Source organism: Haliotis cracherodii, unplaced genomic scaffold, assembly GCF_022045235.1.
Source record: "Haliotis cracherodii isolate W230 unplaced genomic scaffold, xgHalCrac1.p SCAF_16, whole genome shotgun sequence".
NCBI classification, from domain to species: Eukaryota; Metazoa; Mollusca; class Gastropoda; order Lepetellida; family Haliotidae; genus Haliotis; species Haliotis cracherodii.
The window spans coordinates 21,183,893-21,328,071 of record NW_027266271.1 but is presented as its reverse complement, the minus strand read 5'-3'; the positions used below and the strand labels follow the sequence as shown (position 1 = coordinate 21,328,071).

General features: G+C 40.1%; 1 protein-coding gene across 2 annotated transcripts; it reads right to left on the bottom strand.

Annotated features, from left to right (window-relative positions):
* Positions 1-70,635: 70,635 nt before the first annotated feature.
* LOC139463466 (allatotropins-like) lies at positions 70,636-137,130 on the bottom strand. 2 transcript variants are annotated; one of them, XM_071244736.1, is made up of 5 exons: positions 136,923-137,130; positions 111,974-112,068; positions 79,611-79,802; positions 72,257-72,348; positions 70,637-71,776 (listed from the first exon to the last, which is right to left on the bottom strand). In XM_071244736.1, the coding sequence occupies exons 3-5, from the start codon at positions 79,790-79,792 to the stop codon at positions 71,727-71,729; spliced, it is 324 nt and encodes a 107-aa protein (XP_071100837.1). In that variant the 5' UTR covers positions 79,793-79,802; positions 111,974-112,068; positions 136,923-137,130; the 3' UTR covers positions 70,637-71,726. The 2 variants fall into 2 exon arrangements, with proteins under 2 accessions (XP_071100838.1, XP_071100837.1); XM_071244737.1 differs by lacking the exons at positions 111,974-112,068; positions 136,923-137,130 and adding an exon at positions 98,867-98,972 and having other exon boundaries at positions 70,636-71,776.
* Between the last annotated feature and the right edge of the window lie 7,049 nt (positions 137,131-144,179).

Below are 144,179 nucleotides of genomic sequence, written 5' to 3'. Positions count from 1 at the left end.
CACCCTTTCTATGCTCCTAGGTAATTACGTCCATAACAAAATCGAAAATCGGAATTGTGAAAGAAGACTCTTTGCAGTACACTGCAATTAGTTTCTTTACTGTATTATTAGATTTTCATTACAAACACACGTCCTGCTTGCATTTCGATTTTTATGAAAGAACATCATAAATGAATTTATGAGATCCCGAGATTTTAATAGAAGCGCTGCACTGGGTGTTAACATACACAAAAACGAATGCTTTTAAACTACGGTCTAAATTATCACTAAAAGTAAACGTACCTCTTATAAAGCATGCAGGAGGATGTGACACATAACGGGGAATAAGTAGGATAGCAGAGTTGGCGTGGGTTCAGCTTCTGGGGCACTGTTTAAGTTGTTTTAGAAAAAAACCTCCCATGTTGAATGTGACTAGGCAAGGTGAAAACAATTTTCGCAGTATCAGAAGGTCATAGTAAGAATGGCGTAGGTCTGTTGATCTAGAATGAAACCAAATACTGTTTAAGTGAAAAAGAAAAGGTAGTGAGTTTAATACGGTTGAACTGGCATAGGTTCAATCGTCTACATCTTTGTGAAGCCGGTTAATAAATGCATGTTTAAATTTGAAACCAATGATTTAACAGCAAACGAAAGTGTAAATGAGCAAAGTGTGATACATTATTGCATTATTACGTTTAGAAGCAAACCCATGACGATCCGGGTTATAATTGTTCAACGCATGGTGTCTAAAGAAGCGACTAACGGGATCGGGTGGTCAGACTCGGTAACATGGTTGATGCATGTAATCGTATCACAATTGCGTAGATCGATACTCATTATATCTGTCACTGGATTGTCTGGCCCAGACGCAATTATTTACAGACCGCCGTCATATAGGTTGAATATTGCTGAGTGCGGCGTTAAACAACTTACAAACCAACAAACACAACTAGAAGTATAGAACTAAGACCACCTCGCTCTTTCTTCAAAGCTTTAAGTATGTGTAGTTTTGCATAGGAATGGTCTCGTAAGTTTTGATTGGGTTGTATTTTGGGTTTGGCAATAATCACACTTAAGATCTGAATCAGTGCATTCTGGTTAAAGGAAACATGCTGAAAGAGCTTCGTGAAGAAGTGATGTCTATTCTCCAAAGGCTTTTAAAAGGGCATCAGATATACATGTTATTGATCACGTTTTTCTTTGGTGTAATTCAATGATGACTGGCAGAGATAAACTTCAACGAGTGTGGGATTAACGGAATAACGGAAACAAGTTAATAAGTTGTTGTGTGTGTGTGTGAGAGAGAGAGAGAGAGAGAGAGAGAGAGAGAGAGAGAGAGAGAGAGAGAGAGAGAGAGAGAGAGAGAGAGAGAGAGAGAGAGAGAGAGAGAGAGAGAGAGAGAGAGAGAGAGAGACCGACATATACAATGAAAGACAAGAGAGGAGAGAGACAGGAGACCGTGAGAGGGGGAGGAGAGGGTGTACTCATCAGTAATATGACACGCACAACTGCCCACAACAAAATATGGAAATAGTTTTGTAAAAATAAGTGGTATTTTTTCTCGCAGACGTACTCATTTTAGCAATCGTGGTTGGGGAAGACATTAAGCAATAAGATATTAACTGAATCATCCCTCCGTTCGTTATGGCAATCGCATGGGAATCACCAGCATTCACAGGGAACTACTCTGCTGCGTTGGTTTGCTTCATCGGCACTTATGCTGTCATTACATTCTGAACACAGCAGCGTATAATACTTCATTCAGGGACGCATCTTCATATTGACTTAGATGGCCTCCGTGGTCTAGTGGTAGAGCGTCCACACGACAAGCCTAACGGGACGTCACATTGTTACTTTACATCACACGTGTGACAATCCAATGTAGTCTTGAAATAATGATTAAAAAAACAATTTATTTTATAAAGCTAGGTAGGTAGTACTTGGACGCTTGCGCCTACAAAAGCAACTGAGATGTAAGGTGTATAGGTGTATATGCATGACATATCTGAAGAGGTTTGTGTGACATTCCTTCCTTTGCTCTTTGTTTTTCTTTGTTTTTGTATCCTCTATTTTTCTAGTTATGTTGCCCATTTTTAGTCTTTTGATTTTATCGGGCTTTCTTACAAAAAGACGTATTTCCTCCACGTATGTTCGCTAATGAGGGATAAGCTGTTACATGTCGAAAGTATGTTTTTCACCGAGTGATTGTGTGTCTGAATCGGTTTGAGGTAAGGCACATGTAAGCTGAAGATGTGTGCTGCGAAAATTAAAACTCAGAGTAAACGTGACGATGCAGCTAAGAGAGAGGGCGACAGCACTAGTGCAGTTGGAGGTGAAGCTGGGGTGATAGTGTGGATGAGGGTGAGGGTGAGGGTGAGGGCGCAGCTGTGGGTGATGGTAAACGTTAGAGCGCAGCTGTGGGTGATAGTGAAAGCTAGAGCGCAGCTGTGGGTGGAAGTGAAGGTTTGAGCGCAGCTGTGGGTGATAGTGAAAGTTAGAGCGCAGCTGAGGTTATAGTGAAACTTAGAGCGCAGCTGAGGTTTGATAGTGAAAGTTAGGGTGCAGCTGTGTGGGTGATAGTGACAGTTAGAGATGGCACCTAAGTGTGATAGTGAAAGTTAGAGCGCAGCTAAAGGTGATAGTGACAGTTAGAGATGGCCGCTAAGGTTGATAGTGAAGGTTAGAGCGCAGCTAAGGGTGGGGTGCAGCTGATAATTAAGGTGATAGTAAATCTTAGGGTGCTGATTAAGATTTGGATTGAAGTTACAGTGGAGACAGTAATGGTTCAGCTGAAAGTTAGGGTGCAGCTGGAGGTTAGTGTGAAAGTCAGGGTGCAGCTTGAGGTTAGAGTGAAAGTCAGGGTGCAGCTTGAGGTTAGAGTGAAAGTCAGGGTGCAGCTTTAGGTTAGAGTGAAAGTCAGGGTGCAGCTGAGGGTAAGCGTGATGGTGCAGCTTGATGGTACTGCTGAGGGTGAACTCTGCGTGACGCTGAAATTGAGGGTGATAGTGTCAAGGTGAGAATGCAACTGTAGATTGCGAATGAGGGCGCAGCTGAGGACGATAGTGAAGGTAAGAGTGAGGCTGAGGATGCGGGTGAGAGTTGTGGGTGACAGTCAGTAATAACGTGAGTTGGGTCTAGCGTCGCTTTCGACAGTAGTCTAGTTATATCACGGCATGTCAGCTTCATGTAGGATGATCGTAATGGCGAAGATGAAGCTGCGGGTGACGGAGAGGATGAGAATGTGGGTGATAGTAAGGGTGCCGCAAAGTGATAGAGAGGTTGAGGTGATGCTGAGAGTCAGGATGTTGCACCAAACCAAGCATGATGTGGTGGGAATGGTCATTACCAAAAAGAACTATATGATTTCTTCACACCCGTTTCATTTATATGAAGTAAGAGAACTGCATTTGAACAGCCAACAAACAAATATTTCAGAACTCATCGAGCCAATGTCACTCCTTCCAAGCACAGCTTGACCAAAACGGGTCGTAATGGCAACTGCTACACACACAATTGTTGGTGGAGTATTGTCGCCAGAGGCACACACAGTACAGTGTGTTGTGTTTTCTTAGACGCTGTAAACTTATCGACTGTCAGACTCCCTCTCTCAGCTAGAACTTCCACTCGCGGGACACTGGGAAGCCAGACTCATTGGCGTTGTAATGCCTATAGGCGTCACGAAGGAATCACATGTTTTACTTATATACTTTTGAAAAAAGAAAAACCAATCTATTTTTGCCCGTGAAGCCATCGCACTTTGTTTGGGGTTCTTATAGACATATTTATATTTCACCTCATGAGAACTCAAAACCAATCCTCACCAGAGCGCTGACAAGGGATTTGGGCGAACGAATTGCTTAACCGCGGGTTCGGTCCTCCTCTATGGATTGCCCCCTCCACCAGTCTCATTTCCTTGTCTTTCGTAAGAATTGGGGAAAGGACATTTCAATACTCAATATTCACCTTTTCATATAAGCTTTTCAATGTGCCCAAAATGATTGCAGATGTCCCTGTGGACCACGTTACGATTGACAAATCCCACGAAACGTTACAGGTGTTTATCTGAATAGCTTTGTTTATGCCCTCTTCCATCCATTTGTCTTTGCTTTAGAAACACATACGCGTTAATTTCAACGATGTTCTCATGAATATTCATTTAGAAGTCGCATTACCTGACCTCTTCGTATCTTTTAACATGGATGGCATTCCCTCTACCTTCCCATTTTCAAAGATAAACATATGTATTGTTATTATTTCAGCTAGCCATGTTGTCTGAGCAACATACTACAGTAAAAAACAATACCAGGGAATATGAAGACGCATACACAACTACCAGTGACGAAACGAGAATGAAAAAGTTTTTTTTTCTATACATAGCTTCCTGTTCCCCTTCTGGCAAATCCATCTTCCTTTTATATTGTAAAACGTTGAATTACCATCTTCAGCAACTTTATTTCAAAGGCCATATTTCCGACATGGAGTATAACGGTTTGCCTGGGGGGATCAATGTCAAATGAACGACATTGGACCGCCAGCTGGACAATACGTCACATGTAGCTCTGTCATTTACTGTGTCATCAGGACAAAGTCACTCAGATGATGGGAACATTGTCCCCCAGGGGTGTCGTTAAGTGACTTGTAACCTTCTTTACATCATTGGATGCCTGCAACATCCTCTCAAATTTGCAGAGACGAGATTGTAATCTCTATCACTATCGTGGAAAGCTTTGGTATTTGACGTGGAACTGTGTCTATGTGTCTTTTGTTTATGACCAGACCCGTGTTTGGTGTGTCCAACGTTACGGTCATAGCGATTTTCTCTGGTTTGTGGAATGATTTCTGTAAACGATTGCTTGGTACCTTTTGGCTGAGGCAGAAAATGCTATTATGTTTCTAGTCTCTTTGTTTGGCCTAAAATGACGCAACAACGCAACTCTTTTTTAAGTTGTATCAGTCAACCTCGTATGCATGTCATTTACAATCGTCATATTCTGGAGAAAAATGTAGTTGTCTTTGGTATGCCCTTTTATAAGCGATTCAGAAACCTTCATTTGAGTGAAGTCTAAAGGCACAATAGGCATCTTGCGTCATGTTTGTAATACCATGACCTTTTCCCCAGGCGTCAGTCAGGCGTTGTTCATCGTCCGTCATCCGCCGTGAACTCCTCCTCAGGAATCACAGGACCTATGAATCTGAAACGTGCTCAAGACGTTCGCATCCGATTTTCAACATGGTCTCCATGACAGCAATATTAAAAAGCTGTTTGTGGCCTCTATTCAAATGTAATGAAATGTCGTACATTTCTAGTTTTGTAGTTGGGTTCAATATATATATATTTGTTTTCAATGTTTTGTCTGATCAGAAACTCCTTGGGTTCATCGCCTTTCGTGAGAATTTAAGTCGTATTGAAGCTTAAGCAGAGCCACCTGATTAACTTCAGCGATTTGTAACCATGAAAGAATCTTGGATTCACACAACAGTGAAGGTAGTGGCAACAACAAAGACGAAGCCACAGTCTGTTCCATCGGCTGGAAAGGCGGTGACTTCGACTTTCTAGGAATCAAAAGGTATCCTACTTGAAGACTACCTTCCGAAAGGTCCGATGATTAAAAACAAATATTATACAATATTATGCATGAGAGTACCAAGGCTAAACAACCCCTTCCCCAATTTGAAACGAGAACTTTCTGCTATGATTAGCAACCAACAGTCTATCACAGTTAGGCTCTGAACTTTTTAGCCACCTCTCGTAATGTCAGTTATAATGCGGCTGAGAACTTATTGTGGGATGAAAACCCACAAAGGTACGATTTACCTCTTCGCGTATTTATAATCCACGAACACGGTCATGTGTGGTGACAGAAGAGAGTTAATAATGTATTGTGACAAAGCCATACAATATAGTCTGGTGTACTCTTACAGAACATCGTCTTTTGTACATGAGCACAGGTAATACATTTTATCACGATAACGTTCTGTTTTGTGACACCCATGTATTGAACGTCTTATTAACAAGTGATGATATATCTCTATGACAATGCAAACTGCTGAAGTCAACGTATCCATAATTTCTGACAGTAATTTATATCAACTTATTTAATAAAGAAACAGATCGAGACATGCTATTAGTTCCATTATAAATGCAAAATAACTTATCAAGTTATGCATGATGTTACTGTTACTGCAAAGTTGGATTAAATAGCCCCAGTGTTTGCAAATTTATTTTGAGTGTTTAAGTTGTCAGTTCGTCCCTATTGTCGTATTTTGATGAAAGGATTAACGAATGCAAAATCTTTGTCAGAAAGAGTAATCACTTCACTTCAGCCTAGTTGTGGTATAAAACAAAGCTGAATAATCTGGGTTGAGATACAACTCACTGTATTTAAACGGTTAGACAGGAGAAACAAAGAGAAAGAAACACATGCAAATTGGGTATAATTGAGCATGTGTTTGGCTCCAAGTATTTTCCGAACACAAAGAAACACCAGAAACACCTCTGGCGACCTATTACAGATACAGGTGACACTGTGATTGCTCCCATGGGAATCTGTAATATCGCATTAGGTCTCCATCAGAACCTAGTCTGGGTTTAAGGAGTAAGCTTGCATCCATCATTAGGCAAAGAGACGCAGGCTGTTGAGGCAGTATCGACTGGTCTTTGTTAAATCATTCATTTATCTTCCCTGCTTATCATCGTAGGCCAGGTGAACTAGCTATCGAATTATGGTGTCTAGGGCTATTAGCTGTAAGAATACTTTATGGTTTGGATTCAAATACTGATGTATACATGGGCGTAATGCAAATTAATGGAAATCGTACGTGCAAACAAGGAAAATCAGCATAATCCGATACTTTACAAGCATAATCTGGGTTAAAGATTCCGTTTGATAGCTTGTTTTGACTGTGAGGCAGGACTGTTTTAAAGTGTAGTTATACGCCAGTTTCATCCTTTAACAGGCATATTTTCTTCATAGGAATTAATAAGTGTGACATTTCGCTTGTAAACATGATGCGCGATGCTATCCTGTACTGTGGAGATTTCATTTCTCCTTACTCACTGGCACTTTAATAGATAGGCTCGATGACTTGAGTAATATCGTGGTATCGTACATGTACCACGATGGCGGGAATCGTTGCTTATAACTCCACTCACTTGATTGTGATGGTCCAGTCACGAATGTTGACAGGCCGCCGTCTTGTGGTTGGAATATTAATGTGCCGCTCAAAACAACAACACAGCACCTCGATTATGCCAATGTTTATGAAGTACACAGGTATCAGGTGGGTCACAGATGCTACGGGTGGAGCAGGACACTTACAAGATTGATCAATCTACAAGGCCATGAAGTCCATATCACCTCTATCAGTTTGTACGTATGTTGTCGATGCACTTACATGATCAGTGGATGATTGGGTAGCCTGGCGGTTAAAACATTCACTCGTCACACCGCGATGCCTGTGTACAATGTATGAATCCTATTTCTGGTTTCCCCGTGATGATATTACTGTAATATTGCTGGAATAGGCGGCAGTGATTGGTTAACATCATGCGCATCGAACTACGCAATGGGGATACGGTGACATGCATCGACCAAGTCAGCGAGCCTGACCATCCCATCCCGTTTGTCGCCTCTAACGCCAAAGATGGGTTGCAGAGGATTCATACATTGTACTCATGAGAAGCATCGAACAAAGGCCTTCGGTGTCACGAGCGAATGTTTTCACCACAAGGCTACCAAATCAGACACTGATCATGTAAGGGTATCGACAACATACGTACAAACTGATACAGCTCCGCAAAAAACAGATAGAGCGTGGAGCTTGCATGACACCATAACGTTGCAAAACAATGACGTTGCAAAGCAGAAGCCTAGGTAACAAGAGAGAAAATTGTAAAGCTTCATACAACTTATTTTGTGGACAGCTTACCGACGTCACAGTTCAGTTTCAATGTTTTACTATACAACCATAAGTCATAGAAATCTTCATCAGAAATTCCTGGTGTTTGCGAAATAGTCGCAATTCAGTAGGCAATGAGGATATGTACATACAGATGTCAATGTACAACAATTGAGCTTTTCGAAAAATGCCTTTTCTTATTTCAGTTTCCCACAGTCCAGTGTAAATAGGTTTCCCAGCCTGCCTGCATTGGTCACTTGACACGTTTTTAGGTGCATTCAAGGGTTGGCGATAATGAAACGTTGATTTTTAGCAAGTTGCATATTTTGTGAAAATATTGCAAATTCCTAATTATTCGTAACCAGTCGTAACCAGATGGTCATGTGAAATAAAACCACCGATTCACAAGTAATTGTACATTGGAAAAGTGTGGAAACGGTCAGATGTTCATTTGCTTCAGTGTACACATGTACCAACGAAAGTAGATTGTGACGTCGGTAAGCTGTCCACAAAATAAAGTGTATGAAGCTTCACAATTTTATCCCTTGTTACTAAGGCTTCTGCTTTGCAACGTCATTGTTTTGCAACGTTATGGCGTCATGCAAGCTCAACGTATTATCCATTTTGTGCGGATTCGAAAGACTCGTTTGAGCAAAACTCCACCGCCACGAAATGGACTGATTCCACTCCCAAGTATTAATAATAATTATATATCTGTTATCTAAACTGTGACGACGGTAAGTCTTTAGCAAATAAGAACAGGTCCACAAAATAGAGAGTACGAAGCTTCACGATTTCTCCCTTTTGTTCCCAAGGCTTCTGCTATGCGACGCCATAGTTTTGGAACGTTATGGTGTCGTGCAGAGCAACGCATTATACTTGGGTTTGGCAAGAGCTAAAATCCATCGCAACTGAATGGACTGATTCTACTCAAAGTTATAATAATAAATATATATCCGTTCTTAATTGCCTGTAGTGGCTCGCTTGACCTCTGACCGCCTCCATGGTCTAATGGTAGAGCGTCCGCCCGGAGAGCGTAAGGTCCGGGGTTTGTTCCCGGCCGCGTCATACCAAAAGGCGTTAAAAGACTGGCGCTCGGCATTAAGGGACCAAAACAATTATGAGTCAGTGTAATGTGCCTGAGTGAGGTATTCATGTTAAACTGCGACTTGGTTTCCCAGTGAGCTAGCACTATACAATCATTAGTCTAGACAAGTACATACAGCCACACGCACGCACACACGCAGGCACGCACACACGCTCACTCACACGTGCATGCACATTGCTATATAAGTGCAACAAGTTTGAACGCGACGTTTATCCCCACTTTACCTCACCTCGTTTGACCTGAACTATCAGTCAATCTTTATTCAAGCACTGAAGAGGACACATGCCTATAGTACATATGACAGAGGTGTTGCACACATTTTTAACTATTACTTACAAATTTGGTTCTATATAATAGTGCGTGGAATATACACGCGGTCAGGTGTGGCGTTATTTATATATCTAGACTGTTTAACAATTGCCGGAATTTCACAATATTTGACTCATTATAGTGCCATAGATGAATATATTATTTTTCTAACAGTTGAGTACAATGGAAGGCGGATTCATACAGTTTGCACATCGGTTTTTCGATTCATACCTCAATAAACCGACGAAGATACACAGTCAATCCTTAAATGAGCATTGATTGAATTTTATAAACTTTATGACTGACATTGGCTTCCATCAAGAACACAGATCGGTTCCACAAAGTGATCGTAACGCTACGATGATCGTAAGTCTTTGTTGGAGCTACGATCCTTTGTGGAACTGGGTACAGCAAAACGAACGGAGAGCTTTAGAGCGAAAACTCTCGATACAACGTCGCAATTCAATGCAAATCACACAAAACATTTATTCATAAAACAACAGTCGTGGTCTAGTGGTAGAGCGTCCACACGACAAGCCTAACGGGACGTCACATTGTTACTTTACATCACACGTTTGACAATCCAATGTAGTCTTGAAATAATGATAAAAAAACAATTTATTTTATAAAGCTAGGTAGGTAGTACTTGGACGCTTGCGCCTACAAAAGCAACTGAGATGTAAGGTGTATAGGTGTATATGCATGACATATCTGAAGAGGTTTGTGTGACATTCCTTCCTTTGCTCTTTGTTTTTCTTTGTTTTTGTATCCTCTATTTTTCTAGTTATGTTGCCCATTTTTAGTCTTTTGATTTTATCGGGCTTTCTTACAAAAAGACGTATTTCCTCCACGTATGTTCGCTAATGAGGGATAAGCTGTTACATGTCGAAAGTATGTTTTTCACCCAGTGATTGTGTGTCTGAATAGGTTTGAGGTAAGGCACATGTAAGCTGAGGATGTGGTTGCTGCGAAAATGCAGCTAAGAGAGAGGGCGACCGCACTAGTGCAGTTGGAGGTGAAGCTGGGGTGATAGTGTGGGTGAGGGTGAGGGCGCAGCTGTGGGTGTTGGTAAACGTTAGAGCGCAGCTGTGGGTGATAGTGAAAGCTAGAGCGCAGCTGTGGGTGGAAGTGAAGGTTTGAGCGCAGCTGTGGGTGATAGTGAAAGTTAGAGCGCAGCTGAGGTTATAGTGAAAGATAGAGCGCAGCTGAGGTTTGATAGTGAAAGTTAGGGCGCAGCTGTGTGGGTGATAGTGAAAGTTAGAGATGGCACCTAAGTGTGATAGTGAAAGTTAGAGCGCAGCTAAAGGTGATAGTGAAAGTTAGAGATGGCTGCTAAGGTTGATAGTGAAGGTTAGAGCGCAGCTAAGGGTGGGGTGCAGCTGATAATTAAGGTGCAGCTAAGGGCTACACTGCAGGTGAGGATATGGGTGATAGTAAATCTTAGGGTGCTGATTAAGGTTACAGTGGAGACAGTAATGGTTCAGCTGAAAGTTAGGGTGCAGCTTTAGGTTAGTGTGAAAGTCAGGGTGCAGCTTGAGGTTAGAGTGAAAGTCAGGGTGCAGCTTGAGGTTAGAGTGAAAGTCAGGGTGCAGCTTGAGGTTAGAGTGAAAGTCAGGGTGCAGCTTATGTTAGAGTGAAAGTCAGGGTGCAGCTGAGGGTAAGCGTGATGGTGCAGCTTGATGGTACTGCTGAGGGTGAACTCTGCGTGACGCTGAAATTGAGGGTGATAGTGTCAAGGTGAGAATGCAACTGTAGATTGCGAATGAGGGCGCAGCTGAGGACGATAGTGAAGGTAAGAGTGAGGCTGAGGATGCGGGTGAGAGTTGTGGGTGACAGTCAGTAATAACGTGAGTTGGGTCTAGCGTCGCTTTCGACAGTAGTCTAGTTATATCACGGCATGTCAGCTTCATGTAGGATGATCGTAATGGCGAAGATGAAGCTGCGGGTGACGGAGAGGATGAGAATGTGGGTGATAGTAAGGGTGCCGCAAAGTGATAGAGAGGTTGAGGTGATGCTGAGAGTCAGGATGTTGCACCAAACCAAGCATGATGTGGTTGGAATGGTCATTACCAAAAAGAACTATATGATTTCTTCACACCCGTTTCATTTACATGAAGTAAGAGAACTGCATTTGAACAGCCAACAAACAAATATTTCAGAACTCATCGAGCCAATGTCACTCCTTCCAAGCACAGCTTGACCAAAACGGGTCGTAATGGCAACTGCTACACACACAATTGTTGGTGGAGTATTGTCGCCAGAGGCACACACAGTACAGTGTGTTGTGTTTTCTTAGACGCTGTAAACTTATCGACTGTCAGACTCCCTCTCTCAGCTAGAACTTCCACTCGCGGGACACTGGGAAGCCAGACTCATTGGCGTAGTAATGCCTATAGGCGTCACGAAGGAATCACATGTTTTACTTATATACTTTTGAAAAAAGAAAAACCAATCTATTTTTGCCCGTGAAGCCATCGCACTTTGTTTGGGGTTCTTATAGACATATTTATATTTCGCCTCATGAGAACTCAAAACCAATCCTCACCAGAGCGATCGCTGACAAGGGATTTGGGCGAACGAATTGCTTAACCGCGGGTTCGGTCCTCCTCTATGGATTGCCCCCTCCACCAGTCTCATTTCCTTGTCTTTCGTAAGAATTGGGGAAAGGACATTTCAATACTCAATATTCACCTTTTCATATAAGCTTTTCGATGTGCCCAAAATGATTGCAGATGTCCCTGTGGACCACGTTACGATTGACAAATCCCACAATACGTTAAAGGTGCTCATCTGAATAGCTTTGTTTATGCCCTCTTCCATCAATTTGTGTTTGCTTTAGAAACACATACGCGTTAATTGCAACGATGTTCTCATGAATATTCATTATTGACATGAATAATTATTATGTCAATATTTTGGTAGAATTGTATGATTACTTCAACAGAGTTCATTTTTTAAATGATTACTTATGATATTCCTTATTTTAGATTAGGTTAAACCCACTAATTAAACACCAATTGTTCTTGTTGCTTTCACGAAACAAGCTAGCCCCTCTTTGCTCGTGACATTAAATGTTATAGTCCCCAATAATAATGATTCACTATACCGCTTGGTAACAACAAAAATTGTTTTCTATGCCTCCAAAACATAATTACCAACATCTTGAATGCTTTTCATGTTTAGAAGTCGCATTACCTGACCTGTTCGTATCTTTTAACATGGATGGCATTCCCTCTACCTTCCCATTTTCAAAGATAAACATATGTATTGTTATTATTTCAGCTAGCCATGTTGTCTGAGCAACATACTACAGTAAAAAACAATACCAGGGAATATGAAGACGCATACACAACTACCAGTGACGAAACGAGAATGAAAAAGTTTTTTTTTCTATACATAGCTTCCTGTTCCCCTTCTGGCAAATCCATCTTCCTTTTATATTGTAAAACGTTGAATTACCATCTTCAGCAACTTTATTTCAAAGGCCATATTTCCGACATGGAGTATAACGGTTTGCCTGGGGGGATCAATGTCAAATGAACGACATTGGACCGCCAGCTGGACAATACGTCACATGTAGCTCTGTCATTTACTGTGTCATCAGGACAAAGTCACTCAGATGATGGGAACATTGTCCCCCAGGGGTGTCGTTAAGTGACTTGTAACCTTCTTTACATCATTGGATGCCTGCAACATCCTCTCAAATTTGCAGAGACGAGATTGTAATCTCTATCACTATCGTGGAAAGCTTTGGTATTTGACGTGGAACTGTGTCTATGTGTCTTTTGTTTATGACCAGACCCGTGTTTGGTGTGTCCAACGTTACGGTCATAGCGATTTTCTCTGGTTTGTGGAATGATTTCTGTAAACGATTGCTTGGTACCTTTTGGCTGAGGCAGAAAATGCTATTATGTTTCTAGTCTCTTTGTTTGGCCTAAAATGACGCAACAACGCAACTCTTTTTTAAGTTGTTTCAGTCAACCTCGTATGCATGTCATTTACAATCGTCATATTCTGGAGAAAAATGTAGTTGTCTTTGGTATGCCCTTTTATAAGCGATTCAGAAACCTTCATTTGAGTGAAGTCTAAAGGCACAATAGGCATCTTGCTTCATGTTTGTAATACCATGACCTTTTCCCCAGGCGTCAGTCAGGCGTTGTTCATCGTCCGTCATCCGCCGTGAACTCCTCCTCAGGAATCACAGGACCTATGAATCTGAAACGTGCTCAAGACGTTCGCATCCGATTTTCAACATGGTCTCCATGACAGCAATATTAAAAAGCTGTTTGTGGCCTCTATTCAAATGTAATGAAATGTCGTACATTTCTAGTTTTGTAGTTGGGTTCAATATATATATATTTGTTTTCAATGTTTTGTCTGATCAGAAACTCCTTGGGTTCATCGCCTTTCGTGAGAATTTAAGTCGTATTGAAGCTTAAGCAGAGCCACCTGATTAACTTCAGCGATTTGTAACCATGAAAGAATCTTGGATTCACACAACAGTGAAGGTAGTGGCAACAACAAAGACGAAGCCACAGTCTGTTCCATCGGCTGGAAAGGCGGTGACTTCGACTTTCTAGGAATCAAAAGGTATCCTACTTGAAGACTACCTTTCGAAAGGTCCGATGATTAAAAACAAATATTATGCAATATTATGCATGAGAGTACCAAGGCTAAACAACCCCTTCCCCAATTTGAAACGAGAACTTTCTGCTATGATTAGCAACCAACAGTCTATCACAGTTAGGCTCTGAACTTTTTAGCCACCTCTCGTAATGTCAGTTATAATGCGGCTGAGAACTTATTGTGGGATGAAAACCCACAAAGGTACGATTTACCTCTTCACGTATTTATAATCCACGAACACGGTCATGTGTGGTGACAGAAGAGAGTTAATAATGTATTGTGACAAAGCCATACAATATAGTCTGGTGTACTCTTACAGAACATCGTCTTTTGTACATGAGCACAGGTAATACATTTTATCACGATAACGTTCTGTTTTGTGACACCCATGTATTGAACGTCTTATTAACAAGTGATGATATATCTCTATGACAATGCAAACTGCTGAAGTCAACGTATCCATAATTTCTGACAGTAATTTATATCAACTTATTTAATAAAGAAACAGATCGAGACATGCTATTAGTTCCATTATAAATGCAAAATAACTTATCAAGTTATGCATGATGTTACTGTTACTGCAAAGTTGGATTAAATAGCCCCAGTGTTTGCAAATTTATTTTGAGTGTTTAAGTTGTCAGTTCGTCCCTATTGTCGTATTTTGATGAAAGGATTAACGAATGCAAAATCTTTGTCAGAAAGAGTAATCACTTCACTTCAGCCTAGTTGTGGTATAAAACAAAGCTGAATAATCTGGGTTGAGATACAACTCACTGTATTTAAACGGTTAGACAGGAGAAACAAAGAGAAAGAAACACATGCAAATTGGGTATAATTGAGCATGTGTTTGGCTCCAAGTATTTTCCGAACACAAAGAAACACCAGAAACACCTCTGGCGACCTATTACAGATACAGGTGACACTGTGATTGCTCCCATGGGAATCTGTAATATCGCATTAGGTCTCCATCAGAACCTAGTCTGGGTTTAAGGAGTAAGCTTGCATCCATCATTAGGCAAAGAGACGCAGGCTGTTGAGGCAGTATCGACTGGTCTTTGTTAAATCATTCATTTATCTTCACTGCTTATCATCGTAGGCCAGGTGAACTAGCTATCGAATTATGGTGTCTAGGGCTATTAGCTGTAAGAATACTTTATGGTTTGGATTCAAATACTGATGTATACATGGACGTAATGCAAATTAATGGAAATCGTACGTGCAAACAAGGAAAATCAGCATAATCCGATACTTTACAAGCATAATCTGGGTTAAAGATTCCGTTTGATAGCTTGTTTTGACTGTGAGGCAGGACTGTTTTAAAGTGTAGTTATACGCCAGTTTCATCCTTTAACAGGCATATTTTCTTCATAGGAATTAATAAGTGTGACATTTCGCTTGTAAACATGATGCGCGATGCTATCCTGTACTGTGGAGATTTCATTTCTCCTTACTCACTGGCACTTTAATAGATAGGCTCGATGACTTAAGTAATATTGTGGTATCGTACATGTACCACGATGGCGGGAATCGTTGCTTATAACTCCACTCACTTGATTGTGATGGTCCAGTCACGAATGTTGACAGGCCGCCGTCTTGTGGTTGGAATATTAATGTGCCGCTCAAAACAACAACACAGCACCTCGATTATGCCAATGTTTATGAAGTACACAGGTATCAGGTGGGTCACAGATGCTACGGGTGGAGCAGGACACTTACAAGATTGATCAATCTACAAGGCCATGAAGTCCATATCACCTCTATCAGTTTGTACGTATGTTGTCGATGCACTTACATGATCAGTGGATGATTGGGTAGCCTGGCGGTTAAAACATTCACTCGTCACACCGCGATGCCTGTGTACAATGTATGAATCCTATTTCTGGTTTCCCCGTGATGATATTACTGTAATATTGCTGGAATAGGCGGCAGTGATTGGTTAACATCATGCGCATCGAACTACGCAATGGGGATACGGTGACATGCATCGACCAAGTCAGCGAGCCTGACCATCCCATCCCGTTTGTCGCCTCTAACGCCAAAGATGGGTTGCGGAGGATTCATACATTGTACTCATGAGAAGCATCGAACAAAGGCCTTCGGTGTCACGAGCGAATGTTTTCACCACAAGGCTACCAAATCAGACACTGATCATGTAAGGGTATCGACAACATACGTACAAACTGATACAGCTCCGCAAAAAACAGATAGAGCGTGGAGCTTGCATGACACCATAACGTTGCAAAACAATGACGTTGCAAAGCAGAAGCCTAGGTAACAAGAGAGAAAATTGTAAAGCTTCATACAACTTATTTTGTGGACAGCTTACCGACGTCACAGTTCAGTTTCAATGTTTTACTATACAACCATAAGTCATAGAAATCTTCATCAGAAATTCCTGGTGTTTGCGAAATAGTCGCAATTCAGTAGGCAATGAGGATATGTACAAACAGGTGTCAATGTACAACAATTGAGCTTTTCGAAAAATGCCTTTTCTTATTTCAGTTTCCCACAGTCCAGTGTAAATAGGTTTCCCAGCGTGCCTGCATTGGCCACTTGACACGTTTTTAGGTGCATTCAAGGGTTGGCGATAATGAAACGTTGATTTTTAGCAAGTTGCATATTTTGTGAAAATATTGCAAATTCCTAATTATTCGTAACCAGTCGTAACCAGCTGGTCATGTGAAATAAAACCACCGATTCACAAGTAATTGTACATTTGGAAAAGTGTGGAAACGGTCAGATGTTCATTTGCTTCAGTGTACACATGTACCAACGAAACTAGATTGTGACGTCGGTAAGCTGTCCACAAAATAAAGTGTATGAAGCTTCACAATTTTATCCCTTGTTACTAAGGCTTCTGCTTTGCAACGTCATTGTTTTGCAACGTTATGGTGTCATGCAAGCTCAACGTATTATCCATTTTGTGCGGATTCGAAAGACTCGTTTGAGCAAAACTCCACCGCCACGAAATGGACTGATTCCACTCCCAAGTATTAATAATAATGATATATCTGTTATCTAAACTGTGACGACGGTAAGCTGTTAGAAAGTAAGAACAGGTCCACAAAATAGAGAGTACGAAGCTTCACGATTTCTCCCTTTTGTTCCCAAGGCTTCTGCTATGCGACGCCATAGTTTTGGAACGTTATGGTGTCGTGCAGAGCAACGCATTATACTTGGGTTTGGCAAGAGCTAAAATCCATCGCAACTGAATGGACTGATTCTACTCAAAGTTATAATAATAAATACATATCCGTTCTTAATTGCCTGTAGTGGCTCGCTTGACCTCTGACCGCCTCCGTTGTCTAATGGTAGAGCGTCCGCCCGGAGAGCGTAAGGTCCGGGGTTTGTTCCCGGCCGCGTCATACCAAAAGGCGTTAAAAGACTGGCGCTCGGCATTATGGGACCAAAACAAGGACACTGGTCAATTATGAGTCAGTGTAATGTGCCTGAGTGAGGTATTCATGTTAAACTGCGACCTGGTTTCCCAGTGAGCTAGCACTATACAATCATTAGTCTAGACAAGTACATACAGCCACACGCACGCACACACGCAGGCACGCACACACGCTCACTCACACGTGCATGCACATTGCTATATAAGTGCAACAAGTTTGAACGCGACGTTTATCCCTACTTTACCTCACCTCGTTTGACCTGAACTATCAGTCAATCTTTATTCAAGCACTGAAGAGGCCACATGCCTATAGTACATATGACAGAGGTGTTGCACACATTTTTAACTATTACTTACAAATTTGGTTCTATATTATAGTGCGTGGAATATACACGCGGTCAGGTGTGGCGTTATTTATATATCTAGACTGTTTAACAATTGCCGGAATTTCACAATATTTGACTCATTATAGTAGCATAGATGAATATATTATTTTTCTAACAGTTGAGTACAATGGAAGGCGGATTCATACAGTTTGCACATCGGTTTTTCGATTCATACCTCAATAAACCGACGAAGATACACAGTCAATCCTTAAATGAGCATTGATTGAATTTTATAAACTTTATGACTGACATTGGCTTCCATCAAGAACACAGATCGGTTCCACAAAGTGATCGTAACGCTACGATGATCGTAAGTCTTTGTTGGAGCTACGATCCTTTGTGGAACTGGGTACAGCAAAACGAACGCAGAGCTTTAGAGCGAAAACTCTCGATACAACGTCGCAATTCAATGCAAATCACACAAAACATTTATTCATAAAACAAAAGTCATATAACAAATGAGCTTTGGACGAGTAAATTATGGTGGATGTCTCATATAAACAAAGAATCAACGTTCGCTTGGAATGAATTATTTTGCTGTCCGTTGAAAAAAATGTGAACTTGGTGACATTGTCGTGTTGCAGACACGTGTATCATTTCCTCTGTCTGAGTAAGATCCTGTTACTGAATTTACATTCCTAACCACTACCATCGCCTTGCTAGCGTCTAGTGGTAAAGACTTCATCTGACTTTTTGTGTAAAATTTGAATGTTGGTAATTTGGTAATGAACGTTGCTTTCAAGCATTGAATAATGAATGTGAGTGTAAAGATGTATATCATTGCTTCAAAAGGTGTAACATGATGTTGTAGGAAAAACTACATCATGAAAACATTCTCTGTGCAGAGTTGCGTCCCTTGGGCAAGCCATAAACCTGATCTTTGGTTCGAATCCTGCTTCGCCCCGATTATGTTTCTAGGTTTGTCAGCACCATACCCGTGCTCGTTGGTTTCACCGAAGTGATAAACGTCTGAGACCTGCATCACGTTGGGCTTTCCTCCAACACCAAGCAGACACGCCGTGCAGCAAACCCGTAAAGTTGTTCTGTATAAACAAGCGCCAGCTTCCTCTCAATCCCAACTTAATAGAACAGCTGCCCTTTGCCAGCAGTGTGCGAACAAGTCGTAAGTACGACCACCATTCCCAGTGCCTGATACAGTCTCCCTTTATCATGAAGATAAAGAAAAGATGATACGAAGTTATGAAGCGTATCATCTCACGTCCTTGTCTTCATCGATTCACAAAGGAGTTGCAGCTGTTTCCCTCCACGATCATCAAAGATCAAAGGCTAAATCGATGGTCTTTAGCTCTGAATAATTACACCAGGGCCATGCCAGGGTGGTATGAACCGCTTCCAAAAGTTTTCTTATTACATGTTCCCTAAAAGAACCTATTCCTCAGTTATAAAACCGGTTTTTGCTCTTCATGTATACGTGTTCAGTTGTCCTTGAAGGTTATTTAAGTTTAATAACATTATCGATTTCGATTATTTTCACATTACATTGTCTTGTGAATCAAGTACGAATTGGGGAAAGGTGCATTTCAATACTCAATATTCACCTTTTCATATCAGCTTTTCGATATGCCCAAAATGATTGCAGATGTCCCTGTGGACATAACGTTACGATTGACAAATCCCACGACACGTTACAGGTGTTTATCTGAATAGCTTTGTTTATGCCCTCTTCCATTCATTTGTGTTTGCTTTAGAAATACATACGCGAAATGCAACGATGTTCTCATGAATATTCATTATTGACATGAATAATTATCATCTTTTTATCATTATCATTAAACACCAATTGTTCTTGTTGCTTTCATGAAACAAGCTAGCCTCTCTTTGCTCGTGACATTAAATGTCATAGTCCCCAATAATAATGATTCACTTTACCGCTTGGTAACAACAAAAATTGTCTTCTATGCCTCCAAAACATAATTACCAACATCTTGAATGCTTTTCATGTTTAGAAGTCGCATTACCTGACCTGTTCGTATCTTTTAACATGGGTAGCATTCCCTCTACCTTCCCATTTTCAAAGATAAACATATGTATTGTTATTATTTCAGTTAGCCATGTTATCTGAGCAACATACTACAGTAGAAAACAATACCAGGGAATATGAAGACGCAGTGACGAAACGAGAATGAAAAAGTTTTTTTTTCTATACATAGCTTCCTGTTCCCCTTCTGGCAAATCCATCTTCCTTTTATATTGTAAAACGTTGAATTACCATCTTCAGCAACTTTATTTCAAAGGCCATATTTCCGACATGGAGTATAACGGTTTGCCTGGGGGGATCAATGTCAAATGAACTACAATGGACCGCCAGCTGGACAATACGTCACATGTAGCTCTGTCATTTACCGTGTCATCAGGACAAAGTCACTCAGATGATGGGAACATTGTCACCCAGGGGTGTCGTTATGTGACTTGTAACCTTCTTTACATCATTGGATGCCTGCAACATCCTCTCAAATTTGCAGAGACGAGATTCTAATCTCTATCACTATCGTGGAAAGCTTTGGTATTTGACGTGGAACTGTGTCTATGTGTCTTTTGTTTATGACCAGACCCGTGTTTGGTGTGTCCAACGCTACGGTCATAGCGATTTTCTCTGATTTGTGTAAGATTTTTGTAAACGATTGCTTGGTACCTTTTGGCTGAGGCAGAAAATGCTATTATGTTTCTAGTCTCTTGGTTTGGCCTAAAATGACGCAACAACGCAACTCTTTTTTAAGTTGTTTCAGTCAATCTCGTATGCATGTCATTTACAATCGTCGTATTCTGGAGAAAAATGTAGTTGTCTTTGGTATTAAAATGCCTTTTTCTAAGCGATTCAGAAACCTTCATTTGAGTGAAGTCTAAAGGCACAATAGGCATCTTGCTTCATGTTTGTAATACCATGACCTTTTCTCCAGGCGTCAGTCAGGCGTTGTTCATCGTCCGTCATCCGCCGTGAACTCCTCCTCAGGAATCACAGGACCTATGAATCTGAAACGTGCTCAAGACGTTCGCATCCGATTTTCAACATGGTCTCCATGACAGCAATATTAAAAAGCTGTTTGTGGCCACTATTCTAATGTAATGAAATGTCGTACATTTCTAGTTTGTAGTTGGATTCAATATATATATTTTTGTTTTCAATATTTTGTGTGATCAGAAGTGCTTTGGGTTCATCATCTTTCTTGAGAATTTAAGTCGTATTGAAGCTTAAGCAGAGCCACCTGATTTACTTCAGCGATTTGTAACCATGAAAGAATCTTGGATTCACAACAACAGTGAAGGTAGTGGCAACAACAAAGACGAAGCCACAGTCTGTTCCATCGGCTGGAAAGGCGGTGACTTCGACTTTCTAGGAATCAAAAGGTATCCTACTTGAAGACTACCTTCCGAAAGGTCCAATGATTAAAAACAAATATTATGCAATATTAAGCATGAGAGTACCAAGGCTAAACAACGCCTTCCCCAACTTGAAACGAGAACTTTCTGCTATGATTAGCAACCAACAGTCTATCACAGTTCTCTGAACTTTTTAGCCACCTCTCGTAATGTCAGTTATAATGCGGCTGAGAACTTATTGTGAGATGAAAACCCACAAAGGTACGATTTACCTCTTCGCGTATTTATAATCCACGAACACGGTCATGTGTGATGACAGAAGAGAGTTAATAATGTATTGTGACAAAGCCATACAATATAGTCTGGTGTACTCTTACAGAACATCGTCTTTTGTACATGAGAAACAGGTAACACATTTTATCACGATAACGTTCTGTTTTGTGACACCCATGTATTGAATGTCTTATTAACAAGTGATGATATATCTCTATGACAATGCTAACTGCTGAAGTCAACGTATCCATAATTTCTGACAGTAATTTATATCAACTTATTTAATAAAGAAACAGATCGAGACATTCTATTAGTTCCATTATAAATGCAAAATATCTTATCAAGTTATGCATGATGTTACTGTTACTGCAAAGTTGGATTAAATAGCCCCAGTGTTTGCAAATATATTTTGAGTGTTTAAGTTGTCAGTTCATCCCTATTGTCGTATTTTAATTAAAGGATTAACGAATGCAAAATCTTTGTCAGAAAGAGTAATCACTTCACTTCAGTCCAGTTGTGGTATAAAACAAAGCTGAATAATCTGGGTTGAGATACAACTCACTGTATTTAAATGGTTAGACAGGAGAAACAAAGAGAAAGAAACACATGCAAATTGGGTATAATTGAGCATGTGTTTGGCTCCAAGTATTTTCCGAACACAAAGAAACACCAGAAACACCTCTGGCGACCTATTACAGATACAGGTGACACTGTGATTGCTCCCATGGGAATCTGTAATATCGCATTAGGTCTCCATCAGAACCTAGTCTGGGGGTAAGGAGTAAGCTTGCATCCATCATTAGGCAAAGAGACGCAGGCTGTTGAGGCAGTATCGACTGGTCTTTGTTAAATCATTCATTTATCTTCACTGCTTATCATCGTAGGCCAGGTGAACTAGCTATCGAATTATGGTGTCTAGGGCCATTAGCTGTAAGAATACTTTATGGTTTGGATTCAAATACTGATGTATACATGGACAAAATGCAAATTAATGGAAATCGTACATGCAAACAAGGAAAATCAGCATAATCCGATAGTTTACAAGCATAATCTGGGTTAAAGATTCCGTTTGATAGCTTGTTTTGACTGTGAGGCAGGACTGTTTTAAAGTGTAGTTATACGCCAGTTTCATCCTTCAACAGGCATATTTTCTTCATAGGAATTAATAAGTGTGACATTTCGCTTGTAAACATGATGCGCGATGCTATCCCGTACTGTGGAGATTTCATTTCTCCTTACTCACTGGCACTTTAAAAGATAGGCTCGATGACTTGAGTAATATCGTGGTATCGTACATGTACCACGATGGCGGGAATCGTTGCTTATAACTCCACTCACTTGATTGTGATGGTCCAGTCACGAATGTTGACAGGCCGCCGTCTTGTGGTTGGAATATTAATGTGAATTATTAGTTGCAATTCCGTAGGCAATGAGAATATGTACATACAGATGTCAATGTACAACAATTGAGCTTTTCGAAAAATGCCTTTTCTTATTTCAGTTTCCATCAGTTCAGTGTAAATAGGTTTCCCAGCGTGCCTGCATTGGCCACTTGACACGTTTTTAGGTGCATTCAAGGGTTGGCGATAATGAAACGTTGATTTTTAGCAAGTTGCATACTTTGTGAAAATATTGCAAATTCCTAATTATTCGTAACCAGTCGTAACCAGCTGGTCATGTGAAATAAAACCACCGATTCACAAGTAATTCTACATTGGAAAAGTCAGATGTTTATTTGTTTCAGTGTACACATGTACCAACGAAACTAGATTGTGACGTCGGTAAGCTGTCCACAAAATAAAGTGTATGAAGCTTCACAATGTTCTCCCTTGTTACCTAGGCTTCTGCTTTGCGACGTCATTGTTTTGCAACGTTATGGTGTCATGCAAGCTCAACGTATTATCCATTTTGTGCGGATTCGAAAGACTCGTTTGAGCAAAACTCCACCGCCACGAAATGGACTGATTCCACTCCCAAGTAATAATAATAATTATATATCTGTTATCTAAACTGTGACGACGGTAAGCTGTTAGAAAATAAGAACAGGTCCACAAAATAGAGAGTACGAAGCTTCACGATTTCTCCCTTTTGTTCCCAAGGCTTCTGCTATGCGACGCCATAGTTTTGGAACGTTATGGTGTCGTGCAGAGCAACGCATTATACTTGGGTTTGGCAAGAGCTAAAATCCATCGCAACTGAATGGACTGATTCTACTCAAAGTTATAATAATAAATATATATCCGTTCTTAATTGCCTGTAGTGACTCGCTTGCTCTCTGACCGCCTCCGTGGTCTAATGGTAGAGCGTCCGCCCGGAGAGCGTAAGGTCCGGGGTTTGTTCCCGGCCGCGTCATACCAAAAGGCGTTAAAAGACTGGCGCTCGGCATTAAGGGACCAAAACAAGGACACTGGTCAATTATGAGTCAGTGTAATGTGCCTGAGTGAGGTATTCATGTTAAACTGCGACCTGGTTTCCCAGTGAGCTAGCACTATACAATCATTAGTCTAGACAAGTACATACAGCCACACGCACGCACACACGCAGGCACGCACACACGCCCACTCACACGTGCATGCACATTGCTATATAAGTGTAACAAGTTTGAACGCGACGTTTATCCCTACTTTACCTCACCTCGTTTGACCTGAACTATCAGTCAATCTTTATTCAAGCACTGAAGAGGCCACATGCCTATAGTACATATGACAGAGGTGTTGCACACATTTTTAACTATTACTTACAAATTTGGTTCTATATAATAGTGCGTGGAATATACACGCGGTCAGGTGTGGCGTTATTTATATATCTAGACTGTTTAACAATTGCCGGAATTTCACAATATTTGACTCATTATAGTAGCATAGATGAATATATTATTTTTCTAACAGTTGAGTACAATGGAAGGCGGATTCATACAGTTTGCACATCGGTTTTTCGATTCATACCTCAATAAACCGACGAAGATACACAGTCAATCCTTAAATGAGCATTGATTGAATTTTATAAACTTTATGACTGACATTGGCTTCCATCAAGAACACAGATCTGTTCCACAAAGCGATCGTAACGCTACGATGATCGTTAGTCTTTGTTGGAGCTACGATCCTTTGTGGAACTGGGTACAGCAAAACGAACGCAGAGCTTTAGAGCGAAAACTCTCGATACAACGTCGCAATTCAATGCAAATCACACAAAACATTTATTCATAAAACAACAGTCGTGGTCTAGTGGTAGAGCGTCCACACGACAAGCCTAACGGGACGTCACATTGTTACTTTACATCACACGTTTGACAATCCAATGTAGTCTTGAAATAATGATAAAAAAACAATTTATTTTATAAAGCTAGGTAGGTAGTACTTGGACGCTTGCGCCTACAAAAGCAACTGAGATGTAAGGTGTATAGGTGTATATGCATGACATATCTGAAGAGGTTTGTGTGACATTCCTTCCTATGCTCTTTGTTTTTCTTTGTTTTTGTATCCTCTATTTTTCTAGTTATGTTGCCCATTTTTAGTCTTTTGATTTTATCGGGCTTTCTTACAAAAAGACGTATTTCCTCCACGTATGTTCGCTAATGAGGGATAAGCTGTTATATGTCGAAAGTATGTTTTTCACCCAGTGATTGTGTGTCTGAATAGGTTTGAGGTAAGGCACATGTAAGCTGAGGATGTGGTTGCTGCGAAAATGCAGCTAAGAGAGAGGGCGACCGCACTAGTGCAGTTGGAGGTGAAGCTGGGGTGATAGTGTGGGTGAGGGTGAGGGCGCAGCTGTGGGTGTTGGTAAACGTTAGAGCGCAGCTGTGGGTGATAGTGAAAGCTAGAGCGCAGCTGTGGGTGGAAGTGAAGGTTTGAGCGCAGCTGTGGGTGATAGTGAAAGTTAGAGCGCAGCTGAGGTTATAGTGAAAGTTAGAGCGCAGCTGAGGTTTGATAGTGAAAGTTAGGGCGCAGCTGTGTGGGTGATAGTGAAAGTTAGAGATGGCACCTAAGTGTGATAGTGAAAGTTAGAGCGCAGCTAAAGGTGATAGTGAAAGTTAGAGATGGCCGCTAAGGTTGATAGTGAAGGTTAGAGCGCAGCTAAGGGTGGGGTGCTGCTGATAATTAAGGTGCAGCTAAGGGCTACACTGCAGGTGAGGATATGGGTGATAGTAAATCTTAGGGTGCTGATTAAGGTTACAGTGGAGACAGTAATGGTTCAGCTGAAAGTTAGGGTGCAGCTTTAGGTTAGTGTGAAAGTCAGGGTGCAGCTTGAGGTTAGAGTGAAAGTCAGGGTGCAGCTTGAGGTTAGAGTGAAAGTCAGGGTGCAGCTTGAGGTTAGAGTGAAAGTCAGGGTGCAGCTTATGTTAGAGTGAAAGTCAGGGTGCAGCTGAGGGTAAGCGTGATGGTGCAGCTTGATGGTACTGCTGAGGGTGAACTCTGCGTGACGCTGAAATTGAGGGTGATAGTGTCAAGGTGAGAATGCAACTGTAGATTGCGAATGAGGGCGCAGCTGAGGACGATAGTGAAGGTAAGAGTGAGGCTGAGGATGCGGGTGAGAGTTGTGGGTGACAGTCAGTAATAACGTGAGTTGGGTCTAGCGTCGCTTTCGACAGTAGTCTAGTTATATCACGGCATGTCAGCTTCATGTAGGATGATCGTAATGGCGAAGATGAAGCTGCGGGTGACGGAGAGGATGAGAATGTGGGTGATAGTAAGGGTGCCGCAAAGTGATAGAGAGGTTGAGGTGATGCTGAGAGTCAGGATGTTGCACCAAACCAAGCATGATGTGGTTGGAATGGTCATTACCAAAAAGAACTAACTATATGATTTCTTCACAACCATTTCATTTACATGAAGTAAGAGAACTGCATTTGAACAGCCAACAAACAAATATTTCAGAATTCATCGAGCCAATGTCACTCCTTCCAAGCACAGCTTGACCAAAACGGGTCGTAATGGCACCTGCTACACACACAATTGTTGGTGGAGTATTGTCGCCAGAGGCACACGCAGTACAGTGTGTTGTGTTTTCTTAGACGCTGTAAACTTATCGACTGTCAGACTCCCTCTCTCAGCTAGAACTTCCACTCGCGGGACACTGGGAAGCCAGACTCATTGGCGGTGTAATGCCTATAGGCGTCACGAAGGAATCACATGTTTTACTTATATACTTTTGAAAAAAGAAAAACCAATCTATTTTTGCCCGTGAAGCCATCGCACTTTGTTTGGGGTTCTTATAGACATATTCATATTTCGCCTCATGAGAACTCAAAACCAATCCTCACCAGAGCGATCGCTGACAAGGGATTTGGGCGAACGAATTGCTTAACCGCGGGTTCGGTCCTCCTCTATGGATTGCCCCCTCCACCAGTCTCATTTCCTTGTCTTTCGTAAGAATTGGGGAAAGGACATTTCAATACTCAATATTCACCTTTTTATATCAGCTTTTCTATGTGCCCAAAATGATTGCAGATGTCCCTGAGGACCACGTTACGATTGACAAATCCCACAAAACGTTAAAGGTGCTCATCTGAATAGCTTTGTTTATGCCCTCTTCCATCCATTTGTGTTTGCTTTAGAAACACATACGCGTTAATTGCAACGATGTTCTCATGAATATTCATTATTGACATGAATAATTATAATGTCAATATTTTGGTAGAATTGTATGTGAGTGATTACTTCAACAGAGTTCATTTTTTAAATGATTACTTATGATATTCCTTATTTTAGATTAGGTTAAACCCACTAATTAAACACCAATTGTTCTTGTTGCTTTCACGAAACAAGCGTAGCCTCTCTTTGCTCGTGACATTAAATGTTATAGTCCCCAATAATAATGATTCACTTTACCGCTTGGTAACAACAAAAATTGTTTTCTATGCCTCCAAAACATAATTACCAACATCTTGAATTCTTTTCATGTTTAGAAGTCGCATTACCTGACCTGTTCGTATGTTTTAACATGGATGGCATTCCCTCTACCTTCCCATTTTCCAAGATAAACATATGTATTGTTATTATTTCAGTTAGCCATGTTGTCTGAGCAACATACTACAGTTAAAAACAATACCAGGGAATATGAAGACGCATACACAACTACCAGTGACGAAACGAGAATGAAAAAGGTGTTTTTTTCTATACATAGCTTCCTGTTCCCCTTCTGGCAAATCCATCTTCCTTTTATATTGTAAAACGTTGAATTACCATCTTCAGCAACTTTATTTCAAAGGCCATATTTCCGACATGGAGTATAACGGTTTGCCTGGGGGAATCAATGCCAAATGAACTACATTGGACCGCCAGCTGGACAATACGTCACATGTAGCTCTGTCATTTACTGTGTCATCAGGACAAAGTCACTCAGATGATGGGAACATTGTCCCCCAGGGGTGTCGTTATGTGACTTGTAACCTTCTTTACATCATTGGATGCCTGCAACATCCTCTCAAATTTACAGAGACGAGATTGCTTGGTACCTTTTGGCTGAGGCAATAAAAGCTATTAGGTTTCTAGTCTCTTGGTTTGGCCTAAAATGACGCAACAACGCAACTCTTTTTTATGTTGTATCAGTCAACCTCGTATGCATGTCATTTACAATCGTCGTATTCTGGAGAAAAATGTAGTTGTCTTTCGTATTAAAATGCCCTTTTCTAAGCGATTCAGAAACCTTCATTTGAGTGAAGTCTAAAGGCACAATAGGCATCTTGCGTCATGTTCGTAATACCATGACCTTTTCTCCCGGCGTCAGTCAGGCGTTGTTCATCGTCCGTCATCCGCCGTGAACATCCTCCTCAGGAAACACAGGACCTATGAATCTGAAACGTGCTCAAGACGTTCGCATCCGATTTTCAACATGGTCTCCATGACAGCAATATTAAAAAGCTGTTTGTGGCCTCTATTCTAATGTAATGAAATGTCGTACATGTCTAGTTTGTAGTTGGGTTCAATATATATATTTTTGTTTTCAATATTTTGTCTGATCAGAAACTCCTTGGGTTCATCACCTTTCGTGAGAATTTAAGTCGTTTTGAAGCTTAAGCAGAGCCACCTGCTTAACTTCAGCGATTTGTAACCATGAAAGAATCTTGGATTCACACAACAGTGAAGGTAGTGGCACAACAAAGACGAAGCCACAGTCTGTTCCATCGGCTGGAAAGGCGGTGACCTCGACTTTCTAGGAATCAAAAGGTATCCTACTTGAAGACTACCTTCCGAAAGGTCCGATGATTAAAAACAAATATTATACAATATTATGCATGAGAGTACCAAGGCTAAACAACCCCTTCCCCAATTTGAAACGAGAACTTTCTGCTATGATTAGCAACCAACAGTCTATCACAGTTAGGCTCTGAACTTTGTAGCCACCTCTCGTAATGTCAGTTATAATGCGGCTGAGAACTTATTGTGGGATGAAAACCCACAAAGGTACGATTTACTTCTTCGCGTATTTATAATCCACGAACACGGTCATGTGTGGTGACAGAAGAGAGTTAATAATGTATTGTGACAAAGCCATACAATATAGTCTGGTGTACTCTTACAGAACATCGTCTTTTGTACATGAGCACAGGTAATACATTTTATCACGATAACGTTCTGTTTTGTGACACCAGTGTATTGAACGTCTTATTAACAAGTGATGATATATCTCTATGACAATGCTAACTGCTGAAGTCAACGTATCCATAATTTCTGACAGTAATATATATCGACGTATTTAATAAAGAAACAGATCGAGACATGCTATTAGTTCCATTATAAATGCAAAATAACTTATCAAGTTATGCATGATGTTACTGTTACTGCAACGTTGGATTAAATAGCCCCAGTGTTTGCAAATATATTTTGAGTGTTTAAGTTGTCAGTTCATCCCTATTGTCGTATTTTGATGAAAGGATTAACGAATGCAAAATCTTTGTCAGAAAGAGTAATCACTTCACTTCAGCCTAGTTGTGGTATAAAACAAAGCTGAATAATCTGGGTTGAGATACAACTCACTGTATTTAAACGGTTAGACAGGAGAAACAAAGAGAACGAAACACATGCAAATTGGGTATAATTGAGCATGTGTTTGGCTCCAAGTATTTTCCGAACACAAAGAAACACCAGAAACACCTCTGGCGACCTATTACAGATACAGGTGACACTGTGATTGCTCCCATGGGAATCTGTAATATCGCATTAGGTCTCCATCAGAACCTAGTCTGGGTTTAAGGAGTAAGCTTGCATCCATCATTAGGCAAAGAGACGCAGGCTGTTGAGGCAGTATCGACTGGTCTTTGTTAAATCATTCATTTATCTTCACTGCTTATCATCGTAGGCCAGGTGAACTAGCTATCGAATTATGGTGTCTAGGGCTATTAGCTGTAAGAATACTTTATGGTTTGGATTCAAATACTGATGTATACATGGACGTAATGCAAATTAATGGAAATCGTACGTGCAAACAAGGAAAATCAGCATAATCCGATACTTTACAAGCATAATCTGGGTTAAAGATTCCGTTTAATAGCTTGTTTTGACTGTGAGGCAGGACTGTTTTAAAGTGTAGTTATACGCCAGTTTCATCCTTTAACAGGCATATTTTCTTCATAGGAATTAATAAGTGTGACATTTCGCTTGTAAACATGATGCGCGATGCTATCCTGTACTGTGGAGATTTCATTTCTCCTTACTCACTGGCACTTTAATAGATAGGCTCGATGACTTGAGTAATATCGTGGTATCGTACATGTACCACGATGGCGGGAATCGTTGCTTATAACTCCACTCACTTGATTGTGATGGTCCAGTCACGAATGTTGACAGGCCGCCGTCTTGTGGTTGGAATATTAATGTGCCGCTCAAAACAACAACACAGCACCTCGATTATGCCAATGTGTATGAAGTACACAGGTATCAGGTGGGTCACAGATGCTACGGATGGAGCAGGACACTTACAAGATTGATCAATCTACAGAGCCATGAAGTCCATTTCACCTCTATTAGTTTGTACGTATGTTGTCGATGCACTTACATGATCAGTGGATGATTGGGTAGCCTGGCGGTTAAAACATTCACTCGTCACACCGCGATGCCTGTGCACAATGTACAATGTATGAATCCTATTTCTGGTTTCCCCGTGATGATATTACTGTAATATTGCTGGAATAGGCGGCAGTGATTGGTTAACATCGAACTACGCAATTGGGATACGGTGACATGCATCGACCAAGTCAGCGAGCCTGACCATCCCATCCCGTTTGTCGCCTCTAACGCCAAAGATGGGTTGCGGAGGATTCATACATTGTACTCATGAGAAGCATCGAACAAAGGCCTTCGGTGTCACGGGCGAATGTTTTCACCTCAAGGCTACCAAATCAGACACTGATCATGTAAGGGTATCGACAACATACGTACAAACTGATACAGCTCCGCAAAAAACAGATAGAGCGTGGTGCTTGCATGACACCATAACGTTGCAAAACAGTGACGTCGCAAAGCAGAAGCCTAGGTAACAAGAGAGAAAATTGTAAAGCTTCATACACCTTATTTTGTGGACAGCTTACCGACGTCACAGTTCAGTTTCAATGTTTTACTATACAACCATAAGTCATAGAAATCTTCATCAGAAATTCCTGGTGTTTGCGAAATAGTCGCAATTCAGTAGGCAATGAGGATATGTACATACAGATGTCAATGTACAACAATTGAGCTTTTCGAAAAATGCCTTTTCTTATTTCAGCTTCCCACAGTCCAGTGTAAATAGGTTTCCCAGCGTGCCTGCATTGGTCACTTGACACGTTTTTAGGTGCATTCAAGGGTTGGCGATAATGAAACGTTGATTTTTAGCAAGTTGCATATTTTGTGAAAATATTGCAAATTCCTAATTATTCGTAACCAGTCGCAACCAGATGGTCATGTGAAATAAAACCACCGATTCACAAGTAATTGTACATTGGAAAAGTGTGGAAACGGTCAGATGTTCATTTGCTTCAGTGTACACATGTACCAACGAAACTAGATTGTGACGTCGGTAAGCTGTCCACAAAATAAAGTGTATGAAGCTTCACAATTTTATCCCTTGTTACTAAGGCTTCTGCTTTGCAACGTCATTGTTTTGCAACGTTATGGTGTCATGCAAGCTCAACGTATTATCCATTTTGTGCGGATTCGAAAGACTCGTTTGAGCAAAACTCCACCGCCACGAAATGGACTGATTCCACTCCCAAGTATTAATAATAATTATATATCTGTTATCTAAACTGTGACAACGGTAAGTCTTTAGAAAATAAGAACAGGTCCACAAAACAGAGAGTACGAAGCTTCACGATTTCTCCCTTTTGTTCCCAAGGCTTCTGCTATGCGACGCCATAGTTTTGGAACGTTATGGTGTCGTGCAGAGCAACGCATTATACTTGGGTTTGGCAAGAGCTAAAATCCATCGCAACTGAATGGACTGATTCTACTCAAAGTTATAATAATAAATATATATCCGTTCTTAATTGCCTGTAGTGGCTCGCTTGACCTCTGACCGCCTCCGTGGTCTAATGGTAGAGCGTCCGCCCGGAGAGCGTAAGGTCCGGGGTTTGTTCCCGGCCGCGTCATACCAAAAGGCGTTAAAAGACTGGCGCTCGGCATTAAGGGACCAAAACAAGGACACTGGTCAATTATGAGTCAGTGTAATGTGCCTGAGTGAGGTATTCATGTTAAACTGCGACCTGGTTTCCCAGTGAGCTAGCACTATACAATCATTAGTCTAGACAAGTACATACAGCCACACGCACGCACACACGCAGGCACGCACACACGCTCACTCACACGTGCATGCACATTGCTATATAAGTGCAACAAGTTTGAACGCGACGTTTATCCCTACTTTACCTCACCTCGTTTGACCTGAACTATCAGTCAATCTTTATTCAAGCACTGAAGAGGCCACATGCCTATAGTACATATGACAGAGGTGTTGCACACATTTTTAACTATTACTTACAAATTTGGTTCTATATAATAGTGCGTGGAATATACACGCGGTCAGGTGTGGCGTTATTTATATATCTAGACTGTTTAACAATTGCCGGAATTTCACAATATTTGACTCATTATAGTAGCATAGATGAATATATTATTTTTCTAACAGTTGAGTACAATGGAAGGCGGATTCATACAGTTTGCACATCGGTTTTTCGATTCATACCTCAATAAACCGACGAAGATACACAGTCAATCCTTAAATGAGCATTGATTGAATTTTATAAACTTTATGACTGACATTGGCTTCCATCAAGAACACAGATCGGTTCCACAAAGTGATCGTAACGCTACGATGATCGTAAGTCTTTGTTGGAGCTACGATCATTTGTGGAACTGGGTACAGCAAAACGAACGGAGAGCTTTAGAGCGAAAACTCTCGATACAACGTCGTTTATTTTATAAAGCTAGGTAGGTAGTACTTGGACGCTTGCGCCTACAAAAGCAACTGAGATGTAAGGTGTATATAGGTGTATATGCATGACATATCTGAAGAGGTTTGTGTGACATTCCTTCCTTTGCTCTTTGTTTTTCTTTGTTTTTGTATCCTCTATTTTTCTAGTTATGTTGCCCATTTTTAGTCTTTTGATTTTATCGGGCTTTCTTACAAAAAGACGTATTTCCTCCACGTATGTTCGCTAATGAGGGATAAGCTGTTACATGTCGAAAGTATGTTTTTCACCCAGTGATTGTGTGTCTGAATAGGTTTGAGGTAAGGCACATGTAAGCTGAGGATGTGGTTGCTGCGAAAATGCAGCTAAGAGAGAGGGCGACCGCACTAGTGCAGTTGGAGGTGAAGCTGGGGTGATAGTGTGGGTGAGGGTGAGGGCGCAGCTGTGGGTGTTGGTAAACGTTAGAGCGCAGCTGTGGGTGATAGTGAAAGCTAGAGCGCAGCTGTGGGTGGAAGTGAAGGTTTGAGCGCAGCTGTGGGTGATAGTGAAAGTTAGAGCGCAGCTGAGGTTATAGTGAAAGTTAGAGCGCAGCTGAGGTTTGATAGTGAAAGTTAGGGCGCAGCTGTGTGGGTGATAGTGAAAGTTAGAGATGGCACCTAAGTATGATAGTGAAAGTTAGAGCGCAGCTAAAGGTGATAGTGAAAGTTAGAGATGGCTGCTAAGGTTGATAGTGAAGGTTAGAGCGCAGCTAAGGGTGGGGTGCAGCTGATAATTAAGGTGCAGCTAAGGGCTACACTGCAGGTGAGGATATGGGTGATAGTAAATCTTAGGGTGCTGATTAAGGTTACAGTGGAGACAGTAATGGTTCAGCTGAAAGTTAGGGTGCAGCTTTAGGTTAGTGTGAAAGTCAGGGTGCAGCTTGAGGTTAGAGTGAAAGTCAGGGTGCAGCTTGAGGTTAGAGTGAAAGTCAGGGTGCAGCTTGAGGTTAGAGTGAAAGTCAGGGTGTAGCTTATGTTAGAGTGAAAGTCAGGGTGCAGCTGAGGGTAAGCGTGATGGTGCAGCTTGATGGTACTGCTGAGGGTGAACTCTGCGTGACGCTGAAATTGAGGGTGATAGTGTCAAGGTGAGAATGCAACTGTAGATTGCGAATGAGGGCGCAGCTGAGGACGATAGTGAAGGTAAGAGTGAGGCTGAGGATGCGGGTAAGAGTTGTGGGTGACAGTCAGTAATAACGTGAGTTGGGTCTAGCGTCGCTTTCGACAGTAGTCTAGTTATATCACGGCATGTCAGCTTCATGTAGGATGATCGTAATGGCGAAGATGAAGCTGAGGGTGACGGAGAGGATGAGAATGTGGGTGATAGTAAGGGTGCCGCAAAGTGATAGAGAGGTTGAGGTGATGCTGAGAGTCAGGATGTTGCACCAAACCAAGCATGATGTGGTGGGAATGGTCATTACCAAAAAGAACTAACTATATGATTTCTTCACACCCATTTCATTTACATGAAGTAAGAGAACTGCATTTGAACAGCCAACAAACAAATATTTCAGAATTCATCGAGCCAATGTCACTCCTTCCAAGCACAGCTTGACCAAAACGGGTCGTAATGGCACCTGCTACACTCACAATTGTTGGTGGAGTATTGTCGCCAGAGGCACACGCAGTACAGTGTGTTGTGTTTTCTTAGACGCTGTAAACTTATCGACTGTCAGACTCCCTCTCTCAGCTAGAACTTCCACTCGCGGGACACTGGGAAGCCAGACTCATTGGCGTTGTAATGCCTATAGGCGTCACGAAGGAATCACATGTTTTACTTATATACTTTTGAAAAAAGAAAAACCAATCTATTTTTGCCCGTGAAGCCATCGCATTTTGTTTGGGGTTCTTATAGACATATTAATATTTCGCCTCATGAGAACTCAAAACCAATCCTCACCAGAGCGATCGTTGACAAGGGATTTGGGCGAACGAATTGCTTAACCGCGGGTTCGGTCCTCCTCTATGGATTGCCCCCTCCACCAGTCTCATTTCCTTGTCTTTCGTAAGAATTGGGGAAAGGACATTTCAATACTCAATATTCACCTTTTCATATAAGCTTTTCGATGTGCCCAAAATGATTGCAGATGTCCCTGTGGACCACGTTATGATTGACAAATCCCACAATACGTTAAAGGTGCTCATCTGAATAGCTTTGTTTATGCCCTCTTCCATCAATTTGTGTTTGCTTTAGAAACACATACGCGTTAATTGCAACGATGTTCTCATGATTATTCATTATTGACATGAATAATTATTATGTCAATATTTTGGTAGAACTGTATGATTACTTCAACAGAGTTCATTTTTTAAATGATTACTTATGATATTCCTTATTTTAGATTAGGTTAAACCCACTAATTAAACACCAATTGTTCTTGTTGCTTTCACGAAACAAGCTAGCCCCTCTTTGCTCGTGACATTAAATGTTATAGTCCCCAATAATAATGATTCACTTTACCGCTTGGTAACAACAAAAATTGTTTTCTATGCCTCCAAAACATAATTACCAACATCTTGAATGCTTTTCATGTTTAGAAGTCGCATTACCTGACCTGTTCGTATCTTTTAACATGGATGGCATTCCCTCTACCTTCCCATTTTCAAAGATAAACATATGTATTGTTATTATTTCAGTTAGCCATGTTGTCTGAGCAACATACTACAGTAAAAAACAATACCAGGGAATATGAAGACGCATACACAACTACCAGTGACGAAACGAGAATGAAAAAGGTGTTTTTTTCTATACATAGCTTCCTGTTCCCCTTCTGGCAAATCCATCTTCCTTTTATATTGTAAAACGTTGAATTACCATCTTCAGCAACATTATTTCAAAGGCCATATTTCCGACATGGAGTATAACGGTTTGCCTGGGGGGATCAATGTCAAATGAACTACATTGGACCGCCAGCTGGACAATACGTCACATGTAGCTCTGTCATTTACTGTGTCATCAGGACAAAGTCACTCAGATGATGGGAACATTGTCCCCCAGGGGTGTCGTTATGTGACTTGTAACCTTCTTTACATCATTGGATGCCTGCAACATCCTCTCAAATTTGCAGAGACGAGATTGTAATCTCTATCACTATCGTGGAAAGCTTTGGTATTTGACGTGGAACTGTGTCTATGTGTCTTTTGTTTATGACCAGACCCGTGTTTGGTGTGTCCAACGTTACGGTCATAGCGATTTTCTCTGGTTTGTGGAATGATTTTTGTAAACGATTGCTTGGTACCTTTTGGCTGAGGCAGAAAATGCTATTATGTTTCTAGTCTCTTTGTTTGGCCTAAAATGACGCAACAACGCAACTCTTTTTTAAGTTGTTTCAGTCAATCTCGTATGTATGTCATTTACAATCGTCGTATTCTGGAGAAAAATGTAGTTGTCTTTGGTATTAAAATGCCCTTTTCTAAGCGATTCAGAAACCTTCATTTGAGGTCTAAAGGCACAATAGGCATCTTGCGTCATGTTCGTAATACCATGACCTTTTCTCCAGGCGTCAGTCAGACGTTGTTCATCGTCCGTCATCCGCCATGAACTCCTCCTCAGGAAACACAGGACCTATGAATCTGAAACGTGCTCAAGATGTTCGCACCCTATTTTCAACATGGTCTCCATGACAGCAATATTAAAAAGCTGTTTGTGGCCTCTATTCTAATGTAATGAAATGTCGTACATTTCTAGTTTGTAGTTGGATTCAATATATATATTTTTGTTTTCAATATTTTGTGTGATCAGAAGCGCTTTGGGTTCATCATCTTTCTTGAGAATTTAAGTCGTATTGAAGCTTAAGCAGAGCCACCTGATTTACTTCAGCGATTTGTAACCATGAAAGAATCTTGGATTCACAACAACAGTGAAGGTAGTGGCAACAACAAAGACGAAGCCACAGTCTGTTCCATCGGCTGGAAAGGCGGTGACTTCGATTTTCTAGTAATAAAAAGGTATCCTACTTGAAGACTACCTTCCGAAAGGTCCGATGATTAAAAACAAATATTATGCAATATTAAGCATGAGAGTACCAAGGCTAAACAACGCCTTCCCCAACTTGAAGCGAGAACTTTCTGCTATGATTAGCAACCAACAGTCTATCACAGTTCTCTGAACTTTTTAGCCACCTCTCGTAATGTCAGTTATAATGCGGCTGAGAACTTATTGTGGGATGAAAACCCACAAAGGTACGATTCACCTCTTCGCGTATTTATAATCCACGAACACGGTCATGTGTGATGACAGAAGAGAGTTAATAATGTATTGTGACAAAGCCATACAATATAGTCTGGTGTACTCTTACAGAACATCGTCTTTTGTACATGAGCACAGGTAATACATTTTATCACGATAACGTTCTGTTTTGTGACACCCATGTATTGAACGTCTTATTAACAAGTGATGATATATCTCTATGACAATGCAAACTGCTGAAGTCAACGTATCCATAATTTCTGACAGTAATTTATATCAACTTATTTAATAAAGAAACAGATCGAGACATGCTATTAGTTCCATTATAAATGCAAAATAACTTATCAAGTTATGCATGATGTTACTGTTACTGCAAAGTTGGATTAAATAGCCCCAGTGTTTGCAAATTTATTTTGAGTGTTTAAGTTGTCAGTTCATCCCTATTGTCGTATTTTGATGAAAGGATTAACGAATGCAAAATCTTTGTCAGAAAGAGTAATCACTTCACTTCAGCCTAGTTGTGGTATAAAACAAAGCTGAATAATCTGGGTTGAGATACAACTCACTGTATTTAAACGGTTAGACAGGAGAAACAAAGAGAAAGAAACACATGCAAATTGGGTATAATTGAGCATGTGTTTGGCTCCAAGTATTTTCCGAACACAAAGAAACACCAGAAACACCTCTGGCGACCTATTACAGATACAGGTGACACTGTGATTGCTCCCATGGGAATCTGTAATATCGCATTAGGTCTCCATCAGAACCTAGTCTGGGTTTAAGGAGTAAGCTTGCATCCATCATTAGGCAAAGAGACGCAGGCTGTTGAGGCAGTATCGACTGGTCTTTGTTAAATCATTCATTTATCTTCCCTGCTTATCATCGTAGGCCAGGTGAACTAGCTATCGAATTATGGTGTCTAGGGCTATTAGCTGTAAGAATACTTTATGGTTTGGATTCAAATACTGATGTATACATGGACGTAATGCAAATTAATGGAAATCGTACGTGCAAACAAGGAAAATCAGCATAATCCGATACTTTACAAGCATAATCTGGGTTAAAGATTCCGTTTGATAGCTTGTTTTGACTGTGAGGCAGGACTGTTTTAAAGTGTAGTTATACGCCAGTTTCATCCTTTAACAGGCATATTTTCTTCATAGGAATTAATAAGTGTGACATTTCGCTTGTAAACATGATGCGCGATGCTATCCCGTACTGTGGAGATTTCATTTCTCCTTACTCACTGGCACTTTAATAGATAGGCTCGATGACTTGAGTAATATCGTGGTATCGTACATGTACCACGATGGCGGGAATCGTTGCTTATAACTCCACTCACTTGATTGTGATGGTCCAGTCACGAATGTTGACAGGCCGCCGTCTTGTGGTTGGAATATTAATGTGCCGCTCAAAACAACAACACAGCACCTCGATTGTGCCAATGTGTATGAAGTACACATGTATCAGGTGGGTCACAGATGCTACGGGTGGAGCAGGACACTTACAAGATTGATCAGTCTACAGAGCCATGAAGTCCATATCACCTCTATCAGTTTGTACGTATGTTGTCGATGCACTTACATGATCAGTGGATGATTGGGTAGCCTGGCGGTTAAAACATTCACTCGTCATACCGCGATGCCTGTGCACAATGTACAATGTATGAATCCTATTTCTGGTTTCCCCGTGATGATATTACTGTAATATTGCTGGAATAGGCGGCAGTGATTGGTTAACATCGAACTACGCAATTGGGATACGGTGACATGCATCGACCAAGTCAGCGAGCCTGACCATCCCATCCCGTTTGTCGCCTCTAACGCCAAAGATGGGTTGCGGAGGATTCATACATTGTTCTCATGAGAAGCATCGAACAAAGGCCTTCGGTGTCACGAGCGAATGTTTTCACCACAAGGCTACCAAATCAGACACTGATCATGTAAGGGTATCGACAACATACGTACAAACTGATACAGCTCCGCAAAAAACAGATAGAGCGTGGAGCTTGCATGACACCATAACGTTGCAAAACAATGACGTCGCAAAGCAGAAGCCTAGGTAAGAAGAGAGAAAATTGTAAAGCTTCATACACCTTATTTTGTGGACAGCTTACCGACGTCACAGTTCAGTTTCAATGTTTTACTATACAACCATAAGTCATAGAAATCTTCATCAGAAATGCCTGGTGTTTGCGAAATAGTCGCAATTCAGTAGGCAATGAGGATATGTACATACAGATGTCAATGTACAACAATTGAGCTTTTCGAAAAATGCCTTTTCTTATTTCAGCTTCCCACAGTCCAGTGTAAATAGGTTTCCCAGCGTGCCTGCATTGGTCACTTGACACGTTTTTAGGTGCATTCAAGGGTTGGCGATAATGAAACGTTGATTTTTAGCAAGTTGCATATTTTGTGAAAATATTGCAAATTCCTAATTATTCGTAACCAGTCGTAACCAGCTGGTCATGTGAAATAAAACCACCGATTCACAAGTAATTGTACTTTGGAAAAGTGTGGAAACGGTCAGATGTTCATTTGCTTCAGTGTACACATGTACCAACGAAACTAGATTGTGACGTCGGTAAGCTGTCCACAAAATAAAGTGTATGAAGCTTCACAATTTTATCCCTTGTTACTAAGGCTTCTGCTTTGCAACGTCATTGTTTTGCAACGTTATGGTGTCATGCAAGCTCAACGTATTATCCATTTTGTGCGGATTCGAAAGACTCGTTTGAGCAAAACTCCACCGCCACGAAATGGACTGATTCCACTCCCAAGTATTAATAATAATTATATATCTGTTATCTAAACTGTGACGACGGTAAGTCTTTAGCAAATAAGAACAGGTCCACAAAATAGAGAGTACGAAGCTTCACGATTTCTCCCTTTTGTTCCCAAGGCTTCTGCTATGCGACGCCATAGTTTTGGAACGTTATGGTGTCGTGCAGAGCAACGCATTATACTTGGGTTTGGCAAGAGCTAAAATCCATCGCAACTGAATGGACTGATTCTACTCAAAGTTATAATAATAAATATATATCCGTTCTTAATTGCCTGTAGTGGCTCGCTTGACCTCTGACCGCCTCCATGGTCTAATGGTAGAGCGTCCGCCCGGAGAGCGTAAGGTCCGGGGTTTGTTCCCGGCCGCGTCATACCAAAAGGCGTTAAAAGACTGGCGCTCGGCATTAAGGGACCAAAACAAGGACACTGGTCAATTATGAGTCAGTGTAATGTGCCTGAGTGAGGTATTCATGTTAAACTGCGACTTGGTTTTCCAGTGAGCTAGCACTATACAATCATTAGTCTAGACAAGTACATACAGCCACACGCACGCACACACGCAGGCACGCACACACGCTCACTCACACGTGCATGCACATTGCTATATAAGTGCAACAAGTTTGAACGCGACGTTTATCCCCACTTTACCTCACCTCGTTTGACCTGAACTATCAGTCAATCTTTATTCAAGCACTGAAGAGGCCACATGCCTATAGTACATATGACAGAGGTGTTGCACACATTTTTAACTATTACTTACAAATTTGGTTCTATATAATAGTGCGTGGAATATACACGCGGTCAGGTGTGGCGTTATTTATATATCTAGACTGTTTAACAATTGCCGGAATTTCACAATATTTGACTCATTATAGTAGCATAGATGAATATATTATTTTTCTAACAGTTGAGTACAATGGAAGGCGGATTCATACAGTTTGCACATCGGTTTTTCGATTCATACCTCAATAAACCGACGAAGATACACAGTCAATCCTTAAATGAGCATTGATTGAATTTTATAAACTTTATGACTGACATTGGCTTCCATCAAGAACACAGATCGGTTCCACAAAGTGATCGTAACGCTACGATGATCGTAAGTCTTTGTTGGAGCTACGATCCTTTGTGGAACTGGGTACAGCAAAACGAACGGAGAGCTTTAGAGCGAAAACTCTCGATACAACGTCGCAATTCAATGCAAATCACACAAAACATTTATTCATAAAACAACAGTCGTGGTCTAGTGGTAGAGCGTCCACACGACAAGCCTAACGGGACGTCACATTGTTACTTTACATCACACGTTTGACAATCCAATGTAGTCTTGAAATAATGATAAAAAAACAATTTATTTTATAAAGCTAGGTAGGTAGTACTTGGACGCTTGCGCCTACAAAAGCAACTGAGATGTAAGGTGTATAGGTGTATATGCATGACATATCTGAAGAGGTTTGTGTGACATTCCTTCCTTTGCTCTTTGTTTTTCTTTGTTTTTGTATCCTCTATTTTTCTAGTTATGTTGCCCATTTTTAGTCTTTTGATTTTATCGGGCTTTCTTACAAAAAGACGTATTTCCTCCACGTATGTTCGCTAATGAGGGATAAGCTGTTACATGTCGAAAGTATGTTTTTCACCCAGTGATTGTGTGTCTGAATAGGTTTGAGGTAAGGCACATGTAAGCTGAGGATGTGGTTGCTGCGAAAATGCAGCTAAGAGAGAGGGCGACCGCACTAGTGCAGTTGGAGGTGAAGCTGGGGTGATAGTGTGGGTGAGGGTGAGGGCGCAGCTGTGGGTGTTGGTAAACGTTAGAGCGCAGCTGTGGGTGATAGTGAAAGCTAGAGCGCAGCTGTGTTGGTGGAAGTTAAGGTTTGAGCGCAGCTGTGGGTGATAGTGAAAGTTAGAGCGCAGCTGAGGTTATAGTGAAAGTTAGAGCGCAGCTGAGGTTTGATAGTGAAAGTTAGGGCGCAGCTGTGTGGGTGATAGTGAAAGTTAGAGATGGCACCTAAGTGTGATAGTGAAAGTTAGAGCGCAGCTAAAGGTGATAGTGAAAGTTAGAGATGGCTGCTAAGGTTGATAGTGAAGGTTAGAGCGCAGCTAAGGGTGGGGTGCAGCTGATAATTAAGGTGCAGCTAAGGGCTACACTGCAGGTGAGGATATGGGTGATAGTAAATCTTAGGGTGCTGATTAAGGTTACAGTGGAGACAGTAATGGTTCAGCTGAAAGTTAGGGTGCAGCTTTAGGTTAGTGTGAAAGTCAGGGTGCAGCTTGAGGTTAGAGTGAAAGTCAGGGTGCAGCTTGAGGTTAGAGTGAAAGTCAGGGTGCAGCTTGAGGTTAGAGTGAAAGTCAGGGTGCAGCTTATGTTAGAGTGAAAGTCAGGGTGCAGCTGAGGGTAAGCGTGATGGTGCAGCTTGATGGTACTGCTGAGGGTGAACTCTGCGTGACGCTGAAATTGAGGGTGATAGTGTCAAGGTGAGAATGCAACTGTAGATTGCGAATGAGGGCGCAGCTGAGGACGATAGTGAAGGTAAGAGTGAGGCTGAGGATGCGGGTGAGAGTTGTGGGTGACAGTCAGTAATAACGTGAGTTGGGTCTAGCGTCGCTTTCGACAGTAGTCTAGTTATATCACGGCATGTCAGCTTCATGTAGGATGATCGTAATGGCGAAGATGAAGCTGCGGGTGACGGGGAGGATGAGAATGTGGGTGATAGTAAGGGTGCCGCAAAGTGATAGAGAGGTTGAGGTGATGCTGAGAGTCAGGATGTTGCACCAAACCAAGCATGATGTGGTGGGAATGGTCATTACCAAAAAGAACTATATGATTTCTTCACACCCGTTTCATTTACATGAAGTAAGAGAACTGCATTTGAACAGCCAACAAACAAATATTTCAGAACTCATCGAGCCAATGTCACTCCTTCCAAGCACAGCTTGACCAAAACGGGTCGTAATGGCAACTGCTACACACACAATTGTTGGTGGAGTATTGTCGCCAGAGGCACACACAGTACAGTGTGTTGTGTTTTCTTAGACGCTGTAAACTTATCGACTGTCAGACTCCCTCTCTCAGCTAGAACTTCCACTCGCGGGACACTGGGAAGCCAGACTCATTGGCGTAGTAATGCCTATAGGCGTCACGAAGGAATCACATGTTTTACTTATATACTTTTGAAAAAAGAAAAACCAATCTATTTTTGCCCGTGAAGCCATCGCACTTTGTTTGGGGTTCTTATAGACATATTTATATTTCGCCTCATGAGAACTCAAAACCAATCCTCACCAGAGCGATCGCTGACAAGGGATTTGGGCGAACGAATTGCTTAACCGCGGGTTCGGTCCTCCTCTATGGATTGCCCCCTCCACCAGTCTCATTTCCTTGTCTTTCGTAAGAATTGGGGAAAGGACATTTCAATACTCAATATTCACCTTTTCATATAAGCTTTTCGATGTGCCCAAAATGATTGCAGATGTCCCTGTGGACCACGTTACGATTGACAAATCCCACAATACGTTAAAGGTGCTCATCTGAATAGCTTTGTTTATGCCCTCTTCCATCAATTTGTGTTTGCTTTAGAAACACATACGCGTTAATTGCAACGATGTTCTCATGAATATTCATTATTGACATGAATAATTATTATGTCAATATTTTGGTAGAATTGTATGATTACTTCAACAGAGTTCATTTTTTAAATGATTACTTATGATATTCCTTATTTTAGATTAGGTTAAACCCACTAATTAAACACCAATTGTTCTTGTTGCTTTCACGAAACAAGCTAGCCCCTCTTTGCTCGTGACATTAAATGTTATAGTCCCCAATAATAATGATTCACTATACCGCTTGGTAACAACAAAAATTGTTTTCTATGCCTCCAAAACATAATTACCAACATCTTGAATGCTTTTCATGTTTAGAAGTCGCATTACCTGACCTGTTCGTATCTTTTAACATGGATGGCATTCCCTCTACCTTCCCATTTTCAAAGATAAACATATGTATTGTTATTATTTCAGCTAGCCATGTTGTCTGAGCAACATACTACAGTAAAAAACAATACCAGGGAATATGAAGACGCATACACAACTACCAGTGACGAAACGAGAATGAAAAAGTTTTTTTTTCTATACATAGCTTCCTGTTCCCATTCTGGCAAATCCATCTTCCTTTTATATTGTAAAACGTTGAATTACCATCTTCAGCAACTTTATTTCAAAGGCCATATTTCCGACATGGAGTATAACGGTTTGCCTGGGGGGATCAATGTCAAATGAACTACATTGGACCGCCAGCTGGACAATACGTCACATGTAGCTCTGTCATTTACTGTGTCATCAGGACAAAGTCACTCAGATGATGGGAACATTTTCCCCCAGGGGTGTCGTTATGTGACTTGTAACCTTCTTTACATCATTGGATGCCTGCAACATCCTCTCAAATTTGCAGAGACGAGATTGTAATCTCTATCACTATCGTGGAAAGCTTTTTGTATTTGGCGTGGAACTGTGTCTATGTGTCTTTTGTTTATGACCAGACCCGTGTTTGGTGTGTCCAACGCTACGGTCATAGCGATTTTCCCTGGTTTGTGGAATGATTTTTGTAAACGATTGCTTGGTACCTTTTGGCTGAGGCAAAAAAAGCTATTAGGTTTCTAGTCTCTTGGTTTGGCCTAAAATGACGCAACAACGCAACTCTTTTTTATGTTGTATCAGTCAACCTCGTATGCATGTCATTTACAATCGTCGTATTCTGGAGAAAAATGTAGTTGTCTTTGGTATTAAAATGCCTTTTTCTAAGCGATTCAGAAACCTTCATCTTGCGTCATGTTCGTAATACCATGACCTTTTCCCCAGGCGTCAGTCAAGCGTTGTTCATCGTCCGTCATCCGCCGTGAACTCCTCCTCAGGAATCACAGGACCTATGAATCTGAAACGTGCTCAAGACATTCGCATCCGATTTTCAACATGGTCTCCATGACAGCAATATTAAAAAGCTGTTTGTGGCCTCTATTCTAATGTAATGAAATGTCGTACATTTCTAGTTTGTAGTTGGGTTCAATATATATATTTTTGTTTTCAATATTTTGTCTGATCAGAAACTCCTTGGGTTCATCACCTTTTGTTAGAATTTAAGTCGTATTGAAGCTTAAGCAGAGCCACCTGATTAACTTCAGCGATTTGTAACCATGAAAGAATCTTGGATTCACACAACAGTGAAGGTAGTGGCAACAACAAAGACGAAACCACAGTCTGTTCCATCGGCTGGAAAGGCGGTGACTTCGACTTTCTAGGAATCAAAAGGTATCCTACTTGAAGACTACCTTTCGAAAGGTCCGATGATTAAAAACAAATATTATACAATATTATGCATGAGAGTACCAAGGCTAAACAACCCCTTCCCCAATTTGAAACGAGAACTTTCTGCTATGATTAGCAACCAACAGTCTATCACAGTTAGGCTCTGAACTTTTTAGCCACCTCTCGTAATGTCAGTTATAATGCGGCTGAGAACTTATTGTGGGATGAAAACCCACAAAGGTACGATTTACCTCTTCGCGTATTTATAATCCACGAACACGGTCATGTGTGGTGACAGAAGAGAGTTAATAATGTATTGTGACAAAGCCATACAATATAGTCTGGTGTACTCTTACAGAACATCGTCTTTTGTACATGAGCACAGGTAATACATTTTATCACGATAACGTTCTGTTTTGTGACACCCATGTATTGAACGTCTTATTAACAAGTGATGTGATCCATCTCTATGACAATGCTAACTGCTGAAGTCAACGTATCCATAATTTCTGACAGTAATTTATATCGACGTATTTAATAAAGAAACAGATCGAGACATGCTATTAGTTCCATTATAAATGCAAAATTACTTATCAAGTTATGCATGATGTTACTGTTCCTGCAAAGTTGGATTAAATAGCCCCAGTGTTTGCAAATATATTTTGAGTGTTTAAGTTGTCAGTTCATCCCTATTGTCGTATTTTGATGAAAGGATTAACGAATGCAAAATCTTTGTCAGAAAGAGTAATCACTTCACTTCAGCCTAGTTGTGGTATTAAACAAAGCTGAATAATCTGGGTTGAGATACAACTCACTGTATTTAAACGGTTAGACAGGAGAAACAAAGAGAAAGAAACACATGCAAATTGGGTATAATTGAGCATGTGTTTGGCTCCAAGTATTTTCCGAACACAAAGAAACACCAGAAACACCTCTGGCGACCTATTACAGATACAGGTGACACTGTGATTGCTCCCATGGGAATCTGTAATATCGCATTAGGTCTCCATCAGAACCTAGTCTGGGTTTAAGGAGTAAGCTTGCATCCATCATTAGGCAAAGAGACGCAGGCTGTTGAGGCAGTATCGACTGGTCTTTGTTAAATCATTCATTTATCTTCCCTGCTTATCATCGTAGGCCAGGTGAACTAGCTATCGAATTATGGTGTCTAGGGCTATTAGCTGTAAGAATACTTTATGGTTTGGATTCAAATACTGATGTATACATGGACGTAATGCAAATTAATGGAAATCGTACGTGCAAACAAGGAAAATCAGCATAATCCGATACTTTACAAGCATAATCTGGGTTAAAGATTCCGTTTGATAGCTTGTTTTGACTGTGAGGCAGGACTGTTTTAAAGTGTAGTTATACGCCAGTTTCATCCTTCAACAGGCATATTTTCTTCATAGGAATTAATAAGTGTGACATTTCGCTTGTAAACATGATGCGCGATGCTACCCTGTACTGTGGAGATTTCATTTCTCCTTACTCACTGGCACTTTAATAGATAGGCTCGATGACTTGAGTAATATCGTGGTATCGTACATGTACAACGATGGCGGGAATCGTTGCTTATAACTCCACTCACTTGATTGTGATGGTCCAGTCACGAATGTTGACAGGCCGCCGTCTTGTGGTTGGAATATTAATGTGCCGCTCAAAACAACAACACGACACCTCGATTATGCCAATGTTTATGAAGTACACAGGTATCAGGTGGGTCGCAGATGCTACGGATGGAGCAGGACACTTACAAGATTGATCAATCTACAGACCCATGAAGTCCATATCACCTCTATCAGTTTGTACGTATGTTGTCGATGCACTTACATGATCAGTGGATGATTGGGTAGCCTGGCGGTTAAAACATCCACTCGTCACACCGCGATGCCTGTGCACAATGTACAATGTATGAATCCTATTTCTGGTTTCCCCGTGATGATATTACTGTTATATTGCTGGAATAGGCGGCAGTGATTGGTTAACATCATGCGCATCGAACTACGCAATTGGGATACGGTGACATGCATCGACCAAGTCAGCGAGCCTGACCATCCTATCCCGTTTGTCGCCTCTAACGCCAAAGATGGGTTGCGGAGGATTCATACATTGTACTTATGAGAAGCATCGAACAAAGGCCTTCGGTGTCACGAGCGAATGCTTTCACCACTAGGCTACCAAATCAGACACTGATCATGTAAGAGTATCGACAACATACGTACAAACTGATACAGCTCCGCACAAAACAGATAGAGCGTGGAGCTTGCATGACACCATAACGTTGCAAAACAATGACGTTGCAAAGCAGAAGCCTAGGTAACAAGAGAGAAAATTGTAAAGCTTCATACACCTTATTTTGTGGACAGCTTACCGACGTCACAGTTCAGTTTCAATGTTTTACTATACAACCATAAGTCATAGAAATCTTCATCAGAAATTCCTGGTGTTTGCGAAATAGTCGCAATTCAGTAGGCAATGAGGATATGTACAAACAGGTGTCAATGTACAACAATTGAGCTTTTCGAAAAATGCCTTTTCTTATTTCAGTTTCCCACAGTCCAGTGTAAATAGGTTTCCCAGCGTGCCTGCATTGGCCACTTGACACGTTTTTAGGTGCATTCAAGGGTTGGCGATAATGAAACGTTGATTTTTAGCAAGTTGCATATTTTGTGAAAATATTGCAAATTCCTAATTATTCGTAACCAGTCGTAACCAGCTGGTCATGTGAAATAAAACCACCGATTCACAAGTAATTGTACATTTGGAAAAGTGTGGAAACGGTCAGATGTTCATTTGTTTCAGTGTACACATGTACCAACGAAACTAGATTGTGACGTCGGTAAGCTGTCCACAAAATAAAGTGTATGAAGCTTCACAATTTTATCCCTTGTTACTAAGGCTTCTGCTTTGCAACGTCATTGTTTTGCAACGTTATGGTGTCATGCAAGCTCAACGTATTATCCATTTTGTGCGGATTCGAAAGACTCGTTTGAGCAAAACTCCACCGCCACGAAATGGACTGATTCTACTCCCAAGTATTAATAATAATTATATATCTGTTATCTAAACTGTGACGACGGTAAGCTGTTAGAAAATAAGAACAGGTCCACAAAATAGAGAGTACAAAGCTTCATGATTTCTCCCTTTTGTTCCCAAGGCTTCTGCTATGCGACGCCATAGTTTTGGAACGTTATGGTGTCGTGCAGAGCAACGCATTATACTTGGGTTTGGCAAGAGCTAAAATCCATCGCAACTGAATGGACTGATTCTACTCAAAGTTATAATAATAAATACATATCCGTTCTTAATTGCCTGTAGTGGCTCGCTTGACCTCTGACCGCCTCCGTGGTCTAATGGTAGAGCGTCCGCCCGGAGAGCGTAAGGTCCGGGGTTTGTTCCCGGCCGCGTCATACCAAAAGGCGTTAAAAGACTGGCGCTCGGCATTATGGGACCAAAACAAGGACACTGGTCAATTATGAGTCAGTGTAATGTGCCTGAGTGAGGTATTCATGTTAAACTGCGACCTGGTTTCCCAGTGAGCTAGCACTATAGAATCATTAGTCTAGACAAGTACATACAGCCACACGCACGCATACACGCAGGCACGCACACACGCTCACTCACACGTGCATGCACATTGCTATATAAGTGCAACAAGTTTGAACGCGACGTTTATCCCCACTTTACCTCACCTCGTTTGACCTGAACTATCAGTCAATCTTTATTCAAGCACTGAAGAGGCCACATGCCTATAGTACATATGACAGAGGTGTTGCACACATTTTTAACTATTACTTACAAATTTGGTTCTATATAATAGTGCGTGGAATATACACGCGGTCAGGTGTGGCGTTATTTATATATCTAGACTGTTTAACAATTGCCGGAATTTCACAATATTTGACTCATTATAGTAGCATAGATGAATATATTATTTTTCTAACAGTTGAGTACAATGGAAGGCGGATTCATACAGTTTGCACATCGGTTTTTCGATTCATACCTCAATAAACCGACGAAGATACACAGTCAATCCTTAAATGAGCATTGATTGAATTTTATAAACTTTATGACTGACATTGGCTTCCATCAAGAACACAGATCGGTTCCACAAAGTGATCGTAACGCTACGATGATCGTAAGTCTTTGTTGGAGCTACGATCCTTTGTGGAACTGGGTACAGCAAAACGAACGGAGAGCTTTAGAGCGAAAACTCTCGATACAACGTCGCAATTCAATGCAAATCACACAAAACATTTATTCATAAAACAACAGTCGTGGTCTAGTGGTAGAGCGTCCACACGACAAGCCTAACGGGACGTCACATTGTTACTTTACATCACACGTTTGACAATCCAATGTAGTCTTGAAATAATGATAAAAAAACAATTTATTTTATAAAGCTAGGTAGGTAGTACTTGCAGGCTTGCGCCTACAAAAGCAACTGAGATGTAAGGTGTATAGGTGTATATGCATGACATATCTGAAGAGGTTTGTGTGACATTCCTTCCTTTGCTCTTTGTTTTTCTTTGTTTTTGTATCCTCTATTTTTCTAGTTATGTTGCCCATTTTTAGTCTTTTGATTTTATCGGGCTTTCTTACAAAAAGACGTATTTCCTCCACGTATGTTCGCTAATGAGGGATAAGCTGTTACATGTCGAAAGTATGTTTTTCACCCGGTGATTGTGTGACTGAATAGGTTTGAGGTAAGGCACATGTAAGCTGAGGATGTGGTTGCTGCGAAAATGCAGCTAAGAGAGAGGGCGACCGCACTAGTGCAGTTGGAGGTGAAGCTGGGGTGATAGTGTGGGTGAGGGTGAGGGCGCAGCTGTGGGTGTTGGTAAACGTTAGAGCGCAGCTGTGGATGATAGTGAAAGCTAGAGCGCAGCTGTGGGTGGAAGTGAAGGTTTGAGCGCAGCTGTGGGTGATAGTGAAAGTTAGAGCGCAGCTGAGGTTATAGTGAAAGTTAGAGCGCAGCTGAGGTTTGATAGTGAAAGTTAGGGCGCAGCTGTGTGGGTGATAGTGAAAGTTAGAGATGGCACCTAAGTGTGATAGTGAAAGTTAGAGCGCAGCTAAAGGTGATAGTGAAAGTTAGAGATGGCTGCTAAGGTTGATAGTGAAGGTTAGAGCGCAGCTAAGGGTGGGGTGCAGCTGATAATTAAGGTGCAGCTAAGGGCTACACTGCAGGTGAGGATATGGGTGATAGTGAATCTTAGGGTGCTGATTAAGGTTACAGTGGAGACAGTAATTGTTCAGCTGAAAGTTAGGGTGCAGCTTTAGGTTAGTGTGAAAATCAGGGTGCAGCTTGAGGTTAGAGTGAAAGTCAGGGTGCAGCTTGAGGTTAGAGTGAAAGTCAGGGTGCAGCTTGAGGTTAGAGTGAAAGTCAGGGTGCAGCTTGAGGTTAGAGTGAAAGTCAGGGTGCAGCTTATGTTAGAGTGAAAGTCAGGGTGCAGCTGAGGGTAAGCGTGATGGTGCAGCTTGATGGTACTGCTGAGGGTGAACTCTGCGTGACGCTGAAATTGAGGGTGATAGTGTCAAGGTGAGAATGCAACTGTAGATTGCGAATGAGGGCGCAGCTGAGGACGATAGTGAAGGTAAGAGTGAGGCTGAGGATGCGGGTGAGAGTTGTGGGTGACAGTCAGTAATAACGTGAGTTGGGTCTAGCGTCGCTTTCGACAGTAGTCTAGTTATATCACGTCATGCCAGCTTCATGTAGGATGATCATAATGGCGAAGATGAAGCTGCGGGTGACGGAGAGGATGAGAATGTGGGTGATAGTAAGGGTGCCGCAAAGTGATAGAGAGGTTGAGGTGATGCTGAGAGTCAGGATGTTGCACCACACCAATCATGATGTGGTGGGAATGGTCATTACCAAAAAGAACTAACTATATGATTTCTTCACACCCATTTCATTTACATGAAGTAAGAGAACTGCATTTGAACAGCCAACAAACAAATATTTCAGAACTCATCGAGCCAATGTCACTCCTTCCAAGCACAGCTTGACCAAAACGGGTCGTAATGGCACCTGCTACACTCACAATTGTTGGTGGAGTATTGTCGCCAGAGGCACACGCAGTACAGTGTGTTGTGTTTTCTTAGACGCTGTAAACTTATCGACTGTCAGACTCCCTCTCTCAGCTAGAACTTCCACTCGCGGGACACTGGGAAGCCAGACTCATTGGCGTTGTAATGCCTATAGGCTTCACGAAGGAATCACATGTTTTACTTATATACTTTTGAAAAAAGAAAAACCAATCTATTTTTGCCCGTGAAGCCATCGCACTTTGTTTGGGGTTCTTATAGACATATTAATATTTCGCCTCATGAGAACTCAAAACCAATCCTCACCAGAGCGATCGCTGACAAGGGATTTGGGCGAACGAATTGCTTAACCGCGGGTTCGGTCCTCCTCTATGGATTGCCCCCTCCACCAGTCTCATTTCCTTGTCTTTCGTAAGAATTGGGGAAAGGACATTTCAATACTCAATATTCACCTTTTCATATAAGCTTTTCTATGTGCCCAAAATGATTGCAGATGTCCCTGAGGACCACGTTACGATTGACAAATCCCACAAAACGTTAAAGGTGCTCATCTGAATAGCTTTGTTTATGCCCTCTTCCATCCATTTGTGTTTGCTTTAGAAACACATACGCGTTAATTGCAACGATGTTCTCATGAATATTCATTATTGACATGAATAATTATAATGTCAATATTTTGGTAGAATTGTATGTGAATGATTACTTCAACAGAGTTCATTTTTTAAATGATTACTTATGATATTCCTTATTTTAGATTAGGTTAAACCCACTAATTAAACACCAATTGTTCTTGTTGCTTTCACGAAACAAGCGTAGCCTCTCTTTGCTCGTGACATTAAATGTTATAATCCCCAATAATAATGATTCACTTTACCGCTTGGTAACAACAAAAATTGTTTTCTATGCCTCCAAAACATAATTACCAACATCTTGAATGCTTTTCATGTTTAGAAGTCGCATTACCTGACCTGTTCGTATGTTTTAACATGGATGGCATTCCCTCTACCTTCCCATTTTCAAAGATAAACATATGTATTGTTATTATTTCAGTTAGCCATGTTGTCTGAGCAACATACTACAGTAAAAACAATACCAGGGAATATGAAGACGCATACACAACTACCAGTGACGAAACGAGAATGAAAAAGTTTTTTTTTCTATACATAGCTTCCTGTTCCCCTTCTGGCAAATCCATCTTCCTTTTATATTGTAAAACGTTGAATTACCATCTTCAGCAACTTTATTTCAAAGGCCATATTTCCGACATGGAGTATAACGGTTTGCCTGGGGGAATCAATGCCAAATGAACTACATTGGACCGCCAGCTGGACAATACGTCACATGTAGCTCTGTCATTTACTGTGTCATCAGGACAAAGTCACTCAGATGATGGGAACATTGTCCCCCAGGGGTGTCGTTATGTGACTTGTAACCTTCTTTACATCATTGGATGCCTGCAACATCCTCTCAAGTTTACAGAGACGAGATTGCTTGGTACCTTTTGGCTGAGGCAAAAAAAGCTATTAGGTTTCTAGTCTCTTGGTTTGGCCTAAAATGACGCAACAACGCAACTCTTTTTTATGTTGTATCAGTCAACCTCGTATGCATGTCATTTACAATCGTCGTATTCTGGAGAAAAATGTAGTTGTCTTTGGTATTAAAATGCCCTTTTCTAAGCGATTCAGAAACCTTCATTTGAGTGAAGTCTAAAGGCACAATAGGCATCTTGCGTCATGTTCGTAATACCATGACCTTTTCTCCCGGCGTCAGTCAGGCGTTGTTCATCGTCCGTCATCCGCCGTGAACATCCTTCTCAGGAAACACAAGACCTATGAATCTGAAACGTGCTCAAGACGTTCGCATCCGATTTTCAACATGGTCTCCATGACAGCAATATTAAAAAGCTGTTTGTGGCCTCTATTCTAATGTAGTGAAATGTCGTACATGTCTAGTTTGTAGTTGGGTTCAATATATATATTTTTGTTTTCAATATTTTGTCTGATCAGAAACTCCTTGGGTTCATCACCTTTCGTGAGAATTTAAGTCGTTTTGAAGCTTAAGCAGAGCCACCTGATTAACTTCAGCGATTTGTAACCATGAAAGAATCTTGGATTCACACAACAGTGAAGGTAGTGGCAACAACAAAGACGAAGCCACAGTCTGTTCCATCGGATTAAAAACAAATATTATACAATATTATGCATGAGAGTACCAAGGCTAAACAACCCCTTCCCTAATTTGAAACGAGAACTTTCTGCTATGATTAGCAACCAACAGTCTATCACAGTTAGGCTCTGAACTTTGTAGCCACCTCTCGTAATGTCAGTTATAATGCGGCTGAGAACTTATTGTGGGATGAAAACCCACAAAGGTACGATTTACCTCTTCGCGTATTTATAATCCACGAACACGGTCATGTGTGGTGACAGAAGAGAGTTAATAATGTATTGTGACAAAGCCATACAATATAGTCTGGTGTACTCTTACAGAACATCGTCTTTTGTACATGAGCACAGGTAATACATTTTATCACGATAACGTTCTGTTTTGTGACACCAGTGTATTGAACGTCTTATTAACAAGTGATGATATATCTCTATGACAATGCTAACTGCTGAAGTCAACGTATCCATAATTTCTGACAGTAATATATATCGACGTATTTAATAAAGAAACAGATCGAGACATGCTATTAGTTCCATTATAAATGCAAAATAACTTATCAAGTTATGCATGATGTTACTGTTACTGCAACGTTGGATTAAATAGCCCCAGTGTTTGCAAATATATTTTGAGTGTTTAAGTTGTCAGTTCATCCCTATTGTCGTATTTTGATGAAAGGATTAACGAATGCAAAATCTTTGTCAGAAAGAGTAATCACTTCACTTCAGCCCAGTTGTGGTATAAAACAAAGCTGAATAATCTGGGTTGAGATACAACTCACTGTATTTAAACGGTTAGACAGGAGAAACAAAGAGAACGAAACACATGCAAATTGGGTATAATTGAGCATGTGTTTGGCTCCAAGTATTTTCCGAACACAAAGAAACACCAGAAACACCTCTGGCGACCTATTACAGATACAGGTGACACTGTGATTGCTCCCATGGGAATCTGTAATATCGCATTAGGTCTCCATCAGAACCTAGTCTGGGTTTAAGGAGTAAGCTTGCATCCATCATTAGGCAAAGAGACGCAGGCTGTTGAGGCAGTATCGACTGGTCTTTGTTAAATCATTCATTTATCTTCCCTGCTTATCATCGTAGGCCAGGTGAACTAGCTATCGAATTATGGTGTCTAGGGCTATTAGCTGTAAGAATACTTTATGGTTTGGATTCAAATACTGATGTATACATGGACGTAATGCAAATTAATGGAAATCGTACGTGCAAACAAGGAAAATCAGCATAATCCGATACTTTACAAGCATAATCTGGGTTAAAGATTCCGTTTAATAGCTTGTTTTGACTGTGAGGCAGGACTGTTTTAAAGTGTAGTTATACGCCAGTTTCATCCTTTAACAGGCATATTTTCTTCATAGGAATTAATAAGTGTGACATTTCGCTTGTAAACATGATGCGCGATGCTATCCTGTACTGTGGAGATTTCATTTCTCCTTACTCACTGGCACTTTAATAGATAGGCTCGATGACTTGAGTAATATCGTGGTATCGTACATGTACCACGATGGCGGGAATCGTTGCTTATAACTCCACTCACTTGATTGTGATGGTCCAGTCACGAATGTTGACAGGCCGCCGTCTTGTGGTTGGAATATTAATGTGCCGCTCAAAACAACAACACAGCACCTCGATTATGCCAATGTGTATGAACTACACAGGTATCAGGTGGGTCACAGATGCTACGGATGGAGCAGGACACTTACAAGATTGATCAATCTACAGAGCCATGAAGTCCATTTCACCTCTATTAGTTTGTACGTATGTTGTCGATGCACTTACATGATCAGTGGATGATTGGGTAGCCTGGCGGTTAAAACATTCACTCGTCACACCGCGATGCCTGTGCACAATGTACAATGTATGAATCCTATTTCTGGTTTCCCCGTGATGATATTACTGTAATATTGCTGGAATAGGCGGCAGTTATTGGTTAACATCGAACTACGCAATTGGGATACGGTGACATGCATCGACCAAGTCAGCGAGCCTGACCATCCCATCCCGTTTGTCGCCTCTAACGCCAAAGATGGGTTGCGGAGGATTCATACATTGTACTCATGAGAAGCATCGAAAAAGGGCCTTCGGTGTCACGAGCGAATGTTTTCACCACAAGGCTACCAAATCAGACACTGATCATGTAAGGGTATCGACAACATACGTACAAACTGATACAGCTCCGCAAAAAACAGATAGAGCGTGGAGCTTGCATGACACCATAACGTTGCAAAACAATGACGTCGCAAAGCAGAAGCCTAGGTAACAAGAGAGAAAATTGTAAAGCTTCATACACCTTATTTTGTGGACAGCTTACCGACGTCACAGTTCAGTTTCAATGTTTTACTATACAACCATAAGTCATAGAAATCTTCATCAGAAATTCCTGGTGTTTGCGAAATAGTCGCAATTCAGTAGGCAATGAGGATATGTACAAACAGGTGTCAATGTACAACAATTGAGCTTTTCGAAAAATGCCTTTTCTTATTTCAGTTTCCCACAGTCCAGTGTAAATAGGTTTCCCAGCGTGCCTGCATTGGTCACTTGACACGTTTTTAGGTGCATTCAAGGGTTGGCGATAATGAAACGTTGATTTTTAGCAAGTTGCATATTTTGTGAAAATATTGCAAATTCCTAATTATTCGTAACCAGTCGTAACCAGCTGGTCATGTGAAATAAAACCATCGATTCACAAGTAATTGTACATTTGGAAAAGTGTGGAAACGGTCAGATGTTCATTTGTTTCAGTGTACACATGTACCAACGAAACTAGATTGTGACGTCGGTAAGCTGTCCAGAAAATAAAGTGTATGAAGCTTCACAATTTTATCCCTTGTTACTAAGGCTTCTGCTTTGCAACGTCATTGTTTTGCAACGTTATGGTGTCATGCAAGCTCAACGTATTATCCATTTTGTGCGGATTCGAAAGACTCGTTTGAGCAAAACTCCACCGCCACGAAATGGACTGATTATACTCCCAAGTATTAATAATAATTATATATCTGTTATCTAAACTGTGACGACGGTAAGTCTTTAGCAAATAAGAACAGGTCCACAAAATAGAGAGTACGAAGCTTCACGATTTCTCCCTTTTGTTCCCAAGGCTTCTGCTATGCGACGCCATAGTTTTGGAACGTTATGGTGTCGTGCAGAGCAACGCATTATACTTGGGTTTGGCAAGAGCTAAAATCCATCGCAACTGAATGGACTGATTCTACTCAAAGTTATAATAATAAATATATATCCGTTCTTAATTGCCTGTAGTGGCTCGCTTGACCTCTGACCGCCTCCGTGGTCTAATGGTAGAGCGTCCGCCCGGAGAGCGTCAGGTCCGGGGTTTGTTCCCGGCCGCGTCATACCAAAAGGCGTTAAAAGACTGGCACTCGGCATTATGGGACCAAAACAATTATGAGTCAGTGTAATGTGCCTGAGTGAGGTATTCATGTTAAACTGCGACCTGGTTTCCCAGTGAGCTAGCACTATACAATCATTAGTCTAGACAAGTACATACAGCCACACGCACGCACACACGCAGGCACGCACACACGCTCACTCACACGTGCATGCACATTGCTAAATAAGTGCAACAAGTTTGAACGCGACGTTTATCCCTACTTTACCTCACCTCGTTTGACCTGAACTATCAGTCAATCTTTATTCAAGCACTGAAGAGGCCACATGCCTATAATACATATGACAGAGGTGTTGCACACATTTTTAACTATTACTTACAAATTTGGTTCTATATAATAGTGCGTGGAATATACACGCGGTCAGGTGTGGCGTTATTTATATATCTAGACTGTTTAACAATTGCCGGAATTTCACAATATTTGACTCATTATAGTAGCATAGATGAATATATTATTTTTCTAACAGTTGAGTACAATGGAACGCGGATTCATACAGTTTGCACATCGGTTTTTCGATTCATACCTCAATAAACCGACGAAGATACACAGTCAATCCTTAAATGAGCATTGATTGAATTTTATAAACTTTATGACTGACATTGGTTTCCATCAAGAACACAGATCTGTTCCACAAAGTGATTGTAACGCTACGATGATCGTTAGTCTTTGTTGGAGCTACGATCCTTTGTGGAACTGGGTACAGCAAAACGAACGGAGAGCTTTAGAGCGAAAACTCTCGATACAACGTCGCAATTCAATGCAAATCACACAAAACATTTATTCATAAAACAACAGTCATATAACAAATGAGCTTTGGACGAGTAAATCATGGTGGATGTCTCATATAAACAAAGAATCAACGTTCGCTTGGAATGAATTATTTTGCTTTCCGTTGAAAAAAATGTGAACTTGGTGACATTGTCGTGTTGCAGACACGTGTATCATTTCCTCTGTCTGAGTAAGATCCTGTTACTGAATTTACATTCCTAACCACTACCATCGCCTTGCTAGCGTCTAGTGGTAAAGACTTCATCTGACTTTTTTGTGTAAAATTTGAATGTTGGTAATTTGGTAATGAACGTTGCTTTCAAGCATTGAATAATGAATGTGAGTGTAAAGATGTATATCATTGCTTCAAAAGGTGTAACATGATGTTGTAGGAAAAACTACATCATAAAAAAATTCGCTGTGCAGAGTTGCGTCCCTTGGGCAAGCCATAAACCTGATTTTTGGTTCGAATCCTGCTTCGCTCCGATTATGTTTCTAGGTTTGTCAGCACCATAACCGTGCTCGTTGGTTTCACCGAAGTGATAAACGTCTGAGACCTGCATCACGTCGGGCTTTCCTCCAACACCAAGCAGACACGCCGTGCAGCAAACCCGTAAAGTTGTTCTGTATAAACAAGCGTCAGCTTCCTCTCAATCGCAACTTAATAGAACAGCTGCCCTTTGCCAGCAGTGTGCGAACAAGTCGTAAGTACGACCACCATACCCAGTGCCTGACACAGTCTCCCTTTATCATGAAGATAAAGAAAAGATGATACGAAGTTATGAAGCGTATCATCTCACGTCCTTGTCTTCATCGATCCACAAAGGAGTTGCAGCTGTTTCCCTCCACGATTATCAAAGATCAAAGGCTAAATCGATGGTCTCTAACTCTGAATAATTACACCAGGGCCATGCCAGGGTGGTATGAACCGCTTCCAAAAGTTTTCTTATTACATGTTCCCTAAAAGAACCTATTCCTCAGTTATAAAACCGGTTTTTGCTCTTCATGTATACGTGTTCAGTTGTCCTTGAAGGTTATTTAAGTTTAATAACATTATCGATTTCGATTATTTTCACATTACATTGTCTTGTGAATCACGTAAGAATTGGGGAAAGGTGCATTTCAATACTCAATATTCACCTTTTCATATCAGCTTTTCGATATGCCCAAAATGATTGCAGATGTCCCTGTGGACATAACGTTACGATTGACAAATCCCACGACACGTTACAGGTGTTTATCTGAATAGCTCTGTTTATGCCCTCTTCCATTCATTTGTGTTCGCTTTAGAAATACATACGCGAAATGCAACGATGTTCTCATGAATATTCATTATTGACATGAATAATTATCATCTTTTTATCATTATCATTAAACACCAATTGTTCTTGTTGCTTTCATGAAACAAGCGTAGCCTCTCTTTGCTCGTGACATTAAATGTCATAGTCCCCAATAATAATGATTCACTTTACCGCTTGGTAACAACAAAAATTGTCTTCTATGCCTCCAAAACATAATTACCAACATCTTGAATGCTTTTCATGTTTAGAAGTCGCATTACCTGACCTGTTCGTATCTTTTAACATGGGTAGCATTCCCTCTACCTTCCCATTTTCCAAGATAAACATATGTATTGTTATTATTTCAGTTAGCCATGTTATCTGAGCAACATACTACAGTAGAAAACAATACCAGGGAATATGAAGACACAGTGACGAAACGAGAATGAAAAAGGTTTTTTTCTATACATAGCTTCCTGTTCCCCTTCTGGCAAATCCATCTTCCTTTTATATTGTAAAACGTTGAATTACCATCTTCAGCAACTTTATTTCAAAGGCCATATTTCCGACATGGAGTATAACGGTTTGCCTGGGGGGATCAATGTCAAATGAACTACATTGGACCGCCAGCTGGACAATACGTCACATGTAGCTCTGTCATTTACCGTGTCATCAGGACAAAGTCACTCAGATGATGGGAACATTGTCCCCCAGGGGTGTCGTTATGTGACTTGTAACCTTCTTTACATCATTGGATGCCTGCAACATCCTCTCAAATTTACAGAGACGAGATTGTAATCTCTATCACTATCGTGGAAAGCTTTGGTATTTGACGTGGAACTGTGTCTATGTGTCTTTTGTTTATGACCAGACCCGTGTTTGGTGTGTCCAACGCTACGGTCATAGCGATTTTCTCTGGTTTGTGTAAGATTTTTGTAAATGATTGCTTGGTACCTTTTGACTGAGGCAGAAAATGCTATTATGTTTCTAGTCTCTTGGTTTGGCCTAAAATTACGCAACAACGCCACTCTTTTTTAAGTTGTATCAGTCAACCTCGTATGCATGTCATTTACAATCGTCGTATTCTGGAGAAAAATGTAGTTGTCTTCGGTATCAAAATGCCTTTTTCTAAGCGATTCAGAAACCTTCATTTGAGTGAAGTCTAAAGGCACAATAGGCATCTTGCTTCATGTTCGTAATACCATGACCTTTTCTCCCGGCGTCAGTCAGGCGTTGTACATCGTCCGTCATCCGCCGTGAACTCCTCCTCAGGAATCACAGGACCTATGAATCTTGAACGCGCTCAAGACGTTCGCATCCGATTTTCAACATGGTCTCCATGACAGCGATATTAAAAAGCTGTTTGTGGCCACTATTCTAATGTAATGAAATGTCGTACATTTCTAGTTTGTAGTTGGGTTCAATATATATGTTTTTGTTTTCAATATTTTGTCTGATCAGAAACGCTTTAGGTTCATCATCTTTCGTGAGAATTTAAGTCGTTTTGAAGCTTAAGCAGAGCCACCTGATTTACTTCAGCGATTTGTAACCATGAAAGAATCTTGGATTCACAACAACAGTGAAGGTAGTGGCAACAACAAAGACGAAGCCACAGTCTGTTCCATCGGCTGGAAAGGCGGTGACTTCGACTTTCTAGGAATAAAAAGGTATCCTACTTGAAGACTACCTTCCGAAAGGTCCGATGATTAAAAACAAATATTATGCAATAATAAGCATGATAGTACCAAGGCTAAACAACGCCTTCCCCAACTTGAAGCGAGAACTTTCTGCTATGAATAGCAACCAGCAGTCTATCACAGTTAGGCTCTGAACATTTTAGACTGTTTAACAATTGCCGGAATTGCCGGAATTTCACAATATTTGACTCATTACAGTAGTATAGATGAATATATTATTTTTCTAACAGTTGAGTACAATGGAACGCGGATTCATACAGTTTGCACATCGGTTTTTCGATTCATACCTCAATAAACCGACAAAAATACACAGTCAATGCTTAAATGAGCATTGATTGAATTTTATAAACTTTATACAGCTGGAATATGACTGACATTGGCTTCCATCAAGAACACAGATCTGTTCCACAAAGTGATCGTAACGCTACGATGATCGTTAGTCTTTGTTGGAGCTACGATCCTTTGTGGAACTGGGTACAGCAAAACGAACGGAGAGCTTTAGAACGAAAGCTCTCGATACAACGTCGCAATTCAATGCAAATCACACAAAACATTTATTCATAAAACAACAGCCATATAACAAATGAGCTTTGGACGAGTTAATCATGGTGGATGACTCATATAAACAAAGAATCAACGTTCGCTTGGAATGAATTATTTTGCTGTCCGTTGAAAAAAATGTGAACTTGGTGACATTGTCGTGTTGCAGACACGTGTATCATTTCCTCTGTCTGAGTAAGATCCTGTTACTGAATTTACATTCCTAACCACTACCATCGCCTTGCTAGCGTCTAGTGGTAAAGACTTCATCTGACTTTCGTGTGAAATTTGAATGTTGGTAATTTGGTAATGAACGTTGCTTTCAGGCATTGAATAATGAATGTGAGTGTAAAGATGTATATCATTGCTTCAAAAGGTGTAACGTGATGTTGTAGGAAAAACTACATCATGAAAAAATTCGCTGTGCAGAGTTGCGTCCCTTGGGCAAGCCATAAATCTGATCTTTGGTTCGAATCCTGCTTCGCCCCGATTATGTTTCTAGGTTTGTCAGCACCATACCCGTGCTCGTGGGTTTCACCGAACTGATAAACGTCTGAGAACTGCATCACGTCGGGCTTTCCTACAACACCAAGCAGACACGCCGTGATATAACTGGAATACTGTTAAAAGTGGCGTTAAATCCAACTCACTCACTCACTTTATAAGACGGTGTCTTGTGTGCCCATTCCAATTTTGGTTCATTGATCAGTGCTCTATTATGTAATTTCAGTTCAGTTTTAATGACAGTGTCTATTAAATGCCTTCCGTTGTTGTACGACTCTTTTGCACTTGTACTTCGTAATTGTAATTCTTTCGGAATGAAAACGTAAGATTAAATATAAATCATATTTCGTGTGCAGCAAACCCGTAAAGTTGTTTTGTATAAACAAGCGTCAGCTTCCTCTCAATCCCAACTTAATAGAACAGCTGCCCTTTGCCAGCAGTGTGCGAACAAGTCGTAAGTACGACCACCATACCCAGTGCCTGACACAGTCTCCCTTTATCATGAAGATGAAGAAGATGATACGAAGTTATGAAGCGTATCATCTCACGCCCTTGTCTTCATCGATCCACAAAGGAGTTGCAGCTGTTTCCCTCCACGATTACCAAAGATCAAAGGCTAAATCAATGGTCTTTAGCTCTGAATAATTACACCAGGGCCATGCCAGGGTGGTATGAACCTCTTCCAAAAGTTTTCTTATTACATGTTCCCTAAAAGAACCTATTCCTCAGTTATAAAACCGGTTTTTGCTCTTCATGTATACGTGTTCAGTTGTCCTTGAAGGTTATTTAAGTTTAATAACATTATCGATTGCGATTATTTTCACATTACATTGCCTGTAATGTTGCATAACGTGCTATGCGGTGTTGGAAATAACGTTTCTTGTAGACATGAAACCCATTATAGATGTATTTTCAGATATTATGTTTCGAAAGTTATTAAATATTTCATATGACTGAATCACTGAAAATCGGCGATGACACCAGGCAGCTTTTCTGTCAGGTGTGTTGTCACGCCCGCTGACCTGGTTGATGCATGTTATCGTATCCCAAGTGCGTGGATCTATTCTCATGATGTCAATCACTGGATTGTCTGGTCCAGACTCGATTATTTACAGACCGCTGTCATATAGCTGGAATATTGCTGAGAGCGGCGTTAAACAACAAACAAATCAAATCTGTCAGGTGTAAGAGCATTCACTCAAAAGGAAAATGTGGTGGGCATTAAGGCATTGGTTGCTAGGCAAATGGTTGGTTCATGAAGGACAGCACTGCTCGATACAATCTTAAACATGCTGACATCCTTATTATGACCGAAGTTATTTGTTTTGGGCAAAAGAAATAATTGAGAAACCACATTCCGTGTTCTATCCGATCTGTGCATAGAAATTCAAAATGATTACTTGGCTGGTCACTTGTCTTTGTTCCCTGATGACGTTGGACATTGTGCTCATAATATCAGCCACTGGTTTTCCGGTCCAGACTCACGTCATATAAGTGGAGTAGTGCATTAAACACAATTCTCTCTTTGAGAGAAGACAGACACTTGTAAGCCAGGTCGGTGAGAGTTTAACATGATCAGACAATGAACATAATTTAAACGTGAGAACAGTCGATAATAAAAGAAGGCTCACACGCGTGTCCATGTGTACGTGAGAATGTCAATGGTACAGCTGTAATGTTGCTGAAAGTGGCGTTGCATGCATACATGGTTTTGATACAAATTTAACAAGATTGGTGCCTCAAATAAGCAACGAATCGAGGACATGTCAAGTATGTTATTATCCAACAGACACCCATGTGGACATGGTGCCAATTTTAGGGAATGATGTTTCTTCCTTTGACACTGTTAATGTGAGCAGCGGAGTTCAAGAGGGAACGAGTTCACTTCTTCTATCGCCCCGTGAAGACGCCGGGTTAGAATAGGTCGTCAGCGACCCATACTTGCCGTAAAAGGTGACTATGCTTGTCGTAAAAGGCGACTAACGGGATCGGGTGGTCAGGCTCGCTGACTTGGTTGATGCATGTCATCGATCCCAATTGCGTGGATCGATGCTCATGATGTCAATCACTGGATTGTCTGGTCCAGACTCGATTATTTACAGACCGCTGTCATATAGCTGGAATATTGCTGAGTGCGGCGTTAAACAACAAACCAACCAACCAACCAACCAACTTCTTCTATCATCCAGATTCTAAACAACAGTCAAAGCATTGAAACAAATCTAACGTTGAAAAGGCTGAGCCGGTCTATCAGCTGGCGAGGTGATTGCTTCGGTTTTCTTGGTTTCCAAAGGAATCCTCTTGTGCACTACATGTCTTGACAATTTATGGACAATATCATGTAATATTATTCGTGAGAACATCAAGGCCCAACGGCGTGGAACACTCCCCAAAGGTTGTTCCTGTGAACACGTATGTTGTCGCCATGGCTGCCCGGAATAACTGTGGTTATGTACCCATTGAACATCCTTCGTATTTTCAAATATTGTATGAAAGCCATACAATATAATCCAGTGAACTCTTACAGTTGGAACATCGTGTTTTGTACATAAGAACAGGTAACACATATAACCACTTCAAGAGTTCTACTTTGTGACAGACATATATTGGATGTCTTGGATGCGTTCGGTTCCAAATTCAATTTAGCACGGTTCAATCTACAGGTAACCTTGCTCTACATTGAAAACATAGTATTCTTTTCTCCTAAATGACAGTGTGTAAGCTGTCAGTCCAACCCTATAAAAGGACTAATGGATGCAAAATCTTTGTCAGAAAGAGTAATCACTTCACTTCAGCCCAGTTGTGGTATAAAACAAAGCTGAATAATCTGGGTTAAGATGCAACTCACTGTATTTAAACGGTTAGACGGGAGAAACAAAGAGAAAGAAACACATGCAAATTGGGTATAATTGAGCATGTGTTTGGCTCCAAGTATTTTCCGAACACAAAGAAACACCAGAAACACCTCTGGCGACCTATTGCAGATACAGGTGACACTGTGATTGCTCCCATGGGAATCAGTAATATCGCATTAGGTCTCCATCAGAACCTAGTCTGGGTTTAAGGAGTAAGCTTGCATCCATCATTAGTCAGAGAGACGCAGACTGTTGAGGCAGTATCGACTGGTCTTTGTTAAATCATTCATTTATTTTCCCTGCTTATCACCGTAGGCCAGGTGAACTAGCTATCGAATTGTGATGTCTATGGCTATTAGCTATTAGAATACTTTATGGTTTGGATTCAAATACTGTTTGTACAGAGTCGTAATGCAAATTTATTGAAATCGTACATGCGAACAAGGAAACTCAGCATGATCAGATTCTTCACAAGCATTATCTGTTTTACAGATTATTTTTAATTTGTTGTTTTGACCGTGGGGCACGACTGTTTTAAAGTTAGTTAAAAGCAGTTGTTGCATACTTTTTTTATTAGTAATATGTGTTATATTAAGGCACGCCAGTATCAAACATTAACAGGCACACTTTCTTCATAGGGATTACTAAGTGTGACATGTCGCTTGTCGCTTGTCAACATGAAACACGATGCTATCCCGTACTGTGGAGTTTTCAGTTCTCCTTGCTCACTAGCACTTACTTTAATGGATCGTGTGGTTAGGCTCGGCGACTTGAGTGATATCGTTCCATCGTACATGCAGGAATCGTTGCTCATAATACCACTCACTTGATAGTGTTGGTCCAGACCCGAATGTTCAGCCGTCTTATGGAATATTACTGAGTGCGGTACTAAACAATAAACACGGCCACTCTGTTATACCAATATTCCTAAAGTACTCCGGTATCAGGTGTTTATAAATTGTATATGTCCAGATGCTACCGGCAGTGTAGGACATTTACAGGCTTGGTCAATCTGCAGAGCCATGTAGTCCGTATCAGCTCTAAAAGTTGTATGAAGTTGTCGATACACTTACATGATCAGTGAGGGATTGGGTAGCCTCGTGGTTAAAACGTTCGTTCGTCACACCGAAGGCTTTTGTTCGATTCCTCTCATGAGTAAAATGTGTGAAGCCCATTTCTGGTGCCCCTGTCTTAATACCAATGTAATATTGCTGGAATAGGTGGCTTAAAACCATACTCCCATAATCACAGCTACTGTTTTTTGACTGTGAGTAGATGTTACAAATAATTAACTTCCGGAAAGAGTGATGTCCATACTGTTTTGTTTATTTCACTCAGGAATATTCCAGCTACATGACGGCGGTTTGTAAATAATTTGTAAGTTTGTACCAGAATGCGCAGTGATCGACGCAATTGGGATACGGTTACATGCATTACAAGTCACCAATCCCATTCCGTTGGTCGCCTCTTACGACAAACAAGAGTTGCTGAAGATTAATTCCAACCCGGATTGGCACGGGGACTAATGATGTTTTACTAGACCATCAAAAGTCATGCAAATCAACAGAAATACCTGATGTTTGCGAAATAGGGCAATTCAGTTGGAAATGGGGATGTCCACATAGATATGTTAATGTAAAAAAATAGATGTGTTCGAAAAATGACTTTTCTTATTTCAATTTGCCCAGTTCATTGTAGATATTTTTCCCAACCATTGGCCACTTGACAGGTTATTAGGTGCATTCGAGGATCGCCGATAATGAAACGTTGATTTTCAGAAAATTGCATATTTTTTCTGAAGTCCTCAAGTAACCAGCTGGTCATGTGAAATAAAACCACCGATTCACAAATAATTGTACATTTGGAAAAGTGTGGAAACGGTTGATGTTCAGTTTTTCCAGTGTACACATGTACCAACTAAACTAAATTGTGACGTCGGTAAGCTGTCCACAAAATAAAGTGTATGAAGCTTCACAATGTTCTCCCTTGTTACCTAGGCTTCTGCTTTGCGACGTCATTCTTTTGGAACGTTAATGGTGTTATGCAGCTCAGTGTATTATCAATATCAATGTGCGGATTCGAAAGATTCGTTTGAGCTAAACTCCATCGCCAGGAAATGGACGGAGTCTACTTCCAGGTATGAATAATAATTATATATCTGTTATTTATTGCCTGTTGGCGTGTTTAATTAGTTCCACTCTAAGCTGTTTTTGTTTTTTTGCATGACCTTTATTTAATTTCTTAACCTGCCGTCGTTATATAGCTGAGATATGGTTGACAGTGGCTTTAGCACAAAGTAATTGTAAGTCTATGGTGGAGCCATGATCCCTTTGTGGAACTAGGTACAGCAGAACACAAGTAGTGTTTTCTAGTAGGAAAATCTCAATACTACATCGTAATTAAATGCAAATAACACAAAGTAGTTTTCCATAACTCATGACTCGTATAATAAATGAGCCTTGGACGAGTAAATCATAGTGGATGTCTAAAGGATACTATGAATCAACGTTCGCTTGGTATAAAATACTTTACTGTCCATTTGAAAATGTGAGCTGGATAACATTGTCGTGGTGAAGACTTCATCCGACTTCCATGTGAAACTTGAATCTTTGTAATGTGGTAATAAACATTGCTATCAAGCAGTGAAAAATGAATTTGAGTGTAAACGTGATAATTATTGCTTAAAAGGATATAATGCTTTGAATGGTTTAAATGTTGAGTTGCGTGAAAGATCATTAGATATGGTAATTGAGAAATGTATTTATCTCAGTGAGTTTCCGTGTTGGAATGGATGCCAATTGGTGATACTGTTTGTTGTTATCTTAAGGGAGCTCGGGAACTTGTAATACAAGATGATGACCTATTCTCTTGATATTTAGGAAAATATATAGTTGGCGTGGTTTTTAACCCTGTTATTAGCGTTATCGCAAGACCTTTTATCCAAACGCCCTCTCAAGAGTATACCCAGGGCAACATTAGATAAAACGACTGGAGGAATATAGCGTAATAATATTAGATATGTCATAACTCATTTACAACGGGCGATTGGATTATATGTCTGCAAGTACCACTTAAAGTGCCAATGTTTAGGAATATACAGAATTAAAACAAGAGGGATTCGTGTCCTCGTTTAGCCAGTTCATAGTTCCATTTTCACAATGTATCACGTGATGTCATAGAGAGAACTACATCATGAACACTACAATGACAGCACACACTGTATGAGCACAAACGCCAATATCGCGAATTCCTGCAAGTAGTATATAGCATCCGACCGCGCAGTGCCTACTGAATTATCTTTTTTTTTCTTTTTTTTATCTTTTGAATAATTATGTTTTTCCAATTCTGGATTATCTTCCGTAGTCTTTCACCATACCTTTGGCTTTGTCTTACCTGCATGCATATTGTTTATATATCAGAAATGCACATGATGCATGATATGCCTTTATACTGTCCTTATGTAGAAATCCATATATTGTGTACATGACTTGCCTATATAAAACGGTGTCTTGTGAGTCCATTCCAATTTTGTTTCATTGATCAGCATGCTACTATGAAAATGTCAGTCTTAATGACAGTGTCTTTTAAATGCCTTCAGTTGTTTTCCGACTTTTTTGCACTTGTACTTCCGTAATTGTAATAGTTTCAGAATGAAGACGTAACATTAAATTCTAATCACATTTCGTGTGCAGCAAACCCGTAAAGGTATTCTGTATAAACAATCCCAACTTCAGAGAACAGATGCCCTATGCCAGCAGCGTGCGAAGAAGTCGTAAGTACGAACAACATTCCCCGTGCTGGATACCGCCTCCCTTTATCACGAAGATGAAGAAGATGATACGAAGTTATGAAGCGTATCATCTCACGCCCTTGTCTTCATCGATCCACAAAGGAGTTGCAGCTGTTTTCCTCCACGATTACCTAAGATCAAAGGCAAAGTCGATAGTCTTTAGCTCTGAATAATTACATCAGGGCCATGCCAGGGTGGTATGAACCTCTTCCAAAAGTTTTCTTATTACATGTTCCCTAAAAGACCGTATTCTTCAGTTATAAAACCGGTTATTGCTCTTGATGTATATGTGTACAGTTGTCCTTGGAGGTGATTTATTTCTTTGAACATTATCCATTGCGATTTTATCACATTACAATGTCTTGGGAATCGTGTAGGATTTCATGCTGTGCATTGTTGGTAATAACGTTTCCAGGAAGCATGAAACCCATTTTAGATATATTATCAGATATTATGTTTGAAAGACAATTCCTGTGATATTCATTCCATCCATAGGGTATAGTATTGGAATAATTATGTGTCGCGATAGTAAATTCAAAAGATCAACGCCAGAGAATGAACATTCTCGAATATATGGCGAAACAGACCCCATTGGGCGTAACCGACAAAATAGTGGTGGAATCACTGAAAATCAGCGTTGACACAAGGCAACTTTTCCATCAGGTGCAAGACCATTTACACTAAAAGTAGAATTGGTCGTCTTAAAGTCGTTTGTTGGAAGGTAGTGGGTAGATTCCTAAAGGTCAGCAGTTCACTTAACAATACTGAACCCATTGCTGGTTATTTGCTTCGGGGAGTGACTTGAAGTAAGACATGAACGTATAACGTTTCGCGGATTTTGGTCATACTAGATATTTCTCAGACGGGCGCTATCGGTGGGCCAGGAAATGCTAACCTTTTTATCGAATACATGGTAATCAGTGATGTGTGAGTTTAGTCTGCTGAATTTGTCGCTTCGCATTTCTTGTAGCTTGTTTCTGTATTTCCACGGAGACACGAATATGGATTCCTCTAAGGAATTTCTTTTTTTTAAATCGTGATCTTATAGTTTTTTGAAACTTTTACCAAATGCATTATCACCTGATTAGTAATAACCACTTGAAGGGAGGGGGGAAATCATAAGGGACCTTGTGTAGGTGATGTTGAGCACTGTTCAAATAAATACCGGATTTTCGGTATTCCGCCGTGAGCAAATTAATTCATCTCGTGAGGAGTTATCAAAGTTACCGGTACGCGTTACAGCAGTGCATACATTCACATGCATGTAAAATGTGAATTATGACCATTTATATGATGATGCTTCGAAGGCCATACGTCCGTAGATGTGTGTATTTACATTTTGCAAGGAGAGGAAGGAAAACCATATTTCCACAAGTCAATATTTACACACCGTGTGGAATTGTCCGTTCCAGGCAGATGTAATTAGTCGAATGAAAAACGGTGTGATTTGACGTTATCAAGGGACTTCATTTCAAAACGGAAGAAGTCTTATGAAACACTTGTACAATCCTTAATTGATTCTCATTACAGTTCATTGTCTTCATTGATTACATGCGTGTACGTTACTATTCAAAACAATCATCCCCTCGATCGCAACGCAAGATAATCGCGCCATGTTCGTAACTACCAATCAAAACAAAAATTCTCTCAATGGCGACCGCGCCGCGACGATTTCGCGCCAGGGTCGAGATCAAGGGACGTTTGTTTTGAACAGTACTGAGCTAGTTGTTTCAGTGAATAGTTCCTGCCTAAATTACACTGAGCGCGAATGTTATTAAAATCACCTACATTAAGCCTACTCAGGACGCAACATAAAGGACGCAACGCACATGTCTTCGTTCTTGTACTATATGATCATTAAAATCAACTGATTGTCTGGTTTGTATACATGTCACCCTCGCATGGCAGGAATACTGCTGTGCTTTGTCCGACAACAAACTCAAACTCAAACTCAAACTTGTTGTTATGCAAATTGTGTGAGTGCCGAGTTCTACCGGTAGGGCAGGTCATGCTTACCCTTTTTCACCTTGTGTCGTCACTGATTTAAAATGATCCATTCGTATACATTTCATCGCTGTTTTGACATTTTTGGAATCTGTTTCGTCGGATAATCGAGACTGGTTATTCTCTAGCGTTGACGTTTTATATTTACTGTCGGTGACCTAGTTCATTTGATTTAGTTTGTATTAAAAGGAATGTGTTTATGTTTCAGCAATTTATTCAGAAAACTATTGATTACAGGGCCCGACCTTTACACACCGAAATCTTCTGGCTGAGCTGATATTAACGGATGATTATTGAAATCAAACGCCGTGTCTTTAAGATGAAATATAACATAAATATACGATATTTGTAGAATCAACAGGAGCTGTCGTGCTTTTCATACAATGGTGATTGTGTTTAATGATTATGAACAAAATGACTGGCAGCCTCGTCGACAGTTTAAGCGCTTAAGTCGTAGCGTGTTACCGAAAGTGTCATTGGTGAAGAACACACTTTAAGCTTGTAAGTAGACAATAAGCTTTTATTGTTCTACAAGACAAGATGCTGATGATCACAAGAGTGTATTATTACAGTAGCTGCACATTGGACCTCAAGTCATCTAAAGCACCAGTGAAGGGCGGGGCATACGAGATAATATTTGTACAGAAATGCATAAATCGTTATTATCATAAACTCCACATCCGTTTGATCTCATAACTCGGTTCCGTTTGCAGATACTCAAGTATATATGTTAAGGCGTACTACAAACTGAATGGTCTCGGCGCGTGCTACCACAACAGCATCAATGTAGAATGTATCTCACAAGCATATCGACCATCGAGAACACATGCCATCCATTATGCATGAAATAACGTTTTATATGAACACATTATTACTAGAAATATAAACATAATTTCATCCATGTGTTACATGCCATACGTTCTGGCATGTATCATGTTGTAGGATAAATATGATAAATATCTCTTTTGTTCTTAACCATTGTAAGAGGAAGTGAACATTACGACTCTCTACTTTGGTATGTGAAACACTATGTTTATTTACAATTGCAGATAGTTGAACCCAAGCGTGATAAATGTCCTTTCTCAATGATGAAAACATGAATAGACATGGGACACATTTCAAGATTCGTCATCCATTCACTTTATTCACACTCCCAATGGACATGTGTCTGTTTTGTGTATTTCTGTCAAAAATTTACAAAGTTGTCAAAATCAGTTTTCTAATTTTTGGTTTACGACACATTTGTTGAATAATTTGTTCCCAACTATTTTCTTCACAGGGGTCATGTTGTTGGCTTCTGAATTACTTCATAGCTCATTTGTTTCAAGTTCAGATGTAGACACTACGCGAGAACCGTTGCTATTCGGACGGCGCACAAACAAATGGTATCGACAACCATAGGATGACATTTGTCGAAATATCCATGATCATTGGAATGAATATGAAAATATTATGTACTATCTTATATATAGATTTATCCAAATTCTTAGTCCATGAAATGTCCAGCATCGTAAACACTCCCAGCTCTTGATTGCTCTTTCACTGTCGATGACGTCATTCATTTGAAGATTTATTTCACTTTTCGGAGATTTGTTCTTCCAAAAATAGATTTGTCACATGATCTCCAAGGAGAGAAATCTCTTTTATTCATTGGATCTCTCGAACAGTTCGTTGTTGCCAACAAAACCATCATCTACGAAAAAGAAATAAAGCGAGACATTAGTCACTTTGTGTATACATATGTTTTTTTTATCATAGGTGGTATCAATACTATTTATATAAACATCTAAATACCATTAGTACGTCCTATGTATTTCAGAGAGTTGATACCGCCTATATATGGAATGTTTGTATGTGTATTAAATGATGTCCCTTCAGTATACATGTATTTAGTGGGAAGAGTCTTTAACTCGAAGTCGTAGAAATCATCGAGTTATCATTCAGGATCATTGCGTTGCATTGTCTACATAACCAACTAACGGAATTGTGTTTAAACAGTATTGGCAGCAAACGTTTATATTTAGCCGACCCCCCGATATTTTGATGTTTCCTCCACTTAACACCTACGCCAATCGATGTTGCGCCACGTCGGGTTTTACACCCAAGCCCATAATTCGTGATATAACTGAAAGTTTGATAACAGACATTTGAGATTAAGAGTGAAATAACTCACCATCGACATCAACGAATTTGCGTATCAAGGCTTCTGCTAATGTTGGGTTGTTCGAGACCAGGTTTGCCAAATCTTCTACCGACAACAAATGTCTGAAAGAAATAATCAACACATCACTGGTCCACACTTGTCGATGACACAAATACAGTAAACTCTGGATACATTGAACTGAAAGTATATCTCGAATTAACTTGTCATGTCCCAAGTTCGTTGTTCACTTGAAATACTAAAATACTCAACATTATCAGGGATAAGAGTTATTATTATATTCAGATAAATGAAACATTATCAACTTAGAAATAAATAAAATAGCATTAAAAATATAAAAAAATGCACGTACATATACAATATACGTAAATCACATTTGGAAATACTTTGTTGTCCAACTGCACGATTCCAACTATATCATAATCATGTATTTCTGAATCACTCATACATAGCAATGATACCAGGTTATCGTGACAGATGGGGGGCACCCGTCAAGCACACACGCAAGGGCAAGTCAAGTGTTTGTCTAGAAAAATCATGGTACAAGTCAAAATAGGTAGTGGCATCGGACCTCATTTTGGCAACTGATGTTACAAAATGGAAATATCATCCACATAACTACCACAAAGCTTCTTGAAAGCTTTACTATGAAATGGTAATCTTGATCAAACAACTTTTGAGCAAGAGTCGTACCGCACTTTTTGGAACCTTTTTCAGAATGGGCATGCTCAACTGTACATCAAAAGTTGAGAAATAGAGACATGAAAAGTTGGAGCTGCTGTAATACCACTTGACAAAAGGGAGAGATGAAGTCATCCCTCTTGTCATGCAGACATTTGTCACCCTGAATCACGTAGAGATGACTACATTAATATGAAGGGTGCGTTTATTTAGTGTAATACCAGAGTGTCATTAGCAAACGAGATAAAATGTCAGCATAAAAATGAAGAAAGCAAATACTTTGCTTAATTAAACTGTAATGCTTATTGGTTACATGTGTCTTTGACTTTCAGATAATACCATTTAGGTATTTTCAGTGTTGTTATTGTTATCAAAAGAAATTAAGAAAAAGATAAACGATGATTTCTGTTTTAAGTTAGCATTAACCTTTGTAAAAAGATGATGGTATTTAATTACATCTTCGGGTATGATCATTTTAAAACAAAATAGTGTAATAACAAACATTTAATGTTTCATTTGAAAGGTTAGCACAAAGTAAGGAAGGTATTTTTTCCCAAATGATATGTTCTGGAGCGTGTAAATTAGTTTCTTCGCATTCGTTAATATGTCAAGGACTGACGTTCAAACGATAAAATACATTACAATTCTTTACATGCATTTAGAAATTTGCCTTAATCAGTACAAGTAGCTGAGGATAACAACTTCTAAAAGGTTACACATTTCAGGGCTCCGTGTTGCTCCTTCATTGGGTAATACATATGAATGAAGCCAGTTATAATTGGACAAATATAAGTGAAACCAGTCGTGACAAGATAGAAGTTATAAAATGAAGATGGAATACGTGGACATGGTAGTTGTTATAGGCAAGTGGGTACATGGCAAAGTGTCGTTTATACAATAGAATGATAAGTAGATTAAAAATTAAATGGGACATGCAACAACTGCACCAATGCCCTCGTCTGTGCCATTCATCTGATGAAGGGGCAAGACGTCGCTCTGAAACGTCGTGTATGTACAATAAAGAAGTTGTTATTCATAACATCTCTTGCCTTTTTTTGTACAATAAACACCCATAGTGATGTATACGTGTCTGGGATACACACACATTGTAAACCACAACAATTATATCCACAAATACCTAAAGTTATTCAACACATCTGCTTTAAGAAAAATGTGGTTCAAAGCTATTTCGCAAGAATAAATAGGTAACCACTCTAGCCATAGGCAAGGTGATATTAACTCTGTGTTCCATCCTACATTCAACCAATCTAGATGGTATGGTATGGTATGGTATGGTATGATATGGTATGGCCTTCGCTTCGCTAAAAGATCTAAGGAGCCGACTGTACTTTATCCTGCGAGTTACGTCTAAATGGGCTGATGTCGAACCGAACGTGGTCTATGTTTATGTGCTAGCTCGGCCCAACGATGCACTAGTTGCATGTTTCGAGTCACGCAAATTATTCTAAAAACTGAAATTTAAAAATCCTTGTCATTATTGAACGGGTTTATGCAGACTGAGATCTAGTCTCTGAAATAAACACATTTGACAGATATTTAAAATTATAGTTTCAAAAATATAATAAAAAGAAGCCCAGAGACTTTTCAGTTTCAGATACTCCAGTCATCTAGACTTGCCAATCATTATAGACTTGCATGGGCTGTATCGGATATACATCATGATGTATTTGTTTCAGGGTCTGTATGACAGACAAGGGTTTATGGATAACCATACACTGGACGGATAGGGATATGGAAATATGATAATTTCAATGATAAACTACCCATTTTAGCGGTGCTGTTTTGTGTTTCAAATGTAAATATGTCTCTCAACGTAATGGTACATGCAATGACGTTGAACAGTCAGTCAGTTCGAGGATTTACAATTTACGGCACGTTTAGTACAGATTTGATTTGGAACCTCCTATAAAACGCGTGATTAGTTTTATAAATACGTTATCTACGAAAAGTAATACCGATTGCTCTACCCCTATGGTTAGTGTTATAAAGTATAGTTTTGCCCTGAACTATTATAACGTCAACGCCTCCTCGCACTTCGACTATAATAGTTCAGGGCAAAAACTATACTTTATGACACTACACATGGGGGTAGAGCAACCGTTATTATAGCCCAGCCCAGCCCAGCCCAGCCCAGCCCAGCCCAGCCCAGCCCAGCCCAGCCCAGCCCAGCCCAGCCCAGCACATTTACGAAACAAGAACTATAGCACAATACATATCTGAAATACAGAACACCAACTTCATATTGGCACACACGAGAAAGCTTTGCCTTTACAAAAGTTATAAATGAATTTGAATCCATGAAATCCCTGACATGGCTCATACACGCACGCTGAATCGCTGTTGGACTTGCTTACAGTGCTTACGAAATAACAAGTTACAAGCTGCCTATTCAGCCAGCGTGGACCCAATGTGCGATTACAAACGATGCCTACCTCCGATTAACGTTAATGATTCCTTATTCCACACAAACAATGGCACAAATGGCAGCAATCTTGTCCATGACCGCAAATGATATCGACGCCACACCCTCATTCCAATGTTCATAAACAGAGTATGACATTAGTATAGACACTATGCACCTTGAAGAAAATCCCCAGACGTGAAGAAATAAGAGCAGCCCTGACACTTAGACATCTGACATGTTGTTTAAAGAAACAAAAATAAATGCTCAGTTTTATTATAACCCCGTCAAATTTTTAAGACACGTTTGAGTTCATTTAGTTTCATGTATGAAACCGTACGTGTTACTTGCCCGAGGGCTGATAGGAAATATCTAGAACAAGTCTTGACGTAAATCAATCTTGTTCTACAGGGAATCATTTAACTAAGTGCAGGACTGTTCCTCTGTAAAGTATACTCATTTAACAAGGGAGCGTCCATTAGATAAGGACTTTTCAATTGCCGTCAGCACATAATGGCCAGTTATAAACGTGACCTTTGCAGGCTTAGTATTTGCGCGGAGAAAAAGCGCATATTCAGCAATCAGCTGTTGATGAATGTGTAAATTGCTTAGCACACCTCCCGTATTACTTTGATGAATGACTCAGGGTTGCTAGCCCACTTGTCGAAGCCCTGGGCTCATGGAATGGTAAATTGACCCTTTTCTTACTACGGTAGGAGCCCCTAACAATTCTAAAGATCTGATTGATGTTCCAATACTCGTCAAAATTCAGTCTTTCCTACGAAAACTACATTCATTTCTGTTGGGGTGAAATTCCTCACTTGACGTGTATTAGATTACTGCCTAGGGTTTTCTACTTCCCAATTAAACTGCCACCCAATTTAAATCGGAAACTTGCTAAACGGGAGAGTTGGCAATGACTTAATCCCTTTACATGAACAGACAAAACATCAACGACCCATCCTATTCTGAAAATGTGCAACCCGTGACAACATGCAACTCAATGCATTTACGGAAGGGAAAAATATGGGTTGTTTTAGCGACGTTTGTGACGTCAGGGTGTCATAAAAGGGTTGTAAATTTTCCTTGATGGGGTTACATATGTTCATTTTACGGAAAATCAATGTAAGGTTTGCCAAAGTGTGCCGCCCGATTTGCCTTCAAATGTAGCGTACGTAGCAATGACGGCTTATTTACAATGAGAAAGACTATGAGAAAAGAGAGAAGCTAATATGGATCCTGGTAGTATCGAAGCGTGCGATCACAACGATTGATCGCCATCGTTCTTAGTTTTACACTTCTGAAACTATACCGTTGTAGCTGATGACGCTGTACTGTTACATGTCCTTAATTACAGCAACATCCAATAATGTAATCGATAGAATACAAAAGTTGCGGCAGGGTGGCCAAAAAGAAAAGGTATACGTGGTAGTTCGTGTTTTTTTAGGGCTGAATTTCTTGGAGTGAAATGTAATCTTCCTCAACACTGACAGGGATATTGCCACGTTCCTGTAATCTCGTCCTTTGGAAATGTAAACAAGTGAACATGCGGAGAAGTGAAATTTGACAATTCTCACATCTTCCCTCGTCGAAATTGCTAACATGCGAGAATTATAAAGTCGGGTAAGTCTGCTTTTAAGACCAAGATTCATTGCCGAATACCAGGAATGTATGATAGGCACGTGTGTTGTGACCAACAGTATGTCCAATGCAATTCCCTATTATGATGGGCGCCATATGTTCCTCTGCTTTTTTCAGGTGAAAAATTCACTTGCCCTGTGGGGGGTGTTTGTAAGGGGGTACAGGTAGAGCAGGATACGCTCACCTTTCGGGACTTCATGGGACCATCATTATTTCATAGTGATTCACACATACTCATGATATAGTTTCAATCGTACAATCCGAGATTTCGTTTGATATTTCAACAGGATTCCAGATATATCACGACGTGTCAGTTTGACGTGAGAGGGAATGAAATAAAAGCGACAAAACCATTTCCATAAACATAATAAAAAGGGGACAAATTTACATATTCACAAGAAGTCTCTGCCAAAATCAAGGTCGATTGTACGATTCCGACAATACCATGAGCATAGGTTTATGGCGGCAGTCATCCTCCTTGTCCTTCGTCTTGTGGATAGCGATGAAGGTCAAGTTAGACGTTTACCACTTTATTCACTATATGAAATACCCAGAGGTATGCATGCCTCCGATACGGTCTTGATAAGGTGGTTATACATTGCAATATATTTATAACATAACAAGAGTAGGAAAATATTGTAGCAGCATATATAGTGTACAATTATATAAACTCAATGCGGTCGCCAAAACGAATATTGATTGTATTAAAATGCATCATAGTGATGAATTGATAGCATGATTAAACGAATCTAAATGTAAATAACGTGCATCAATAAAAATGAAATGTTAGATTACTTCTAGAGGGGAAGTAATACATAAAAGAATGTTTGCTGTAATTTCACGTCAAATACTGAATTCATTGACTATAACGCGCATGAAATGATTTAAACAATATATAGCAAGAGAGCTTCCATTAAAACTACTTGAATGGTTTTCCAAGACTTCATGCGAGGCTGTAAAGGTAATTATAATCTATTTGTCTCTGTTGGTATATGAAAAGACACAAACTGGTTTGCAGAAACTTTAGTGGTTAAAGCGCTTATGTAACGCCGAGAAACCGGGTTCTACTCTCACATCGGTTCAATCCATTCCTGGGAAATTCTTTCATCTGCGTAAAACTCGCTCAGTCACTTTCTGATATAATTTACTTTGGGAAAAAGTCAGTGTAGTACGTTTCACTTCGCATCGTTACGTCAATGCACTTTATAAGGAAAAATAAGGTGGTAAACTCACTGACTAAAAGATACAAAGAAGACATGCAAGGGCTACTTCTTGCAACCACGTGAATCGGAAAGAAGTAGCTCTCTGAAACGTCGGGAAAAGCAAGGAAGTTGGTATTCAAACATTCCACTACTTCATGTTTTACAACGAAAGTTTTCAAAAGATACAAATGGCGTAACTTACTCAAAGAATCATTAGGTACACACAAGCGTTTGCGTAGGTAGTTTAGAAACACTGGTTAAATGTGGCATGCTATTGATATACTAGTACATTACTAGCGAAGTTTCATTTTCAGATAAACTTGCAGCAACGCATGAAATTGTTCAAAATAATTTTCTAATGTCTAATAATAATTGAGTTTACAACAGTAGCACATGACTTCGAAGTGTTGTGAATAACAGTGTTCATGGACTCGATCCGTTCTGTTATATAGTAGGGTTGATATGGTAATAAATTTATCCCCAGTGTTTCTGGTCCAGCATAGGTCCAAAGCTCCCCATGATTGTCATGAGAGACGGCTAAACCAAGGATCAGCAGGTCACTGTGGCTGACCTACCCTGTGTGGATCGCTGATCATGGTGATATCCAGTGGTTTGCTTGAACAGTCTCGGCCATTTACGTTCCTCTGTATTACAGTTGGAATATTGCGGTAAACTCAGTCGCTGACCCAGATTGACATTTGTCACTTATCATGGTGACCAACGACATAGTTACATCTTCGAAAGTTCTGGACATTTTGCAAACATGAAAGCAAGTGGCGTCTGAAGTTAACTGGGAAGACAATATTGAAATGCTTTACTTCTGCATAGATAACATCAATGTGAAATTTCGGCATATGACATTTTTGCAAGAAGAGGGCATCCTTATGGGTACCAATTGTGCCTCTTGCTGATATATGTGCGTAAGAGTCAACGTTATTCGGCATTGTCAAACCACGGTCAATTTGGTCAATAACTGTAACTAAGCTTCAGGCGTATCGATGATCTGATATCGTTCAATAATGGTTAAATAGCCAATACTCTTCCCCCGATTGACCCATCTGAGCTAGATAAAAAGGGGACCAGTGAAAACGCCTCATCTGTTTTATATTTATATCTATGCATAAAGATTCAGAGTGACAAAACATCCAGAAGACCCTAGAACAAGAAGGATGACTGCAACCAGCGTTTGTTTTCAGGTGAACAGTTGACTTGTACATGCATGTGTTTGTGACGTGGCCACCGGCGAGACAGCGAGACATACGCTCACCTTTTCGCAAACACCTCTCATCACAATTTAATAGGGATTCATAAACCCATGCTTATCATACGGAATCGTACAATGGACTTTGGTATGATTATGGAAAGGGTTTTGTCGCTCTTATTTGCAGTTCACGACAATTTCCATATCAGAAACACCTACTTTGAATCTGTGCTAAAACTGTTTTCCCATGATGAGTATGTTCTCTTGCCATATCCGTGTGCCACTCTGTCTGCTGAGTTGGCTCGGAACCCTCTTTTCTGCCTGCTGTGGGTGTTGTGAGGAAGGGAGGCGACAACGGCTACCAGCAGCAATCCTAGCATTAATAACGTTGTTCTCATCATTGTGGAAAATCTGAAACAAAGACGTGATTACTTTGAAGGGTGTACATGCTATTGGTTTAAATGAGTATGGTGCACGGTGTGTTGATCCTTCGATGAAGGGCTAAAACGTAACTAAACGACCTCATTACTTTAGTCCTAAGAACAAGTAACGAAACACAAATATACTGTACATGTTCATATATCGATGTCACAAGTTGGGGTTGTGTAACTGTTAACTTTATCTTACTGTCACCTGTTCATGGGCCCAGGCTCTTTACGGCATAGACGTCATAGACGTTGCTAGAAATGCCTTATGTGAAACTTGACAATGCTTCTTTATAATTGTGTTAATCGTTAACTGCAATTTTGATATACAATATGAAATTTGAGTTCACCCGCAAAAAGTGACTTAAATCGCTATTGCCAAGCCTTCCATATGATTAAGCGTAGTCTATGTCTACGACTCATCGAATAACAGGTCAGTAACACCAAGGCGAGCGCATGTCACTTTCAAGTGGGAAGAAAGCCCAAGGTGATGCAGTTCGTAGGCGTATACGATGTTGGTGAATCCTATAAGCGTTAGGGTGCTGTTCAGGCAAGGGTTAGAAGTGAGTGAGTTGGGTTAAATGCCGCTTTTAACAGTATTACAGTTATATATATGTCAGCTTAACGTGGGAGCAAAGCCCGAAAGGTTTCAAACGTTTACCACTTCGGTGAAGCCCACGAGCACGGGTATGGTGCTGACAAACCTAGAAACATAATCGGGGCGAACCAGGATTCGACCCCACAATCATAGGTTTCTGGCGTGCCCAAGGGACGCAACTCTGTACAGCGAATCACGGCGCCTTAGACTACTGGGCCACCCGTGCCCCTGGGTTAGAAGTGAAAAACTGATAATGTACTTTATTCTCCATATAACTACAGTATCTGTTTAAGCGAGGTGCAGACTCTGTGACCATCGCGTCTAAAACGCTGAGCTGTAGTGCTAAAGTAAAGTGAGTTTTGTCATAAGAAGTACTTTCACTCCTCTCCTCTCTACTTTTCATTCTGTTCAATACAAACATACATTCAACAAAACAAGGGGCACGCTTAATTACTTGAAAACGGTCGCCTCAAATATCAATTACTTGCCATTTTCACTGTACATCCAAATTTTGCACTTCATATTGAAAATACAATCATCTTAAATAACCCTCATCAGCTATCCAATGAGGTATTGTTTTAAAGGGTATAATTATATATACATACAAATATATTAAAGCAACAAATATAAACGCATCACATCTATCTGGGTTATAAAAAAACATATAAAAGAGGGATTGTATAATAACAAGTTCAATTGAAAAGGTGACTTGTCATGACTGCAAGATGTTATCTGTTTGGAATATATTACATGTATACTTTATATCCCTGCGTTTGACGCCTTCGCTTCGCCTTCGCAAGGGCAACGCGTATCAGTGAAACTAGGCCTACAATATCGCCGCAAGACGCTTCTACAGTAAATGCTAGCCGGGACTTGACACGTGTCCTTGTCTTCATTATTAAATACAAATTTGCATTGTTATTAACTTTGTTTGACAACATGTAAATAGAAGTATACTCGAATTTATAGGTAATTGCAAAAAAATCGGGACCAACGACACGATTTCACAATTGCCACACGCTGCGAGAAGAAAATAGTTCTTACTAAACACACATGCTGATTTCCATTGATTTGGACCACGTTATAAAATGACGGTGTTTTATCGACGCGGAAATTTAGTATTTTGAAGCTACATTTAGAAGAAGTGGTTGGAGTTGTCGTTGGCGCCCACGTTGCCTCTGTTCTTGAAGACCATAACCGTGGCTTAACACTGATTTCATTATGAAGTTGTGAAGTAATTGTGAAGACACATATAGTTCTGGTAGTCTATGTGTGGGAGGTATAAGACGTGCAATGGTGACATGCCTGCATATATTGAACTGAGCAGCCACAGTGCAGACTATATTGACATTGTAAACTCTATTGAGCAGAGAAGCCACAGGAAACACGATGTTGTTTTCTGCTTTGTAAGCACGTATGAAATATATATATTTTGTCAAGCCTGTCAGTATTGTCCATGGTTAAATTATGTCTACCTTAGTCTGTTCTTATTCGCGAACACCCGGGGTGTCATCACTGATTTTCAGTGATCCATTCATATAATGATTGTTCATCTGTCAAACATTCATCTTATCAAGGGGGGCACGGGTGGCCCAGTCGTCTAAGGCGCCGCGATTCGCTGTGCAGAGTTGCGTCCCTTGGGCACGCAAGAAACCTATGATTGTGGGGTCGAATCCCGGTTCGCCCCGATTGTGTTTCTAGGTTAGTTAGCACCATGCCCGTGCTCGTGGGTTTCACCGAAGTGGTTAACGTCTGAGACCTGCATCACTTCGGGCTTTCCTCCTACATTAAGCTGACACGCCGTGATATAACTGGAGTACTGTTAAAAGCGGCGAAAAAACCCAACTCACTCACTCATCTTATCAAGATTTATCAATGGTGGTCGCAATTTATAGTTTCGTCGTGGTGTTTAGATTACAAATGTTACGTTCCAGGATATCACCAATTACAAAATAAGAATCGCCCTTCTTTTGATAATGGTATATATTTAGAGGAGCAGCGAGTTAGCCTGGTAGTTATGCGTTTACGCCTTATGCCAATGAACCGGATTCTCTTTCGGATTCTGGAGTGAGTGAGTAAGTGAGTTGGCTTTTACGCCGCTTCGAACAGCATTCCAGTGATGCAGATCTAAGATATATATCACTTTGGTTAAAACCACGAGCACGGGTATGGTGCTGCCAAATCTAGAAACATTATCGGGGAGATCGTAATTCGAACCCATATGAGTACAATGGTTAAAGCCAATTTATGGTGCTCCATCGCTGTGTTATTGCTTGAATATTGCTAAAGGTAGCGTAAAACAGTACTCACTCATGCAACATGATTACAGTTGTGAACAAGAACAACTGTAATTAAAATCTTGATTACGTGATAAAGCTGTATTCTAACATTGAGGTTGTCGAACGTACAAAACCACATACAAAACCAAGCATTCAAGTAATTTACTCGCATGCCCTTCATGCGAACAAGACACACCACTGTTTTATTTGTCCCCTTTGGCAAATATAACAGCACAATTACCAGTTTGTCCTATCACGTCTAGGGGGTGATAATTATCACTAACGTGCTTGCCCATTTAATCTTCACTACCTATAAGAGTGGATGCTTCCAACGAGGCAGACTGCAGACACCATCGAGTGTATTTAACTCGACTCCCATCATTTAACGGAAGCGGGTTGTATACTCAGATGCGCCATGATCAGAGCTGGTGTGTTTATGAAATGTGCAAATGATGACCATCGCCCAGAGGCACAGACAAGACCAATGGTCTGGGGTCAAAGGGTACTGGAGCTGGGATGTTGCTATGGCTTCACGAAGCCTCCAAGAGATTAACCTTACATCTGGTTTCCGAGGCTCACAAACACCGGATTTGTCCTTACACAAACACATTCTTAACACCCACACCCACAGCGTACAGTGTGTAGTTGATTTATGCCCTCCGTAATTGGGGTTTGAGATTTGAATGTAGAGGGGTAGGGAAAATGTTTAGGAGGGGAAGGGAACCGTTTCAAGGTACAAATGGGTTGTCAATTTAAAGTACATTTTTCATTCAAAGTACTGAAAACGTATATCGTGGTATTTATGCGAGAAAAACAAACAAATATAAAAGAACATAGTGTGCACCATACTGAAAAAGCACACAGGATAGATCATGTGAGGTGGGGTGAAATGGGGTTTAACGTCGCGTTGAAGATTCTTGCATTTATATAGCGAAGTGCATGCCCCTTAATGCTGAGCGCCAGGCAGAGTACCAACAAGTTTAAACGTCTTTTAGTATGACGCTGCCGGGGATCGAACCCCGACCTTCCGCTCTCCGGGCAGGCGCCCTTCCCCAAGACCATGGAGGTGGTCAGAAAAGCACAGAAACAGATTGGGGTCATTCACCATCTTTGTTGAAAGAAAAATGTACTACACAAAGCAAGTACTGTACAGGTAATCACAAGTTGTCAATGTAATATTCATCTAATTCAGAATTTACGTTTCTGTAATAAAAAAACTCAACTCTTCGATTTAGTGTACAGTTTGTCTTTCACAATTTGTACGTTAACAGTATGATTTTAATGTAGTGACTGCAGCAAGGATAAAATCTGCACGAACACGTCTCAGAGATAAGCAACCGTAACAGTCATGTCTCCTTGCAAAGGCGAGGGTATTTTTAACGACACAACGATGAGACTACGCATTTCGGTAGCAGAGAAGATTCCCTCCTTCCATAAGAAAGCTTACCATATCCTTGCCTGGGGGTGTCAACGACTTTTCACAGAATTGAAGGATCGTGTTAGTGCCTGTCGAACCAGTATTTTTGGGAATGAAGTGTAAAATAACGCCATCATCAAACGTTGTATTTGTCTAGTATCTGTTAAGATCCCCAGACGTTTCTAAATGAGGGTTTTAGATTACGACAGGTAATGTGGTGGACGTGAAATCAGACTACTCAAGTTTGGGTCAGCTACCTTGTTCTAGAGTGTTATAACACGCCTAAAAGTGTCCAGACAATTATATATACAGACTTCTGCAACATAATCATTTGAAATATATCCTTCATACAGTTATTATTCAGGTTACTACATTCAAGGTCTCAGCAAAACTTTCAAAACGTTTTATGGTAGACGTGGAAGACATTTCCAAATTTGAAGCATCAGTGACAAAAATGATGTCTGATGCAATTCCTTATTTTGACTTGTGCCATATGTTCCCGTGTTTTTTTTAAATTAGACTAAACTCTTTTGAAAAGAATACTGTACGGTCTGGGAACAGATACTTAAATGTTGATTGTACATATTATTCAGTGAGACTTAGTCAACGTGCGCGGTGCATAACGGTTAACTGGATACTAAAGTTCACCAATGGATTTATCCTTGTATTTCTCACAGTCCTGATTTATGAAAGACAGAGTTGGTGTTTGGATAGTGTCTATACTTGTCTATGAGACGTTTCGGTTCTCATTTATCACGCTAGCTGCCAGAGCCTGTACCGAAACGAAATTAACGAATTAAAAGGTTGAGATTAATAAGTCAACCCAGTCTTCATTGCTGCCATATATTCTATAATACCACATCCAGATACAGTCCTGTTTGCTGAACAGTTAGTACATGTTCCATAAAAAATTCTAATTAACATTTATCTATCTAAACACAAAACACAAAATGCCATACGACTTTGATGATATTTTCACAAATAAAATGCATGAATCAATATGTTAGTTCAAACTCGAGAAATATTTTGAAGAGAAATATTCTTTTATTCCGTAATTATATTCAGCTTTTCCATAAATAGTTATCAAGGATCTAATAAAGAATGTTTCTGTGCCGTCAGATAAAACAATATTGTCAAAAGCTACTCTCTGTTTTAACGACATCAAATGCATCCTTCAATAAACTCATGGACGTTGCGTGACGGTATATTCAATTATTTGAGACAATGCAATGAAATATCGTCACATTTTAAAATAACCCTTCGTAAAATATAAACAAAGCAAAGCACGAGCGCTGTTTCTTCAATCAGCATGAAATATAATTATATTTCTCAGCTAGACTTACCCCGACAAAAACAGTTTCCTAATCAACAGAAATATTTTGCTAAAAAGTAAAGCCACCTCTTTTGACGTCTAGGTAACGCATTACTTCATCTGCCCGTCAATCATTGAGGATGTTCCTGGCGGTCATCTTAAGTATTACCCCCCCATCATGAAAAAAGTTGTCTTCAGGTTTTACAAAACAAATCATATTTTTTATTGATTGCATTTTGATCGATTTAGACGTTTTAAGTTGTAAATATCAATACTTAGACGCTAACAGTATGTTGTCCTTGCATTGCATTAACCTGAATTATGAAAGTGACAAACCCTTTCTATGATAACAACAAAATCTCCGAAGAAGCAAAATACATTATCCGCTGAACTAAGCATAAAAATATGTATAGCAGAGCTCATTTATGATATAAAACAAATTCCCATGTAGCCATTGTATTAAACATTTTCACCCGGGTGAGAAATAAATGGGCACATGTATACATGTATTGATATGTTTCAAGGAACGAAATGTTGTTTACCCTGGATTATTTTAATGAAAATTTCATTAATACGAGTCGGTATTTTGCAATTATAAAATACTTTGTTTTCTCTTGGTTCGTCGTTTATATAACAGTTGAATGGCAGGCACTCAGTGGACGGATGAGTGGAAGTGTCTTTAGTCTCTTGATACATCGATTTATACAGCGTGTGAAAATCCCATATCCGGTCAAATGACCGGAAGCATGTATTTCTGGAATCAATCTATTGCTCTTGTTTCAAGTGCAGACCCACATTTCTTGTGATTTCTATACAAAACCCAAACAATCAAAATCAGATGTTGTCTTTTCGGAAGGGTTCGGAAGTTTTGTATAAACAAATCAAACGGTTTGTTATATTAACGATCCAAACCATTGTTTATATTACTGATGGATATTGAACCGCAGAATTATTTAATTCATGGTAAAAGTAACAGGCAACTGACGAAACAGTCCTAGTAATGCATTGGTTCGTTGTAAGTTGCATTATGTTGGATGAAACACAAGATGACATGGTTAATAATGAATGTTTCAGAAAGAAGATTACGATCACGTTTGTACTATGTATAAAAGCATGTATATATTTATACATTTTCGAAGTAATTGATACAAAATTCTTACAGACATTAAACAAAAGTGCATCATCCCATGCAAGAAATAAATTAGAAGATTTGACAATGTAACAATATGACGTTTCACATTTTACATAAAAAGCAACGGTTATATTATGACATGTAGTAGATGTAACTTTGAACATGGCGTCTCTTGAGTCCGCAGCCAAACCTTAATGGAAAACAAGGCGTGACAATACTTTTTGTCAGCGGTACCAGCACCTGAGTAAGACACCTACATTTATATCGATAACCTCTCGAAACGAGGCTTCAAATAACCCTACATGAGCAAGAGATGTATAGAAATTATTCGTTATTATTCGCATTTTCTATCATTAATGTAGCAGCCCTATTTACGTTCATGTACGCTTGTAATGTCTCGAGTCGACATATAGAGGGCCCATAGATCCCTCCACATGTCCGCATCGCTGTGTAAACACAGAGCTCTAAAACTCCATTAGTTGATTCGCTTTTCTTCAACCATAACCACTCACTCCGTCCGTTAAAGGACAAAGAAAATGTCTCGAACTTGGCAATGTAAATATGACATACAGGTAGAGGCAGACTTGTATTGAATTTTCTCTGCCAATAATAATGTTAGTTCCTGTGTCTGTAGAATGGAGTTTTCTAACCGCTGCGAGGGCCGGCAATTTAAGTATTAAGTCTGTGGACTAGAATATATCATATCATTTTCATATTTGCTAAGAATTTTAATCATCATCTCCTTGGTGTATTTCCATATATCATTAATGGTCATGGATGATTATATTATCATAACAGATGAAGAAGTTCTAATTCACTGTGGCGTTAAAGATTGTGGCAAAGATGCTTCATTTGCAACAATGATGTTCAAAGAAGGATTGAAATTTGAAGAACAGGAGAAGATATGAAAAAATGTAAAGAGTAGCAAAAGACCGACCCTAGTGAAACAACAAAAGGATGAAAACGTTAAACTTCTGAGGCCGGTATACGAAAGCTATTTATCAGGCGTCATATATTGGTATTCTAAGACTACCGGTGTTGTCTCAGTTCATTACTTCTCTCGGCCACGTATCGGTTACAGTCTCAGTGGAACTCAAGTAACGACCAAATCCTTTGGATCCAGTGCGCTGAGTAACAGTAATAGTTATGATTAAAGCGTTATTTTATTTTCGTACATATGAAAGGCACCCAATGCCATGACATAGATATGTGCATTTTATATTAGTCTTCTATTGGAACTGTGGTTAAGGGGTAATCTGACACTCTGGGGCACAGTCTCCTAATGGATTTCCGGTTTTGGTGCATGACGAAGATTGTTGAAATCGGAGGCAGATTTCACAGGGCTCCAGTCATGAGTCAATAGATTGAAATCAGCCATTCATTAACTGCACAATATTCCAATTGATATGTTTCCCTTTCCTCATGATCAAACACATACTTTTTTGTACTCATTTCAGCAAATCAAATATATATTAAACGCTTGCAAACCACATCACTTTTGGCTTTCCTCCCACATTAAGCTCCTAAAACAGGATATGACTAATACACTGCTCAATGCTGTTTTACATCCTACCAGCTCACTCTGACAATACTTTGTTAAACATGAGCATTGTTTCATTTGTATCATTGTAACACAGTACCATAACACACTACAGTCAGCTTATGAAGCCTTATGTAATATTATGTAATACGTATTAGAGACACACTGTCTCATCTAGAATCTGCAACAAATGTACGGTGCCAAAAACATTACGAATAGCTTTGTTGTCCCATTCGCAGGCAAGTGCTAACAGAATAAAATGCTTTTTTGTAATACACCAATCTATAAAAGTAGAGAAAACAAATATGACATTTTAATTATCTCAATCTATAGTCGTATTAACAATAACGAATTTGGCCAAGTTGTTATGTCTTATTCAGATGAGGATTGTGAATAAGTGCCGACTGGCTGTCTCTCTCCCAAGGGAGATAAAGTGATAAGCGTAGAAAAAAAATAAAGCTGGAATATGAAAAATGAAGGATAAGTCATAACTAATCAAGAGAGCACGAATACAGTCAGCAGAATCGATAAACAACTGGCGGCTATTCAGTGATGCCCCAAATGCATTGCCACACAAACAGATAATTCAGAAAGAAATGTGCCTTTGCGGCTTGTGCTTTTTCATTACTCAAATGATTTAAAGCCAAAGTCTGGTTTTCTACATGGTGTAGGTACCACGACCTTTACGTTTCCAATGTAGCCGATTTTAGGGATGATTTCGATTCAATTCAATTTAGAGATCCTTCCCTTAGTGTCATTTGTCAGATTTATTTATTCGTCAAACCTCTTCCCAAGAAAACACTTTAAATAATTACCATGCAGGACCGCGTGGCAGGTGTATATTGATGTTATTTATCTCTATTATGTAATACATTAGTTTTAACAAACATGAATGAGATGCCACAGAGTACATTTGAGCACATGTTATGTGCTTCTTTCGCAAACGATTAGCCAGAGTAATGCCATTGTAATTGAACGGAGGCGCAAACACACATGCTAAAAAGAAGGAACGATTGTTTTACAGAAATCGTTCAACGAATATTTGTTTGGGTATTGTTCCATTAATACATTATAAATCCTTTACGTTCGAGGGAAATGTTTTGTCAGATATTTGAAAATAAATTGAAGAATTAATGAATCGTGACTGTCCACAATGATGTTTACACATTCTTAGCTAAATTAAGTTGGTATCCATAAGAACTCGTAGAAAAGCCAGCCACATTTTATATTTCAAAGTTGATGTGGGATAAGCGCTTATACTACATGGGAATATATAGATGGCTTTCAACATTTCATGTATGCCAGGCATGTTTGCCAATAAATGAATACTGACACTTTTCACAAACAGCTGTTGTAAAATCATTCTGACAGTCGAACAAAGGAATGTTTCTTCCTAATTTTGTTATCAGGAAATATAGCAAATCTAAAGGTACTCATATTTTGTATATTATTGGAAAGGACAACATTAACATATGAGTGAATAAACATAATTGTATGAGATACAGTGTACCTAATATTATTGTCTATTAGGAAACGCGGGTGACCTAAAGCTCCACAATTTAACATGTAGCATTGCCTTTCAGGTCCGTGGGTTCAATGCCCTATTCCTCTCGATTAAGATCCTTGGTTTGTATGTAAAATGATATGGGGTTTCATCATCGTGTTAAAAACACGTAAATATAAAATTGATATTAGTGATTAGTTGTTCGCAAAAATGATAAGCGCATTCTTCTACATGGGTGGTACAGTCACAAACACATGGAAAGGCATGTCAAGTGTCCACCTGAGCAAACGTATAGTAATAGGGAACGTACTGTTATAGTTAAAATAGAGAATTACATCGGACCTCATTTTGTCACTGATGTTAATATTTGGAAATGTCCTTTACATATATACTTTAATACTTCTTGAAAGCTGAGCTAAAACTTTCACTGTTGGAAATAGCAAGGGTCGTGTGACTTCCTCTAAGATATTGGTAGAGAGAGCATTCCCCGATTTTACCTCACTACAGTATTGTTCTAAATGTTCTTGTTGCATATGAGATGATCGTTATGACGACGGTAAGTTAAAGGAAATATATAAATTAAAAGTTCGAATACATTGTTTCTCGTTAACATTCATTTTAAATACTGCGCGGTAAGAACAAAAACAGATTTATCTACTTTCTATCACTGAAATATTGTCATTTGCAAAATGAACACAAAATACTTAATAGTTTCATGATTCTTCAAGGAGGATGGGTGACATTTAGATAACCCAGTGGCAGAACTGTTTTGCAATGAAACTGTATTGTTCTGTGTACGTAAACATAATAAACATACTAAATGTCAATGTTGAGTAAATCGTTAAGACCAGTGAAGTCCTACATATCGTTTATCGCTTAAACATACATGATGCAATTAGCTGTTAAACAATACGGAGAGGTCTCCCGAGACTGTCCTCCGCACAATCTATTATAAATACGCTCTGCGAAAGACCCCTGTAGTATAGTGTTGGGCTTATTGGGATCCCTTAGGGGCGACAAGTCTCACTGAATTAGACCCTTTCCGCTTTGCTTCCAGAAAATGAAATCAAAGGCGTCGATTGTCATTACATGGGAGGCTTCAGCTCACGACTCGACCCCGTGAGACGCTGAAGATTATCAGAAGGCGACAGACATACGACTTGCTGTAATGGGCACATTGATACTTCCTACAGTAAGTCCCTTTAAGTGACGCTGTAAATGCAGATGCTATAGTTGACTCGACGACGTAAACGGAAAAATATTAGACAGTTCAATGACGTTCACATTATTTCACTTATGAATGACATTCACCCGAGGGTGCTATACGACGTCTATGCATTATGGTTTTCTGGAACCTGATTTAAAATAGAGTTCTTCTTGATATTCTTATTAATGACGTATTGTCAGAAAATGAAGATCTTGTCTGCTGGGTTCTGTATTTGGAACAACAAATCTCCGTAGGCTCATAAACAGGACAGTTTAAACCGTGTTATACGGTATAGAGTGGCAAGTTAACAACCCACACTCTAGTTCCGCCACCCTGAGTTAGCTGCAGCTAGACGGTTGTGGATTTAAGTGTTACATTCACCGTTATATTGAGCCAATTCGTCCGCCGAGGCTAGCATTACATTCTTCAAATGTCGGTGTGTTGACTGTCGTTAATGGAAGCAATAGAAGGTTAAATGACACCTAATTATTGGCCTTGTTCTGCATACATTGGCAGTACAATTAGGGAAACAGAAAATGATGGGGTTTGGGTGTGAAAGGTGGCAGCATAAACACAAATAAAATGATATTGATCCATTGTCCAAATGGCAGGTTTAGAACACAGAAACCAATATAACAAGACCCTGTCAAGGCCTGTCTACCCCTTAGAAGAAGCGTGCTCGTTTAAATTAACTCTGTTAAAAGGTCTTGCAATGGAAATAGAATTTCCAAGCACTGTTGTAAACAATGACAATAGTCTGCAATCGATTCTGAATAAAGTTTGAATGGGTGATCGAAACGCTTATGTTGCTGAATGGAATGTTGATGAACCTGTTTTAGAATCAAACTGTTGATTTCAATTGAGATGAAAGAAGTTCAAATGAGCAAAGAGAATCATGAGTTTCATAGAAGATCATAAACATGGAATATTTATGGACAGTGGTTTAGGAGTGCGGATGAGTCATGATTGTATATCTACATCATAAAGTTGGTGAGGTGACATCTAACTTAATATCAAATCAATAAAGGTGACAGTAATCACAGGAAATCGGGACTAAAACAATTTTATGATCCCCACTTTATCATAAGGCTGTGTTTTTGACTCACTATCAAATAGTGATGATACTACGTGTTCGCGAAAGACATGTAATACAGGTATAATACTATACAATGGTGTTCTTAGATATCTCGGTGGTTTATTTATGAATTTTCTGGTGATGAACATGAACGGCTATGTTTTAATGTCATGAAGAAGACGTCTCTTAGTGAAGGTAAGCTAAAGCATAACAAAGAAAAGGGAAATCATATAAAGAAGGTAATAATGGCATTCCATTACAAGGATAAGAAGGCATCCTTCCGCACACTAAGCATAATAATTTGACAGTGAGGAATCTTGTTTGCCAGATTAGACGTCTGTGATCAATATTGTGACAGACCAACTAACACAACTGTGACAGAATGTTGCAGATCAGAGTAATTTCCAGCCGAACAGTGTTCACCTATTGGCCTAATGTTGGCAACGAAATTCTTTTTGACACCGCATCACTTTGTTCATTCTGGAAGGAAAACAAATGCGCCCTGTGTGTCGATGCATGGCACTGAAACTATTCCCGCAAATGTAAATTAGATTTCTATATAAATCAAATTGTAAACCTGGATTCTAGCTGATCTAATTTGGACGGTGTTTGTTTTTCTGAGACTCTGGACGTCCACACTGACAAATGAAATAATAGCGAGAAAGCTGTTGTATAGAACACCCGTACTTCATTATTCGGTGCTGAAAATCTTCACCAAAGTATTTAAAAAAGAGATTTTGGAAAACAGCCTTTGTGGTGTGTTGTGAAAGTCGGCCCACGGAATATTGATTGTTAGTTAATTCTATCTCGACATTAAATTGTTGGCAAAAACGTCTTGGGCTCATCATTCAAATTACAGAACACACGGTTAAGGGTATAATCATATTCAAAAGGAGAACGAATTGGAATATTAAAGCAATAATTGCAACGACCACCTTTCATGAAATATGCTCACATTTTATCTATTAAGGTTTATTCTCATGAATCCCCCGTAGGGATACATCAAATTAGCACAATTTGAAAAGACAAGAAGGTGGTCTCGTCTGTCATCCTTTAATTTGTTATATGAGCGACAGTAACCTTTACACTGACAGAATGGGCACCCTGATTACCATTGTTAATGATCACAAGTAGTGGTGCTTTCTACACTACGCCTTCTCAGTTAGCTGATGAAAAATTATACTTTTACAATCATTCTTACTTTCTAGTGAGCGAGCGGTTCGGGTTTAACGGCGCTTTGAACAGTATTCCAGTTCTTATCTACCACATTGGAAATACAAAATAGCCACACTGCTACTTCAGACCTGTGCTAATCTTATTCTATCCCGCTGTAATTTACAGTTAACCATTCGTGCGATTTATTAAGTTATAGGATCTGGGATACGATGACTATACGATTGGCCCTGCTTCGAGTGTCTGCCAATATCAACATTGTCAACTCACGTTAGCGACTCGAATAGTTATAGACGAATCTCGACAGTCTCTGATACGACACCTGGCGCTACCCCTTGGTGCGATATGCAGAATGGAACCTTGTCAATGGACAGTGTATGTGGTACTGTTATGCTAAATTCGGAATCGCTCCATGGACTTTAGCAATTATTTTTTATGATTATTGAAAACGTTTTGTCGCTTATAGTGTTATATATATTGACGTTCCGAAACAAGATCATGCGTTTGGCGATATATCTGGACAAACGACATGTATTTTGCTGTAAAAAATAAATATACACCAGGAAACAATCTAAGCGCCACACTGCTTTTCATATATCCGAGCTCCCGTGCACCTTTTGTCAATACCTACATATGACATTGATCTCATACATTTGTATTATACCGGTACTAGAATACTGAGTGTTCCCTCTGATGATCACGAATACTGCACCAAATCACAATATGAAAAAAGAAAAAGAGGAAGGAATTATAAGAATAGCTTCTGGCATGGAATACTTACAAATGATCAGATGATCGATTTCATTTTCATTATTTGAACATTAGCATGTCACTTTGTGTTTAGAAACAAACAAAAATACAAAAACTTATTACTAGATACGATTTTTTCCATGTAAATTTTAATAATACATACAAATTAGTAAGCGGGCCCAACTTTTTTTCCGGGTATATAAAATGATTAATTACATATAGAGTTGAAAAGACATAAACACTGTTCTGGTTTTATATAAGAAATGAACGACACATAGGCAAGGGTTGAAACAGTACACGTCTAACATTGACATTTACTGCTTCTTCTTACTACCTAATGGTAACTACAACCTTTCCATAATGGTATACATTATAATCTCAAGCCAATAACACTAAACCTAAGCAAATGTATCTACATCGTATTCATTACACACGTATTAAAGCGATCTCAAATCTCAATGAGAATGAAACAATTTACAGAGGTAATTAACATTACAGAAGAGGTGTAGTGGTACACACCACCATGAAAACAAATGAAACTGCTTTGTACTGTGACTCGCTCAAGTACAATTGGTATAGCTGTAATGAAATCGTGTATTTGAACCTAGCGTTTCCTTTGTGACTTTGGTTATAGAGTTCACCCTATCGTGTTCTTTGAAAGGCTATCGACCGTTATCGTAACATACAGTGAAGTACACAAGAAACTCGACAGAAGCCACCACAACATCACATGTTGCTAATGAATCCTAATAAGTACCATCTAAACTCCGATATAAAATAACAAACATCAGAATCCAATCCAATCCAGAACCCTAACTCAGGATTCATGTTCAAGTTCTTGTTTAAGTGGAACGCAAATTTCTGACCAAATCAAATTGAGGGTCGTAACCGTGGATTCATATTCTTGTTTATGGGGATAGCAAACGTCTGATCTGTTCAGTCGGACATCAGAACCCAATCCAATTTGGTACCCTCTTGATTTAGGTTTACGTTCTCGATCTACCGGAGTAATTTTTCAGACCCTTTGATTTTGGGTCATCTTGAGTTGCCAAATGCTCCGAAATTGTGGGGCTAAATGCTAGTAAAATGAATCTATATCCTTAATTAACTGCAAAATCAACTTACAGATTTGCATCAAAGAAATATCATCTTCCTCAGACAATCGTAAATGTTTCTGGTGCCAATTGTTTTTTGCGATCTCTGGCTTCCACTAGCGGCGGCGGTGAGTGAGTGGGTGTAACGTTTTTTCTGAACAATATTTCAATTGCATCAAGGCGTTTTCCTTTACAGCATGATGATGCAGCCGACAGACAAAACATAATAATTGTGAATCTTGGATTTGATCCCAAGACCAGTCCATGCTAGCCTAAAGAGGTAATTCCGTGAATTGTTGGATTCTATGAATCTGTCCTTTCAGTTGTGGTTCGCCTCTGTTTCTTTCCATGTAACAAACATACGACTTGGAATACCCTGGTGGGTACAACAAACAGAGAGAATGCTTCATGGCTGACAGGAGTCAAAGATGCATCGTACACCTCAATAAGGAAACAGTAACATTCAACAAAAAGAGGTAACACCCTTGACAATAGCATGCTTAGACTAATAGGGTTACACATAGCATTACACACAAAACGGGTCACTTCTACTTTCAAATGATTAAACTGTGTTATTTTTTTCTCATTTTTTTGTTTTGTATTTGCATTCTAGATATTCTGTGTTAATATGTGTGATGCCTAAAGACGGTTGTTCTTGTATTTTGGACCTTATTGAGAATGACGCCAACCCTTTGCCAATCTTTTGAAATGCCTTATCAAACAACTTGAATGCAAAACAGACATCAACACATAACAGATCATTGTTCTTATGGTTTATCTTAGATCAGGATTTGACCTTGTCGATGAGGCTGAGATTGTCTCGTCGTAGAAACTATTGCTACATAAAGGTTATTCCCGGAGATGACAAAAGATACTTACTTTGCAGATATTTCGTATGATCATTTGCAAAGTTACCATTTTCAAATGCATATGTTCAAAAGAAAGTATTGTATATCATATTATTACGAAAATGGTTTGAAAGGTATAATAGAATTCTAGAAAGGTAAAACACAGAACTGAACAGAGGTTTTTTTACACTCAGGCCTCGGTATATGAGGTACATACAGAGATCACATGGTGAGGCGGACAGAGGAATAGCCGGGAGCTTAATCAGCTTCCATAATTATGGGTGAGTGAGTATGGATTGCGCCGCTTTTAGCAATATTACAGCAATATCACCGTGGGAGGCACCAGAAATGGACTTCACACATTGTACCCATGTCGGGAATCGAACCCAGATCTTCGGTATGACGAGCGAACGCTTTAACCACTAGGCTACCCGACCGCCCCAGCTTTCATGATTATATCAGTGACTTTACAAAATTTCATCTGGACAGAGATTTCCTTGAGCATATTTTGTTGGTTCCTATATTTACATAGGATATACAATTTACGAGCATCATTAGAATATGTACATTTATAAATATGAAGGTATTTATCACCAACATCCTTCATTTCACATTGGCAAACAGTGACGGGATTCTCGAAAGAAGAGCAAAAAGGAAAGGAATATTTGATAAACATGACTCAAACTTATTGTCAATTTTGAAGTTTCGATATGTTGAAAATACTTTTAGTCAGGAAGATGATGAAAAAAAACAAATCAAAAACCCCTGTGACAGCCCGACACAGTTTGGTAAAAATATTTTGAATAAAGGTGAACCGCGCCATTTTCAAATTCTACCATTGTTATTTGTATCTTTATACAAGAGCATGTATACAATGTGTTAAAGTTTACTACATTTTCCAGATAAAACTTTCCACCAACATGTGATCAATCTTATTTTAATATCTATGAGAAGAGGAATTCTACCCAACTCACCAAAAACAATAAAAAGTTGTTGTTTTTACTGTGATAGGTTTCCTTGGAAAAGGTACGTGGACTTTTTAATTTATTTGTGATTTTCAAAACCCCATACATCACATCCATATAAGAGAATAGGTTTCACCAAGACATCAAATAAATAAAGTTGACGGTATATATGCACTATTTACGCAGAACAAAGTAAAGATTACAGTTAAACCCAGGTGACCAGGCTCGATATCCCGTAACAACTCCCATAAACCCACAGACCAATATCATCAGCTTCAGTGAGTGAGTCAGTGTGTACAGTGAGTACGCAGCTTTTAGTAGTATTCCAGCAATATCACGGCGGGGGACACCAAAAAGGCCTTCGCACATTGTACCCGTGACGAGAGAACAAAGCTTTCACCACTAGGCCACCCTACCGCCCCTATCAGCTTCAACGTGCGTGGGACATACTTTAAGAAACGTTTACTAAAGGTATGTTTGTTTATCACTGTGGCAGGTAGGGATTTCTTAATACACGTGAAAAGGTTACAAATGAAAAGGCCACACCTTATTTTAACCAAAACACATCGAATTTGATTGTATAGTAAATGACTGGTGTTTGTTCCTAATGTCACAATATATGTGTAATTAATTGCAACAAGCAACCAGTTCCTTTCACACATCTAATATAACTGACATAATGTCACACCTGGCTCAATACCTGCGGCGTATCATTACACCGGCAGACACACGTAAACTATTTTGTCAAACTATCACACTCTTACATTAGTTGTGTAAACATTACCGAATGATAGCGGGAAGGCTCAAGCAGTGATATCGCGACCTTTAGCTCCGCCGCTGAGGCAAGTTAAGACGGGAGACGGAGTTACACTTGGAGATACCTTGATCGTGCCCTCTGTACGTTTCCCAGTATTATTTCACCATTAACTAGCTATCAGTTAGAGATAGATAGAAGATGTTCATGATCCATTTTGCGTTGTGAAGAACTTCAAGTGTCACAATCCCCAGGTTACTACACGGTATAGAGTTATTGCTGCATCATTTAATAAGCATTGCCACATGGAAATTGTATACATCCTGAAGGTACTGATGTATGTTAAGCTGAATTTCTACAATATTAGTCAAGAGAAAGGCTTCAATATGTTCATATTTGTACCTTTTTTACAATGAAAATGGATGAACAAATTCTACAAAATGAAGAGAATTCAAGGACGTACACTGTCGAATGTAAAGCTGGTAGAAAACAAAAGAGATAGGTTTATTCATTTTGTGTTGATTTCTGACAAATGCACAAATTTATGACCACAGATAAAAAATCAGTCATGTCTACATAACTTATACCTGCAAAACATCGACAGACAGGAAAAGATCCCTTCCCGGGGAATTCCTGAAAGGCAAGTTTACATTACGTACAAATGACATTACCCCGTGGCCATTATCCTGTTACAGTAATAGTACATTCCTGATTAACGGCGATGCACTACAGCTGAAAAGCTTGGAACTGTAGCACATATATTTCTGGTATGAATTGTTATTGTATTTCCTAAATTTATAAAGACTACTTGCAAAGCCAGTGCCGTGTGAGTGAGTATAGTTTTACGCCGTTTTAGCACTATTCCAGCAGCATAACGGCGATGGACACAAGAAATGGGCTTCACATGTTGCACCCATGTGAGGAATCGAACCCGGGCGTTTGGCGTGTCCGGCGAACGCTGTAACCACAAGGCTACCCCACCGTGCTGAGGGAGGCAACAAGAACAGTTTTGAACATTATTATGTACATGCGTGACTGCGTGATGTGAGCATTATGGTGTGTCTGGTCATAGTGTAAACTGAATCGATCACCTGATATTGGAGCAACAGCAACGCACTTTGTTATGCGAAACGGTATCCAATCAGTGACACAACTACACATGTACCTTTGTGTGAGAGACACTGTTTGAGTGTGACAAAAATAGCTGCTGCCGTCGAATATCGAACACAACGGAATTTAACACCAACTGATTCGATTACATGGATAAAATATGCAATATACCTTGACCATTGTATAAGATAAAAGCGAGAAAACCCCGTCAATTATAATAAGAAGTATCTGCTAAAGGCAGAGTCCATTGTACGATTTCGACTACAAGCAAAAGAAGTTGCTTCGACCTTACCTGTACAAAACACAATGTCTTCCTTTAAACCTACACACGGTTGTCTTGTCCTACTCCTATGAACGTTGTTCAATGAGTTATCCCAGATACACGGGACGTTCATACGAGGGTATATCATCTCCCACGCAAAATTCAACGTCTTAACCTTTCACCTAGATAAGCGCTCTATTGTCATTGCAACCATGAGCCCCGGCGTTCCGTGTTTGATCATTTACTGAAAGAGCAGGTTAATCATTTTAGATAATAAAAACAGCACGGAGTGTTTGAAATGCTGTGGCATACTTCAAACATGAAGCCAAACGGTTTTTGTCGGTGGAAATGCGCGTTTGCGTAGTTATCCCTACGACACGAGATAATATTAAGTATAAAGGACACACTGTGCTGCGAAATTTTTTTTGATTAAAACTGACATTAACCGGTTCAGAATTTAACTGACACGTTTTCGTTTAGGTTCCCATTTTTTAGAAAAGGGTAAATGGGTAAAACCCAAACTAGAGTCGGAATAAAACAGTTTTTGTACACTTAAAATAAAGAACGAATACCATGGTCGTATCCTATGGCCACAATATCGGGATATCCGTCTAGCTCATATGATGAATCATTTATAAGTGAGTGAGTTGGGTTTCCAGTCTTATCACTGCGTGTCAGCTTAATATGGGAGAAAAGGCCGAAGTGAAACCCACGAGCACGGGTATGGTGCTGCCAAACCTAGAAACATAATCGGCGCGAACCGGAATTTCAATCCACGATCAAAGGCTTCTGTCATGCCCAAAGGATGCAACTTTGCACAGCAAATGGGGGCGCCTTATTACTAGGCCACCTGTGCCACTAGTTACTTAATAAATATAAAATGTCATTGTGTCCGACAAAACAAATTTCCTTTGGCGCAAAGGGTAAAATAGATACAAATTATATGAATGGACGAATGGTTTGATAGGAATTACTAGAAGGTAGACACAATTTTATGGATAACAACTTAACTTGTTGTTTCGGTATAGATCCTTATACCGTTGTCAAGCAAGACTGAATGAGGGACATTGTAAAGAATATATATAGTAGGTGGAGGGTTAACAGTAGAGGATTAACAGTAACAACAATTGCATACATGAGAGGGATAACATGAGCAAATAATGACAACAGAAGGATAATACTGTCACAACACGATAGACAGAGAACACATTGGTGGAATCCAATTAAACAGAATGGACCACCGTGAAGCCAGTTAAACAGAATGGACCACGGAAATCAGTGATGATACCAAGTGTTCTCCAAAAGGGTAAGCATGCCCCGCCCTACCGGTAGCACCTGCCATTCACACGATTTGCTTAAGAAAGAAAGTATTACTTGCCATGCGAAGGCGGCCTGCAGACAAACCAGACAATCAAGTGATCGATGGACCAGAAAAAACCTTGTGTGATTGAGTTCATTTATCTACTTTAAAATGAGAAATTAGCTTATCTACTTCATTACCACATTACGAAAAAACTTAACAAAAGTGAATTTGAGTTATTACAATATTTGTAATTCAGCATGCTCTTGGGCCACCTAGGTGAGTTGTTACGTGGTGCCTTGACTCTTTCTGGTACACGCTATGTGAGTCATCAGCACACTTATGTATCTACAGATGTTGGCAAGAGGTCTAAAAAATAAACTTAACATTTGAAACTAATGAGTTTGTGTTTTTCTTTTATTCTGGTTTCGATTTCACTAACAGGGAAAACAATTTGCTTTTTGCTGCGGTTTCTATATCACATGCACATGTATATCATATTCACAAATTTCAAATTTCTATTCAAATGCCATCTGAGGTTTACTGAGAAAAATGTGAAATAAGGAAAATATTTTATGGATGTCAGTTTCTTTAATATGAGGAACACAACGTTTCGGAGTATATGCTAGGTCCTTCATCAGGTGAAATCAGAAACGTTGTGTTCCTCATATTATAGAAGTTGACATCCATAAATGCTCTTCCTTATGTGTATCGCTTCTAAATGCCTTTCAAAGAGTAATATGTGAAATGTTTGACTTCCTCATTGATAACATCAATTAAAATGCGTGGGTAAGACATTTAGGCAAGAAGTTAGCATTCACATGGGCACCAATTGTGCTCCCATTCTTTCTTTATGCACATGAATGGGAATTCCTGTTCGGATTGGCCAAGTCAAAACTCGGTAATGTGGCCAGGAAATTTAACTTAAGCCTAAGTTAAATCAATGACCAGATGCCTAAGTTAAATCAATGACCAGATATCGTTCAATAACCATCAAATAGCCTATTCCCGTCCACTGATTTACTTACCTGAACTAGAAATAAAGGAGACCAGTGAGTCTGCCTCATCTGTTTCATATTTAGTTCCATGCAAAAAGATTCAGAGTGACAAAACACTATCAACAAGACTGCTTGACAAGAGGGATGACTTCAACTTTCCAATCGTCAACTTTCCCTTCATTTCAAGCAATATTCCAGAAACCCAAGCCTTTGGTGTTCACATTTCACAGCTTCTAGCATGCTCTTTCTAAGAAGATTTCAAAGAGCGTCTTACTCAGAAGTTTTTGATCAGGGTTACAACATTCAATGCCTCAGTAAAGCTATCAAGGAGTTTTATTGTGGAGCACAGTTTCAAAATTGACGCAAATGACAAAAATTATGTCCGATGAAATTCCTTGTTTTGACTTTTTCCATGTGTTCCAGTGGTTCTTTTTCCAGGTGAACAATTGACTTGCCTTTGCATGTGTTTGTGATGGGTGCCACCGGAGGGGCAGGATATGCTCACCTGTTCGCGAACACCTGGTATCATCACTTTTTGATAATGATTTCTAGGCCCATGCTCATGATATAGTCTGAATCGTAAATCGACTCTGCTCTTTACAGATATTTCTATTGAATAGAAAGAGGTTTAGTAGCTTTCAATTTTAAATAGAAGCAAAAAAAAACCTTTCCGAAATGATAAGTAATTTCTGTTGAACAATTCCGAATATGGTGTAAGAATGTGTTTATGCAGCACTTTCACTAAGTAGTGATAGCAGCATAATGACACAATGTAAAAACGAACATACTACTGAAGTATGTTAGAAATAACACTTAGCTTGTCGATGAATGCAATGCAACTTCAGAAACTAGATCAAATTCATATTAACCTTTGGAGAAGAATGATACACAAAACCCTTTGTTATCAGATAACCTCTAAGAAGCGTTTCAATGTTCGATCGCGTGCAAAATGAAAACCGATTGAATCATGAAGTCGTTGATTCTCATATTCTGACGTGTCTTGGTGCTTTACTGCCTCGTACATCTCCAAGTAAAATGTTATGGAATGGAGACGTTTGATGGCTGCAGAAACAGTGATCTATATACTTTCGTAGGTTTCGCTAGCACACAATTTATTTTATAGCCAACGATGTAAGTGAAATGGTCCATTGATAATTTAAGTGAAATGGTCCATTGATAATTTAAGTGAAATGGTCCATTGATAACACTGGTCCATTAAGACTGCTGTCCTAACTTTGTTCACATATCCGCTTTCACTGACATCTTCGCGCATCTGGTATGTTCGGAGTAATCCTTATTCATTGTTAAAAAGGACCCGGCGACTCAAGGGACAATGGCAACGCGTTTCACTGCACATTGAGTGGGTGAGTGAGTGAGTGAGTTGGGTTTAACACCTCTTTTAACAGTATTGCAGTTACATCGCGGCGTGTCAGCTTAATGTGGGAGGAAAGCCCGGAGTAATGGAGTTCTCGGACATTTACAACTGTGAAACCCACGAGCACGGGTATGGTCCTGACAAACCTAGAAACATAATCGGGGCGAACCGGGATTCAAACCCACAATCATAGGTTTCTGGCTTGCCCAATGGACGCAACTCTGCACCGCGAATCGCGGCGCCTTAGACGACTGGGCCACCCGTGCCCCCACTGCACATTGATTCATCTCTCAGCTGTCGCTGAATCCTCGTCCACAGTTTAATCCAAGACTCCGACGGTGATCACTGGTTTGGCATCAACATGGATGTCTTGCTTCGCAAAGGTAAACATCTGTTATAAGGCATCCATCAAGCGATACCCACAGACTGGCAGATCTACATTAACCCCATGACTTAATACGTTACAGTGGAACACGACAGTTCAAACTAACAGTAAGGTTGTGAAGTACAGCACCGCAAGAAAAAGCACGATGAAAAAGCCTTATTAGGGATAAAGCAGCGATGGGAATGTACGCTCGATGACTACCTGCCAGCTCACGCGCGGTAGTATAACTGAAGTAATGCTCAAAGCGGAGCTTAACCCAACTCACCGAATAATTCGATGCTTAATGACGGTTGTCACTTACAATCGATGACGATGTCTTTCAGAAAGCAGACACGCAATCGCGGATTTAATAGTGGTATATATAAATTGCTTTCTTCTGTCTGATGACATATAGGTGGCCTCCAAACCACAACCTCATTTAATAGCAGGCGACCATTATCAATATCTGTTCCTAGTTGACATAGATAGCCATTGATTGATGACATCCGGTGGACACTTGACACGTACTTGCTAAATCCGCTTATTGGCTTACTGACTTATATCATATGTGTAACAAGTCGACTTAATATGAGATGGGATCGTGCTAGTTACGTGACTATTTTCGTAGCGTCTTAATGGAATGACAACAGGTATGTTTATCATATATAATATATCACATTGCGACATTATACTTAGAGTGCTTCATGTATTTTCCACCTGCAATGTCGAAGTAATGTGTACTGCTGTGAGCTTTACCCACTAATGTAAAACGTTGCAATCATGTTACTTCAGCGAGTGATTATTTTTGTAGGGTTGTGGTGTGTCATAATGGTTAGCGCGTTTCCCCATCACATCGAACACCGGGTGTTGATTCCTCACATGGGTGCAGACACTTGATGCTAATTGGATGGGTCTACGAGGTGTGTTTGCTCACCCACCCACCGACCCACTCACCAACCCATCCATCCACTCACTCGCTCATCGGGTTTTGATTCCTCACATGGGTACCAACACTTGATGCTTATTCGCGATGTCAACTAGATGCATTTGCTCACCCACCGACCCACCCACCAACCCATCCATCCACCCACTCACTCACCCGTCCAACCACTCATTCATTCGCATATGACTATGTTTGTCAGCACCATACCCGTGCTCGTGGAATTCACCAAACTGGTGATAATCGCCTAAGACCTGCACCACTTCGGGCTCTCCCAACATCGTACTGATACGCCGAGACAACTGAAATGCTAATCAAAGCGAGGTTAGAGCAACCTCACTCACTCTAAAACATATAAATTCTACAAAGGAACCTGTTTTAATAAAGGAGACATTGCTCTTACTATCAACCACTTGTATTTTTTAACAGGTTCATCAGCAACTTTGCTTTGGAAAAGATGCAACTCCGTTACCTCATTTGCATGACGATACGACAAAATAACGAAGCCTACCCAGGAAGATAACTATTTGAGCATTCCACATTGGTTTCCCCTGAAACTGAAGACTGAATCTGAAACAAGTGATGCCAATCATTAGGCAAGACATATCACAGCGTGAAGATTCCGATCACTTCTCCGCGTGATTATAGCCATGGACGTGGATATCATACCATTAGGAGAATGCTGAAGAAGATGTCATGACTTAACCAAAGAATGCAACGTAAGATAATATTCATTAGAGCTTCGACATTTGCGTGACAGAATTGATCACACACACGCCAGCGTGTCATCACGACAAACAGGCGTGATATGAACGTAGTTTTTAGCCTCGATTCATGCATACTTAATAAATAAAAACCCATAGTTAGATAGGTTTTCCACACATTCGTTTCCGGGAAAAATGACATTGAAATAAATTATATTTTACATCTTCTTTTATCGTGTGGTTGTGACATTCTGTTGCGAGTTGAAATTCTCAGACCGCAGCCACGTTTTCATGTACATGTATATGTTATATTGTAATGGAACCTAGTAACAAAGATCAAAGTGGACATCATAGAGTTCGGTATTACTAAAAGCGGCGTCAAACCATATGCATTCCAATACTTCAGACTAAGATTTGGGTTAGCATGACATTAACTGTTCCAACAACAAAACAATTGGTTTTAGTCATCATAAGGTTTTTGTTAATGTTTTTAAAGCCATTGATTGACGATGTTCTTGAGACAATTGGCTCATACTTGCTAAATCCGCTAAATTGGCTTAATGACATATTACACGAGTAACAACTCCACTTTATAGGAGATGGTTAGTTGGTTTGTTTGTTGTTTTACGCCGCACTCAGCAATATTTGAGCTAATTAACGGCGGTCTGTAAATAATCGTGTCTGGACCAGACAATCCAGTGAAAGATATCATGGGCATCGATCCAGGCAATCTGGATCGATGACATGCTTCAACCAAGTCAGCGAGCCTGACCAGCCGATCCCGTTAGTCGCCTCTTGCGACAAGCATAGTCGCCGTTTACGGCAAGCATGGGTTGCTGAAAACATATTCTACCTTGGATGTTCACGGGTTTATATGAGATGGGATCGTGCTAGTTAAATGACTATTTTCGTAACGTGTTAATGGAATGACGACGACGGTATGTGTATCGTATATGATATATCACATTGCGACATTATACTTAGAGTGCTTCATTTTTTTTCCACCTGCAATGTCGAAGTAATGTGTACTGCTGAGGTTGGTCTTACTGACATATAACGTTACGATTATGTCACTTCAGCGAGTGAACTTTAAAGATATATATCAATATAAATTTTAAGATCATAGAATTCGGGTATTCCGGGTTGTCCTCCACGTCGAAGGCCCGAATTCCCAACGTGGTTAAAATGCATGGGACCGCGCCGTGATGAAACACCATATAAACTGGAATACTTCAGACAAAGATTTAGGTAAGCATGGCAAACTAACAACAAAACAATTGGTTTTAGTCATCATAAAGTTTTTGTTAATGTTTCTTAAGAAGTCTCTGCCTACAGCAATGTACGATTCCGACCATACCATATAATAACTCACAAACACACACACACACGCAAATACACAAATACATACATAAATACACAAAAATATGCACAAATAAACGTAAACATTTAGTAGTGATTTGTAGCAATTAGTAGTAAACACATGTAAAGGCAAGTCAAGTGCTCACTGAACGACCACGTTGGCATATGATGCATGTTAAACAAGCGTATAGTCGACAAAGTCCTCTATATCCCCCGCCCATTTTAACACAGTTTCATTGGAAAATATTAAACGGTTTATGAGTCAAGCTCTGGAAATAATGCCCGGAAATATAAATTTCTAAAATCTATAAAAAGCAAAAGGCAACAATTCAGCATGCGTCTGATATATGTGGCAAATTTCATCCGGAATCGAACTCTTCCCTTGTTACCATGGAAATGTAAAAAAATAAAATTTCTAAAATTCCTAAATAGCAAAAGGCACCAGTTCAGCATGTGCCTGGTAGACATGCAAAGTTTTGTAAGAAAGTATTTAACGGTTTTTGAGTTACGCTCCGGAAAAGAACACCACCCTTATAGAACCGAAGTCCAACTTGTTGCCATTGAAACATAAAAAATAAAAAATATATTAATTCCTAAATAGCAAAAGGCACCAGTTCAGTATGTGCCTGGTAGACTTGCAAAGTTTTGTAAGAAAGTATTTAACAGTTTTTGAGTTACGCTCCGAAAATGAACACCGCCCTCATAGAACCGAAGTCCAACTTGTTGCCATGGAAACATAAAAAATAAAAAATGTAAAAATTCCTAAATAGCAAAGGTACCAGTTCAGTATGTGCCTGGTAGACTTGCAAAGTTTTGTAAGAAAGTATTTAACAGTTTTTGAGTTACGCTCCGAAAATGAACACCGCCCTCATAGAACCGAAGTCCAACTTGTTGCCATGGAAACATAAAAAATAAAAAATGTAAAAATTCCTAAATAGCAAAGGTACCAGTTCAGTATGTGCCTGGTAGACATGCAAAGTTTTGTAAGAACCTATTTAACGGTTTTTGAGTTACGCTCCGGAAATGAACACCGCCCTCATAGAACCCACGTCCGACTTGTTGCCATGGAAACACACACACACGCACAAAAAAAATCCTAAATAGCAAAAGGCACCAGTTCAGCATGACTCTGATAGACACGCACGCACGCACGTACGCAAACACACACGGACGGACCCATTTCAATATCCCCCGCCAACATATATATGTGTGATAACGAAAGTATACGCTTTACATGTTGTGTTATGTATACCTTCTGTAATTGTGTTATATATGGATCCCATGTTAAATACGCGCATGATTATGCTTGTATAATAATCATCCAATTGCATCGGGACGGGCGTCTGCAGTAACAAGTGTCTCTCATCTTGATATAAACGTCTGGGACTATATATGGATCGCTAGTTGCTTTATTGCGAATTGATGGTACAATTTAACGGACATTTGGTCAAGGCAAACAGTGTATCTGATAGTAACACGCATAAAGACGGACTAGACCCAGAACACCATGCCGAACATGGGAAATCCTTCATCTGCGGATTATGTGATAACCATGTGGTGGAGGGATTAAGTATGATGTTGATAGCAGCTTGTGTCCACAACGTCCATATAATTAATCTCAAGGACCATATACAGTCGTTATTTATATCTCACTTCCGTCTTTTGACCCATGTAGAAGATCGTATTCTTGTTTGTGAATATGGGTCTGGGCATGTAATGAGTAACATTAAGCTAGTGATCATGAAGCTAATATGATACTGACGTGATAAGCTCCTTATTCCGCCTACACTGGATCTCATAGAATATGTTGAAGTAATGTTGTGTGGTTAGAAACTTTAGAATGATTGACGTACAGGGAAACCTATCCCTAAGTAGATTAATATTACGATTCATGTTTTATGTGTAATTAGCTTTTTTCTGGTGACATAGAACCTTCAGACACGCATCAATTGGAAAAAGGGATGGAGGGCATCAACACACGTTTACATTCACGCGCACACGTGGACACGTGTTTGCGCTTACTTTTATTATCGACTTTTCTCACGTGTAATGACGGCCATTGTTTGATTTTGACAAAATGTCACCGACCATCCTCTCCCAAACATCTTGTGGGTGAATGAAGGTTGTTTGATGCCACACCAGCAATATTTCAGCAATATCAAGGCCTCCTGCAAATAAATCCGTCTCGACCGGACAGACCAGTGTCTGAAAATGAACAACGATCTGGGCTATCGAGGCACGTTTACACGCCTCCAGCAAGGCACACAGACGATCATAATTAGTCGCCAATCGGTACAAGCCTTACCAGCACTATGGACAATTTCGGCTATCACTTGCCTCGAGGTCCGGATCTTTTTAATCTGGATGGCTTACAGTGAGAGGTTAAGTCAGTTTGCTTTAACACCGGTGAAAATTATTTCAGTTTTATCATAGCGTGTCATCTTCATTAGAGAGGAAAGATGTACGACTTAGACGTTTACCACTTTGGTGCTGACAAACCTAGAAATATAATCGGGGCGAACACAGAGTCATCGGGTTCTAGTGTGCCCAAGGAACGCAGCTCTGCACAGCGAATTGTGGCGCCTTAGACGACTGGGCCACCCGTGCCCCCCCATTGTGATGACGATCGCCGATATAACTCGGAATATTGTCTTAACACCCTCTTTTTCCACAGCAAGCCCTTTAAGCCACTTACACTCATACGTTTAAGATACACAGCAAATTAAAAGAAAACATTAATCACATTAATGTACTACATTGAGACAATGCATTTTACTCAACTGATGGACCCATTGGCGACAAGACCTAAAACCAGGTTGATATTTGTGAAGCTGATTTGTATCTATTAAAACTATAAATCGTTGAAAATAACTCACTTGGATATCGTACCAGCCACAGAGTTAGCTTGATATATATAAATTGTGACCTTTCTGAATTTATCTGATGAGGCCGACATACGTGCAGATATATATGTACTTGAATTTAATGTTGTCATAAACGCCTCACAAACAAAAGGAACATGGGTAATGTTGTCTAGACACGATTCTGATTACCTGAAATAAATGTGAAATCCAATCCTTTGTGCTCTTAAAAATTGTTAAATTTATATTTTCACACAAATGTCAGCAAAATGGTTTCATTTGGCTGAACCTCAGGAAGAGCAGGTATTTTCCAGCATTTTGGTAAATGGTTCATTTTAGCACGGAGACAGCCTTGAACAACTAAAAGTTTCTTAAAATCTTTGTTGAAATTAGATAGGTTCGAGGGGGCAAAATGAGTTTGAATGACGAAACTTGTGTAAATCGTGGCCGAACCACGCAACGACTGCATCCACTAGACGATTGTAAATTTTCATGAGAAAAAGGTTGGTTACAAGTGGCCTATCTATAACCCGTGTTTTAAAACTGTATATATAATATTGTTATGCTCAAATATGTTTCGTAAATTGTTTCTAAATATAGAACGCTCAAATATGTTTCACAACTTACGGACAATCGTAGCGCTAAAATCGCACTTTTAAACTGTTGGATTAGTTGATTTGTTGTTTAACGCCGCACTCAGCAACATTCCAGCTATATGACGGCAGTCTGTAAATAATCGGATCTGGACCGGACAATCCAGTGATTGACATCATGAGCATAGATCCACGCAATTGGGATCCTGACCGTCCGATACCGTTAGTGTCCTCTCTTACGACAAGCATAGTCGCCTTTTACGGCAAGCATTGTTTACTGAAGACCTATTCTACCCCGGATCTCCAGGGGTCACGATAACTAAAGACGGCAGTGGATGTGTACGTAAATACATTATAAACAATAATTTGATTGTTGTAAACACCACAAAAATCCATCATCATTTCTTTCATATGTAGTGTTCACTTGTAAATGCAGGGGCGGTGATGTTGCCTGGTGATTGAGCAGAGCAAAACATTCCCGACACACAAAATCCGTGACCGCGGGTGTGGTGCTGACAAACCTAGAAACATATTCAGTGCGATTCTGGGATTCGAACCAGCGATCATAGGTTTTAAGTATGCGCAAGGGTCGCAACTCTGCACAGCAAATTGCAGCGTCTACTCGTAACCCCTTTTCTCGCAAAAGCCTGCGTACGGACAAGGACACAATATGCACAGCCAAATTCGTGTGTCCTTCGCCGGGTAAATATACGTAAAGCATTACGCAATGAGTTGACAATACTTTTAACTATGCCCGTTTTCGCTTAGACGGAACCAAGTCGCAAAAATGGCCACGAGATGGACACGAATCGCAATTCGGTTACGAATGTAATCACATTACATCTTTGAAGTCTAAGCTTTTCACACGGAAGCTGTCAGTTCATTATGACAATAGTCACGTATATGAATACTTTATACATTTATAGCAACTGCACTGTTCGGTGAGGCTCTACGTCAAAGTATAAGCCTCTTGGTAGAGATCTTTGAGATAAGTCACAGATCCTGTCTAAGAATACACACTATCGTTTTAACGCACCACTGCGTTGTGATGCGTTTTGACGGATCAGAACCTTTCCAATCGATAACGGCATGAGGTGAAGAAACAAATCCTGGCCCTCCTACATGTTTCTATATACACACTGAATGTACGAGAATGATGTGACCCACCAAGTATCATCTTAATGTGAGTGAGTGAGTATGGTTCTACGCCGCTTTTAGCAATATTCCAGCAATATCACGGCGGGGGACATCGGAAATGGGCTTCACACATTGCACCCATGTCGGGAATCGAACCTGGGTCTTCGGCGTGACGAGCGAACGCTTTGACCACCAGGCTACCCGACCGCCCATTCATCTTAATGTTTTCCCATCATATGCCACAGTGTCAACAGATGGCACGTACAGTGGAACATGCATGTGTTGGAATGTAGCTTTTACCATCCAGACAGAACTCAGTAGTTTCACAATTTCATATTTAATATTCTTATAAAGACTCGATGTTCTTCACAAGCGTACGTGCCATGTATTAACAATAGATAGTTTAATAAAATTCAGAATCCTTTTATAATAAGAATAGCTGCTAAAAGTAGAATCCATTGTATGATTCCGATCATGTGTTAGGGGGCACGGGTGGCCCAGTCGTCTAAGGCGCCGCGATTCGCTGTGCAGAGTTGCGTCCCTTGGGCACGCCAGAAACCTATGATTGTGGGTTTGAATCCCGGTTCGCCCCGATTATGTTTCTAGGTTTGTCAGCACCATACCCGTGCTAGTGGGTTTCACCGAAGTGGTAAACGTCTTAGACCTGCATCATTTCGGGCTTACCTCCGACATTAAGCTGACACGCCGCGATATAAATGGAATAGTGTTCAAAGCGGTGTTAAACCCAACTCACTCACTCACCGATCATGTGTTTATGAGCACTATCAAAACCAATGTCATCCATGATATTAACAGTGACCTTAAAACACATGGTTAGATTGTGAGTGAATTTGTTTTTGCAGTGTTAACAATGTTCATGCTATATCACAACAGGAGACACAGAGAATGGACTTCACACATTGTACACATGTAATCGATTCCGTGTCCTCGGCTTAACGTACCAATACTTTAATCACTCCCTAAAATCCCCCATGATAAAGGATTTCAAATTTGTAATTCTATATTGTTCTGTTAGTATTCTGACCCTATCACAAAACTGTAACGATAATCAGAGATAAATCTTTAACGACACGAAGGGTGACAATAATTAGAAACTGCCTAACCCTTTGTCAAACCAATCTATTCATTATTGACGATAGCATTCGAAAAAGCATATTATTTTTGTGTGACAGATTACTTGTAAATCAACATATTATACTTTTCTTACCTGGATTTCAAGTACAGTAAACTACGGTTATAACGAACACGCTTATAGCGAACTGACGGATATAACAAACTTACTTTTTTGGTCCCGACTATTTGATATAGTTTTGTTGTATATATGCTTATAACGAACTACGGTTATAACGAACTAAAATTAGTAGTCCCTTTGAGTTCGTTATAACCGTAGTTTACTGTATCTATTTCTGCCGTGTCCAGCCGTGTTATCAGCTGCTATATCAGCATTTGATCCTACAACTAAAGATTAAGCAGCACTTAGCTCACCCTATGTATAATATTACTTGACCGATGTCACTGGTAGTATCTCGTTTGTGTTCCCTCGTGTGTCGTTCTGTTTGTTTTATGGGCTCGGCAGGATCCTGAAATAAAAAAAACCAATAAATTAAATTCCATATCAAATTACAATCACTGGTGATCCAACAGTCGAATAAATAAAATACAGTAATTTTACATTAGTTTGTTTTGTTTTAATAGACTGTGGCTCAACAGACCTTAACATCCCTTTCAGCAATATTCCAGCAAAGCAGGGTTGTTAGAACTGTGGGTTAAGAGTGTTTTACGTCGTTTTAACAACTTTCTAGCAGAATAATGGCGGGGTATACCATGACTGTGTTGATAAAATAATGAGTGAGTGAATAGGATGTTATATGCAAAAAACGGCGATGACGTCGAAACTGCAAAACAAATTGCGTGTGGAATCGCACCCGGACTTCGTCGTGACGAAGGTTCACGGGCGGCCAATTCGTCTAAGACGTCGCAATTCGCTGTGCAGAGTTGTGTCCATGGTATCCCAGAAACCTATACCCATGCAATCCCAGAATCGCCCTGGATATGTTTCTAGACCATTTTCATCAATATTCTGTCATTAACTGGGGACGCTGAAACTATGCTTTACATATTGTACGCGCGTAGGGAATCGCACCCGGTCTTCGATGCGAAAAGCGACCGCTTTTGTCAGCAACAGTTTCATCACCCTGAGGCAACAGAACGCCTTGGTGATAAAACGCCTCGCAAACAGTAAACATAACATGTATTATCTTGTTGGGCCGCCTATCTGTTTAGTGACATCAACTACCACAAAGATAAATACTTCAGTCAGCACGGTAATAGATGTACTGGTGATGAGGGTATCGTATATCAACTGGTAGGTGAATAATTAAGGGTTAGAGCAGATTGCAATCATATCAGTTCCCAATAATAATTCATAAATATCCTCCAGTGATTATATCAAACCGAATGTCCAGCTAAATATTAATACATTACTCCGTGTTATTAAGACGCTACGGAATCCATTAAGCTCTTGGTCTTGTGATTTTTCATCATAGATCTTAATTAAAAAGGAAAATTGTACAGTTGATAACTGTGGTCATACAAGGTTGTTGATATGAAACATTCATTACCGTGTTGTTCAGCGTCGGACCGATGGCAAAACAATTTTTTATATTTCCCGTAAATTAAAAACATACCCAGAAGTAATAATTACGTTCTACTGAAATAACCGTTACCTTTGATCCTGCAAATTCTGAAGACAGTAATCATGTAAGGAATTTCATCAAAGGCCAATTAAACCGTTCCTTCTCTTATTTCTGTCGGTATTTCTCCCCTATGTGTTAAATATGGACAACGTGAAAAAGCGAAAGGAATAAATGCTGCCCAATTAGATAAAGATTCAACAACCCAACATCGACATAATGTGTCCACTTTACCAAGCGCATCGGAGACGAAACTAAGTGTGTGGTGTGGTAATCCCTCAAAACAGGAGACAATACCCTTTTAAGAGAATCACGTAATAACGCTGTTTCTGTTGTCAAGTTAAGCTGGGTCCATGTTGACAAAGCGATCCTAGCGATGGGACTTTAACATAGACTTCGGATAATCGTAGCGCTAAATCGCACTTTTAAACGGTTGGTTGTTGGTTGGTTGATTTGTTGTTTAACGCCGCACTCAGCAATATTCCAGCTATATGACGGCAGTCTGTAAATAATCGCAGCTGGACCAGACAGTGATTGAGATCATGAGCATCGATCCACGCAATTGGGATACGATGACATGCATCAACCAAGTCAACGAGCCTGACCACCCGATCCCTTTAGTCGCCTTTTACGGCCAGCTTGGGTTGCTGGAGACCTATTCTCCGGTTTCCCATGATATGCAGAACAAGTTGCTGACCAACATATCTAATTATGACAACTGTTCAATATCTTCAGTTTTATTGTCTTATACGCTGGAAAATACATTTGGACACGACTACCACCATGCTCTCAAATACACATACGTGCACAACGCTTTTACAACATGGTTGGTTCTGCAGTTTCTTTGTAACTTCAGTGGACGCCATGTTTAATTTCAACAGATGCCACTTTAAGTACGGAGTGCTTTCAATGTGTGCATACACTGGACATAATGCTTTCGACAAAGGTTACATCATGACACTCCCCTCGGAATTCACAATAAATCATGGTGTCATCTGGGCGCCCAAGTCTCCTCAGTGTGTCTGTTCTTTTTATGAGCCTGGACAATGTCAAACGATCACAATCATTAACGATATACCGGCCCTCGCCCCAACTCCCTATTCACGACCGGTTTGTATACATTTTTCTCACGCTAATTTCGCTATTGTTCATCTTTGACAGGGCTCTGAACCACCGGCTATTAGTACAGACAAGAGTGGGGTCTTAAATAACAAGCTCAATGCATTAATCTGCATCAGTTGGGCAGCGAGATTTATTCCCGAAAACCCAGAGCCCTCAGTGGTGAGGCATGCTTGGTCCATACAGACATTTAATTCATATTTTGGAGAGTTTTGCAAACAACTGAGCATGAAATATTGTTGATACGGATGATGAATGGTTTCCTTTGAGACCTTTAGCCTTAGTGGCTCAGTGAAACCAGTAGCACAAATTGCCATTCTTTGCTGATCTCTGGTTTGTAGGGATGGAGGGGCCGAAAGTCTTGCCAGTTGGGGGCATATTCACCTTATCCCCTGGGCACTCAAACAGTATTCCTGTGATAAGCTTTCCACTAACACGTTGCCAATTGTAGAGAGTAGTAATCCTATTGTTGTATTTTGATCCTGCCACTCAGCACGGTGGGGGTTTAGTGTTCTTTAGTAATCGATGAAAGTATATCATCTAAATGATTTTTTTTTTAGATTTGTGTCCTGTTGGCTCTTTGCGTGGCATTTATCGGCCAATATTTCATCCTAATTTACCAGTTGGTTAATCGTCGGATGGGATCCATCGATAAACAAGTGAGGCTTGATTATGTCAGTTTAACCATACAGACGTTGAAGTTATTTTCTATTCCTGGTTTTGCAAGGTCTGAATCTCGCTTGTGGATGCTCTATCCTATGCTTTGATTAGGAACCTAAAATCGTCACAGTAAAAGAACGAGATAGCATTTGTAGTTAAACAGGTTTTTGGGGTTTGTTTTTTTTGTTTTCGCCGCACTCCAGCTATATGACGGCGTGTAAATAATCGAGTCTGGACCAGACAATCCAGTGATTTACATCATGGACATCGATCCACGCAATTGTGATCGATGACATGCATCAACCAAGTCAGCGAGCCTGACCACCCGATCCCGTTAGTCGCCTTTTACGACAAGCATAGTCACCTTTTACGGCAAGCATGGGTTGCTGAAGACCTATTCCAACCCGGACCTTCACGGGTCAGATAAATAGGGACTGAAATCCAGAAGACGAAGGTCATATAATAAACTTTCGATTTACAATTATTTGTGTGATATACGGAAACTCTCAGTATTCATATAAAATTGTATTCATGTTCAAATAATAGGTATGAAAGTAACTTATTTGATCAGTCTCTCTTTGATAAAGTTTCACAACCACATCATGCTATTTCAAAGCTGAATCTACTGTCATAATAGAAACATATACAGCAATACAACGGGTTTCCGACGCTCTGAACACTTTGTTTGCTAAGGTTTAAAGTACTGTTGAATTATTGGAATAACAATTGAACAGAAAACAAAATAAAAAACAGTCAAGAGGATGGCATTTATATTCCAAGGAGATATTTTACGCTTGTAGCTCTTCCAGTTCTTCGATTACAGATGCAGGAAGCACAGATCCGTGGACAATAACACTTTCCGGAAACACAATACTTGGCCCGTCAATGTATCTAAACTTAGCATAACTTTTGATCCGGAAAATTCAAAGATTTCCACTATTCTTAGGCTTCACAGATCAATGGTAACTCGAAGTACTTGGAACGTGAGATGAAAACATATTGGCAACGAAGCGAGCATAGTGTCTTCGATTGGTTTGTCACGCTTTCAAGGTAAGAACACTAAATAAGCTTGACGTTGCGTCAATGCTTTATCGAGGTTGAGCCCTAGGTGACATAGTGACCCGAGACGCAGTAAATGATAATATATCAGCAAGATTGTTGAAAAAACACAATTAGGAATAAAACCGCCCGTATGCAAAGGGATGAAGTTGCACCTAGACGCAGTATATGGGAATATCTCAGCAAGATTGTTGATAAAACACAATTAGGAATAAAACCGCCCGTATGCAAAGGGATGAAGTTGCACCGAGACGCAGTATATGGGAATATCTCAGCAAGATTGTTGATAAAACACAATTAAGAATAAAACCGCCCGAATGCAAAGGGATGAAGTTGCAGCAATGTGCATGATTCGTGTTTCTGAGGTTCTATATAAATTCAATGCCAGAGAATAATCTGCCGAAACAGATTACACTGGGTCCAAGAGGCCAAACCGGGTAGGAAATCATTGGAATGGATCACTGAAAAGAGTAAGCATGACCTTCTCTAATTGTATCATCCGCAGCTGCGGACACAATTTTCACTGATAATGGAATTAGAAGATAGAAACCACCCCTTTTGTTGCACAGCTTGATACAGATGTTGCCATCATTACAATATCAGATCCCAATCAGACACTGAATATGGCTTGTCAGTTGTTTCTTTGATTCTCAAATCTTGTGGAACAACTTACCGGAATATTCCATACACTTTCCTGATATTGTCAGTAGAATCGTCAATAGGGTTAACTCTTGTTTGGGGAAATATTGGACGATTAATGATCACTTGTGCAAATGTATCACAATGGCTGTGGTTTAAATATGATTTGTCATAAGAAATTGTGTGTAATGACAGATAATTTGATATTCAACCAGACACGTAATCAAATGTGCAATTGGATATTTTTCAATTAGTCAATTGCTTCGGGTTGTTTTACGGTAATTACGTGCACTTAATTTAGGAATTGTGTTGAAATCGTTACTTTCTCATACAAAGAGTCGATAAATTGTAACTGAGTGCAATTTTATTTTAAAATTCGATATTTGAACGGAAGTTTAACCTCTCTAATGGCAAGGTTCTATGCAGAAAGGAAATCTAAGATGCTTGGCTTCGAAGGCTAGTAATAGAAGCAAGGAGCCAATGCATTAATGTAACGAAGCAGTATTCGTGATATTAACCAATGGTGATTGTAGCCTTTAAATCGTGTTCACCTGTTGACACTAAAACCCCTATGATTGGATTTCGTTTCTGAAACACTGACAAGCGACAAGCTTGTGAAAGCCTACACGTTAAGCACTGGCCTTGCACACATTGACCTAGGGAGGTGGTGGGGTGGGGTTTGAGCGTTGGGGTGAGGCAGGGAAAGCCTGGCATCGCTTTGAAGACCGTATGTCTAATTGTGAGTCTACATACAACTACACACGAACGCACACGCACGCACGCACAAACACATGCATTTGGTTGGTTGGTTGGTTGTTTAACGCCGCACTCAGCAATATGGCAGCTATATGATGGCGGTCTGTAAAATAATCGAGTCTGGACCAGACAATCCAGTGATTGACATCATGACCACCCTTGTAAAGTTTTAATATATCAGCAATGTGACGTATTCGTTGTGCTGATTGAGATGACGAGGCGATGTTTATTTAATTTATTGTTTGTTGTTTGACGCCGCACTCAGCTATTCCAGCTATATGACGGCGGTCTGTAAATAATCGAGTTTGGACCAGACAATCCAGTGATTGACATCGTGAACATCGATCCAGGCATTTGGGATCGATGACATGCATCAACCAAGTCAGCGAGCCTGACTACTCGATCCTGTTAGTCGCCTCTTACGACAAGCATAGTTTGCTGAAGACCTATTCTACCCCGGATCTGCACGGGTATATATTTAAAACGACAAACGATATTTCCAAATGTACCCCAATATTGTCAGTGTTTATGCATGTCATCGTATCCCAATTGCGTGGATCGATGGTCATTGGGCTATTTTGTCCAGACTCGATTATTTACAGATCGTAGTCATATAGCTGGACTATTGCTTAGTGCGGCGTCAAACAACAAACGGACGAACAAAAACCAGGAATGTTCAATGGGCTGAGTGAGTGAGTATGGTTTTACGCCGCTTTTAGCAATATTCCAGCAATATCACGGCGGGGGACACCAGAAATGAGCTTCACACATTGTACCCATGTCGGGAATCGAACTCGGATCTTCGGCGTGACGAGCGAACCCTTTAACCACAAGGCTACCCGACCGCCCCAGGCATGTTCAAAGTTACCATTAAAGTATACAGTTTGTTATTGTCATGTGTAGCACACATTGGTTTAATTTAAAACTTAAAAGGACCATTGGAATTAGCACAGTATGTGACATTTTGAACTTTGACAGATATAAATATTCTAGGGTTGGCATTACCAATAATGGCAAAAAAAGACCAAACAGGCTGTAAGTTGTAATGGAAGTTTCATTTGTAATCAATACACTATCCGTACTCAAACAGTGATACTAAAATAGCACCTTTGTATCTGTACAATTATCGTAAATATATTTGGCAAAAACGTGTTCAGAGATTAAGTTTAAGAACGGTTTAATGGAACTAAGGAATGGAAAATGCAGCGAAATTGACCAGAGTTTGTCACTCTTGCATCAATGTCAACGGAATTAAGAGCCTATTCAAGCTTCCTATTCAAGGAAATAGACGCTCAGAAAGCACAACAGTGGCACGTGTGGGAGAGGGCGATGAATGCCCGATCAAAAGACCCTACTTACTTATAAGCCTTTTTAGTTTGAACTAACAACAGGCTTTCGTGGAGATAATATGCAATATCAAAATGGCATTAGAGAGAAGAAAGCGAAATATTTTTGCTTAATGGATACGCAATTTTCTCTTACTGATTGCCTAGAGAGCATGTCGGTGGGCAATTTGGTCACAACATGTAGGCTTCAGCAAACACTTCTAAGCTTATAGGCCTAGAGTGGTGATTCACAACAAGAACACTTCCAGAAAAGGAACCTGATTTGTCGTCAGAATAATTTCGATTTGGGAAAGAAATTCCATTTTAGATGTTTCATTATGTTGCTGGCAATTTGGTACAGGAAAATATTTCATTTACATGGCAATGTCCAACGTTGAATTTGTCCAAAGGTTACAGCATATTGGTAGCTACACAAAATGTCTTCCAATGTTTGTAATACGACGGAAATGAATTTTGAAATTTCCACATTCAATCTTCAGCTTGATTCTCGTCGAAGCCAAGAGAGCCCGCAGGTCCGTCTTTCGATGTTTGCCTCGTCATCCTTCTATTCTATATTCTGTGCATGGGGTTTCGGAACTGGGGAATTCGAATTAGGGTCCTTCAATGACACATTCAAAAGTGGACCAAAAGTATCTTACGTCTTTGCGTTATGGATTAAGACAGACAAGATATCGCCCACGTTAATAGATAAGTTTCTTCACTTACCCTTTGAATGCATATAGTCTTACCTAACCATAAGCACAGAGCAGTGCCGTAAGCGGATGCTGAGAAAATGGTTCCCTCTATTTCATTATTAAGTCGTACATCTGAGCCATGATAATTCATATCGCATTTAGTCCCACAAAAGAATGTCAGTGTCAATTAATGTACAATGATATTTAACCGGATTAGGCTTGGGTTATCTTTCGTTTCATGTCACCCCAACATTTGTACTTGGTGGTTGAAGGTAATGGGACTCCTGCCTATAAATGGATCTTGGTATACACTGGTAAAATACAATGAATACAATTATGTCTATAGTTTTATGTGTGGCTGTAAGATTTATGATTCTTCACGACTTGTAATCTGTAATACATGATGAATGGAAACCAGTCAATTTAAAATGTATCCACCGATCCTATACCCTTTTATCGTTTTTTCTCCCGTTGCTCCAAAGCATTTACTACATCTTGGTATTGCCATGTGTGATGCCACAAGGGTACGCTTGTTGCGCTCAAAAATAAATATTTATTTATTCAATTGTGAGGTTTTTACTTCTTCCAAGTTTTGGTTTCCCAGCACAAATCACACGAAAAAACCCACGACTTTTCTACCCTATTTGATGTGCTGAAAATGAAAACATGTAAACATTGTGAAAGACATGGTATAGTTCAGCCAGGGAGACTGTACAATTACAGACTCCTGGTTCAATAATTGAAATTAATGTGGGGTTATACGCGCACCTTTCGCAAACATCTGGTATCATCACTTCTTGAAAGTGATTCACAACCTCATGCTTATGATAAAGTGGGAAGTTCTCGTGACTGTAGAAAGGGTTTTGTTGCTTTTATTTACGAAGAATCGTGTTGATTTGTATAAAGTGGCAACAAAGGTAACGTTTTGTTTTATTTGTTAGTTGTTTACCGCACTCATCAATATTCCAGCTACATGACGGCTGTTTGTAAATAATCGATTCTCGACCAGACAATCCAGTGATTGACATCGTGAACATCGATCAGCGCAATTGGGATACAATGACACGCATCAACCAAGTCAGCGAGTCTGACCACTCGATCCTGTTAGCCGCCTCTTAAGACAAGCATAGTCGCCTTTTATGGCAAGCATGAGTTGCTGAAGACCTATTCTACCCCGGATCTTCACGGGTCCAACAAAGGTAACGTCATGCTTCATTTTGGGGTAAATATTGGATAAATCAGTCAGAATGTTATAATGTAATGTAATCGTCATCTTTATAAATTGTGATAACCTCATTTGTGTTTCACTGAATTTTTCCAATAATAGAGACGAAAAGATACGATATTTGATTTATTTTGACAACACCCAAGAAAAAGAATTGGCATATTTATCAATATGTGTTTCTTCTGTGCACACTAAACACTTAGTCACACGTTACAGATCATTATAAAAGGTGGTAGTGGTATAAGAATAATCACAACTACAGTTCTAACTGAAATGGAACACCCAGCAACAAATGAAGTTAAACCAAACCTGAAACTTAATTCCAGCAGGACCTTTGCCAACATAACGAGACGATCCGTCAAATATATATTTAAAAAATCGCAATCCCCAAAGACACATAAAACATCGCAAAGGATGTGTTCGTGTAAAGTTTGGGCCGTTAAGTTTCAACTTTCTGAGTTCCGCCCCCACCATTTCCCGTGTATCAGTATATCTCAGTTTGGTAAGCAAGGGCAGATAACCCTTCAATATCATAGCTTCAGCCAATGAAAAGGAATACCCAGCCTATCTCCTTGGGATTAACGACGAAAGACAATACTGCTGATAAAAACATCAGAAGGTAATACGTTATCTCCTTTGCTCTCGCTTTCTGCTTATGATGTCTGCGGGGTACGTTAGATGGGTTTAACGCTACTTTGAACAGTATTTCAATTATATCACGGGAAGGCAGCTATATGATTGAATGAGAGCTCAAAGGAACAGAAGCCGTAGACGCTTTCAACTTTAGTGAAATCCATGAACATGGATGTAGTGCTGACACACACATGATCAGAGCGAATCTTGGTTCGAACCTGCGGATCCTGGCTTACCTAAGGGACATTATATAATAGAGGCCATGTTTGCCTACTTAGGTCAAAATCACTAACACTGTGACAAAATCTAGCTTGTAATTGTAAACTTTTTTGATCGGTAATAGGAATACTGGTATGTAAATCTCAAAACCATATGTTAGGCAAGATAGGATTGTATGGGTGACTTATTTAAAACTGCCTTTATATCGGTAATATGTATTTGAACATCCCTATATGTAATGATGCATGAAGCATCAGTGAAGCGACGTTAACGTGAACTCCAGTACACGATACAGTGATGATTGAAATAAACCTCCAGGCTAAAGAAAGTTTACACGTATATTTGATGGTGGCTAGAAATGAAACAAACAAGAAATGCTTATTGCAAGGTGATGTATTGGATAGGGGAATCGTAGTTGTGTTTGGGATCTTAAGTTATGTATGTTGTTCATGCTGCACAAACATCTATTACTATACATATTTCATTTCACAGTCCATGTCAGAGCCAGACACTGAATCTCACACACCGTGTACATTAGACCTTTACCACAGCTCTATGGAACACCACAATCATCTGACGTCCCATCTGAACATCGGTTCTTCCATCAACAAAGGCTCGTCCACTCGATGACCCAGGTGTGGATGTGAACAATTTCATCATTAGCAGGGCATACTGGACAATGTAGCTTAATGTCATACACCAACAACTAACCACATTGATCAAAGTTTACGAAACAGGTCATCAAGAACAAGGCAAAGTTTGTGATAATTATTCAATCAATGTACATAGATTTAAGCTGTTTTATCTGATTGATCCGCCCGGGGGCATGAATTAAATATGTATTGAACCATTAACACCCAATACTAAGATTTGAAGTACCACATGTAGTCTGATATAAATTCAAAATGCTTTCCTTTGATAATGCCATAACAGAAACATTCCCTCAAGAAATATTCATTGATTAAACTAATTTCATATTTGCTTATCTTGGAGATTTGAACATTTAAATAACAGTCTGATGGTTGAATGCAAGTTTCTCTCTGAATACTATGTGTTATTACTAATCAGAGGGTTCATTAATAGTTTATAATAGTTTGTTGATTTCTCGTCAGTAGTTCTGGGGTTTCTCTTAGTGTTTACCTGCAATTACGATTCTGTTTTCTCTGCTGCAGTGATGGAATTACCATCAGGCGTTTTCATTATTAGGCATAGGTCATCTGACTCCATTCATGTGCAAAAGACCCGTGAAGATCTGGGGTAGAATCGGTCATCAGCAACCCATGCTTGTCGTAAAAGGCGACTAACGGGATCGGGTGGTCAGCTCGCTGACTTGGTTGATGCCTGTCATCGATCCCAATTGCGTGGATCGATGTTCATAATTTCAATCACTGGATTGTCTGGTCCAGACTACATTTTTAAAGACTGCCGTCATATAGCTGGAATATTGCCATGTGCGGCGTTAAACAACAACATAACAAACAAACAAATGTGCAAAAAACAGACAGTGAGTAAAGAGTAAAATTAAACGAGAAATACACACTGCATGTATGTTTTATGTTAGGATGTTTCAAGTTATGGACAATCTGTTAACATGACATTTAAGGCCCATAAGGCCCCGACCATTTGATACTGGCGGGGGTATCGTTCCAAAATATTTTTCCTTAAAAATAATGCAAGCTCAAAGCTATACGGAAAAGACATTTGGTTTTGCGTGCAAAATCGCAGCCACCCACTCACTATATCAAATGGTTCTTCCCTAAGGACACTGGATACATATGTGTGGTCACGTTACTCTCCGTGCAGTAGTGTACGGTATAGTGAGGAGGGTGAGTGAGTGAGTGATTTTACACCGTCTTTCGCAATATTTCAGCTATATCACGGCGGGGGACACGAGAATGTGGCTGTACACATTTCATCCATGTCGGGAATCGAACACAGACCTTACGCGTGACGAGCGAACGCTCTGACAACTAGGCTAGACCAGCAATCGTATCAGTATAAGGAGTGAGTAAGTGAGTATGGTTATACGCCGCTTTTAGCAATATTCCAGCAATATCACGGCGAGGGACACCAGAAATGGGCTTCACACATTGTACACATGTGGAGAATCGAAAATGGGATCCCCTTACCGTGTTATGCCAATGGTGGTACTTTTTGTTACCCTGCCTGGCCCTCGTCAAAAAGGGCATGAAATAAGGACTGGTTGGCGCGAACTCCGTATTATAAGCCTGGGCGGGGTATCAATGTTAAACCGCTGCATGGTATCTCAGTATGGTGGCACTATAAAACCGGAATAAAACCGCGCTAGTACAAGCAGCCACACACACATACATGTATGTGTCGACGTGATCGCAAAATTTACCAACGCGACGTTAAGCCTCACCTCTCATGGTTCAGGCTGTTGTGTTTCAGCTTATGCAAACTCATAAACTACCACTTTAAATGTCACGAACACTGGCTATGTTTTTCGTATTTTACATTTGTAAATGTTGTGGGTATTACTGGTGTATTTGTGTACTGTTAATGTTTACTGAATTGTATTTATGTCGGATCGACATCGGCATAGTGATTCGTGAGTAATGCTTATTCTCAACATATTGCAACACAGACATATCCTCTTACTGTCATAAATAAAAACAAATTTATTAAGTTTTTTTATTGTGACGCATCAAGCAGAACATTATAGAATATTATTGCGACATTAATATCTTATGATGCAATCATTTGAGAACTGTTGTAAAATCAACTCTTCCCAAATACATATCACGCCGATACGAAGGTATGCGACAGCGAATGATGCTGAGTGGATTCGTTACAGTTTTTTTATGTTTGTTTGTTTGTTTGTTCGTTGTTCAACGCAACACTCAGCAATATTCGACTTATTTGACGTCGGTCTGTACATAATCTAGTCTGGACCAGGCAATATAGTGATTGATATCATGAGCATCGATCTGCGCGATAGGGATACGATTACAGATGTAAACCATCAACCCTTTAGTCGCCTCTTATGACAAGCATGGATGCTGAAGACCCATTAAACCGGATATTCGCGGGTCGGTTTTTATGTAAATGTATGTATTTATTTCACTGAAAATAGATATAGGAGAGCAGAATGATCACGTCTGTGTTTTTGTTTGTTGTTGTTTAACGTAACACTCAGAAATATTCCAGCTGAATGACATGGTCTAAATCTTCCAATCTGGACCAGACAATCCTGTGATTAATTTTAAGAGTAGCATCCGTCGCCGTCGGGACATGATGACGTGCACAGAACCATGTCGACGCCTCGTGTGACAAACACGGGTTGCCGGGAACCTATTCTAACCAAGAACTCATACGGTGATCACGACAACAATCACTGTAAATTCTATTGAGGCCAAACAAGATATCAAGCGAAAAGTTAATATCGAGTATATCAGTAATTTGCAAATATTCTGACCATTTTCAAATCAATATACCCGGTATGAAACCATATGCCACAGAAAGCCGTTACTGGACAGTCTTGACGTAACCCAGTCCTAACCCAAGTAGATTTCTGAAATGCAGCTATTTCGGATTCTTGATTATCCAGGATATTATGACTCTATTCTATTATGACATAAACCCTTGGCCTGGGTTCTTAGTTAGTGATACGAAAAATAGATACAGTGACGTTCCACGTTCCATGATATACTCGGGTTTCTGAATCATGTCTGATTGCATTGCCAAGCGAGTGTGTTTCTACTACTAAACAGAACAATGTCTCCTAAATACACGCTACCTGACATTAGCGTTAATCCTAAAATGCACTTTGTACATTGCCTCGGTGAGAAACTGGACTCCTGTTTGTTCTGTCACATCTACATATTATATAGACATGCCTGCTCTTACTCACTTGCCCCGTGGGGTTCCGGGGTCAAATAGGGCCACAGGATCTGTGCTTATAATAAGAGTCGACTAATGAGGATCAGGTTGTTACAATGCCTGACCTGGCTGATTGTGTGTCATTGTTTCCCCCCGGCGTCCCACTCACGCTGTCATTATCCAAGCCGCCTTGATCGGTTGAATATTGCTGGAAGTGGCGCTGTTACAACCTTCAAGAACTCACATTTAGTTGAACCGCCACCGTGGTCTAGTGGATAGAGCGTTTGCCTCGAGACCGGAAGGTCGGGGTTCGATCTCCGGCCGCGTCATGTCTTAAGACGTTAAAAGATGGTACTTGTTGTTACCCTGCCTGGCAGTCATTAAGGGGATAAAACAAGGACTGGTTGGTTCGGAGTCAGTATACTGTGTCTGAGTAGGTTATTCATGTTAGGATTGCGGCATAGTATCTCAGTGGGGTATCACTATGACATCGGCATTAATTCTGACTAGTAGAAGCGCACACACACACACACACACACACACACACACACACACACACACACACACACACACACACACACACGCACACACATGCACACACACGTGTTCGCGTCGCTATGTAAGTGCAAAAATCTTGAACGCGACGTTAAATCCCATTTCACCTCACCTCACCTCACCTCACCTCACCTCACATTCAGTTGAGTAATGTCCGTGGAAGAATATGTACCAACTCGACATGTGTACCCGACTATAGACAACAACTTACCAAACATAACATTCTTTCACTATACAGATACAAATGTTACTGACACTGCGGCTTCAAACAACATTGACTCCACCCATGAGGATCCTATATAGTTTGGTCTTCAACAACCCAAGAGGCGACTAACGGGATCAGATGGTCAGGTTCGCTGACTTGGTTGATGCATGTCATCGTATCCCAAGGGCATATATCGATGTTCGTGATGTCAGTCACTGGACTGTCTTGTCCAGACTCGATTATTTACAGACCGCCGTCATATAGCTGGAATATTGCTGCGTGCGTCGTAAAACAAACACTTAGTTACTGTAGTATCAAACTACAGTAAACTACGGTTATAACGAACACGCTTATAACGAACTGGCGGATATAACGAACTTACTTTTTTGTTCCTGACTATTTGCTGTAGTTATGCTGTATAAATGCTAATAACGAACTACGGTTATAACGAACTAAAATTAGTAGACCCTTTGAGTTCGTTATAACCGTACTTTACTGTACTAGTATAGTAAATCTGATCATACAGACAGGGGTCTTTTGAATATTTGTAATACGGTGCAGACACACGGATGGGGCGAAACATTTTACAATATTTATTTGCTTTTCAACAATCATAGTTTTTTATATCCCGTTTTTTAAGCTCATGGGCAGACGCTAACGATACAGCTACGGAGCAAGAGCATTTGCTGGAGCCGATGTTCGGCGCACGGGTTGCGAGGTCGTCCAAGGTAGTCTGCAATTCTCAGAGTTGCGTCTCTTGAGAAACGCCAGTAACCTATGATCGTTGGCTTTAATCCCAGTTCGGCCCGAATAGTGAATGAGTGAGTTGGGTTTAACGCCGCTTTTAACAGTATTACAGTTATATCGCGGCGTGTCAGCTTAATGTGGGAGGAAAGCCCGAAGTGATGCAGGTCTCAGACGTTTACCACTTCGGTGAAACCCCTGAGCACGGGTATGGTGCTGACAAACCTAGAAACATAATCGGGGCAAACCGGGATTCGAACCCACAATCATAGGTTTCTGGCGTGCCCAAGGGACTCAACTCTGCACAGCGAATCGCGGCGCCCTAGACGACAGGGCCTCCCGTGCCCCCTCGGCCCGAATACATATGTTTCTAGGTTTGTCAGCACATTACTTGTACTCGTGGGTTTCACCCAAGTGGAAAACGTCTGAGACCTGCATCACTTCGGGCTTTCCTCCAGCCTCAAGTTAACACGCTGTGATATAACTTGAGTGAGTGAGTATTGTTTTACGCCGCTTTTAGCAATGTTCCCCAATGGAATCAAACTCGGGTCTTCGGTGTGACGACCGAACACTTTAACCACTAGACTATCCCACCAATATATATATATATATATATATATATATATATATATATATATATATATATATATATATATTGGCGTTAAACCCAATTCATCCACAAACTGGAGCCGTTGTCGTTGCCGCTTATACATTCTACAAGCACATCCACGTTGCAGGCTTGCTGGAATCAGTGTTGTAATATTAACGATCTGTGTTACAGACACTTGGTTGTGACAGTTATGTGTGTCCTGGCGATTAGCGGATGCAGTTAATGTGTCCGTTTCTAGTTCGCCATGTTGAAACAGAATATGTGATACAGCTTTTATTGTCATTGCTTTTATCTTTTTTATCTTTACATTTTCATCATAAATATTATGATTACGTGTAATTGTGTCCGTGTAGCAGGTTGGGAAAAGCACGTATCATATATCATACGCTGTAAACGTGCCCATATTTCATAAATACACATTGCAGTGTTTTAGGGGTAGAATTACTCGCACGTTTCTGAACGGCTGGAGTGAGAATTGAAACAATTAAGCTAGTAATCTCCTAATAAATATACGTCAACTTCAAATAACCGCATTGGCAGAATACATGCCATGTAACTTACATTTGAAGTTCCGTTTACAGTTTGGCCCTCTATGAAGGTACATACTTCAATGAACTCGAACAAAGTGAAAGTCAATTCTCAGAGTTTTCTATGATCACTATGATTTACCTCGAAGGATCTAAATCCATACACAATCTATAGTACTTGTAACTTCATGTTTACACTGACAGTCATACACCAACCAGTTGCGGAATAAAATAGTTCCTCAACAAGAGTAAGTGAGTGAGTGAGTTGGGTTTAACGCCGCCTTTAACAGTATTCCAGTTACATCACGGCGTGTCAGCTTAATGTGGGAGGAAAGCCTGAAGTGATGCAGGTCTTAGACATATCCAGGAATAGCTATTGTGGTTTGTTTACAACAAATGTATAAGAAATATCATCATTGGATGAGAAAGGCCCTACCTCAGTAAGTCAGTCAGAAGGAATATACCTTTTCATCGAGTACAAGACGTCAAAATGGCCGATACGATAAACGTGACGGGAGGGATTTCCGAAGTTGTTCATGAACCTGTGGCGGTTATGTGTGTTAAGTCATCTTTGATCAATCGGCCGATCATTGAAAGATGATGATAAATATGTGTCAAATAGATACTAAGGTACATTCATAGTTTAGGCACGGATCCAGTCGAGACAATAGTTTGGATATGCATTTTTCTTCGTATTGTTCACTAGGATGGGTCGTAGCGAGGATATTTGTGAACAATCATGCAATAAAACTCTCTGACGTTACTCAATGTATACTAAAACGCTGAGTTCAAGATTAAAGGGTCTAAATGATCAGAAACTACGCTTCTGTATGCATTCGTGTTGGGGAATTCCAAGGGGTTCCTCCGGGAAAGTGGAAGTAGTCCGTCAGTGTTTACGTCATATCAAGAAAACGGTCTCGTGAAAAAACGTATGAACGTCAAATTGTGTCGTTTATACACTTATGAACCTTAATTTTCGCAGTCATGTGACCGATCTTAAGTCCAATGGGAAAGCCGTTTATCGTGTGAATGTCACATCAGAAAAATAATGAATATTGAATAATCAAATGAAGAGATTGTTTGTTGTATGTTTGTTTGTTGTTGAACGGCGGCTTGTAAATAATCAAGTCTGGATTAGACGATTCCAGTGATATTATTGTGAGCTGCGATGAACGACGACACAGACGATCCGATCCACTGAGTCTCCTCAGACATATTCTCACCCTGAATTCCCACGGTGCGCGAAGGAAGAAGAAAGTATATCGAACGTATACTTTAAAGATATGATTTACAGACAATGACTTTGATTTTTGGTACGACAAAATGAATTCGTGATCTCCCATGGCACAGTTTCCCTATGTCTAGTATAGTGAAACCTTGTTAATCCAAACATTAACGCTCTCAATGAAATAGTTCAGATTAACAAGTTCCTTGTGTTACGAATCATTGCAATGGAGTAATGTTTCGTTATTGTCGCAAAATCGCTTAATCCATGCTCCGCTATAATCGCTATATTATTTACTATATCAGTACGATCATTATGATCATCTTCAATGTCAGTGTAGTTGAATACCGGCACTCTCCGTGTCTCGAACTACGGTTAACACGATCTAATGCTTGCATTTGGGACTTCGATTTAATGAGGCTTGACTTCAAGGAATCATTCAATAGGCAGTTCCGCATTGAAGGTTTAAATATATATTACAGGTTTGAAAATAGGATTTTCACGCATTGTTTGACCCATTTTTTTATCTTCATCATCATCTTCGCGATGTGAATGTTTTCACGTTATGTCATTAGTGTCAATTGGCCTTGAAGGATCCTCTACTAACGGTCCGTGATGCTGTTCGTAAATAACGTAGCCACTGGCGTTCCTACATCAATTAGATTTAATCTGAGTGAAATTCTGCTGTGATAATATAATATCTCTGTGTTAGTATTCCGTCTTTCCGATGCGTTTTTATAAATGCTACATTCTACCTCCGCCATTTACAAAACATCTCCTGGTGGAGTTCCGGTGATAATAAATCAATTTAACCAATTCTCGCACAGTAAAATTACTTTCTTTAAATGTGATTAGACTCATTTTTCAATAGTAATATAAAATATGAACATGTATGTGTGTGTGTCAGTTGTGTGTGTGTGTGTGTGTGAGAGAGAGAGAGGGAGAGAGAGAGAGAGAGAGAGAGAGAGAGAGAGAGAGAGAGAGAGAGAGAGAGAGAGAGAGAGGAGGTCCAGTACGCTTCTTGTCATGAGTATTCTCAAAGATTCGACACCTCATTCTAGACGCTCACTGCATATTTGTTCAGAATCTTTAACTAAAAATCCCAAATTGAATGACACTAACATACTAGAGTAGCGAGTGGCAAAGAGTACACGAAAAGCAAGCTCACGTCCCACGTGTATTGCAGACATGTTGCGAAAAGCTTCTTTTCTATTAGGAACACTTATGAATCAAACACTGTACTACTCATAATGGTTGAAAGCAGTAATCAGATCTCTTTGTCAAGCAGGCAATCTAACAGGGATAGCTGTTTGAATGTGTTCACGCTTGTATACACATGTCAGCAATTGATATCGTACTCGTTTACTGCCCCCAGAACCGTTTTCGTTCATGGTCGAGGTAACAGTAGAAGCGGCTTTAGAAAATATTCCAGAATACATTTTCAATATGGGTTCAAATAGCATTTGTATCAACATGTCGTTAATGGTTGGTAGGTTGGTTGTGTAACGCCGCACTCAGCAATATTCCAGCTATATGAAGGCGGTCTGTAAATAATCGAGTCTGAACCAGAAATCCAGTGATTAATATCATGAGCATCGATCCACGCAATTGGGATCGATGACATGCATCAACCAAGTCAGCGAGCCTGATCAACCGATCCCGTTAGTCGCCTTTTACGACAAGCATGGGTTGCTGAAGACCTATTCTACCCCGGAATCTTCACGGGTCTGTCGTTAATGATAACTCCTAACTAATGTGTCGTTAATGATAACTCCTAACACATTATGTTTGTCAAACAAAACGACATTACCATCAAGAATACAAACAGCGTGAATTATAAACATTTCAATGTGACTCTTAACAAAAGAGAAGTACAAAGAATTAACACGCAACTAAGAGGAATACAGGAATACAGGAATACATTTTCATTCCTAAAGTATAAGTTTCACTTTGAGAATCTTTACACGAGACGCATGTTCTCACAAATATATCCTACTACAGAAATAATCAAACATGTTTGATCACTAGTGGAAATATTGTACCAACCCTAAACAGGATTAAGTAAATACCCTCTTGAATTTTATCATGGACCTTGCATCTAATCACCGCGATGTTAACTGCCACGGTATGATTTCAATCAATGCCTTGATAGAATTTCAATCGATACGTGGATAAATGAGTTTTTCACTGACATGGAATGGGACATTACAACCGGATCCATATTTATATATTCATTTTTCTCTGACGTCAAACACAATGGTGTTATAACACTGAGTCATTCACGATTTGATGACTAAGTTGTAAGTGCGTTTGTCAAACTTATTTTGGCATTTGTGATACATCTCTGCAGTCTAAATGCGTCATATCAAATGATGACGAAGGTCCAACTGACCCATGTAAAACGATCCAACTTGAATAACTTTAAATCAATCCAGAGAATATGTTTGCTTGAGAATGTTCTGAGTTGCATACTTCCGCAATCACTTCATATTTGGGAACGTTGGGTACTCATCATGTGTGATCATCTCCAAAGAGTTTGTTTGAAGTGACTTGTAGGCTCGCCAGGATAACTGTAAAGTAGAAGGTTTCTTTGTCTTGGACATGATCAGGGAGACCACTTACAAGGATATAAGCTGAAATATGCACTCATATGAAATGAATGAAACCATTCCTTCCAAAAGCAAATATTTGTCGTCTCAAATCCATCCTGTAGAAGGTCGGAGATGTGAGATCTGAAGCGATTTGAAGCCATTTCTTACACGTTTTATGCATAGGAAACAACGGAGAAGATTCATTTAAAGAGAACCATTTCAATTTACAATGTCAAAGGGATTTACCAAAGGCAACGACAGCGGTCTTGATACAAAGCCAATCTGGTAGTAGCAGACGCTTTTATTAACTTTTGTTTCAGCTTTTGTCTGATGTTTTTAACATGTCGAAATCAAAGCGATGTACAATATCCACCCTGGTTTACGCACGATCTTGATATTGCCTCGGAGCCGTTCCCGCGGCGCCATTAGGCAATCAGACGCTGTAGTTGTAAGAATTAATCCATCGGCTGATTAACCAATGAAGCACATGGTATCGGTTCACTGTCAATTAAGCACAGACGTATTCATCGTCTTGAATGTAGCCACTAAGCTGGATGATACGTTAGACTTCCACAGATGACTACTGGTATTCCCAGAGAATAGAAAAAAAATCTAACCAAAATTGATAAAAGATATGACATTTAAGTGTTCATTATTAGTTATCCAGAATAAACTGTTTGTAAGGTATTACCGTTTTGGTTATTGGTACACAATTCCAACACCTACATCTAAATAGATTTAAAAAGTCAACGCCAGAGATTACCCATTCTCAATTATCTGCTGAAACATATTTCAAAGGGCAAATGAGCGGTGAAAATGATATGCATGGATCACTGAATATTTGTGATGACATCAGGTCTTCACCTTGAACAAACTAACGGGATCGGGTGGTCAGGCTCGCTGACTTGGTTGATGCATGTCATCGATCCCAATTGCGTGGATCGATGCTCATGATATTAATCACTGGATTGTTTGGTCCAGACTCGAGTATTTTACAGACCGCTGTCATAAACTCGTAGCTGGACTATTGCTGAGTGCGGCGTTAAACAACAAACAAACAACAAAATCTTGAACAAAGCCTCTCACGAGAATTGAAATAACGGCGAAGATTGTTTGGTTCTAACACGTATGTATATAAGTAAGCCACCAAAGGACCCTTGGTAATGTATATAATAGTTTATTTTAACATATGACCATACTGTTTCAGTACGCGAAGAAAATTGATGTGAAAGTGACATGGAACAGATTCCATTGGGTGTGAAGGGCAAAATAGCCGTGGAAATTATATGAATGGACCACTGAAAATCAGTGATGACACCAGGTGTTCGCGTAAAAGCTCATCATGTCTTCCTTTACCGTTGTACCCGTCACTCACACAATTTGCATAGAAAGTAAGGAGTTGTTGCCTAACGCAGCATAGAAATATACCTGTCATCCAACGGCGGCCTGTGAACAGTCGATGGCCAGACAATCCAGTGACAGTAGCCAAGACAATCCAGTGACACGACAATGCGTTTTATTGATTTTGTCAAAAACTAAATAAAGATATGTTAATTTTGCATTATGTCTGCAGCATACAAATGCAGAATTCTGCTGCTTACAAATAAAGAGAAACACTAAAGATAAATGTTCGTTTTGCAACAAAGTTAGGGAAGTCACGACAGAACGATGAAAACGATATTTTGATTTTTTTCAATCGATAATAATTTGGCACATAAAATTTACCCTGCAAATATCTCCTACAATTTAAAGCAATATCGGTAAAGAGTAAACCGAACTGATTCGTGAGTTTAAATGTAAACTCAAATTGACACTTATTCACGTCAGTTACTTTTAAAATTGAAGTCGACTGAAATTGCATATTCAAGCAACTTTATTCCTCCGAGAACATGGCGTCATTGTAAGGTTAAACTGATTGATAGTGCAGGCCTCTGTGGATATGCACCGCCAAACAGTTTCAACACACGTGGAGATTACGGGTTAGAAACGTTACCATAATACCTATGATTATAGATCTTCAGCAACCCAATGGCATGCTTGCCGTAAGAGGCGACTAACGGGGTAGGGTTGTCAGGTTCGCTGGTTGATGCATGTCATCGTATCCCAATTGCGTGGATCGATGCTCATGATCTCAATCACTGTCTGGTCCATAATCGATTATTTACAGACCGCCGTCATATAGCTGGAATATTGCTGTGTGTGGCGTTAAACAACAAACAAACAAGCAAAATCCTTCAAGGGGATCGGGTGGTCAGGCTGGGCGACTTGGCTGGTTGATTGTGTGTCATCGTACCCAACGGCCTGGGACGTGGCTTTTGACAACAATGGTTGGCTGGTCCAGATTAGATTATTGCAGCCCGCCTCATAGAGCGAGGACTTTGCCGAGTGTAACGTTAAACAAACATACAAAAGAAGATGCGGGTATGATCACCCCTCAAACTTTGACGCTTTTATAATTATGAGTGAGTGAGTGAGGTTTAACGCCGCTTTTAACACTATTCCAGTTATATCACGGCGTGTAAGCTTAATGTGGCAGGAAAGCCCGAAGTGATGCAGGTCTCAGACGTTTACCACTTCGGTGAAACCAACGATCACGGGTATGGTGCTGACAAACCTAGAAACATAATTGGGGCGAACCGGCTTTTATAATTATGGATCCGCGATATTCATTTAGTTAGAGATTAACCTCTCATGTGTTGTAACAAGAACCTCATTTATAAGATCGAACAAACAGAGACATATATGTTTGAAGTCGAGAACAGTGGACAGAACTTAGATACACAATAAGAGCAGCAAAGCCCTTTCTGTACTTATATGAAACATAATATCACAGAAAAGTGTATAAAGTGTGTCTTTCTCTGTGGTTCGTGTTTCTCACAGCTTATCAATCGCAATTGTCTTTTCTCGCGGAGGATAGGTACTAAGCTATATATAATTCTCAACAGGTGTGACCTTACGTCTTTACAACATATCAATAATTATGTCTAGACAACCCTCATATATGATGACATGTAACTGAATAAGTCTCAATGAATGCAAACTGCCGTTTATTCATAGATCACATTCTAACAGAGCCATGGTCACCTTAACCAATGTACATACCGCCTCCTCCAAAAGGGAATATTTTGCGCCACTTTAAGCAGTGGTCCTGTTATTTGTTGGCGCACCAGCTTAATGTGGGAGTAAACCCCAAATAACGCAGGTCATCGTTTTGCTGAAACCATGAAGCAGGGATAGCCTATGGATTATTATCAGGGTGGTCCAAGGGATCATCGGATCCAGGTACAACTAAGGAACATAACCCGGCAGAGGGAATTGTTGCGCCTCAGAAGGCTGGACCATCCGTGCGCGCACCCATGTGATAATAGAGGCATTCTAAGCTGTTTGTTATGTGATTAATGTAACCAACTTCGTTCAGGTATGAAATGATGAATGATGAACGCTTATTGCTTCATACCATGAATGCATTGTCGGAAGTAGTAACCAGCATTTGACATTCTTTTCGATACCTTTGATGACTGATCTATAGTAACGTAACTATTATTTCTATTATACTTGGATATTAATGATTGAACTGGTCTAAAAATATATATGATTTATCATCTACATTGGAGTGAGTGAGTATTGTTTTACGCCGCTTTTAGCAATATTCAAGCAATATCACGGCGGTAGACACCAGAAATGGGTTTCACACATTGTACCCATGTCGGTAATCGAACCTGGGTCTTCGTCGTTACGAGCGAACGCTTTAACCACTAGGCTATCTGGCCGTTCCTCATCTACATTGAAACGCCTTCCCAACAGTAAGTGAAAAACTACTTTTCAAATGACTACAGAAAAAAATGAAGTTGCATATTGCCTGAAGGTCATCCCGCCTAAGCCAACAAAAAATCACCCACTGAGATTTGAAGCGACTATTTTCGCATTTCAAGATTAGGGAAAAACCGTTGAATTGTTTCTCTTACGAAAGACGACTCCACATACAGCTTGATGCTCTATAAGTGACCTATCAATGGAAAAGGTTCAATGTCTCGCTCAAGAGTTGTTTCTTTGAGTATTGAGCTGCATGCGTGACAAAGTACCATTATGCAAATCTTCGAAAGGTCATTTAAAAACGGCCAAGATACTATGTTGCGTGTTCCAATAGACTAACTGCATGACGAGACGAACAATAGGCTTTGCCTTTCTGTGCACAACGCAGGTGTAAGTAACACTTGTCATCTGTTTGACACCGAGTATGACGCCTCTAAATCATACATTGAAAATAACCCACAGAAAACGACTTTTCCAAATGCAAGTGCCGACATGCAGTGCCAGGGTTCTATTCGATCAGTTAGTTATTAATTGGGATGTTGTAGCATATTTGACAAGTACTGAAGTTCTAATCAAAAGCTCTGTGAGTAAACACTTACCTGCTTAAACACACTCACATGGATAACCCAACAACATTATTTTTTCGACACACCGTGCCCCCGAGGTGGTTGGGAAGCATATTGGTAAATGTGTTCGCGACCAAGGCTGAACGCGGGGTAAAACACTACTCACTCTCATGAACATAATCCGAAGATCATAGTCCGAAATAAATGTACATCGCCGTGTATAGCAATAGAACTTTAATGTTTCCACAACCCTACGAGAGTGATTATCACTTGCAACATTCTTCGTATATGTTTTAACCGGAGTAGAGCAAAACGCTGCGAAGAATAGAATTCTTTGAAACACAACCATAATATCAACCAACCTTAATTCAGAAAAAAGCGTCCTTATTGCAGGATATGTTTTATATCAGGCGGATGTTTCATTTCCGAAATATTTTCAAACTGAATTTGTTAAGTTCTGAAATTGATAATGATGACCAGTTATACTTAATGCCACATTTATCATGAAGATTTTAAAGAAATGATTTAACATATAGACGGTATACATCATTTAGTAACACATTGAAAACCTTCAAACTTTTCAAAATTCATTTCACAGTACATCGAGATTATATTATACTAAGCCAAATTCCTATCGCTCAACACAACAGTAGCCTACTTACATGTCAAATATTCACATAGGAAAAAGATTTTGAGAAAATGAATCTCAAGCGATATGAGAGTACAACTTACTTTAGTCTGTAAAGGCAACGGCGGTCTTTGAAGAGGGAAGAAACTTGTAGAGTAAAATCGCTGCGAGCCTAGAATGTGTGTATTATCCCACGAATTGTTGATGCCGTGTGCTCCTACCTACCATCCCAGATCAGCCCTAGTTCTAACAACTCGCCCACAAGTCTACGACAGACAAGTCCTTCCCATTCATGGTATTACCTTTGACCTCCCAGCAAGAAGCGTTTCCCACTCGGATCAATCAATTCACATGACATTCCCGCTAATACCAACTCATAGTGGGGCGTGGTCTTTTAATACCGCCTAGCCAATCATGTTATTGAACGTAATTCACGTCAGGTTTAGTGTGGGAGTATTCAGTTTATCGACCCCCTCCCTCCACCTATCCCTCCCCCTCTCATCAACACCCCCCACCCCTCACTTTCCCGTGTCACCCATGAAATGCCGTGGTAACTTACAACCTAGGAAGCCTTCGACTGGTATTGACTGTATGAGTGAGCGTGTATTCCATTGATTGGGATAAAATACTTGCAGCAACCGAGGTGGACATTTCACAAGGCTTTCATGAGCTTCACCATCCTAGTCATGAAACAAGGATGGTTTTAGTATAGGATGAAGTTTTCAACCATAGCGAACCAAGACCTTTAGGCGAGTCATAGGGGGTGCACATTCAAGCGTCTCTTCTCTGACGGCAATGAACACCTTCCTTTTCGTCATCCAACATTGAAGTAAATTTGCTTGGATTTAAAAGCTAAATCGCATTTTACTAACATTAAAAATGCATTACCAACGTTCGCATCGTGATTAAATGATGTTCTACTTAAGATCAACATATCTTTCGGGCGGGCTCCAAAAACGGCACTGGCAGCCATCGATTTTTATGAAGCTAACGCACGGCTCGGACTGCAAACAGTTTGTTTCACCGCTCGGTGATTTATGGTTTTCTGTTTGTCGACCATGTTTTTACCACGGAAGCCTCCCATCTTCAGTGGATGTGTACATGTCATGTAAGTTCCCAAAATATTAAAACCTGGTAGAAACTCGACGAGTTTTCGGAAATGAAGCTGTCTATATCCATCCAGCTGAAATCTCTTAAAGGAGGGCACTCATGTTAAGGAATTTCCGTGACGTCCACTTTTTCATACATTTGAAACATTATTAACAATACAACTGCCGTTTTCCACTGTAGTACATGTGCATTGTGCATGTGCATGTACATGTGCAAGCTCACATGCAATTCACGTTATTCACAATAGCAGGCTTTTCAATATTTAGAATTTCGCCAACAACAAATAAAAGTGTTTCCATAATCATAAGAAATCTCTGATGAAAGAGATTCTAGGATTCCGACTATATAAAGTGAATCACTAACAAATAGTGATGATACCGGGTGTTCGCGAAAAACTCCAATGTTGTACAATGGATACAAAATTTGCCGGATTATCACTGAAGCTATGGTTATTTTGTACAGAGTGAATAAATACCGCTTCAATAGGTGATTTAGAAATGTCACGGCGTTTCGACAGAAAACCCGAGATGATCCCGGTGTTACACATTAACAACTTTGGTCAAACGAATATTATAATCATTGTGAATTTGAGATTCGAACTAATAATCAAAGGAATCTGGCAAGGCTAGGAGACATTACCTCCACAGCGGACCCTTTGGCTACAGGGTCTATACTGTGTCCCTACGAAACGGACTAAATACGGTAACCAATGAAGCTATCATAGAGCCATCTATGTTAAAACTATCGAAAACAACATCTGAAGAACCAGGGAAAATCTTTAAAACATTTATATTTTCACATCAAGTCTCCGTTATCAATATGTACTTCCAATAACTCTTAAATTAGATTAAAGTAGATTTTTACAAAACTGTTCATTATACCTTTATACTCTGTGGTGTTAGTGCGAGTATTGAGCTTGCGTACTGTATGTATAACCCAATAGCATTACACATCAGTCAATGATTGATCTGCGTGCGAACACATGGCCTCTACAGTTTTCAGATAGTGGCCCACGTTCTTGTAAATCACGCCTACTGTAGTGTTTGAGATTCTCATCCCAGAGACAATGTAAATGTAGACATGGTGTTAACGTACATCTTCATGTCTGCGTACATCTTCATGTCTGACATGGTCAATTAAACATTGTTTTTTAATTTAAAATGTTTGCAGTTCACGATATCAAGTGTGAGGATTTTATGACACACTTTCTATACCTTTTTGTTTAATATCTATTTCTGATTCAACAATAAAATGTATTATTGCGCTTAGTTAGTCATGTTCAGGCGTTTAAGGTGCCGCAATTGACAGTGCGGGGTTGCGTGACAGAAACCTACGATCTTTGGTTCCTTTCCTAGATTCGCTCTGATAATGTCTCCTGGTTGAACAGCACCATACCCGTTGTCGTGGGCTTCACCCAAACGTCACGCGGCTTTCCGGCTATCCACCCACATGAAGATGACATGTCGCCAGATAACTGTACTATTGCACAAAGCAGGGTTAGACCAACCTAAGATGTTGGCGTAGACTTTCAGACTGAGCGGTGACAGATAATTTCTCCAGTATGTCCTCAGCTTACAAGTCATGTACACGTAAATTATTCAAGACAAGACAAGCCTGTACATTGAACATTTCAGGTAAATTACGGTGTATGTGTGCATTGTCTGGACCAGACAATCCAGTGCTTGACACCAAGCGCATCGATCCACGGGATCCATTAGGACATCCGACCTATTGATACTCCTCTTACGTTGTTGTTTGTTGTTTAACGCCGCACTATATTCCAGCTATATGACGGCGGTCTGTAAATAATCGAGTCTGGACCAGACAATCCAGTGATTGATATCATGAGCATCGACCCACGCCATTGGGATCGATGACATGTATCAACCAAGTCAGCGAGCCTGACCACCCGATCCCGTTAGTCGCCTTTTACGACAAGCATAAGTCGCCATTTATGGCAAGCATGGGTCGCTGAAGACCTATTCTACCCCGGAATATTCACGGGTCCTACGTAATTGGGACACGATGATATGCATTAAACAAGTCAGCGAGCCTGACCACCCGATCCCGTTAGTCACCTCTCACGACAAGCATAGTCGAGAAATATGGGTTGCTTGGGGCTTTTTCTAACCCGAAATCGCGGTCTGTAAATAATCAAGTCTGGGCCAGACAATCCAGTGATTGAAATCATGAGCATCGATACACGTAATTGGGACACGATGACATGCATTCACCAAGTCAGCGAGCCTGACCACCCGATCCCGTTAGTCACCTTTAACGACAAGCATAGTCGGGAAATATGGGTTGCTGGGGGCCTGTTCTAACCCGAAATCCCAACCGGTCCACGTCTTGTGTAACTGGCTGTTGTCCTTTGTTAATTAAAGTTACAACAAAAACCAACCTTGCCATGATAATCCAGTTATGATATAAATGTAAGCGTGACTTCGTATAGATGCCTTATACCCATACCGATAATTACGTATTTTACAATAGCACTTTATGAGTGCTCCTATTAAATCAACATGATATATATCAGGCTACAATGATTGAAAAAGACCAAGAGAAAATCTTACTTTCAGCATGTTTGTGACTCAGATGTGTTTTTACCATTCGTTTAAAAAGTCTCTATTTACATCTTAAAAAATAGCTTTCGTGAAAGACTTATGTCCAATTATAAGAAAAATGCTTCATGAAAATCTCCAAAATCAGTCTTTCAACACATTTTAGTATTGGGTGTTGTCCTGAATCAAAAACATAAATGTTTTGAACGTCTAGTTCTCTTTCATGTGAACACATGGGTAACGTTCCTAGACATTTCAAAACGTTTTGGTAATGTCTTTAATTATGCTGATCAAGTGTGTCGAAAAGAGCCCATTTCTACCTCGTCCGTTAAAGAGAGGGAGAGTGCCCGTTGTTAGTCCGGGTTAGAATTGGTACCCAGCGCAACTTATGCTTGTCTGACGAGGCGACTTAGTGAGGGTGGCCAGGGCAGGCTCGGTGACTTGATTCATTGCGTATGTCATTATACGTGGGTCGATGCTCAAAATATCTATCACTCGATTACGTATCTGTTGCCGTCACACAGCTGAAATATTAGAAAGATTATGGTACAGGATCTGGTACCTACTTGCAGTCATTGTAATTAGTAATTGATAAGGAAGGGAGACGTTGCCTTTCTTATAGTTAGAGTGAGTGAGTTGTGTTTAACGCCACTTTTAACAGTATTCTAGTCATGTCACGCGTGTCAGCTTAATGTGGGAGGAAAGCCCCTATAATTAGAGTAATCTTCAGATGTTATATTGCTCTATTTATAAAATAGCGAACATTATGTTTGAACCACGTGTATTAAACCTATTGGGACTGTTAGTTGTACTTAGGCCTGAATACTAATTCTTTATGTAAACCGATTGTCCCGGCCTTATCTTTGACTAACATTATATATGCAAAGATAATTAGTTCATTCGATATAAACGATGTCTTCCTTGCGACGTTTCTGTTTCATCCCGGTATTCAACTTGTTCGGGAATATATTTCAACGCCTGTTGAAAGCAATAAAAACAAGGTAATTCAAGATGGCGATAACGGCTGTCTACGAATTACACCAAGATGGTCACAAGAGGTCAATCACTTTCAAATGAGGAATAATGGGTATGGATAAACTGATAAAATTAGAATAATCGGAAAATAAATCACTGTTTCTATCGAATATAGGGCAAGCGAACCTGTGTTACAAATGAGGACTCTTAAAGAAAGACATCTGTACCTGTTTCGTAAACTGGCGTTTATTTGTTTGTCTGTTTGTTTAACGGTGTAATCAAAATATGGCTATATGACAGGATTCAATACAGACAATACATTGATAGATATAATGAGCAACGATACACACCGTCGGGGTACGATGACATGCAGTCGACAAAGTCACCGAGTCTGACCACCCGATCCAGTGAATCGCCAGAGACATAAACGTTTCACTGGCTAGGTGATACCACCATTCTGGACAGATGCCGTTTAGCCCCGCAATTAATATAAATAATCAAGTCTTGATCAGATGGATGGCGTTAATGTTCAAGGTTGATTACAACAAAGAAACCAGTAAGGTCACACATTTTAACCCCCCGACCCTCACTCACTTTGCCCTTACGGAATTCAACATTTGACCTACTTTTATTCTTCCTTTACGCAATATCAATTAACATGCTTATATTACAGTGAGAACCGTGAACATCCGGGATAGAATAGGTCTTTAGCATCCCATGCTTGCCATAAAAGGCGACTATGCTTGTCGTAAGAGGCGACTAAAGGGGTCGGGTGGTCAGGTTGGCTGACTTGGTTGATGCATGTCATCGTCTCCCAATAGCGTGGAACGATGCGCATGATGTGAATCACTGGATTGTCTGGCCCAGACTTTATTATTTCTCAGACCGACGCCATATAGCTGGAATATTGCTAAGTGTGGCGTTAAACAACAAACAAACCAAACCAAGCAAACATTACTCTAGGAGGGATTAACGGAATTGTACAATGGAGATTTTTTATATCATGGAAAGGGTTTTGTCGCTTTTATTTAATGTTGATGTAATGTACTCTTGTGTTTGTTTCTACCCCCATCACACCAAACTAGTTCTCAATACGTTCGTGAAAATGTCGTCGAACGGGCTCCAACTGTGTTTGAACGTAGTGGACGTAGTAGCAACTATTGACAGTCTTTTTACGAACTTCATGGACGGCCTCGGACGGGGAGCGTGCTCTAGAACTTTAAGTCTGCTCAAAGTTTTATCCCGTCCATCCCGTTCTGCAAATAGTCGAATTGACAACGAACTTAAAACGAGAAAGACGTATTACGAACGGAATTATATTTCGAACGGAATTGCCGTACTTCGAACCTACTAGGGACGTGTTACGACGTGGTGCAGTCGGACATAAATTTCAGAACGTGTGCAAACCGACTGGGTCGACTTCTCTTTGGAGGCATGATATGTACAGCTCGGAGCCCTGAACTTGAATGAAGACTGGCTACAACGCGCTCGGTATCCATTGGAGTCGGGCCAGGACGGGCCAGGACGCAAATACACAAGTACTTGGGACGAGATGAGGACGTACTGCGAACGAGTTGGTCGGGTTTAGAATTAGTTAGAACTGGCTTGGACGTATTGTGAACGAAGTAGAACGAGGTTGAACTGGTCAAGAACGGATTGAGAACGGCTGCGAACGTGCTCGAACTGCTTCAAAACGTTGTCGAGATCAGGTGAACGGCCACTTTTACACAATCTGAACTGGATACAAACGGACTGAAGACTGGCTAAGAACGAGATATACGTATTGAGGACTGCTTATGAACGAAATAGCATCGTATTTTACGCCAAACTACGCGTTCTACCGTGACCACAGCCCGTTCTAGTATTTTTTGTAGAACGGGATAGAACTACTTTGGTGTGATGGTAACATTCTGGCAATGATGGGACCAGATTCTGACTTTTCTGCCATCTTAGCTGTATGTTTTCATTGTATGTACATGTTCCTAGTGGACGACTGTTGCATCAAACCAGCCATGTCCACACTGGGTGTCTCATGTTGAGTGTTGTTGAAGGAATTCTACCCACAATACGAAGATGAAAGTAGCATTGCTAAGAACTTGTTTACGACTGGACGGTCAATGGGCATGTCGGAAAGAAGTTTGGCGCTTGGTTTCTGTATGTTGAAAGTGAACGGAATCGTTGACAAGTCAGTAATAAGATGATCTGTGATGACTCTTGTATTTAGATAATTGTCCAATTACCATAGCTTCTGTATGGTCTGTGCTCATCATAATGCCTCTGTTGTCCTTCTCTGTTGGCGGTATGAAAGCCAAAGTATCAAAGTACAACATTAGGGTCTAACAATCCATAGCATAGAATAACTTGTGGGACGATGTAGCAATGACCATCCTACACAATACCGGTGTTGTGGTCAGCGTGTCCCAGCTGTGCCAGTCTCCAGGTCACAAGTGACCTTCGCGAGTTTCCTGTAAATCTATCTGATCAGGAATCACTTTAAGCAATGATGACTTGCTTGTCTACCAGTATAAAGTGACTTCATGTCGTTACCGTGAATCAGCTTGATGGTCAAAGTCACTAATTACCTATCTCTACTCTGAGACGCCTCGCAGCGACAATGCTTGAACTATTAGACCTGACAGTAATGTTCATCACAAGGTCACGAATTGGACCCAATGTGCACAATAAATTCGAGGCGATGACTAGCATATACTAGAT

Excerpts from the sequence above, each read along its gene's own strand:
- LOC139463466 (XM_071244736.1), bottom strand. The coding sequence starts at position 79,792 with ATGATGAGAACAACGTTATTAATGCTAGGATTGCTGCTGGTAGCCGTT. Across the intron at positions 72,349-79,610 it reads AGTTTTAGCACAGATTCAAA|ACATTTGTTGTCGGTAGAAG; the intron begins GTAGGTGTTTCT and ends TATTTCTTTCAG. Across the intron at positions 71,777-72,256 it reads CAAATTCGTTGATGTCGATG|ATGATGGTTTTGTTGGCAAC; the intron begins GTGAGTTATTTC and ends TCTTTTTCGTAG.